General features: G+C 39.6%; 5 protein-coding genes across 10 annotated transcripts in view; 2 read left to right on the forward strand and 3 right to left on the reverse strand.

Moving 5' to 3' along the window:
- Nucleotides 1-13,062: 13,062 nt before the first annotated feature.
- LOC128697851 (NOP protein chaperone 1-like) lies at nucleotides 13,063-30,949 on the reverse strand. 2 transcript variants are annotated; one of them, XM_070099585.1, is made up of 5 exons: nucleotides 30,910-30,949; nucleotides 30,737-30,841; nucleotides 18,358-18,434; nucleotides 14,534-14,680; nucleotides 13,063-13,850 (listed from the first exon to the last, which is right to left on the reverse strand). In XM_070099585.1, the coding sequence occupies exons 2-5, from the start codon at nucleotides 30,807-30,809 to the stop codon at nucleotides 13,557-13,559; spliced, it is 591 nt and encodes a 196-aa protein (XP_069955686.1). In that variant the 5' UTR covers nucleotides 30,810-30,841; nucleotides 30,910-30,949; the 3' UTR covers nucleotides 13,063-13,556. The 2 variants fall into 2 exon arrangements, with proteins under 2 accessions (XP_069955686.1, XP_053645773.2); XM_053789798.2 differs by lacking the exon at nucleotides 30,910-30,949 and having other exon boundaries at nucleotides 30,737-30,903.
- An 11,909-nt stretch (nucleotides 30,950-42,858) lies between these two features.
- On the forward strand, nucleotides 42,859-59,322 carry LOC128697848 (myb-like protein X). The gene is made up of 7 exons (XM_053789793.2): nucleotides 42,859-43,209; nucleotides 45,169-45,276; nucleotides 47,333-47,488; nucleotides 48,614-48,698; nucleotides 53,648-53,753; nucleotides 54,804-58,594; nucleotides 59,042-59,322. The coding sequence occupies exons 2-6, from the start codon at nucleotides 45,175-45,177 to the stop codon at nucleotides 58,561-58,563; spliced, it is 4,209 nt and encodes a 1,402-aa protein (XP_053645768.2). The 5' UTR covers nucleotides 42,859-43,209; nucleotides 45,169-45,174; the 3' UTR covers nucleotides 58,564-58,594; nucleotides 59,042-59,322.
- RabX5 (RAS oncogene family member RabX5) lies at nucleotides 58,850-105,227 on the reverse strand. Of its 4 annotated transcripts, XM_070099586.1 has the most exons (12): nucleotides 104,891-105,214; nucleotides 103,236-103,334; nucleotides 102,263-102,405; nucleotides 99,320-99,421; nucleotides 97,513-97,577; nucleotides 96,820-96,953; nucleotides 94,047-94,245; nucleotides 91,232-91,298; nucleotides 69,474-69,584; nucleotides 66,687-66,830; nucleotides 61,691-63,173; nucleotides 58,850-59,875 (listed from the first exon to the last, which is right to left on the reverse strand). In XM_070099586.1, the coding sequence occupies exons 2-10, from the start codon at nucleotides 103,329-103,331 to the stop codon at nucleotides 66,824-66,826; spliced, it is 924 nt and encodes a 307-aa protein (XP_069955687.1). In that variant the 5' UTR covers nucleotides 103,332-103,334; nucleotides 104,891-105,214; the 3' UTR covers nucleotides 58,850-59,875; nucleotides 61,691-63,173; nucleotides 66,687-66,823. The 4 variants fall into 4 exon arrangements, with proteins under 4 accessions (XP_069955687.1, XP_053645771.2, XP_053645769.2 ...); XM_053789796.2 differs by lacking the exons at nucleotides 58,850-59,875; nucleotides 66,687-66,830 and having other exon boundaries at nucleotides 62,971-63,173; nucleotides 96,820-96,950; nucleotides 104,891-105,227; XM_053789794.2 differs by lacking the exons at nucleotides 58,850-59,875; nucleotides 66,687-66,830 and having other exon boundaries at nucleotides 62,971-63,173; nucleotides 104,891-105,224.
- A 12,982-nt stretch (nucleotides 105,228-118,209) lies between these two features.
- Nucleotides 118,210-133,276, forward strand: lin (protein lines homolog). Of its 2 annotated transcripts, none has more exons than XM_070099587.1 (3): nucleotides 118,210-118,317; nucleotides 121,574-123,340; nucleotides 123,880-133,276. In XM_070099587.1, exons 2-3 carry the CDS (start codon nucleotides 121,872-121,874, stop codon nucleotides 124,217-124,219), a joined length of 1,809 nt encoding a protein of 602 aa, XP_069955688.1. In that variant the 5' UTR covers nucleotides 118,210-118,317; nucleotides 121,574-121,871; the 3' UTR covers nucleotides 124,220-133,276. The 2 variants fall into 2 exon arrangements, with proteins under 2 accessions (XP_069955688.1, XP_053645767.1); XM_053789792.2 differs by lacking the exon at nucleotides 118,210-118,317 and adding an exon at nucleotides 118,908-119,467.
- A 4,048-nt stretch (nucleotides 133,277-137,324) lies between these two features.
- LOC128697845 (uncharacterized) overlaps nucleotides 137,325-144,179 on the reverse strand; it is a 17,191-nt gene continuing 10,336 nt past the window's right edge. Inside the window, exons 2-7 of the mRNA XM_053789790.2 lie at nucleotides 141,118-141,213; nucleotides 140,565-140,676; nucleotides 139,649-139,742; nucleotides 138,355-138,458; nucleotides 137,815-137,938; nucleotides 137,325-137,549 (exon numbers count right to left, since the gene is read on the reverse strand). Coding sequence (XP_053645765.1) covers nucleotides 137,409-137,549; nucleotides 137,815-137,938; nucleotides 138,355-138,458; nucleotides 139,649-139,742; nucleotides 140,565-140,676; nucleotides 141,118-141,181 — 639 coding nt within the window. The 5' untranslated portion in view covers nucleotides 141,182-141,213 and the 3' untranslated portion in view covers nucleotides 137,325-137,408. The remainder of the gene's footprint in view (nucleotides 137,550-137,814; nucleotides 137,939-138,354; nucleotides 138,459-139,648; nucleotides 139,743-140,564; nucleotides 140,677-141,117; nucleotides 141,214-144,179) is intronic.

Here is a 144,179-nt window from a genome sequence, read left to right on the forward strand (position 1 = left end):
GCACTCTCTCACTACTCTCTTTACCTTTCTTTTACTCTCCATATACTCTGCTCTTCTTATAACACTTCTGCTTTGTAAAAACCTCTCATAAGCTACCTTTTTCTCTTTTATCACACCCTTTACTTCATCATTCCACCAATCACTCCTCTTTCCTCCTGCCCCCACCCTCCTATAACCACAAACTTCTGCCCCACATTCTAATACTGCATTTTTAAAACTATTCCAACCCTCTTCAACCCCCCCCACTACTCATTTTTGCACTAGCCCACCTTTCTGCCAATAGTCGCTTATATCTCACCCGAACTTCCTCCTCCCTTAGTTTATACACTTTCACCTCCCTCTTACTTGTTGTTGCCACCTTCCTCTTTTCCCATCTACTTCTTACTCTAACTGTAGCTACAACTAAATAATGATCCGATATATCAGTTGCCCCTCTATAAACATGTACATCCTGGAGCCTACCCATCAACCTTTTATCCACCAATACATAATCTAATAAACTACTTTCATTACGTGCTACATCATACCTTGTATATTTATTTATCCTCTTTTTCATAAAATATGTATTACTTATTACCAAATCTCTTTCTACACATAGCTCAATTAAAGGCTCCCCATTTACATTTACCCCTGGCACCCCAAATTTACCTACTACTCCATAACATTTTTACCCACTTTAGCATTGAAATCCCCAACCACCATTACTCTCACACTTGATTCAAAACTCCCCACGCATTCACTCAACATTTCCCAAAATCTCTCTCTCTCTCTACACTTCTCTCTTCTCCAGGTGCATACATGCTTATTATAACCCACTTTTCACATCCAATCTTTATTTTACTCCACATAATCCTTGAATTAATACATTTATAGTCCCTCTTTTCCTGCCATAGCTTATCCTTCAACATTATTGCTACTCCTTCTTTAGCTCTAACTCTATTTGAAACCCCTGACCTAATCCCATTTATTCCTCTCCACTGAAACTCTCCCACCCCCTTCAGCTTTGTTTCACTTAAAGCCAGGACATCCAGCTTCTTCTCATTCATAACATCCAAAATCATCTCTTTCTTATCATCTGCACAACATCCACGCACATTCAGACTTCCCACTTTGACAATTTTCTTCTTATTCTTTTTAGTAATCTTTGCAGGAAAAGGGGTTACTAGCCCATTGTTCCCGGCATTTTAATTGACTTTTACAACACGCATGGCTTACGGAGGAAAGATTCTTATTCCACTTCCCCATGGATATAAAAGGAAAAGTAATAAGACCAAGAACTATTAAGATAAAATCAAAGAAAACTCAGATGAGTGTGTATAAATAAATGTGTACATATATATATAGATATGTATATTATATATAATTATATATTATTATTACGTATATATAAACTAAGGGAGGAGGAAGTTCGGGTGAGATATAAGCGACTATTGGCAGAAAGGTGGGCTAGTGCAAAGATGAGTAGTGGGGGGGTTGAAGAGGGTTGGAATAGTTTTAAAAATGCAGTATTAGAATGTGGGGCAGAAGTTTGTGGTTATAGGAGGGTGGGGGCAGGAGGAAAGAGGAGTGATTGGTGGAATGATGAAGTAAAGGGTGTGATAAAAGAGAAAAAGGTAGCTTATGAGAAGTTTTTACAAAGCAGAAGTGTTATAAGAAGAGCAGAGTATACGGAGAGTAAAAGAAAGGTGAAGAGAGTGGTGAGAGAGTGCAAAAGGAGAGCAGATGATAGAGAGGGAGAGGCACTGTCAAGAAATTTTAATGAAAATAAGAAAAAATTTTGGAGTGAGTTAAACAAGTTAAGAAAGCCTAGGGAAAGTATGGATTTGTCAGTTAAAAACAGAGTAGGGGAGTTAGTAGATGGGGAGATGGAGGTATTAGGTAGATGGCGAGAATATTTTGAGGAACTTTTAAATGTTAAGGAAGAAACAGAGGCAGTAATTTCATGCACTGGTCAGGGAGGTATACCATCTTTTAGGAGTGAAAAAGAGCAGAATGTAAGTGTGGGGGAGGTACGTGAGGCATTACGTAAAATGAAAGGGGGTAAAGCAGCTGGAACTGATGGGATCATGACAGAAATGTTAAAAGCAGGGGGGGATATAGTGTTGGAGTGGTTGGTACTTTTGTTTAATAAATGTATGAAAGAGGGGAAGGTACCTAGGGATTGGCAGAGAGCATGTATAGTCCCTTTATATAAAGGGAAAAGGGACAAAAGAGACTGTAAAAATTATAGAGGAATAAGTTTACCGAGTATACCAGGAAAAGTGTACGGTAGGGTTATAATTGAAAGAATTAGAGGTAAGACAGAATGTAGGATTGCGGATGAGCAAGGAGGTTTCAGAGTGGGTAGGGGATGTGTAGATCAAGTGTTTACATTGAAGCATATATGTGAACAGTATTTAGATAAAGGTAGGGAAGTTTTTATTGCATTTATGGATTTAGAAAAGGCATATGATAGAGTGGATAGAGGAGCAATGTGGCAGATGTTGCAAGTATAAGGAATAGGTGGTAAGTTATTAAATGCTTTAAAGAGTTTTTATGAGGATAGTGAGGCTCAGGTTAGGGTGTGTAGAAGAGAGGGAGAATACTTCCCGGTAAAAGTAGGTCTTAGACAGGGATGTGTAATGTCACCATGGTTGTTTAATATATTTATAGATGGGGTTGTAAAGGAAGTAAATGCTAGGGTGTTCGGGAGAGGGGTGGGATTAAATTTTGGGGAATCAAATTCAAAATGGGAATTGACACAGTTACTTTTTGCTGATGATACTGTGCTTATGGGAGATTCTAAAGAAAAATTGCAAAGGTTAGTGGATGAGTTTGGGAATGTGTGTAAAGGTAGAAAGTTGAAAGTGAACATAGAAAAGAGTAAGGTGATGAGGGTGTCAAATGATTTAGATAAAGAAAAATTGGGTATCAAATTGGGGAGGAGGAGTATGGAAGAAGTGAATGTTTTCAGATACTTGGGAGTTGACGTGTCGGCGGATGAATTTATGAAGGATGAGGTTAATCATAGAATTGATGAGGGAAAAAAGGTGAGTGGTGCATTGAGGTATATGTGGAGTCAAAAAACGTTATCTATGGAGGCAAAGAAGGGAATGTATGAAAGTATAGTAGTACCAACACTCTTATATGGGTGTGAAGCTTGGGTGGTAAATGCAGCAGCGAGGAGACGGTTGGAGGCAGTGGAGATGTCCTGTTTAAGGGCAATGTGTGGTGTAAATATTATGCAGAAAATTCGGAGTGTGGAAATTAGGAAAAGGTGTGGAGTTGATAAAAGTATTAGTCAGAGGGCAGAAGAGGGGTTGTTGAGGTGGTTTGGTCATTTAGAGAGAATGGATCAAAGTAGAATGGCATGGAAAGCATATAAATCTTTAGGGGAAGGAAGGCGGGGTAGGGGTCGTCCTCGAAAGGGTTGGAGGGGGTAAAGGAGGTCTTGTGGGCAAGGGGCTTGGACTTCCAGCAAGCGTGTGTGAGCGTGTTAGCTAGGAGTGAATGGAGACGAATGGTACTTGGGACCTGACGATCTGTTGGAGTGTGAGCAGGGTAATATTTAGTGAAGGGATTCAGGGAAACCGGTTATTTTCATATAGTCGGACTTGAGTCCTGGAAATGGGAAGTACAATGCCTGCACTTTAAAGAAGGGGTTTGGGATATTGGCAGTTTGGAGGGGTATGTTGTGTATCTTTATACGTGTATGCTTCTAAACTGTTGTATTCTGAGCACCTCTGCAAAAACAGTGATAATGTGCGAGTGTGGTGAAAGTGTTGAATGATGATGAAAGTATTTTCTTTTTGGGGATTTTGTTTCTTTTTTGGGTCACCCTGCCTCGGTGGGAGACGGCCGACTTGTTGAAAAAAAAAAAAAAATATATGATATACATATATATATATATATATATATATATATATGTATATATATATATATATATTTGTATATATATTTTATTTTTTATTATCACACTGGCCGATTCCCACCAAGGCAGGGTGGCCCGAAAAAGAAAAACTTTCACCATCATTCACTCCATCACTGTCTTGCCAGAAGGGTGCTTTACACTACAGTTTTTAAACTGCAACATTAACACCCCTCCTTCAGAGTGCAGGCACTGTACTTCCCATCTCCAGGACTCAAGTCCGGCCTGCCGGTTTCCCTGAATCCCTTCATAAATGTTACTTTGCTCACACTCCAACAGCACGTCAAGTATTAAAAACCATTTGTCTCCATTCACTCCTATCAAACACGCTCACGCATGCCTGCTGGAAGTCCAAGCCCCTCGCACACAAAACCTCCTTTACCCCCTCCCTCCAACCCTTCCTAGGCCGACCCCTACCCCGCCTTCCTTCCACTACAGACTGATACACTCTTGAAGTCATTCTGTTTCGCTCCATTCTCTCCACATGTCCGAACCACCTCAACAACCCTTCCTCAGCCCTCTGGACAACAGTTTTGGTAATCCCGCACCTCCTCCTAACTTCCAAACTACGAATTCTCTGCATTATATTCACACCACACATTGCCCTCAGACACGACATCTCCACTGCCTCCAGCCTTCTCCTCGCTGCAACATTCATCACCCACGCTTCACACCCATATAAGAGCGTTGGTAAAACTATACTCTCATACATTCCCCTCTTTGCCTCCAAGGACAAAGTTCTTTGTCTCCACAGACTCCTAAGTGCACCACTCACTCTTTTTCCCTCATCAATTCTATGATTCACCTCATCTTTCATAGACCCATCCGCTGACACGTCCACTCCCAAATATCTGAATACGTTCACCTCCTCCATACTCTCTCCCTCCAATCTGATATTCAATCTTTCATCACCTAATCTTTTTGTTATCCTCATAACCTTACTCTTTCCTGTATTCACCTTTAATTTTCTTCTTTTGCACACCCTGCCAAATTCATCCACCAATCTCTGCAACTTCTCTTCAGAATCTCCCAAGAGCACAGTGTCATCAGCAAAGAGCAGCTGTGACAACTCCCACTTTGTGTGTGATTCTTTATCTTTTAACTCCACGCCTCTTGCCAAGACCCTCGCATTTACTTCTCTTACAACCCCATCTATAAATATATTAAACAACCACGGTGACATCACACATCCTTGTCTAAGGCCTACTTTTACTGGGAAAAAATTTCCCTCTTTCCTACATACTCTAACTTGAGCCTCACTATCCTCGTAAAAACTCTTCACTGCTTTCAGTAACCTACCTCCTACACCATACACTTGCAACATCTGCCACATTGCCCCCCTATCCACCCTGTCATACGCCTTTTCCAAATCCATAAATGCCACAAAGACCTCTTTAGCCTTATCTAAATACTGTTCACTTATATGTTTCACTGTAAACACCTGGTCCACACACCCCCTACCTTTCCTAAAGCCTCCTTGTTCATCTGCTATCCTATTCTCCGTCTTACTCTTAATTCTTTCAATTATAACTCTACCATACACTTTACCAGGTACACTCAACAGACTTATCCCCCTATAATTTTTGCACTCTCTTTTATCCCCTTTGCCTTTATACAAAGGAACTATGCATGCTCTCTGCCAATCCCTAGGTACCTTACCCTCTTCCATACATTTATTAAATAATTGCACCAACCACTCCAAAACTATATCCCCACCTGCTTTTAACATTTCTATCTTTATCCCATCAATCCCGGCTGCCTTGCCCCCTTTCATTTTACCTACTGCCTCACGAACTTCCCCCACACTCACAACTGGCTCTTCCTCACTCCTACAAGATGTTATTCCTCCTTGCCCTATACACGAAATCACAGCTTCCCTATCTTCATCAACATTTAACAATTCCTCAAAATATTCCCTCCATCTTCCCAATACCTCTAACTCTCCATTTAATAACTCTCCTCTCCTATTTTTAACTGACAAATATATATTGATTGAACTTTGTATAGAAAGGGGTTTAGTTATAGGTAATACATATTTTAAGAAAAAGAGGATAAATAAGTATACACGATATGATGTAGGGTGAAATGACAGTAGTTTGTTGGATTATGTATTGGTAGATAAAAGACTGTTGAGTAGACTTCAGGATGTACATGTTTATAGAGGGGCCACAGATATATCAGATCACTTTCTAGTTGTAGCTACACTGAGAGTAAAAGGTAGATGGGATACAAGGAGAATAGAAGCATCAGGGAAGAGAGAGGTGAAGGTTTATAAACTAAAAGAGGAGGCAGTTAGGGTAAGATATAAACAGCTATTGGAGGATAGATGGGCTAATGAGAGCATAGGCAATGGGGTCGAAGAGGTATGGGGTAGGTTTAAAAATGTAGTGTTAGAGTGTTCAGCAGAAGTTTGTGGTTACAGGAAAGTGGGTGCAGGAGGGAAGAGGAGCGATTGGTGGAATGATGATGTAAAGAGAGTAGTAAGGGAGAAAAAGTTAGCATATGAGAAGTTTTTACAAAGTAGAAGTGATGCAAGGAGGGAAGAGTATATGGAGAAAAAGAGAGAAGTTAAGAGAGTGGTGAAGCAATGTAAAAAGAGAGCAAATGAGAGAGTGGGTGAGATGTTATCAACAAATTTTGTTGAAAATAAGAAAAAGTTTTGGAGTGAGATTAACAAGTTAAGAAAGCCTAGAGAACAAATGGATTTGTCAGTTAAAAATAGGAGAGGAGAGTTATTAAATGGAGAGTTAGAGGTATTGGGAAGATGGAAGGAAGATTTTGAGGAATTGTTAAATGTTGATGAAGATAGGGAAGCTGTGATTTCGTGTATAGGGCAAGGAGGAATAACATCTTGTAGGAGTGAGGAAGAGCCAGTTGTGAGTGTGGGGGAAGTTCGTGAGGCAGTAGGTAAAATGAAAGGGGGTAAGGCAGCCGGGATTGATGGGATAAAGATAGAAATGTTAAAAGCAGGTGGGGATATTGTTTTGGAGTGGTTGGTGCAATTATTTAATAAATGTATGGAAGAGGGTAAGGTACCTAGGGATTGGCAGAGAGCATGCATAGTTCCTTTGTATAAAGGCAAAGGGGATAAAAGAGAGTGCAAAAATTATAGGGGGATAAGTCTGTTGAGTGTACCTGGTAAAGTGTATGGTAGAGTTATAATTGAAAGAATTAAGAGTAAGACGGAGAATAGGATAGCAGATGAACAAGGAGGCTTTAGGAAAGGTAGGGGGTGTGTGGACCAGGTGTTTACAGTGAAACATATAAGTGAACAGTATTTAGATAAGGCTAAAGAGGTCTTTGTGGCATTTATGGATTTGGAAAAGGCGTATGACAGGGTGGATAGGGGGGCAATGTGGCAGATGTTGCAAGTGTATGGTGTAGGAGGTAGGTTACTGAAAGCAGTGAAGAGTTTTTACGAGGATAGTGAGGCTCAAGTTAGAGTATGTAGGAAAGAGGGAAATTTTTTCCCAGTAAAAGTAGGCCTTAGACAAGGATGTGTGATGTCACCGTGGTTGTTTAATATATTTATAGATGGGGTTGTAAGAGAAGTAAATGCGAGGGTCTTGGCAAGAGGCGTGGAGTTAAAAGATAAAGAATCACACACAAAGTGGGAGTTGTCACAGCTGCTCTTTGCTGATGACACTGTGCTCTTGGGAGATTCTGAAGCGAAGTTGCAGAGATTGGTGGATGAATTTGGTAGGGTGTGCAAAAGAAGAAAATTAAAGGTGAATACAGGAAAGAGTAAGGTTATGAGGATAACAAAAAGATTAGGTGATGAAAGATTGAATATCAGATTGGAGGGAGAGAGTATGGAGGAGGTGAACGTATTCAGATATTTGGGAGTGGACGTGTCAGCGGATGGGTCTATGAAAGATGAGGTGAATCATAGAATTGATGAGGGAAAAAGAGTGAGTGGTGCACTTAGGAGTCTGTGGAGACAAAGAACTTTGTCCTTGGAGGCAAAGAGGGGAATGTATGAGAGTATAGTTTTACCAACGCTCTTATATGGGTGTGAAGCGTGGGTGATGAATGTTGCAGCGAGGAGAAGGCTGGAGGCAGTGGAGATGTCATGTCTGAGGGCAATGTGTGGTGTGAATATAATGCAGAGAATTCGTAGTTTGGAAGTTAGGAGGAGGTGCGGGATTACCAAAACTGTTGTCCAGAGGGCTGAGGAGGGGTTGTTGAGGTGGTTCGGACATGTAGAGAGAATGGAGCGAAACAGAATGACTTCAAGAGTGTATCAGTCTGTAGTGGAAGGAAGGCGGGGTAGGGGTCGGCCTAGGAAGGGTTGGAGGGAGGGGGTAAAGGAGGTTTTGTGTGCGAGGGGCTTGGACTTCCAGCAGGCATGCGTGAGCGTGTTTGATAGGAGTGAATGGAGACAAATGGTTTTTAATACTTGACGTGCTGTTGGAGTGTGAGCAAAGTAACATTTATGAAGGGATTCAGGGAAACCGGCAGGCTGGACTTGAGTCCTGGAGATGGGAAGTACAGTGCCTGCACTCTGAAGGAGGGGTGTTAATGTTGCAGTTTAAAAACTGTAGTGTAAAGCACCCTTCTGGCAAGACAGTGATGGAGTGAATGATGGTGAAAGTTTTTCTTTTTCGGGCCACCCTGCCTTGGTGGGAATCGGCCGGTGTGATAATAAAAAAAAAAAATAAAATATATATATATATATTTCTTTCAACGCACCAGCCGTTGAAAGAAATATACATACATACATGTCGTGCCGAATAGGTAAAACTGGTCAATTAGCAAGAACTCATTTAAAATCAAGCCCTTTCTAAAATTTTCTCTTATACAGTACATTTAAAGATATATTTTTTTAATTTATGTTTTAACCCTTAAACTGTCCAAACGTAGATCTACGTTTTTTCAACATTTGAAAGTATGTAAAAAGCATAGAGCTTCTTTTTATTTTTTACATTTGAAAACGTGTAAAAAAACTTTGATCCACTTTTTTTTATATTTGAAAATATGTAAAAAAACGTAGATGTACTTTTGAAGCATTATGCATGTGAACATAGATCTGTCTGGACAGTTTAAGGGTTAATATAAAAATTAATAATTTTGTACAAAAAGAACCTTAGAAAACTTACCTAACCTTATTATAACAAGAACAATTTAATTTAGCCTAATCCAACTAAATATATTTTAGAGAAGTTTACAATAATTTAATAATAAACAAACACAATGAAATAAATTTCTTTTGTTAGGTTCAGAATGATTTTCGCAAAATTATTGCATACACAAATTTTTGCTTGCCTTATTCGGCAAGAAGAGCATTGCTATTGAAGCCAAAATTGCAAGTTTTACCTATTCGGCACACCATACGTGTGTGTGTGTGTGTGTGTGCGTGCGCATGTGCGTGCGTGTGTGCGTCCGTTGATGCAGGAAGAAATGTCAGAATGGGGAAGAATAACAAGCGGGGTGCCACAGGGATCGGTATTAAGGCATTACTGTTTCTGGTTTATGTGAACAACATACCAGATGGGACCGAGTCAGATGTGTGTCTGTTCACTGATGATGTAAAACTAACGAAGAGAATACAAGCAGTTGAGGATGGGTAAAGGATGCAAATAGATCTGAACAAACTACAGGGTTGGTCAGATAAGTGACTTCTGGAATTCAACTCCAGCAAATGCAAGCTCATGAAAATTGGGGAAGGAGCAAGAAGACCAAAATCAGGATATAGACTCTGGGGACAAGAGAGGCTGCAGACTTGACTCAGAAAGAAAAAACTATGGATGAGCATAGTGCCCAGTATAATGCCAGAGCCTCAAACCAAATAACCTCTGCTGTCAACCCTAATCTGGCAAACTAAGAGTACGTATTATTATTATTATTATTATTACACTCTAAAGGATTTAGCATAGTTGTAATTATAATATTTTCTATTTTTATTAACACATTGGCTGATTCCCACCAAGGCAGGGTGGTGATTATAATAATACATAATAATAATTACAGTCAAAACTAAGCACTAAACCCAGAGTCGTACAGCACTGCAGGGCAAGGTGTGCTAAAGATGTAATATGCCTGATCAGAGACCAGTGAGGATGAAGAGTATGCCAGAGGTAGAGTCAGTAAGGGCAGTGAGGTGTACTAAAGGGAAATATAATTAAAGGCAATGTAGTAAAGCTCTCACTGACAAAAAATCAAAGAGGGAATCTGTGTCAAAGGTGGGGCTCTCAGCGAGGAGATCAGATAAAGTAAATCTAAGAGTAACCTTCAGGAATCTCGACAAAGTCATTCTGGGCCCTTCATATAACATATGTTAAGTCCATCTTAGAGTACGCAGCACCAATGTGGAACCCTCCCCTGAGGAAACATATTAAGAAACTTAAGAAAGGTGCAGAAGTATGCAACAAAGATTGTTCCTGAGTTGAGTAACATAACATACAAGAACCAGAGGAGATATGATGATAACATACAAAATACTCAGGGAAACTGATAGGATAGACAGGGTCGAGAAACAAGATTTCAGGGACACAGCTGGAAGTTAAACACACAGACGATCCACAGGGATGTCAGGAAGTGTTTCTTCAGTCTCAGATTGGTTGGAAAGTGAAACTATCAGTGAAGAAATGATGGAGACAGGAGAGACTATACACAGCTTAAAGAGTAGGCATGATAAGGCTCATGAGGCTAGGAGTGAATCTAGCAAGCAGCAAATTGAGAGGCAGGGCCAGGAGCCAAGACTCAACCCCTGCAGCCACATATAGACGAGTTCATACATATATACAGTGGTACCTCGGGATACGTACAGCTCCCAACTCAAACAATTGTGTAAGTGTATTTTTGTAAGTGCTTTTGTAAGTGTATTTTTGGGATCTGAAACAGATTAATCTAATTTTCGTTATTCCTTATGGGAACAAGTTCGTTTGGTATCAGCACTTGAACAGGCTTCTGGAACGAATTATTTTCATATCCCGAGGTACCACTGAACTTGTATATATTTGATACGTAAAATTTATACACAATATGTGGAGGACATTGCACATACATTATACTGTATCAGAGTTTATACTTTTTTGGGGATTTCATCATAATTAGCTTTAAATTAACAAAGGCACTACACATTTTTTCTTAAGGAAGAAATATGTTTAGAGAATGCAGTTATATTATTATTATTATTATATTCACAGAGACATTAAATTTTGTATTGGGAGGTAATCAGGTTCGATTCAAGGGAATAGTAGCTCCAATTTTCTGGATCAAGATCCATTCACCCAGGGTTTGACAAGTGTAGCATTTGCTCTAGCCTGCCCAACATTATACTATCTTGAATGTCATCCTACCCCTCAAGGGAGGTTCCTCAATACTGGTGAGGGGCTCTTGATCTAGGGAAGTGGATCTGCACTCTTCTTCTTTCAACAGACTGGCCGTATCCCACTGAGGCAGGGTGGCCCAAAAAGAAAAACGAAAGTTTCTCTTTTTAACTTTAGTAATATAGTATATGAGAGAAGAGGTAACTAGCCCATTGCTCCCGGCATTTTAGTCACCTCTTACAACACGCATGGCTTATGGAGGAAGAATTCTGTTCCATTTCTCCATGGAGATGGATCTGCACTCCAATTCCCTAAATTAAGCCTGAATGCCTTCCATCCCCCTCCACACACAGGCTCTATATAATCCCTAAGGGTTTAGCACTCCCCATAATAATAATAATTTAATTAGCATCATTCTCTCTGGTTTCTCTCCTTTCATATTTACTCAATATCTCTTGTGCTTCTCTCTCTCTTTTCCTCCTGTGCAGAATTTAAGTAATTCTTGTGCATCCAAGCCAATAATAAAGTTAGCATAGGCAGAAACAGAGAGGTTAGGACACTGAAGACATCCAAGAAGGAACAACAAGATTATTATTACTCCCAGGGGAAGTTATAAACCTGTAGGGATCATACAGCGTATCAGAACAAGAAACAATGGATTAGCGTTGGATAAGTTGAGATTAACAAAGGATGTAAGACAGCACTGTCTGGCAGTACAGGTAGCTAGAATAAATGAGACATTTGGGTATCTTTTGTCTGGAAACGTTTCACCAGCCAGTGGCTTCTTCGGTCCAGCACAGAGAAAGGTGGAAGATGAGGAGTTTGAGGTAATCAGTCCCTCAGCCTGGAGTGGATGTATTCAGTCCCTCAATTATATTTTTATCAAGATTGATGGACTGAACACATCAACTCCAGACTGAAGGACTCATTACCTCAAACTACTACTCATCTTCCACCCTTCTCTGCATTGGACTGAAGAAGCCACTGGTTGGTAAAACTTTCCAGAATAAAGATACCAAAGTATTGGAAAAGTGTCTCAGTTACTAACTCCTGCAACATTCCCCCGATGAAAAGCAGAGGCACCACAAGTACACTGAGAGACAACACAATAAGTATCAGGGGCCCAAGACTTCAATGCCTCCCAGCATACATAAGGGGGATTATCAACAGACCCCTGGCTGTCTTCAAGAACACACTGGACAGGCACTTAGTCAGTACCTGACCAGTTGGGCTGTGCTTCGTATGTCAGTTTGCGTGCGGCCAGCAGTAGCCATAATATAAAAATGCAAATTTTATCAGAATTTTCAATAAAATATTAAGGTCCTGAATCCTCATTAATCCAGGTATGATAGCAGATTACAATCCTCTGCTTATAAGATGTGTTGTAGGAGATTAAAATGACAGGTAGGATTCTTCCTTTCTTGTATTTAATAACCAAACAAAGATGGACATGACTGGTTTCTTCTGTGGGTTGCATTGCCTTCGCGAATGGCTCACAAGTTAAAGTAAAATGGTTCACCCGAACATTCACTGTCCTCCAAAGGAAAAAAAAAACGACTTTTTTTTTGGCCATTCTGGTCATTTATCACCAAGGTAGGGTGACCCAGCGATGGTAACACAATCATCATCATTCACATGGTTACCAACTTGTGCAAACAGGCTAATATAATATTACAGTTGTTTAGGTAATTTGGCCATTTTAAATTATGTAAATTTTAACAAAGTTAGATGGCTATGTTATTTTTAGTGGAAAATAAACAACTGGCATAGCCAGTATCAAAAATAGTCACATCTATATTTAACTGTTTTCCCTTGGAGTGCAGGACAACACTTAAGGTAATCCTAGAAAAGTACAAAGGTGTTTATGATTATCTTAGTTTAAAAAAAAAAAGTTATTTTTTAACCTAACAAAATACTTGGCACCTTCACACAATGTTTTGACCTAGCTTTCCTATAAGGAAACCTAGGCCAAAATAAAAACCATTTACCTGTACAGATGCTCCTCGACTTACAATGGTTCAACTTGCAATATTTTGACTTTACAATGGTGCAAAAGCAATTACGTTGGAGATGAAGCTTAAGATAATTACCCAGCATGAAGACGACAAGTCTGTAACTTGTATTTATTTATTTATTTACTTTTCAATACTGGTATGTATTTAGTTACAGCAATTATTTGTTTATTTACTTATTCAGGGACTGTAGTTATTTATTTTTGTATTTATTTAGCATTTCATATTCATATTCAAGTCATGGTAGTATATTTTCAACTTACAGTGGGTTCGTCGGACCGTAATCCCATCATAAGTGGAGGAACACCTGTACTTAAAGAGATGAAAGGTACTAGTTACCGCATTATGCAGACTTTAAAAAGCCATTCACCTTTCTCCTGAATTAGTGGAAGCTTCAGTGATCTCACTGTCTGATTTCTCTCTACACAAACTTTCCTCATCTTGCATGTCATCAACCATTCTTATGTGGCATTTGCTTCTTTTTCTTCCACCCTTCGCTTCTGAAGGTATTCTGATGTTTGTAAGAGTTACTGGACCCACGACGGCGGAATCTTCTGACTTGCTGTCACTGTCAGAGTCGCTGTCACTTCCATAACCCAGCAAGGTACTTCCACGTTCGTCACTCTCGCTCTGAGAGTCCATCTCTCCTATGAGTATATTCTGCAGGAGTTGCCAAACATAATATACATTAACATTTAACACATGGTAAAATTAAGAAAAAATATACAGCCTCTCCTCACTTAGCGACATACTCGTTTACCAACGATTCAGACTTACGATGGGCTCTCTGACCAGTATGCATACCTAGATAATGTATATTAGAGCTGATTTCCTGTATTCTGTTTATTACAATACACAGTACACTTCTGTATAAACATTTAAAAATATACCAGAAATGTTATAAATGGTGCAAAAGTAACATTAAAACAATATCAAAGATGGTCGACACAAACCCACCACCATTATAGTATACTCACTTAGCAACGAATTCATTTACCAATGTGATTTTAGGAATGGTACTCTATCGTTAAGTGAGGAGAGGCTGTAATCAGGCTGAAGTTGAATTTCATCTTAAACTTAGTCAAGTTAAAAGTGAAACCATGAGGTCCTATAAGTTAATTTAAATTAATACTGCCTGCCTCCTTAAAAATTACATATTAATACACCCCTTTCCTATACATTCATCAATAAAACAACTTTGACATATTAAATGAGAGAGAGAAATACTGTATATAAATATATGGTATAGGTCACAGATGCAACTAATGTGGCATTTTACTGTGGCAGTATTTCACTGTTCAGGAGCTTTGTCAACCCATAATGGCTTGACAAAGGAAACTTACCATCTCTACAACATTACTATCGTCTTCAGTATTTTCTATGTCCATGCTTTCTAATTTCTGCTTGGACTGGGTCAAGAGCTCTTTGGTAGACTCGTGAAACTCGGGTAGGAATGCTTGTATCCGATCCAATAGTGGACTGCGAGCAACCTGGTGAAACATCAAATACATTATATATACACTTGTGAACTTACCATGACCCATATATGTACTGTAAACACAGGTGCTTTTCGACTTATGATGGATCGACTTGTGGTGCAAAAAGTAATTACTATGGAGATGAAACTTAAGATAATTATCCAGCACGAAGGCAGCAAGTCCATAACTTTTATTCATTTATTTTTCAGTACTGGTATTTAGTTACAGTAATTATTTGTTTATTTACTTATTCAGTGACAGTTATTTATCATATAAAGGTTCTCCTTACTTAGCGACATACTCGTTTACCGACCACTCAGACTTATGACCAGCTCTCAAACTGATATGCAAACCTAAGTAATGTATAAATAACAAAAAAAAGGCACAATACCGTGACTGGAATGATACACAAATAACCCGCACATAAAAGAGAGAAGAGAAGCTTACAACGACGTTTCGGTCCGACTTGGACCATTTACAAAGTCTCACTAACCAGAAGTGGAGCAGGACAACTATATATAGGCAGGAAGAGGTGGAGGTAGTAGTAGTAGTAGTAGTACAAGAATGGTATATAATACCAGAGCTTATTTCCTCTATTCTGTTTATTACAGTATCCAGTACACTATTGTATAAACATTTAAAAATGTACTAAAAATGTTCTAAATGGTGAGGGACTGATTACCTCAAACTCCTCCTCTCCTTATACCTTCTTGCTTTGTATAAGACTGATGAAGCCACTGTGTGGCAAAATGTTTCTTCATTAAATATTCCCATGTGTTGCATAAGTGTCTCGATTCTTCAACTTGTCAGTTTTCAAAACCATTCACCACATCTGTCAAGACACTGCATCATCATGGGAGCTTGATACAAAGAATTCTTCAAAACTTGTCCTATCTTTGAACGAAGACCTACTTAGACTAGTGGATGGTTCCACTATGACCCTGCCTCCTCCTGCTTCGCCTCACCTGACTACAGTATGTAAGCCACTGCTACGGCCCTGTGCTGTACTTTCTACAAGATTGATGGACTAAACACATTGACTCCAGGCTGAGGGACTGATTACCTCAAGCTCCTCTCCTTGTACATTCCTACTTTGTATAAGACTGATGAAGCCACTGTGTGGCAAAACATTTCTTCAATAAAGATTCCCATATGTTGCATAAGTGTCTCGATTCTTCAAAAAAATATCTAAAGATGGTTGACACAAACCCACTACCGTACAGTATGCTCCTTGCTTAATAACCAATTCACTTACTGTCTACTCTTAGGAACAGAACCCCATCATTAAGTGAGGAGAGGCTTTCATATTTGACTTAGGATATTTTCAACTTGTGATGGGTCTGTTGGAATGTAACCCCAGTCAAGGAGCACCTGTACTGTGGAGACTGGGTCATGATTAGAAAAGGAAGATGAAGCCTCTGCCATCCCTTGCACTGAATGACTCCCATGGGTTTAGAGAAAATAAGGAAATTCAATAATGTTAGCAGAATTTCAAATAATAGGTAAAAGGACACTTGCAACTAATGTGACACTTTATTGGTGCAACGTTTCGGCTTGACAAACCTCCTGGAGAGCGAAACATTGCCACAATAAAATGTCGCATTAGTTGAACATGTGTCATTTTACCTAACAAGAAAATACAACACAGTAGCTACTGCACTCTGAAAGTACAGTGGCCCCCCCAGTTTACGATCAGCTCCCAATGCGACCAATTATGTAAGTACAGTGGACCCCCGGTTAACGAACTTTTTTCATTCCAGTAGTATGTTCAGGTGCCAGTACTGACCGAATTTTTTCCCATAAGGAATATTGTGAAGTAGATTAGTCCATTTCAGACCCCCAAACATACACGTACAAACGCACTTACATAAATACACTTACATAATTGGTCGCATTTGGAGGTGATCGTTAAGCGGGGGTCCACTGTATATTTATGTAAGTGCGTTTGTATGTGTATGTTTGGGGGTCTGAAATGGACTAATCTAATTCATAATATTCCTTATGGGAACAAATTCGGTCAGTACTGGCACCTGAACATACTTCTGGAATGAAATAATATCGTAAACCAGGGGTCCACTGTAATGAGAACTGTTTACAAATGGCAATTAACATAGTAATCCATGAAATGTTACGTATAAAAGACACAAGCTATCAGCATATCTGTAAATGGTTCAAATTTTACCAGAGCAATAAGAAAAATGTTTTTAAAAGATAATACCACATTAGCATTTACCAATATCATGTGGAGTACTGCTACTATTCTTGAGGTACTATATAAATTATATGCTCATTAATTTTGCCTAGTCTGAGCTCTCATTGTATGCTAATGACACTTTCTGTGTATTTCTGGCATACTTACAAGGTGCACAAAATTATTGTCATAATGGTAAATCAGTAATTACATTCAAGGGTTAATTACCCTCTTACTTTATGCTAAAGTGTAACCCAAAGCATACTCTTGACCCTGGCCTTGAGCATATAAGGTATAGGGTGATTTTCCAAGGCATTTTGTGAGGAAAAACAGGGTGCTTTATATGCTGGAAGATATGGTATATGTATATTTAGATAAATGTTACCATCTGACTTGGGGTCGTGTATATGGTAATTAATAGATAACAAATGTTCTCTCATCTCTGGAAAAGTGAAACAGTGCTACCCTACTTACTTTGAGAGATACACTTGTTAAGAGTTGTGCAATAGTATTGCAATCTTCCATCAGTGGGCATTTTGTGACACCACTGTATTTGGCAATGGAGGATTCCACTGCCTGTAATGCCACTTGCTCAAAATAGTCATAGGCCTCCTGGATGATAGTCCAGGTATGAACACTCAACCGAGTCACAGACAGACTTTGAAAGAGACAACTCTACTGCTGCCAGACTCTAGTGGATAATGGGCGAGAGTTTATAAGATAGGTTGATGGTCACTGCCATGCCTTCAGTCAAGTATAGCATTGAAAAGGTGACTGAGTAATTCATTGCAGTGTCCCTGTTATATAAAAACAATTCAATTCAGTGACTCCATTTTTACATTACACTAAACCCAATTTTATCACATTATGTATATAGCCTAATAATATACAAAACTGTAGGTTTGTCTTCATTCTCACATTTATCAGTGTTACTTGTGCATAAAATGTGCATATTATGGGCCCCAGAAAAAAAAATACCTGTAACTAGCCACTTTTCCCTAAATTCTTAATAAATGGACAGCACCTTATTTTTTATAGACAAATATTTACTGTATTTAATTTTGACAAGCAATGCTCTCCCCTCACACACCGAGTGTCCGTGGTTCAGTCCCCGGCATGGGTGGAAATATTGGGCATGTTACCTTACACTGCTGTCACTGTTCACCTAGCAGTAGGTAGGTACCTGTGTGCTAGTGGACTGTTGTGGGTGGCATCCTGGGGACAAGATTGAAGAACCACAATGGAAATAACACAAGACAGTCCTTGATGATGCACTGACTTTTTTTGGTATCCTGAGTGGCTAACTCTCGCCCAGGTTAAAAATCTGAACTCTTATATTATTATTATTATTATTATTATTATTATAATTACTCATTAAATAAGTAATCCATGTGGGTCATTCAGCGCATGGACTAGTGCGAGTAACATATTACATGCAAATACTGTAACTATACCACTATATTACTGTAGTACTGTTTACAATGACTTAAGTACGAACCTTGAATATTTTTGGCTTGTTACTCAACTGTCCTTTTGGTGGTCGTTTTAGTAAAGATTCCACAAAGCTTCGAGAATCTGAAATACAAAATAGCCTTCAGCTCTAAACTGTGTAATATCTACCCAATACTATACCTCTTATAATCTTGGTTTTGTTACAAAAATGTAATTATCCTTGATAATTATAATTATCAAGGACCCCACTGGAAATGGGTTGCTTTTCTGACTTGCACTATATGATAATTAATAAAAATAATTATGATAATATTTATTTCTACAAGTACTTATACAGCGTATACGGACCATAGATGACATCAGTGAAATACTATATAGAAAGTCCCTGGTTATAAGAACATAAAAAAGAAGGAACACTGCAACAGGCCTACTGACCCATTCAAAGCAGGTCCATGCCCCCCCACCCACCCAGATTTCCCCAATGACCCACCTAGTCAGGTCACTTCCACTTTAGGAAGGAGCATGGCTTGACTAGCACAAGCTAGTCAAGTCCAATTCACACCCACCCACACCCACTCATGTATTTATCTAACCTATTTTTAAAACTACACAACGTTTTAACCTCTATAATTGTACTCGGGAGTTTGTTCCACTCATCCACAACTCTATAGATAGATGAGCTAAAATTACTTGCAAGTGTAGGTAATATAGATATTATTGGTATAACAGAGACCTGGTTCAACCTGAAAGATAGAGAAATGCCTTCTGAATGCAACATACAGGGTTATAAACTATTCCACACTGATAGGGTCAACAGGAAGGGTGGTGGTGTGGCGATTATTACAACCTAGGATTTCAAATGGCCTGTTATCCCAGGTGTAATGGGAGCAAATAAACACAGTAGAAAAAGTTTAGACTTATATTATCCTTCACCAATTTATAACAGCAATATGTACACTATGTACAGTGATAAATATAGTGCACTCCACGGTAAGCAAGGCAGAAATAGAAGCCACAAGATAGCAGACCGTGCTTCAACCAGCTCTAGAATGGGAATGACAAGGGCAGACAGGAGAGCGGTATCCACATAACCTCTGCGATTGTCAATCCCACCTTCTTATTGGCTAGAACCTGGTCACTAGTTGAACGATGGGGCCCCATCATCAACTCTTAGCAACCTGGTTCGCTGGTTGGGGGAGATAGCCTGTAAATGAGGGTGTGTCCATGCGCCGAATAAAGGTTACGTACTCTTTGCATGCCACACCCCCACCCCCGAGAAGGCTCAGGATTAGGCTGCCACCTCCCAGTGGTAACCGTGCCGCCATGGCACAAAATAATGGGACCGCCTATCCTCTCCACCATCCAACTCTTAGATAGAGCTCAGCTTTCCTAGTGACCAAAAGCCAAACCCTAAACTCAGAGTGAGACAGCAGTCAGATAGGCCAACATAGGTCCAAGATACAAGCGGACGGTAGCCCGTATCCCCTCACTAAAAAAAACCCCCACATCAGGGGATAAAAAAAAGAGCTTGAAAGGGGGGTTACCACAAATACATCCTAACCTAAATAAAATATTAAACTAGACTCTTGACAAAGAGTCTGCCAACACATTTTCTTTGCCGGCAATATATTTTATTTTTAGGTTGTAGGGCTGCAGCCTGAGCGTCCAACGCATAAGCCTTGTGTTGTGATTCTTCATGGCTTGGAGATAGACTAACGGGTTGTGATCACTGTAGACTGTGACCACCTGCGATGTCTGGCCCACATAAACATCGAAATGCTCCAAAGCCAGTACCAGTGCGAGGGCTTCTTTTTCAATGGTAGAGTAAGCTCTCTGATGTGGCTGGAACTTAGCTGAAAAGTATGCGATTGGCTGCAGCTCCTTGTTCCCGATTTGTAATAGTACCGCCCCAACCCCAGACTCACAAGCATCAACCTGTAATGAAAAAGGTTTGGAGAAGTCTGGAGACAGGAGAATGGGTGCAGAGCACAATAATCTTTTTGCTTTATTAAAAGCAGTGTTACAATCTGACGTCCAATTAAAGGGAACTTTATGACTGGTAAGAGAGGTAAGAGGGGCTACAATATCTGAGAAATTCTTACAGAATCTTCTGTAAAATCCTATCATGCCTAGGAAACGTTGAAGAGATTTCCTATCATGAGGAACTGGATATTCTTTAATCGAAAGAACTTTAGCAAGTTTAGGTGCAACATTACCACTACCTACTTCATGGCCTAGAAAAGTGATAGTGGCCTGGCCAAAGGAAGATTTAGATAAATTAACTGTTAATTGGGAATTCTTAAAGGTCTCAAACAGAGCTTTAAGTCTAAGTAGGTGTTGATCCCAAGTATCAGACACCACAATAATATCATCTAGGTATGCTGCCGTGCCTTCAAGTCCTTTAATAGCCTGATGGATGAGTTTCTGGAATGAAGAGGGGGAATTTTTCATTCCGAAGGGGGTAACTGTATACTGATAATGACCTCCTGGAATTACGAAGGCAGAGATATCCTTCGCCTTATCTGTCAAAGGTACCTGATAGTAACCTTTAAGGAGATCTAATTTGGACACAAAAGTAGCCTTACCCACAAAGTCAATTACGTCATCCAGACGAGGAAGAGGGTAAGCATCTGTAATTGTGACCTCGTTCACTTTACGGTAGTCTGTGCACATACGAAACCCTCCATCAGCCTTCTTTACTAGGATGCACGGTGAAGCCCATGGACTAGATGACTCCTCCACTAAACCATGTTCTAACAAGAAGTCTACTTCCTGCTGAAGTAGCCTTTGCTTTTCAGGATTAGCTCTGTAGGGGGAGAGTTTAATTGGTTTAGATTTTCCCACATCTACATCATGGTAACCTAACGTACATTTTTTCGGCACATCCGAAAAAATATTAGGATATGACTGTAGAAGCTCAGTTAAATTGGTTGCTTGTATTTCAGATAATCCATCCATTAAAGGGCTAGGATCCTTGAGGAGGACAGAATTGGAAAGTTTAGTATTAATTTCAGAGATAGAGTGCAAAGAGTCAGAGTCGTCCTCAGAGGTAGAGGACAGAGTCATTACTGGGACTTTATCTGGTGTATGAAAGGCCTTGATTTGATTAATGTGGTAAGTTTTTGTTTTTGAGGTCTTATCAATGGGAGCTACCACATAATTTAAATCAGATAATCTACTTACTATCTGCATAGGTCCCGTAAATCTAGCTTTCAAGGTGTGGCCAGGTATAGGTTCCTGCACCAACACCTTGTCTCCTGGATGGAAGGAGCGGAATTGTGCACTTTTGTCATACCTCTGTTTCATCTTACTTTGAGCTATCTTTAGGTTAGCCGTGGCTAACTCACGTGCCACCTGCAACCTTGAAGACGGGTTGTAGAGTGCTGAGCTTACGTCTTCTCCCATCCATCCTTCTTTGAGCACCCAAAGAGGACCTCGTACATTGTGCCCAAAGATCAGCTCAAACGGACTATACCCTGTAGACTCTTGCACCGTCTCTCGTACTGAGAATAGCAACAACGGTAGAGATTCATCCCAATCTGTCGGAAAGTGCATGCAAAAACTTCTCATCATTGTTTTTAATGTTTGGTGGAATCTTTCCAAGGCGCCTTGGGACTGAGGGTGATAGGCAGTGGATAAGTTGTGAATTATCCCTAACCTAGTTAATACTTCCCTAAATGCTTTGGCAGTGAAGTTAGTACCTTGATCACTTTGTATAGTTTTAGGAATGCCAAAACAAGAAATGAATTTTGTTAAAGCTTTGAGAATAGCTTTAGTATTGATACTACGCATAGGGATTGCTTCAGGATATCTGGTTACTTTATCCATAATTGTAAATAAATACTGATTTCCAGACTTTGACTTAGGTAGTGGACCTACACAATCTATAATTAAATCTGCAAAAGGTTCTCCATCAGCAGGTATGGGTTGGAGAGGTGCAGGTTTAATGGAATGTCCAGGTTTTCCAACTTGCTGACATTCTCGGCAACACCTAATATGATTCTTCACATCTTTCTTTAATTTTGGCCAATAAAATTCTTTTGTGATTCTATACAAGGTTTTTGTAATTCCTAAGTGACCTCCTAATGACGTATTATGAGCTATATTTAATATCTGAGGTCTATACTTGGTTGGAACCACTAACCTGTCGTATAATTGCCGGCCCTCTATCTCCTTACCAGTCTCAGTGCATACCAAATAATCATTTTTAACTTCATACTTGACTGGATGACCCAAAGAGGATTTACCCATGGCTGCCTCAAAAGCGAATTTTAAAGAAGGGTCCTTTCGTTGTTCCTCCCGGAAGGACAGTCCCTCGGGCATGGAAACAGAGACATCTGGGAATCCTGCAACCTGGGAATAGGAAGGCTTGATCGGGGTCTGTTCACTTGATTTACGAGACTCCGGCCGGTGTGTCTCATAAAACAACGTGGCTATTCCGAGATCGGAGTCGTCCAAGGATAGGTCAACATTCTCCCCAGACAACCCTTGGGATGTTGCCCGAGTTATGGCCAACACTGGAGAAGCATTAATCATTATAGGTTCAGGACACGAAGTAACAGTAGTAATGTTATTACCCAGTAATAACATGGCATTTTTCATGGGAAATCCTTTTGAGATACCTACAGTCAAGTACCCAGTGTAATATTTGCACTGTACATAAATTTTATGCAAAGGAACTGAATATATAGCTCCTCCATAAGCTTCCAATAAAACTGAGGAATTCAAGGAAGTATTCTCTGAAAGGGGTAATATTCCTTCTCTGACAAGTGAGCAATATGCTCCAGTATCTCTAAAGGTATTTACTTTAGTTGGTTCTGAGTTTTCCTGAAGGGAAATAAGACTTTCGCAATAATAAGGGGCCATACCTTTTTCTACTTCTCTAGGGGACATGGTACTAGGGATATTAGAGATTTTCCCGATGGGTTGAGGTTTTTGGGGGCAGTTGGAACTGATGTGACCTACTTTATTGCATCTGAAGCAGACGACAGGCTTGCCCTTTACTCCCTGATGACGTTGCAAGTGGTGTCGTTCTGGCTGGTGCCTCTCTGGATATTGTTGTCGAGATGCTCCATAAGTAGTTTGCCTCTCCGCAGGGGGACCATATGTTGAGAAGCGTGGCTCACCAGGTGACTTATTTGGATGACGTAGACGCTCTCCCTCCGGCTGGCACTTCATTCTCCAATGTTGTCGATCTCTGCTCACGCCAGACTGTTGAAAAGAGAGACAGGACCGCTCGGACAAGGAGCGGTTCGTTTCGAAGGTATCAGCCAACCTGGCCGCCTCCAATGCAGTGGTTAAGTCACGATCCTGCAGAAAGACACGAACCTCTGGTCCCACAGACTCCAGCAGGTTATCAATCAGAATAAGCTGCACCAGCTCCTCAAAGTTAGAGACACCACTCGCTTTATACCAGCTGGTAAAAGCTTTGGTTTGCTGTCTCACAAAGTCCACCAGGGATTGACCAAGCTGCCGCCTGTTCAATTTGAAGGTCTTACGATATTTAGCTGGGATACATGTATATGCTCCCAACACTGTGGTCTTCACTACTTGATAATCAGAGAATTCAGCGTCAGTTAATACCGACGTAAATTCCTGTGCCTTACCCAATAATGCTGTATGAACCAACGCTGCCCAGTGCTGTTCCGGCCACCTCAAGGCTCGAGCCTGATTTTCGAAGCTTTCGAAAAATTGCTCTGGTTCGGCCTCATTGAAGCGGGGAACAAGCTGTACTGCTTTTTGTAAACTGAAATCGTTTACAGAATGCGAAAACTGCCTCCTTTCTCTTTCCCTATCAAATTCTTCCCTTGCGAATGCTCTCTGTTCCCTAGTTTGCTCAAGATTGATTTTTGCCAGCTCAAGTGCCAACGACGCTGATTCACCCTGAGACAACCCAGCTGCACTATACTGACCATTTTGCTCCGTAGGTATATCATCTTCCTCCTGCGAGAACATAGTAGTTTTTGCCCTAGCTCCCGTAGAGGGAGGAGTTTGATGTGCCATCTCTTCTTCAATAAGTATGTCAGCAATAAGTGAACGCAGTTGCGCAGCTGTGAGAGTGCGTTTATAGGGAATGCCAATGGAACGAGCAATTTGCCAACAACGCTGTAGGGACAATTTAGGTAGGTTATGCAAAGTATATGCCGACACCAGGCGTCTGACTCGTCTAGGTGGCATAAGTTATTCGCTATGCACAGTACGAATACCCCAACGTAACACGTTAATTTGCAGAACACGCTTAGCTATGCACAGTACGATTGCAGAATACGCATACAAGCAAAGCCGACTGCACACAAGATTGACCGTAGCGAAGCGAGCACACTGAACAAGCTAGTAGCGAGCTGTTGAACGATCACACAATAGCAAGGCTGATCATAAGCAACTGACACGCAAAATTTGTAAAGCGAAGCGAAACAGCAAGCTACACAATGTTCCTGCTACAAGCTTCACCCTAAGCTCAACCGTTTCTCTAAGTCCAGCTCTCGGACAGGCTACCCATATTACAACCTAGGATTTCAAATGGCCTGTTATCCCAGGTGTAATGGGAGCAAATAAACACAGTAGAAAAAGTTTAGACTTATATTATCCTTCACCAATTTATAACAGCAATATGTACACTATGTACAGTGATAAATATAGTGCACTCCACGGTAAGCAAGGCAGAAATAGAAGCCACAAGATAGCAGACCGTGCTTCAACCAGCTCTAGAATGGGAATGACAAGGGCAGACAGGAGAGCGGTATCCACATAACCTCTGCGATTGTCAATCCCACCTTCTTATTGGCTAGAACCTGGTCACTAGTTGAACGATGGGGCCCCATCATCAACTCTTAGCAACCTGGTTCGCTGGTTGGGGGAGATAGCCTGTAAATGAGGGTGTGTCCATGCGCCGAATAAAGGTTACGTACTCTTTGCATGCCACAGCGATGTATGTCAGAGAAAATTTAAATTGTTGTCTTAGACATGATATAAGATGAGAAACATCGAACACAGAATCGGTTTGGCTACAGTTTTTCGAGGGACGTGACAAATTAATTTTGGGTGTGATTTATAGGCCCCCAAACCTTGATAGGGAGTGCAGTAAGCTGTTATGGGACGAAATTCATAAGGCATCTAGATATGAAAATGTTATGATAATGGGAGATTTTAACCCTTTAACTGTCGCGGCCGTATATATACGTCTTACGAGGTACCGTGTTTGACGTATATATACTCATAAATTCTAGCGGCTTCAAATCAAGCAGGAGAAAGCTGGTAGGCCCACATGTGAGAGAATGGGTCTGTGTGGTCAGTGTGCACCATATAAAAAAAATCCTGGAGCACGTAGTGCATAATGAGAAAAAAAAAACTCCGACCGTTTTTTTTAATTAAAATGCCGACTTTGTGGTCTATTTTCGTATAGTATTTATGGTTGTATTCTCGTTTTCTTGGTCTCATTTGATAGAATGGAAAACATATTATAGAAATAGAGGTGATTTTGATTGATTTTACTATAAAAAGAACCTAGAAATGGAGCTCAAAGTTGGGGAAATGTTTGATTTTTGCCAATGTTCAAAAGTAAACAAATGATGCCATTGTCCAATAAATGTCCAACTAGCCATTCTAATATGCAGTCATGAATGGGTTGATGTTATTTATACAATTATTACAGTATTGCAGTAGTCTGCATAATAGTAAGTCTTCTATTTTTTGTTTGAATAAAAATTCAAAATAGAAAGCAAGAGTAATATTAGAGGGGCCTGGAGACATGACTGATGAGCAAAAAAAGTTATTTTAGAGCCAGGAATGTCTGCATTGTTCATTCAGAACCTTATTTTGAAATTGTCATATTTTTTAGTTTTTGTGAAATTGGCCAAATTGCAAATTTCTGACCACATTATTAGGTAGTTGAAATCGGTAAATGGGCAGTTTCTTGTACTCAATCGATAGAAAAAATGGAGTTCTAAAGAAATAGCTACGAGTTTGGGCGACTGGAATAATGGAATTAGCTGAAAATAGGGCTCAAAGTTGGCGAAATCGCCGATTTGTAAACAGCGCCGAGGTCGCTAACTTCGCGAGAGCATAATTCCGTCAGTTTTCCATCAAATTTCGTTTTTTTGGTGTCATTACAATCGGGAAAAGATTCTCTATCATTTCATAAGAAAAAATAATTTTTTTTTTTTTTTTAAATTTTGCGACACCAGGAGACACCTCAGGATTGGGGGTTGCGACAGTCAAAGGGTTAACTTTAGACAAATTGATTGGAACAATATGACAGGAAATCTTGAGTCTAGTGACTTTCTTGATACGGTTCAGGATTGCTTTTTAGAGCAGGTTGTGACAGAACCAACTAGAGGAAACAATCTGCTTGACTTGGTTCTTGCCAACAAAGATTCACTAATTAATAATCTTGAGGTTAATGATGAGCTTGGGGAAAGTGATCACAAATCACTTAGTTTCAATATATCATGGAATTACCCAGATAACTGCAATCAAATCTCTGTCCCAGATTTTCGCTTGGCCGACTTCATGGGACTGAAAAATTACTTGGGTGGGCTAAATTGGGATGTCCTGACTATGGGTCAGGTAGGTAATCTTGGTTGCCAATATGACTTTTTCAGAGCATAGTTCTAGCTGCCCAGACAACTTTTGTTCCGAGTAGGGAAAGTAGATCTAACAAAAATGATCCCAAATGGATGAACAATAGATTAAAACATCTCATTGGTCAAAAGAGAGGCATATATAGGCGTATCAAAAGAGGGGATGGGCAGTTAAGAAATCAATATATTCAATTAAAGAGAGAAATAAAGAAAGGAATAAGAAAAGCAAAAAGGGATTATGAGGCTAAGGTCGCAAGGGATTCAAAGACTAACCCAAAAGGGTTCTTTCAGGTATACAGAATGTAATGAAGTTGGTAGAATTACCGACAATATGTAAAGTAAAAGGACACAAGTGCAACTAATGTGACATTTATTGTGGCAGCATTTCGCTCTCCAGGAGCTTTATCAAGCCATTACAAACAATACATGGACACAGAGGGTATATAAAGGCTCAGAGTGAGGTGCAATACTAGTGAGGTACCATTTCGATGTTCACTAGTGGTAGTAGTGGTGGTAGTAGTAGTAGTAGTAGTAGTAGTAGTAGTAGTAGTGGTAGTGACAAAAGTAATACAATATGGTAGAGCAATTAATTCATACATGAGTAAAAGGATATAAAAGCTATTACTTGGGTAACATAAAAATAGGTTGGACAAATATAGACTGGAAAGAGGCAGCTTGTTTCAGCATTCACTCTGTCATGTGCTTTGTGTAGTATAACAGGAGAGACTATGTAATGGCAGGGTTTACTGTTTTCAGGAGGATTCTTGCTAAGACTTCGGAGATGGTGAACCGCCTGTTGTTTTGTTTAATTGTATTCGAAACAGCGATCAGTGCTGATTCGAGGCACTTGCGTCTGCGGAAATTAGTTTCTTTGATCACTATTTGGGCGTCTCTGAATTTCATGAGATGATTGGTGGAATTTCGGTGTTGTACACAGGCGTTGTTCAAGTTACCGTTCCTACATGCGTAAATGTGTTCAATGAGGCGGGTGTCAAGGTTTCTTGCTGTTTCACCTATTTAAATCTTGTCACAGCCTCCACAGGGTATAGTGTAAACTCCTGCATTGACTGGTTCGTGGTGCTTAGATTTTGTCCTGGTTAGATCCTTTACTGAAGTGCTAGAAGCGATGGCGACTCTGGTGTTAGCTTGTGAAAGTACTTTTGAGACGTTCAGTGCAACCTGGCTGTTGGGAAGAATTACAACTTTGTTGGGAGTGGTGTTGATGCGTGGAGAATTAATGATCTGAAGAGCTCTTTTCTTGCAGTCTTTGATGAAAAAAGAAGGAAAATGTAACTCAGTGAATGTTTGGTGAATGTATGTTTATCGGAAACCCACCAATAAAAATGATCTCACATACTTCTATTCCAGTCAAGATACCAAGACCAAAAGAGGCATCATCATCGGGTTTTTCCTAAGAGCATACCGAATTTGTAGTCCTGAGTTTCTTGATGAGGAATGTACATACATTCTTTTTGATTATAATAATAATAATAATCTACGCCGTTCAAGAGGGTGCAGATCCAGGGCCCTCAGTCTATCCTCACAGGGAAGATTTCTGATGCATTCTGGGCAAATTAAGTTCATTTTGTCCCCAGGATGCGACCCACACCAGTCGACAAACACCCAGGTACGTACTTACTGCTAGGTGAACAGGGACAGCAGGTATCTTAAGGAAACACATCCTAATGTTTCCACCCTTACCAGGGAACATGAACCTCACTGTGTGAGCTGAGTGCACTACCAATTGAGGTATGAGACACCTAACAGTATGTACATAAATTTATTAATATGCACACAAAATATATACACAATATACATATGCAGTGAATTATTATTATTATTCATTAGGTTAGGTCAAGTCAGGTCAGGTTCTGTTAGGTTGGGTTAAATTAAATTGGATTTAATTGAGTTAACAATTTTTTTTATACTTCCACAAATAAAAACTATCTCAAATTCACATCACATCAATTTCCAATGAGTCTGCTCACAAAATAACACCAATATATTACAATAACGGTGTAGAAAATTGACGAGATGAGGAACTTGACAGGTGCCTCACCTGGGTACGTTTATTTGAAGAAGCTTTACCAACCAATTGCTTTGTTAACTCAACACAAAGATAACTATACTACACAGAAGACAGTGGAAGATGAGATCAGTCCCTCAGCCTTGTATGACTACACAGAAGACAATGGAAGATAAGGTGATCAGTCCTTCAGCCTGGTAGCCAGAGTTCAGTACCTTAATATTGATGACTGAGAGGTGCTCATGACTTGGTTGACAGCATCCTCAACTCACACACTGTGGGTCCCGGGATCGATCCTGGCATGGGTGAAACATTGTGCACGTTTCCTTACGCCTGCTGTCCCTGTTAAGATTTATTTGGATTTTTAGTTCCGGACGGTTTACCACCCAGGATAACCCAAGAAAAGCATTGCATCATCGAGAATTGTCTGTCCTATTTCCATTGGGGTCCTTCAATCTTGTCCCCCCAGGATACCACCCACACCAGTAGACTAACACCCAGGTACCTACTTGCTTGCTAGGTGAACAGGGACAGCAGGGGTAAGGGTCTGGTGGCCTGGTGGTTAACGCTCTCGCTTCACACGGCAAGGGCCTGGGTTCGATTCCCAGCCAGAGTAGAAACATTGGGCGTGTTTCTTTCCACCTGTTGTCTATGTTCCCCATCAGTAAAATGGGTACCTGGGTGTTAGTCGACTGGTGTGGGTCGCATCCTGGGACACTGACCTAATTTGCCCGAGATGCTCAGCATAACAAGTGGCTTTCTATGTAGTAGTATGTCATTGTTGTCAGCTAGAACTGTATACCATGTACATGTACTTGTAGTAAATAAAGATTATTTATTTGTTTATTTATTTAACATTCCCACCCATGCTGGGATTGAACCTGAACACCCAGTGTGAGGCGAGAGCATTGTCAACTGAGCCATGGGACACCTAGCAGGTACCTGGGTGTTAGCAGACAGTTGTGGGTTGCATCCTGGGGGCAAAATTAACCTAAATGCACGAAATGTTCTACATAAAGAGTCTTTCTATATATTATATTACTGATGTCATCTGTTATGTGTAAGTTGTCTCACGTACTTGTAGAAATAATTATATTATTATTAAGGGTATTAAAGATAGTCTCCCAGGCTGAGGGACTGGCTGCCTCAGCTACCATTGTCTCACCATATCATCTATTAACATACTGAGCGAAACATCAACATAGACACCTAGGTGTTGCACATGTTTAATACTTCCAGTAACACCAGAGACCCAGGCAACAATAATAGTCAATATGGACTCCAAGATGGAAATAAATGGTATAAAATACCGACGACACATTGGAAATATAAACACTAAAGCAGTATAATGTGATTCTTTATTGACAACGTTTCGCCCACACAATGGACTGTGTCAAGTCACAAACAGATCTACCTGGGTGAAACATACTGACTCACGTGTGTTTTACCCAGGTAGATGTTTGTGACTTGATAGTCACTGTGGGCAAAACGTTGTCAATAAAAGATCACATTATACTGCTTTAGTGTTTATATTTCCATGAAGAATTGAGACACTCGTGCAACACATGGGAATCTTTATTGAAGAAACGTTTCGCCACACAGTGGCTTCATCAGTCCAATACAAAGTAGAAATGGGTAAGGACTGATGAAGCCACTGTATGGCGAAACGTTTTTTCAATAAAGATACCCATGTGTTTCACAAGTGTGTCTCAACTCTTCAAGTTGTCGGTTTTCAAAACCATTCACCACATATTTCCATGATCTCCAAAACGTGACAGACTCGGTGATAATATTGTTTAAGAGTGTTGAGAGAAACTGACCACCATCACCAGTGACTGAGAGCAGCTCCCTGGAGGTCCTAGTCACTGAGGAACTTATATTCTTCTCTTCCATTATTATCAGCAGCCAGATGTCTGCTGCACCACCTTACTATCAGCAGCCAGATGTCTGCTGCACCACCTTACTATCAGCAGCCAGATGTCTGCTGCACCACCTTACTGACTCCCTCTTCAAGGCCACTTTACCTTCCCACCTCACACTCACTATTATCTTTTATACCAATATAGACACTTTGTATTGTGCCAAAAAAGCATTCACATTGCTAAACTCACAAATTATAATGTAGTCACTTAGCCTTAATACCATAATCTGTAAGGATTTAATGTTATTTATTTATTTATTTATTTATTTATTTATTTACAATTTGAGCACACATAGAGAGGTACAAAAAAATACAGATAAGAGCAGCATGCCAAAGCCACTTATACTATGCATAGCATTTCGGGCTGGCTTAAAATTAACTAAGCAATGATGAAATCAGTGATAATACATTATTGTAAACATAACTATAAAGCACAAGTGAGTATTACAAAGACAGGTCATATGGTTGCATGCATTGTTGTACATTCAGTCGTATGGAGTATTCTGTTAGGTAGTGTATTTAAAAAAATAATAAAGTTAGATTGGGTTTTAGGTTTAACATTTATGTGATATAATTGTGAGAAACATTTAAGATATACAATTTATAAGGTTCAGTTATTCAGTATTTATTTGGTTTTGGGTGAGTAAGTGATCTTTGAGAAGAGACTTGAATTTATAAACACGTAGTGTTTCTTTTATATTTACAGGTAATGAATTCCAGATTTTAGGGCCTTTTATGTGCATTGAGTTTTTGCATAGTATGAGATGGACACGAGGAACATCAAAGAGTGATCTGTGCCTTGTGTTATGGTCATGTGTTCTGTTGAGGTTGGCAAGGAGATGTTTGAGGGGAGGGTTAATATCAGAGTTAAGTGTTCTATGTATGTAATAAGTGCAGTAATAAGTATGGATGTTTTGTATGGTGAGTAGGTTTAGTGTATTGAATATTGGTGGAGTGTGCTGCCTGTAGTGAGAATTTGTTATCATTCTAACTGCAGCCTTTTGTTGGGTAATTAGTGGTCTGAGATGGTTAATTGTTGTTGAGCCCCATGCACAAATTCCATAGGTGAGATAGGGGTAAATAAGAGAGTGATATAGGGCCAGGAGGGCTGACTGTGGAACATAGTACCGTATCTTCGATAGTATGCCTACAGTCTTGGAAATTTTCTTAGAAATTTGTTGTATATGTGTATGAAATTTGAGTCTATTATCAAGGTGGATTCCTAAGAATTTTCCCTCTGTTAGCTTTGTGATAGGTGATCCGTTTATCACTATGTTAAGAGGGACATCTGTAGCTCTGTTACCAAACTGAATGAAGTAGGTTTTGTCAATGTTTAGTGTAAGTTTGTTAGTCCTCATCCAGGTAGATATTTTCTGTAATTCGGTATTTACAGTATTGGCTAGCGTGACTGGGCTCGGGTGAGAGAAGACGTATGTAGTGTCATCTGCAAATAGTGTGGGTTTGAGTAATTGCGAAGCATTTGGAAGGTCATTTATGTATAGGAGAAAGAGAAGAGGGCCAAGGACACTTCCCTGTGCGACACCAACTGTAATTGGTTGCGCAGAAGAGTTTGCCCCATTTGCGTACACATATTGGCTTCTGTTGCTGAGGTATGACTTGAGGTAGTTGAGGGAGTGCCCTCTTATACCATAGTGTGACAATTTTACGTGGAGCAAGTCATGGTCAACTGTATCAAAAGCTTGACGTAAGTCAATGAAGATCCCCAGTGGGACTTCTTTTTTCTCTATTGCAGTGTATATATGTTCTAGCATGTATATAATAGCATCATTAGTATTTTTATTAGGCCTGAATCCAAATTGGCAGGGGTTGAGTATGTTTTGGGAGATAAGGTAGGAGTAGATTCGTTTATGAATTAATTTTTGAGAGAGGGTGTAAGTTGGATACTGGCCTATAGTTATTCAACTCTGTTTGGTCTCCTCCTTTGTGGATCGGGGTGACCCTAGCTATTTTGAGTACTGTAGGGAAGGTGGAGGATTCTATGGATTTGTTAAAGAGTGTTGCAATGATTGGTGATAGCACTTGTGACAGTTTTTTGTATATAAAGGGTGGTAAGGTATTTAAATCTCCTGCCTCCTCAGTCGTCAGTGGTCAGTCGTCAGTCGTCAGTGGTCAGTCGTTAGTCGTCAGTGGTCAGTCGTCACGTGAGGTCACAGACCCTGAGCTGCTTTGGGGATTAGCGTGGACGGTTACAAAGCATGGCTTGCTTCTGCAGTGTTTTAAAAACTGAGGTTGGAGAGTTGAAGGAGGAGGTCTTGCTTCTCCAGGAGGAGATTAGGAGGCTGAAGGTCCACCTCAATGGGTCTGGGAGAGAGTGTGAGGTGGCTGGAGTTGTGGGGAATGAGACTTCTAGCAGTGAGGTGCAGTCTGTCTCTCTCTGTGAGGAGGCTGTAGTTGGGGAGGTAGCAACGGCTACCAGCAGTGAGGTGCAGCCCAGCACCTGCTACAAGTGGCGAGTTGTTCACAGTAATGGGAGGCGCATCAGAGTAAGGAAAGTTAAGAGTGAAGATCTGAAGGTAGGAAATCGCTTCTCTGTTCTCCAGGATGAATGTACTTCAGTGGCCAGTGAAGGTAAGGGTACTACTGCCCCTGCTAATGAAGGTAAGCGCATTATTGTGGTTGGTGACTCTCAGGTAAGATATATTGACCGTGCTTTTTGTAATAGGAATAAGAAGATGAGAGATAGAGTGTGCTTCCCTGGAGCTGGTGTTGGGGACATTGTCAACAGGCTGGATAATATTATGTCAGGTAATGGGAACAAGCCCATTATCTGTCTCAGTGCTGGTGGAAATGATATTGGGAAGGGTAGGAGAGAAGAGCTGCTAGATAAGTACAGGTCAGCTATAGATTTCATTAAGTCTAAGGGAGGGATCCCAATCATATGTAGCATCTTGCCTAGAAGGGGAGTAGGAAATGAATGGTTGTCTAGGGCAATTGGTGTAAATTGCTGGCTAGACAGATACTGCAAGGAACTTGCAATCCCATTCATTGACAACTGGAACAACTTTTATGGCAAACATGATATGTATGCAAGGGATGGGATACATCTCTCTGGGGCAGGGGTGGTAGCACTTGCAGACTCGATTGAGAAGGCCATTGGTGAAATGCCTATGATTTTAAACTGATGGAAGATAGAGGTATGGGTGTGTGTGGGAAACAAGCAGGTTGCAACACTAGGGTTGGAAACAGTAAATGTATAAAAGGCATTCAGCATGAAGTTATAAATAAAGACAATAGAACAGGTCAGCAAACAAAGGGGGACAGCAGAGGGCAGCAAGGGACTAGCTCCCTTAAGGTTTACTATACTAATAGCAGGAGTGTTAGAAATAAGATAGATGAGCTAAGATTAATTGCAAGTGCAGGAAACATAGATATTATTGCTATAACAGAGACCTGGCTCAATCTGAAAGATAGAGAGATGCCCTCTGAATGTCACATACAAGGCTATAAATTATTCCACACTGACAGGGTCAACAGGAAAGGTGGTGGAGTAGCGATGTATGTCAGAGACAACTTAAATTGTTGTGTTAGACAAGATATTAAATTAGAAGCGTCAGCCACTGAATCTGTTTGGTTACAGCTTCTCGAGGGCCGAGAAAAACTAATTTTGGGTGTGATTTACAGGGCCCCAAATCTTGATAGGGAGTGCAGTAAACTTCTATGGGACGAAATTCGTAAGGCATCTACATACGAAAATGTTGTGCTAATGGGAGATTTCAACTATAGACAGATTGACTGGAGCAATTTGACAGGAAATTTAGAGTCGGGTGACTTTCTTGATACGATCCAGGATTGTTTTTTAAAACAGTTTGTGACAGAGCCAACTAGGGGAAATAACCTCCTTGACTTGGTTCTTGCCAGTAGGGAAACACTAATTAATAATCTTGAGGTTAATGATGAGCTTGGGGAGAGTGATCACAAATCACTCAGTTTTAATATATCATGGAATTCCCCTAATAATGGCAATCAAGTCTCCGTCCCTGACTTTCGCTTGGCTGATTTCATAGGACTGAAAAATTACTTAGGTGGGCTGAACTGGAATGACCTGACTAAGGGTCAGGTAGGTGGTGATGGTTGCCGATATGATGCTTTCCAGGGCATAGTTCTAGCTGCTCAGTCAAATTATGTTCCAAATAGGGAAATCAGATCAAACAAAAATGATCCTAAATGGATGAACAATAGATTAAAATATCTGATTGGTCAAAAGAGAGGCATATATAGGCAAATCAAAAGAGGAGAGGGGCAATTAAGAAATCGATATATTCAGTTAAAGAGAGAAATAAAAAAGGGAATTAGAAAAGCAAAAAGAGATTATGAGGTTAAAGTTGCAAAAGAATCGAAGACTAACCCAAAAGGATTCTTTCAGGTATACAGAAGTAAGATCAGGGACAAGATAGGCCCACTCAAAAGTTCCTCGGGTCAGCTCACTGACAGTGATAAGGAAATGTGTAGAATTTTTAACACATACTTCCTCTCAGTTTTTACACAGGAGGATACCAGCGATATTCCAGTAATGATAAATTATGTAGAACAGGACGATAATAAACTGTGCACTATTAGGGTCACAAGTGACATGGTCCTTAGGCAAATAGATAAATTAAAACCTAACAAATCCCCAGGCCCTGATGAACTGTATGCAAGGGTTCTAAAGGAATGTAAAGAGGAGCTTAGCAAACCTTTGGCTAATCTTTTCAACATATCACTACAAACTGGCATGGTGCCAGATAAGTGGAAAATGGCAAATGTGATACCTATTTTCAAAACAGGTGACAGGTCCTTAGCTTCGAACTATAGACCAATAAGCCTAACCTCCATAGTGGGAAAATTTATGGAATCAATAATTGCCGAGGCAGTTCGTAGCCACCTTGAAAAGCATAAATTAATCAACGAATCTCAGCATGGTTTTACAAAGGGGCGTTCCTGCCTTACGAATTTATTAACTTTTTTCACTAAGGTATTTGAGGAGGTAGATCATGGTAATGAATATGATATTGTGTATATGGACTTCAGTAAGGCTTTTGACAGGGTCCCACATCAGAGACTATTGAGGAAAATTAAAGCACATGGAATAGGAGGAGAAATTTTTTCCTGGATAGAGGCATGGTTGACAAATAGGCAGCAGAGAGTTTGCATAAATGGGGAGAAATCAGAGTGGGGAAGCGTCACGAGCGGTGTTCCACAGGGGTCAGTGTTGGGCCCCCTGCTGTTCACAATCTACATAAACGACATAGATGAGGGCATAAAGAGCGACATCGGCAAGTTTGCCGATGACACCAAAATAGGCCGTCGAATTCATTCTGACGAGGACATTCGAGCACTCCAGGAAGATTTAAATAGACTGATGCAGTGGTCGGAGAAGTGGCAGATGCAGTTTAATATAGACAAATGCAAAGTTCTAAATGTTGGACAGGACAATAACCATGCCACATATAAACTAAATAATGTAGATCTTAATATTACGGATTGCGAAAAAGATTTAGGAGTTCTGGTTAGCAGTAATCTGAAACCAAGACAACAGTGCATAAGTGTTCGCAATAAAGCTAATAGAATCCTTGGCTTCATATCAAGAAGCATAAATAATAGGAGTACTCAGGTTGTTCTTCAACTCTATACATCCTTGGTTAGGCCTCATTTAGATTATGCTGCACAGTTTTGGTCACCGTATTACAGAATGGATATAAATTCTCTGGAAAATGTACAAAGGAGGATGACAAAGATGATCCCATGTATCAGAAACCTTCCCTATGAGGATAGACTAAGGGCCCTGAAACTGCACTCTCTAGAAAGACGTAGAATTAGGGGGGATATGATTGAGGTGTATAAATGGAAGACAGGAATAAATAAAGGGGATGTAAATAGTGTGCTGAAAATATCTAGCCTAGACAGGACTCGCAGCAATGGTTTTAAGTTGGAAAAATTCAGATTCAGGAAGGATATAGGAAAGTACTGGTTTGGTAATAGAGTTGTGGATGAGTGGAACAAACTCCCAAGTACCGTTATAGAGGCCAGAACGTTGTGTAGCTTTAAAAATAGGTTGGACAAATACATGAGTAGATGTGGGTGGGTGTGAGTTAGACCTGATAGTTTGTGCTAACAGGTCGATTGCCGTGTTCCTCCCTTAAGTCAATGTGACCTGACCTGACTAGGTTGGGTGCATTGGCTTAAGCCGGTAGGAGACTTGGACCTGCCTCGCATGGGCCAGTAGGCCTTCTGCAGTGTTCCTTCGTTCTTATGTTCTTATGTTCTTATGTTTTTTAGTGCGTTGATAATAAGGGAGACTTCGTATGGGTTAGTCGGAGCTAGGAACAGTGTGTTCGGGTAGTTGCCGGTGAGGTAGTCATTTGGTGGGGTATCTGAGCTTGGGATTTTATTGGCAAGGTTTTGTCCTATAGTGGAGAAGAAATCATTAAGTCTGTTTGCTGTTTCTGTTGGTGGGAGTTGGGGTTCATCTGATTTTGCTAATTTTATTTCGCTATTTCGTGATATCTTTTTTGTTCCCAGAATTTCTGATAGGGTTTTCCAGGTCTTTTTTATATCACCTCGTAAGTTGGATAATCTGTTCTCATAATACATTTTTTTTGCCCTTCTTATCAGGCTGGTTAGGATTGACGAGTAACGTTTTGTTTGGTCTCTGGTTATGTGACCCATTCTGTACTAGTCACGATGGAGCATTCACCAAATTCAACTTCAATAACAAAAACATAAAGTGGGACCAAGTAAACCAAGTCCTAACCGATATAAGCTGGGAAGATATACTAAGCAACACAGACCCAAACTTATGCCTAGAACAGATTAACTCGGTGGCACTCGATGTATGCACAAGGCTTATTCCTCTAAGAAAAAGGAGGAGTAGATGTAAAATAGAAAGAGACAGGCGCTCCCTTTACAGGCGACGGAAAAGAATAACAGAGCGGCTAAAAGAGGTCAATATATCTGAAATGCGCAGGGAGACACTGGTCAGAGAAATAGCAAGCATCGAACTTAAGCTAAAAGAATCCTTTAGGAGTCAGGAATCGCGGGAAGAACTAAAAGCCATAAATGAAATCGAAAGAAACCCAAAGTATTTCTTCTCCTATGCCAAATCAAAATCGAGAACAACGTCCAGTATTGGGCCCCTACTTAAACAAGATGGGTCCTACACAGATGACAGCAAGGAAATGAGTGAGCTACTCAAGTCCTAATATGACTCAGTTTTTAGCAAGCCGCTAACCAGACTGAGAGTCGAAGATCAAAATGAATTTTTTATGAGAGAGCCACAAAATTTGATTAACACAAGCCTATCCGATGTTATCCTGACGCCAAATGACTTCGAACAGGCGATAAATGACATGCCCATGCACTCTGCCCCAGGGCCAGACTCATGGAACTCTGTGTTCATCAAGAACTGCAAGAAGCCCCTATCACGAGCCTTTTCCATCCTATGGAGAGGGAGCATGGACACGGGGGTCGTCCCACAGTTACTAAAAACAACAGACATAGCCCCACTCCACAAAGGGGGCAGTAAAGCAACAGCAAAGAACTACAGACCAATAGCACTAACATCCCATATCATAAAAATCTTTGAAAGGGTCCTAAGAAGCAAGATCACCACGCATCTAGAAACCCATCAGTTACACAACCCAGGGCAACATGGGTTTAGAACAGGTCGCTCCTGTCTGTCTCAACTATTGGACCACTACGACAAGGTCCTAAATGCACTAGAAGACAAAAAGAATGCAGATGTAATATATACAGACTTTGCAAAAGCCTTCGACAAGTGTGACCATGGCGTAATAGCGCACAAAATGCGTGCTAAAGGAATAACAGGAAAAGTCGGTCGATGGATCTATAATTTCCTCACTAACAGAACACAGAGAGTAGTCGTCAACAGAGTAAAGTCCGAGGCAGCTACGGTGAAAAGCTCTGTTCCACAAGGCACAGTACTCGCTCCCATCTTGTTCCTCATCCTTATAACCGACATAGACAAGGATGTCAGCCACAGCACCGTGTCTTCCTTTGCAGATGACACCCGAATCTGCATGACAGTGTCTTCCATTGCAGACACTGCAAAGCTCCAGGCAGACATCAACCAAATCTTTCAGTGGGCTGCAGAAAACAATATGAAGTTCAACGATGAGAAATTTCAATTACTCAGATATGGTAAACATGAGGAAATTAAATCGTCATCAGAGTACAAAACAAATTCTGGCCACAAAATAGAGCGAAACACCAACGTCAAAGACCTGGGAGTGATCATGTCGGAGGATCTCACCTTCAAGGACCATAACATTGTATCAATCGCATCTGCTAGAAAAATGACAGGATGGATAATGAGAACCTTCAAAACTAGGGAGGCCAAGCCCATGATGACACTCTTCAGGTCACTTGTTCTATCTAGGCTGGAATATTGCTGCACACTTACAGCACCTTTCAAGGCAGGTGAAATTGCCGACCTAGAAAATGTACAGAGAACTTTCACGGCGCGCATAACGGAGATAAAACACCTCAATTATTGGGAGCGCTTGAGGTTCCTAAACCTGTATTCCCTGGAACGCAGGAGGGAGAGATACATGATTATATACACCTGGAAAATCCTAGAGGGACTAGTACCGAACTTGCACACGAAAATCACTCATTACGAAAGCAAAAGACTTGGCAGACGATGCACCATCCCCCCAATAAAAAGCAGGGGTGTCACTAGCACGTTAAGAGACCATACAATAAGTGTCAGGGGCCCGAGACTGTTCAACTGCCTCCCAGCACACATAAGGGGGATTACCAACAGACCCCTGGCAGTCTTCAAGCTGGCACTGGACAAGCACCTAAAGTCAGTTCCGGATCAGCCGGGCTGTAGCTCGTATGTTGGTTTGCGTGCAGCCAGCAGCAACAGCCTGGTTGATCAGGCTCTGATCCACCAGGAGGCCTGGTCTCAGACCGGGCCGCGGGGGCGTTGACCCCCGGAACTCTCTCCAGGTAAACTCCAGGTAATATTGGTGTTTTGTATTTATGGATTTGAGAATGCTGGGTGTTAGCCAGGGACTGTTCAGTCTCTTTGCTGTCATCTGTTTAGTTTTTTTAGGGCAGTGCTTGTTATAGAGGTATTGGGTCTTTTTTAGAAAATTATTAATACATTCGTCAATATCTGTATAGATTTCTAGCTCAGTGTGCCAATCAATGTTTGCTACTGCTGTTGTGAAGTTATTAATGGCTGCCTCATTGTGAAGTCTAAAGGTGACTGTAGTAGTGTCTTGGGGTAGTTTACCAAGAGTTGTTATGAGGAAAGTAGGGTAGTGGTCTGTGGTATTATCTGTAATTATGCCTGATTTTAAAGGGGATATGGTGTTGGTCCAGATGTGGTCAAGTAGGGAAACACTAGTCTCTGTAACTTGTAGGTTTTGTTACTGTTGGTAGTAACATACAGTTACTCATTGTGTTTGTGAATTCAGTAACGTGTGGGTCCTGGTCTTGCAGGAGATTTATATTGAAGTCACCTGAGAGTAGTAAGTGATCTTTGTTCATGCGTGCATCAGTTGTCATACTTCCTAGGTTTTGACTAAATTGGCTAATGTTTGACTGTGGAACTCTGTAGATGTTTATCACTGTGAGAGGTTTTTGTAGGTATTTGGATTTGAATTTAGCTATTATATATTCCCCATGTTCATCCCTTGTGCAAGTATTAGTGATACATTCTAGTTGGTCTGAGTAGTATATGGCTGTGCCACCCCCTTGTTGGTCTGGCCTACAGTTGTGTATGGCTGTGTAACCAGGAATGGAATAGACATCTGTACTATCAGGCTTTAGCCAGGTTTCAGTTAGTGTAATGATGGACATATTGGCATGTAAGGAATTTAATAATGCTATGAGGTCATCGTAATGCTTGCTTAAAGATCTGATATTGTAGTTAAAGATAGTTATGTTGTTATTGGCACTGAGAAGTGCCTTTGATTGTTCTGCAGTGTAGTAATTACAGTAACTGTTTGATTCATTTAAGTCATTAAATAAGAGGTTGGTATCAGGATCAATGCTTGTAATCATAAGATTTGTAGTGAATCTATAGTTAGAATTAAGTATAAAACAAAGTAAATAGTCTTAAGCTAAAAAATAGCACCTGAATTATTTAACAAATGTTAGGAATGTTAGGAATTAATCTATGTCTACCCGAAATACCTAGCCATGCTAGGTGTCCTAGTGGCCTCTGTAATTAGTATTTTATAACATGTAAACCACACAATATCCAAATCCTGTAAACCCCACATTGTAACCCTTATAGAGAATAAACTTGATTTGATTTGAAGTAAGTAAATAAGTTTATTTAGGTACAGATACACATAAGTACAATTATCATACATGATAACGTGTGTATATTACCCACTTATTTCCACTAGCGGTGCATTTCACTATATAACCTGGAGTTTACCTGGAGAGAGTTCCGGGGGTCAACGCCCCCGCGGCCCGGTCTGTGACCAGGCCTCCTGGAGGATCAGAGCCTGATCAACCAGGCTGTTACTGCTGGTTCCACGCAATCCAACGTACGAGCCACAGCCCGGCTGGTCAGGTACCGACTTTTTTCTACAGCATACAGGTAATATAATATACATATGATAAAATATTAGGCACAAAAGAAAGTCAGCCTGGAGAAGAGTTCAGGTTCATGGAGATGACAGTCTTGACGTGACTCACGAAATCGTAATGATACGATTGCAAACAAACCATACCACGAGTGGGGATAGAACCCGTGGCTAACGCGACGGTATGGAGTTTTGAGACTCTGATTGCGGGTTCTATCCCCGCCCGTGGTATGGTTTGATGAAAGTCTTCTCCAGGCAGCTGAGGGACTGACCATCTCGAATACTTTTTCTTCCATGGTTGATGGACTGATTACATCATCTTCATTTCACTACTACACTTGCTGCCTCCATATTTGACTGATAAAGCCTTCTGTGTGGGTGAAACGTTTCGAAAATAGATACCCAACTATTTCACATGTCTGGTGGCTAAAGCTCTCGCTTCACACGGTGAGGGTCGGGGTTCGATTCCCAGCCAAGATAGAAGCATTGGGCGTGTTTCTTTACACCTGTTGTCTATGTTCTCCATCAGTACAGTGGGTACCTGGATGTTAGTGGACTGGTGTGGGTCGCATCCTGGGATACTTGACCTAATTTGCCCGAAATGCTCAGCATAACGAGGGTCTTATTACATAGTAGTATGTTATTGACGACAGCTAGGACTGTATACCTTGTACTTGTACTTGTAGTAAATAAAGATATTATTATAAATTTGACGGTATTTTATACTATTTTCAACATTCCAAGGTGTCAGTGACTCTTACAACCCAACAAGAAGTACTTTATTGAGGTACAATGACACACAAGTACTGGGGTTTGATGCTGCACTGTCAGGGGATCCTGACCAGCACCTTCACTGTCTTGCTGGCCCCAGGGAGCACTGACCCTGCCACCGGGGACATATAATAACCTTGCTGGCCCCAGGGAGCACTGACCCTTCTACCGGGGACATATAATAACCTTGCTGGCCCCAGGGAGCACTGACCCTGCCACCCGGGACATATAATAACCTTGCTGGCCCCAGGGAGCACTGACCCTGCCACCGGGGACATATAATAGGTACCACCACCAGCCAGATTCCTTCCACTTTAGCCGAGATTTATTTTCCGGACACTGGAAGGCAGAACTCGATGCCGTGTAAGGTGTCAGTGGCCTTATAAACCACAAGAAAATTAATAAACCACAAAAAGCAGAATAAACCCCAACATGAAGAACAGACCCCAAACAAGAACAGCTGTCTAAGGCCCTGTAAAACCCAACAAAAAAAGAGCTGTCAGTGGCTCTATAGAACCCAAGAAGAAAAGCAGCAGCAGCAGAAGAAAAAGAGCTGTTATTTGCTATCTAAAACCCCAACAAGAAGCAAAAGAGCTGCCAATGGTTCTATAAAAAACCAACAAGAAGCAGAAGAGTTGTCATTGACCCAATAAAACCCCAAGTGTAACTGTGACATTTTGTCACATTAGTTGCACTTGTGTCCTTTTACCTAACATATTGTCGGTAATTCTACCAACATTAAGGCTAAAAATTCGCAACAAGAAGCAGAAGAGCTGTCAGTGGCCCCATAAACCCAACAAGAAGAAGAGCTGTCAGTGGCCCCATAAACCCAACAAGAAGAAGAGCTGTCAATGGCCCATAAACCCAACAAGAAGAAGAGCTGTCAGTGGCCCCATAAACCCAACAAGAAGAAGAGCTGTCAGTGGCCCCATAAACCCAACAAGAAGAAGAGCTGTCAGTGGCCCCATAAACCCAACAACAAGAAGAGCTGTCAGTGGCCCCATAAACCCAACAACAAGAAGCAGCAGAGACATAAGTAAGTTTAATTAGATTCAGGTACACATAAGTACAATTATCATACATAGTTTAACATAAGTGTAAGTTATCCACCAGGATAACACTTATAAAAGTAAGACCAAGTGAGTTATTTCCATTTATGATTTGTGTAACAGTATTTGTGTTCTTGTGGGTTTAGCGCTTAGTTTTCGTTATAATAATAATGTATTTATATGAACCTGTACTTAAACTTACTATACTTTACTTACTGTACTTTCATTTACTTATTAAATTACCCAGGATAACCTCCCAAAAAAGTCGAAGTGACTTATTTCCATTAATAATTATAATTTGTGTAACTGTATGTGTGTTCCTGTACCTAAATCAACTTACTTCACTTATCAATAATGTTAATGCTACTTTACTTATCAATAATGTTAATGCTACTTTACTTATCAATTATGTTAATGCTACTCTACTTATCAATAATGTTAATGCTACTTTACTTATCAATAATGTTAATGCTACTTTACTTATCAATAATGTTAATGCTACTTTACTTATCAATAATGTTAATGCTACTTTACTTATCAATAGTGTTAATGCTACTTTACTTATCAATAATGTTAATGCTACTTTACTTATCAATAATGTTAATGCTACTTTACTTATCAATAATGTTAATGCTACTTTACTTATCAGTAATGTTAATGCTACTTTACTTATCAATAATGTTAATGCTACTTTACTTATCAATAATGTTAATGCTACTTTACTTATCAATAATGTTCATGCTACTTTACTTATCAATAGTGTTAATGCTACTTTACTTATCAATAATGTTAATGCTACTTTACTTATCAATAATGTTAATGCTACTTTACTTATCAATAATGTTAATGCTACTTTACTTATCAATAATGTTAATGCCACTTTACTTATCAATAATGTTAATGCTACTTTACTTATCAATAATGTTAATGCTACTCTACTTATCAATAGTGTTAATGCTACTTTACTTATCAATAATGTTAATGCTACTTTACTTATCAATAATGTTAATGTTACTTTACTTATCAATAATGTTAATGTTACTTTACTTATCAATAATGTTAATGCTACAAGAAGCCACATTCCTGCTCAGTCACTTCTTTCTTCTCTTATAAAACTGGTTTATACTAAGAGTGACCTTGACATGATCAGACAACATCTAATACATCTTTATTGCTGTGTACCAGGTATACCAGGTATAGCTGGTGTAGCAGGTGTACCAGGTATACCAGGTATAGCTGGTGTAGCAGGTGTACCAGGTATACCAGATATAGCTGATGTAGCAGGTGTACCAGGTATACCAGATATAGCTGATGTAGCAGGTTTACCTGGTATACTAGGTGTAGCAGGTATAGTAAGTACAGCTGGTGTAGCAGATATGGCTGGTATAGCAGGTATAGCTGGTGTAGCAGGTATACCAGGTATAGCTGGTGTAGCAGGTGTACCAGGTGTAGCAGGTATACCAGGTGTAGCAGGTATAACTGGTGTAGCAGGTATACCAGGTGTACCAGGTATACCAGGTGTAGCAAGTATACTAGGTGTAGCAGGTACAGCTGGTGTAGCAGGTGTTTAAGGCATGACTACCTACTGTAGGCACAGAAATAAGTGTTCAGGCCTTGAACACCTTATTCCCTCCCATAACACTTGTGCTGTAAGTTTTTATGGTACAATTACATGCATTTTTAGTAACTTTGATCTTTTTTGGGTTATCCTGGTGTGTAATCTACATATATATTACTATGTACGATAATTTATGTAATTATTTATGTGTACCTGTACTTAAATAAACTTATTTAAACAATAATCCTGCATAAAAGCATATGTAAATTACCCATGATAGCCCAAAAGAAGGTCGAACACATTTGCCTTTTTTTTTTGTTTTAAACCAAACTTGAAGATTGGTTTTTAGCCTGAAAATTATAATAGTGGTTGTTTGGTTGTCACACAGAGGCTCATGGTCACCGAGGCTACAGTAACCGCACCAAAGGTCAAGATGATGAAAGTTAAGAAAAACAAAATGAAGAAAGCTAAGAAGAAGCTGAAGAAAGGATTAGAGGTTAGTATGTATGTGTGTTCTCTTTACAGTGGGTGCCCTGAGGCTGGTGGAGAGCTCTTGATCCATGGAACTGGAGCTAACTTTTCCTATAGTGAACCTGATCATCTCCACCTCCCCAGGTCCTGTGTAGCTACAGTAGTTTATTACTTTTGGAAATATAGACATAAATGCAGCATAATGCAATTCTTTATTGAGTACATTTCACCCACACAGTAGTGGGCTTTATCAATTAACAGACATTGTTTGTGACTTGATAAAGTTCACTGTGTGGACAAAACATAGTCATATATACATAAGATTTATTTTTAAATATGCACTTTTGTGTAAAAATACTGTACGTATTATTAATTTTGTATTATTGGGTTAGGTTGTCATTATTTGTAAGCATTTGTAGAACAGATCATAACTAACCCACAAATTAGAAATGAAGTACATGACTTTTCTGACTTTCCTGGCCTAAATAATGGTCCAAAATGCACTGAGATGTTAGTCTAGTTTCTATTTCCAGTTAATTTAAGATATTGGACCAGCAGCTGGTTGTCCGAACTTTAGTAGCTAATGAATGAGCAGCTATTTGAGGAGGACCAGACTGCCAGACATATCACAGACACCTGCTGTCCCTGTTCACCTAGGAGTAAATAAGTACCTGGGTGTTAACCAACTGGTGTGGGTCACATCCTGGGGACGAACTGTTCTACATAACAAGGGACTTTATATATAGTATGTCAATGATGTCAGCTGGGTCTGTATAAGTTGTACATGTACTTGTAGAAATAAAGATTATTATTATTGTCATCATACCAACACACTGGAATAAAGTCAAGTGTAACAATTAGGACATTTGATTAGGAAATGTTTCACCCACTGGGGCTGTTTTAGTCCGATAGGGGCCATTGATGTTAAGTGCTAGAACATGCATTACTTGCTCCTGTAGTGTGTGGCAGGGTAGAACCAGCTTGGCAAACACTCCTGAGATGCTAAAACTATCTGAGTTTTGGGCTACTGTGTTGCAAACCTCAGTCAAGGCAGTGATGTAACTGCAGATTGTCCTCCATCATGACAGACTTGGCATATTTCCATCTCACCAAGTGCCCTTATCTCTACTGCATGCATAGTTGTGTTCACTGAGAAACTGGTTCAACCTCCTGGCTGTCTCTTGCACATATTCTGTATCACATCTCCTCCATGGGATAACACACACACCTGTGCTTGTCTTGACTGTTTTAGCTTGATTCTGGCAGTTGATCCTGGCAAGCACAGTGTTAATATCCAGAGCTCTAAAAGCAATAACCAGACTCTTGTCCACATAGCATAGACTTGTAATATTGCTGGTGATGATGGTAGGATGTGCTCACTTTCTAGATGCTCCATTTATAGGCTAGGCAGAACAGTGCAAATGGGGTAGTGCATGGCTAACCTTAATCACTGTCTAAAGTTGTTCTCCCCAAAGCTGAAACAACTGTAATTATCACATAGCTCAGTAAGGTCAACAGAGTCACTGCTGGGCACCAAAGGATCTAATAAAACTTGTATGAAACACAAGAATTTGCAAGGTCACTTGGTGAGATGGAATGATACCAGCTTAGTTGTGAAGGAGGATAACCTGTAGAAATTTTGCTGCCTTGAGGCTGCTCCATTTGCAGTTTCCAACACAGTATCCTAAAACCAGGCTACTTTAGCATCCAAGGAGTACTTGACAAGTTGGTTATACCCCATCTCACATTACAGAGTGTTTTATGTTCTCTGTTTGGGATTGAAAAAAGTCAAGTGAGTGAAACATCTCTTAATTAAATGTTCTAAGTATTGCATTTGTGTCTTTATTCCACAATGCTAATGTTGTGTATGAATGGTATATAATACCATAGTTCTACTGTCTTCAAGTTATGTCCTAGAATTTGTATTGATAAAGCCACTGGATGGCGAAACGTCTACAATAAAGATACCCAGATGTTGCACATGTGTCTTACTCTCAATGCTAATGTTCCAATTTTTAAAAGTACACATGTGTATTGGTTAAATTTATATATATTGTTGTGAGTTACACTTTAATTTTCAGAATGTAGGCTCAGAGAGTGAGGGAAACACCTTGGATCTGAATCAGAAGCTGTATCCCCTATCTCACTATGTGTCAGATCAAGAGGAACTTGTCAATCACATGTTCACAACGATTCGAGGATCCAAGCTGGAGGCGATGCTTCCACCGATACTCAGGGTTGGTGCAGGCAAAATGCTTTTGTCATGTTGCCAAAAGTGCAGCATATATCTTGGTTGATTTTAGCTGATTCTTTGTACACAATCACTCAAAGTGTAGAGTGGGGGTACTGTAACCCTTGAACAGAGTAAGGACAATATGTATTTTTTACCACCACAATCACCTTAGCTGCTACCATAGCCATTACTATATACATCATATCTACCATAACCATCATTGCTACCATAGCTCTCAGTAACACCAGCTATACCATGATAATCTTTGCTACTACCATAGCTCTCAGTACCACCAGCTGTACCATAATAATTCTTGCTATTCCCATAGCCACAAGCACCACAATCATTACATCTACCATAGCCATCAATTGTACTATGATCACTAAGACACTGTCTATTCACTCCCACAGCATCTGTGGGGTTTTGTCAGGAGAAATAGGGAAACATTCACCTGTTGTAGGATTTAGTCATACAAGACCCACTCAGTATAGCGTTTGGTCATTTAGCATAAGCCTTCCGCTGGCTTACTGATTCGCCCCATAAAAAAATTGCATCATAATATGTGATAGTAGGTTTTCTACCTTGTATGAAATATGAAGGTATGCCACATATCTTGCTCTTTCAACCTGACTTTTTAGTTTATGACCTTTAACTGAGGTACATGTACCTAGTGGCATATTTCATGACTGTCAAACTGTCATATATATGTACATCAGGTGTGTGTTACCTCTGGTTCCTCATATTGATGCATAGTATTCTGAATGATTTCTTGTGGAGATTCCTGAAATCTCCTCATGAATTTACAGCTTTGCATCTCCAATTGAGGTTATGCTGTGTATTCCTTTACTGATAGCTTTGGCATAATATCGTCAGTTACCATAAGTGGCAACTAATAAAATCTTTAAGGAATTATGTGACAAATTAAACACTAACAGCATAGTTCTGTTTCTGATTACCCACTGGTATTTAAAATAACAAATAGATAATGATAACTATGTCATCCTGTTTCAACTGATATGCCGTACACCACTAATGTTACCCTTAACTTATACTGTATTTAATATTTAAAAATTGCATTAAGGATAAAAGGAAAAGCTGCAGAACTTAAAACAAATTATTCTCCTTGCAGAACATTCCTGTTAAAGAACTGAAGAAGCTGTGCCTACACGAGTTGCGAGGAATGAGCAAGAAGCGTATTCTCTGTTGTATTAATGGTGAGTGAGTGTTGCAGTCTGATGCATCTTGTTTCATGCAAGGCTGATCAATATATCCTTAGGATAAGGAATAGTTTCATAGTAAAAATAATTCTCTCACACTAAGACCTCAAAACAGAAATATGGCTATCACTTCAGTGTATTTAGAACCTTATCTGTTAGTCATTAACCTTTTAATTGTGAGAGGTTATGTAATTTTTTTTTGTCCCGGTGTAGGAAAATTTTGAAAAAATAGTGATGACCTTGTGTGTAAGCTGCTTAGGGATTATAGTGTAGTATGTATTAAAAATTATTAAGTAATTAGAATGGCTTGAATTTGACATTCTGTGTAGCTAAAAAGAACTTCACCTACTTTTTCTAATTCATTAGAGATTGTTATAGGTTACATATGAGATCATTAGGAAGATGTGTGGCTATTAAATAAATGTGGTCAAATCACAGATTGAGCCCCAGAACTTTTCGATGTGAGACGAATCTTTGTCAGAAAATACAAAAATTTTGTTATATTTTAGTGTAGATTCAGTTCATTTTAGTTCTGTGATTGTTGTATGAGATAACTATTCTTATGAAATTAATTTATTTTTTTAACACACCAGATGTCTCCCACCAACGTAGGGTGACTCACAAAAAGAAGAAACACTTTCATCATCACTCACTCCACCACTTGTCTTGCCAGATGTGCACCATTGTTATAGTTCAGATCCCCCTCCAAACTGCATTATCACCACTCGTTCTTCAGAGTGCAGGCATTGTACTTCCCACCTCCAGGACTCAAGTTCAACTAACCAGTTTTCCTGAATCCCTTCGTAAATGTTATCTTGCTCACACTCCAACAGCTCATCAAGTCATAAAAACCACTTGTCTCCACTCACTCGTATCTAACGTGCTCTCTCTCTCTCTCTCTCTCTCTCTCTCTCTCTCTCTCTCTCTCTCTCTCTCTCTCTCTCTCTCTCTCTCTCTCTCTCTCTCTCTCTCACTCTCTCTCTCTCTCTCTCTCTCTCTCTCTCTCTCTCTCTCTCTCTCTCTCTCTCTCTCTCTCTCTCTGTGAGGAATATATAAGGTGGACAGAGACAGGATATTCCAGAGAGGGGACACAGAAACAAGGGGTCACAATTGGAAGTTAAAGACTCAGATGAGTCATAGGGATGTTAGGAAGTATCTCTTCAGTCATAGAATTGTCAGGAAGGGAAATAGTCTGGCAAGTGTTGTAGTGGAGGCAGGAACCATACATAGTTTTAAGAACATAAGAACATAAGAAAGGAGGAACACTGCAGCAGGCCTGTTGGCCCATACTAGGCAGGTCCTTTACAATTCATCCCACTAAGAAACATTTGACCAACCCAATTTTCAATGCCACCCAAGAAACAAGCTCCGATGTGCAAGTCCCTCTCAAATCCAACCCCTCCCACTCATGTACTTATCCATCCTAAATTTGAAACTACCCAAAGTCCTAGCCTCAATAACCCAACTAGGTAGACTGTTCCACTCATCAACTACCCTATTTCCAAACCAATACTTTCCTATGTCCTTTCTAAATCTAAACTTATCTAATTTAAATTCATTACTACGGGTTCTCTCTTGGAGAGATATCCTCAAGACCTTGTTAATATCCCCTTTATTAATACCTATCTTCCACTTATACACTTCGATCAGGTCTCCCCTCATTCTTCGTTTAACAAGTGAATGTAACTTAAGAGTCTTCAATCTTTCTTCATAAGGAAGATTACTAATGCTATGTATTAATTTAGTCATCCTACGCTGAATGTTTTCTAACGAATTTATGTCCATTCTGTAGTATGGAGACCAGAATTGAGCTGCATAATCTAGGTGAGGCCTTACTAATGATGTATAAAGCTGCAGTATGACCTCTGGACTTCTGTTGCTTACACTTCTTGATATAAATCCCAGTAATCTATTTGCCTTATTACGTACGCTTAGGCTTGTAGATGAATGGTTCAGAGAACCGACATGTTGATAAATTAGACACATGTGCAACTCTTGGGTATCTCTATCGAGGAAACGCCTCACCACACAGTGGCCCCACCAGCCCACACATAGGTATGATAAAGCTTATGGAGCAGGGAGAGAGTGGACCTAGTAGCGACCAGTGAAGAGGCGGGGCCAAGAGCTATGTCTCAACCCCTGCAACCACAATTAGGTGAGTATGTACACACACACACACACAGCGATCCATACATAGCTTGAAGCAGAGGTATGATAAAGCTCACAGTTCAGGGAGAGTGACCTAGTAGCGACTAGTGAAGAGGCGGGGCCAGGAGCTAGGACTCAACCACTGCAACCTCAACTAGGTGAGTACGTACGTACACACACACACACACACACACAGAGAGAGAGAGAGAGAGAGAGAGAGACTGAGAGAGAGAGAGACTGAGAGAGAGAGAGACTGAGAGAGAGAGATACTGAGACTGAGACTGAGACTGGACCTAGTATTCACCTTGAGTAGTGCAGATATTGAGGACATCACATATGAAAGACCCCTTGGGGCCAGCGATCATGTGGTTTTAAGCTTCGAATACACAGTAGAGCTACAAGTGGAGGGGGAAGCAGGAAGGCCATGACGAATGAAGCCAGACTACAAGAAAGGGGACTACATGGGAATGAGGAACTTCCTGAACGGGGTTCAGTGGGACAGAGAACTGGCAGGGAAGCCAGTTAATGAGATGATGGAATATGTAGCAACAATGTGCAAGGAGGCTGAGGAGAGGTTTGTACCCAAGGGTAGCAGGACTAATGAAAAAGCCAGGATGAGCCCATGGTTCACCCAAAGGTGCAGGGAGGCAAAAACCAAGTGTGCTGGGGAATGAAAGAAATTTAGAAGGCAAAGGACCCAGGAGAATAAGGAGAACAGTCGTAGAGCCAGAAATGAATATGCACAGATAAGAAGGGAGGCCCAAAGACAATATGAAAACGACATAGCAGCGAAAGCCAAATCTGACCCGAAGCTGTTATACAGCCACATCAGGAGGAAAACAACAGTCAAGGACCAGGTAATCAGGCTAAGAAGAGAAGGAGGAGAGACAACAAGAAATGACCATGAAGTATGTGAGGAACTCAACAAGAGATTTAAAGAAGTGTTCACAGAGGAGACAGAAGGGGCTCCAGAGGGACGGAGAGGTGGGGCACACCACCAAGTGCTGGACACAGTACACACAACCAAGGAAGAAGTGAAGAGGCTTCCGAGTGAGCTAGATACCTCAAAGGCAATGGGGCCAGATAACATCTCTCCATGGGTCCTGAGAGAGGGAGCAGAGGCGCTATGTGTACCCCTAACAACAATATTCAATACATCTATCGAAACAGGGAGATTGCCTGAGGCATGGAAGACAGCAAATGTAGTCCCAATCTTTAAAAAAGGAGACAGACATGAAGCACTAAACTACAGACCAGTGTCACTGACATGTATAGTATGCAAAGTCATGGAGAAGATTATCAGGAGAAGAGTGGTGGAACACCTAGAAAGGAATGATCTCATCAACAGCAGCCAGCATGGTTTCAGGGATGGGAAATCCTGTGTCACAAACCTACTGGAGTTCTGTAACATGGTGACAGCAGTAAGACAAGAGAGAGAGGGGTGGGTGGATTGCATTTTCTTGGACTGCAAAAAGGCATTTGACACAGTTCCACACAAGAGATTAGTGCAAAAACTGGAGGACCAAGCAGGGATAACAGAGAAGGCACTACAGTGGATCAGGGAATACTTGTCAGGAAGACAGCAGCGAGTCATGGTACGTGGCGAGGTGTCAGAGTGGGCACCTGTGACCAGCGGGATCCCACAGGGGTCAGTCCTAGGACCAGTGCTGTTTCTGGTATTTGTGAACGACATGACGGAAGGAATAATCTCCGAAGTGTCCCTTTTTGCAGATGACGTGAAGTTGATGAGAAGAATTCATTCAATCAAAGACCAGGCAGAACTACAAAGGGATCTGGACAGGCTGCAGACCTGGTCCAGCAATTGGCTCCTGGAGTTCAACCCCACCAAGTGCAAAGTCATGAAGATTGGGGATGGGCAAAGAAGACCGCAGACGGAGTACAGTCTAGGGGGCCAGAGACTACAAACCTCACGCAAGGAAAAAGATCTTGGGGTGAGTATAACACCAGGCACATCTCCTGAAGTGCACATCAACCAAATAACTGCTGCAGCATATGGGCGCCTAGCAAACCTCAGAACAGCATTCCGACATTTTAATAAGGAATTGTTCAGGACCCTGTACACCATGTACGTCAGGCCCATATTAGAGTATGCGGCACCAGTTTGGAACCCACACCTAGCCAAGCATATAAAGAAACTAGAGAAAGTGCAAAGGTTTGCAACAAGACTAGTCCCAGAGTTAAGAGGTATGTCCTATGAGGAGAGGTTAAGGGAAATCAACCTGACGACACTGGAGGACAGGAGAGATAGGGGGGACATGATAACGACTTACAAAATACTGAGAGGAATTGACAAGGTGAACAAAGACAGGATGTTCCAGAGATGGGACACAGCAACAAGGGGACACAGTTGGAAGTTGAAGGCACAGATGAATCACAGGGATGTTAGGAAGTATTTCTTCAGCCACAGAGTAGTCAGGAAGTGGAATAGTTTGGGAAGAGATGTAGTGGAGGCAGGATCCATACATAGCTTTAAGCAGAGGTATGATAAAGCTCACGGTTCAGGGAGAGTGACCTAGTAGCGATCAGTGAAGAGGCAGGGCCAGGAGCTCGGACTCGACCCCTGCAACCTCAACTAGGTGAGTACAACTAGGTGAGTACACACACACACACACACACACACACACACACACACACACACACACACACACACACACACACACACACACACACACACACACACACACATACATACATACATAAGGCTGATGGTTGAAATGCAGTTTTATTTCTCATAGGCCAAAGTTTCGCAGTTGTAATGTCCAGGTTGTGGTTCGCAGGTCAGGTGATGGAAGGATCATCTGGCAGTGAGGAAGATGAAGAAGAAGAAAAGTTAGAGCAGCAAGTTGCTCCTGAGGAAGACAAGGCTCAAGAAAATACCCCAAAGTAAGTATAGATATAAAAGTGGTGTTTGGATAATTTTACAGCACTCAGATCCGAGTCCAGCATGGGTTAGTCAGCAATCACTCCTACCATAGCCTGCCATAGGGCCATTAGCTACCATTGTATTTGTACATGTAGACACACTTGCAAAGGTACACGGAATATAGACTAGATAGTTGTACATTAAGGAACAGGGGGTTAGTAACCCTTTCTCCTGTATACATTACTAGTTATGAAGAGAAACTTTTTTTTTGGGGGGGGCCACCCCGCGTCAGTGGGATATGGTCGGTGTGTTGAAAGAAGAAGTTGTACATTAATAACTGAAGCACAGAGGTGGTGCTTCTCACACTGTGAGGCTTTAAAAGTTGAATGACAATAGTAGTAGTGGAGAAGGATTGCAGTAGAAGGATAATGAGAGATGAAGAATTGAGACACTTATGCAACATATGGGAATCTTTATTGAAGAAACATTTCGCCACACAGTGGCTTCATCAGTTCAATACAAAGTAGAAATGGGTAATGAGAGGAGGACTGAGGGACTGATTACCTCATTCTTCTCCTCTCCTTACCCATTTCTACTTTGTATTGGACTGATGAAGCCACTGTGTGCCAAAACGTTTCTTCAATAAAGATTCCCATGTGTTGCATGTGTCTCAATTCTTCAACTTGTCGGTTTTCAAAACTATTCGTCACATAATGAGAGATGTTAGATCATTGAGTATTGGTATGGCTTTATGTGTGGAGGTATGCTGGGGGCTGCTGTGATAGAAAAGTTGGCATAGGATTTATCTTATTGTAGCAAGATGTGGCTACCCTCGGTATACTATATGAACAGAAATGATATTTGAAAATTGTAAATATAGTTTTAGCAAATTTAATATTGTTGCAATTATTAAAAAATAAAATTCACATATAACTTACCACTCCCTCTAGTAGCACTATTTTAAAGACTATAAACATATACTGCACTTCATCTTGGTATCCAAGATAGACATCTCCATGTTGCCATGTAACTAGGAAATATTCAGTATACTCTTGATATTTTCATTTTAGGGAGAAAAGAAAGTCCAGCAGTGAGCAAATACCTGAGGGATTCCTCCTTAAAAAAATCAAGGTGGAGCCAGGACTGGAAGACACAAGAGAAGGACAGGGTCCTGACACTGGTAAAAGTGTACTGGAACTTCTGGAGTTAGAGATGAGAGCTCGAATCATCAAGACGATGCTAGAGAAGGGCGACGAGGGGAAGAAAATAGCTGAGGATGCAATAGCAGCAGTCATGCAGAGTGCAAAGCAGATAACGAAAGAAGGTAACAAAGTGAGGAATGAGAAAGAGCCTGCAGTTCTGGAGACCGTGGCAAAGAATGCTTTTGTATCTGAGGCAAAAAGTGCTGTAGTAACTGAGGGAAAGGAAACATTGCAGCAGAAGACAATAGAAAAGGAAGTAGCTAATGAAGAAAAGAAAGGTGACAAATCAAATATCAGCAAGGATGAAAGATCAGGTCACAGGAGACATCATAGATCAAGAAACGATGACAGCCATAAAGAGAACAAAAGAGGTAGAAACAAGAGAGAGAGAAGCCATAGTGATAGGAGTGATGGTGGGGGACATAGAAAAAGGTCAAAAGAAATAGTAAATTTAGATAGACATGTACAAAAGAAGAAGAAAATTACCCGAAAAGAATTTGAAGAGCGTATGAAACGCGCCAAGAAAAATAGAACATATCGTCAGCGTAAGACTTCAGAGGATGAAGAAAAAGTGAGAGAGAAAGATGAGTCAGAAGCAAAGAAAGAGGGGCTCAATAAAGATCAAGAAAATGGTAAGACAGAGTTGGTCAAAAGTGGCATGGAAGGAGAAGCCTCTCAGAGCAAACCTGAGGAAGCTAGTGGTGAGGTCTCAGAAAAGGAAGAGGGTGAACTTGACAGCAATGAGGAAGAGGAGGGTGCATGTACTCCAAGTGGTGTTTCAAGTGTAAGTAGCTACTCTTCATCACCAAGTAGTTTGAGAAAAAGCTACAGCAGCAGAAGCAGATCCAGAAGCTATAGTAGAAGTTGCTCCAGAAGTCCAATTAGGAGGAAAAGGAGGAGGAGGAGGAGGAGTTACACACGAAGCCGAACAAGGTCTAAGAGCCAAGAAAGGAAGAACAAAGGTGAAGGAAAGCGAAGTTATGAGAGACAAAATAGAGAACTGGTTAAAAATGACAGTATAGGCAGAAGAGGCAGTGTAAAAATACCACCAGTAAATACTAAAGAAAACAAAGAGGATGAGGAAAATTGGGGACAAAAATGTGATATTGAATTTGTTGACTCAGAGGAGGACTTTGATGACAGCCCCACCAAGGAGACAGCAGGCAAGAAGCCTCTGTCAATCAGCAAGAGCCAAATAATAGAGCGAGCAAGCATTAGCTTCTCACTCCAGAAGAAACCAGCACCGAACATAACCCCTAGTATAGATTTAGATGATTTACCCTTGAAGCAGAGTCGTCTCAGTGGAAAAACTACTGACATTTCATCAGGCATTGGAATAATTGAAATGCCAAAGTGCATTAAGAAAGCCAATGAAGAAATTGTTATTAGCTCAGACAGTGACTCAGAAAAGCCAATTATAACTATAACAACAAGAAAAAATAAGAAAGTCATAGACACTGCCAAGCAAGTGGCATCAAAACAAACTGTTCCTTTTCCCAAGAAGGACAAAATGACAAAATCACAACCAGAAGTAAAGATAGTGGCAGAACAAAAAAATAAAATAGATGAATCAGTTGCAACCAGTCTTATTGCCACAGCAAAACACCATAAAAATGTGGAGAACATAGAAGATTCAAAGAAACTGAATTCCGATTCAGTTGATACTACAGATTTTAACACACAATTACAAAATAAAAGTGAATTTACAGTAGACATAGATGAAAATGAAGATATTATTAATTTATGCCAGACAGCAATGCAGGGACTGAAACTACACAGTGTCGACACCAGTAAGATTCAAGTGAAAATTGGAAAAGGAGTCAGTGTTGCAATGGAAGTACCCACGGTAAGTGATAAAAATTCAGACATGCAGATAGATGGAGAAAAGATTATTGTGGATTCTTCTGAAAAAGAAATGAAAGATGCTTCTCACACTCTTAACAGTAAAATGGGAAATTCTGATGTTCCAATAGTGAATAAACAAGATGACCAGGAAGTAATGATTGCAGAGAGAGGCAGAGCTGAACCACCAGAGATCTCACACAGCATTTCTAAGTTAATAAATAGGCAGGAGAACCATGATTCAGATAACATAAATATTACATGTAAAGCTGCAAATATAATAGAGAGTGAAAGTGTAACTCTGGCATCCAGGAAGAGCATTTCCCTGGCAGTGAGTTGTGACTCAGATGAATATCTCACTACAGGTGAAGCAAGTAAAAATGACTTAAATAACAGGGATAATGGAGGGACTGCTCAGCAAGACGTTACTACTAAAACACACGAGATTTGTACGGAGGTTCGAGTATCAGAAAATGGTGCAGATAAAGAACATTATCTCCAAGAACATGAAGACAGAATGAGAGAACACTCATTTATGATTGATAGTCAAAGCAAAGAATGTATAGCAAAAGGGATAAAGGAAATACATGAAGGTTATAATAATACCTCTGAGGAATATTTAAAGGAAGGGGAAAAGCAACTGGCAGCTACTGAAGAAGATAGTAGAAATAAGGAAAGTGAGAATACTGAAGACAAGTTTATTGAATACAAAGTTAGGGAAGAGCCTACATTGTGTAGTAATAGTGTTGAAGATCAGACATTTACAGAGGAGGAAAAAGGAAATGGCAGTGACACTACCGTGGAAATCCCGGAAGACGAGATTCCAGCTGAGACCATTCGGATTGAGACTGGGCTCATTCGCAGGCGTGTGCTACGACATCAGAAAGTAGAAATGCAAATGCCAGGTGTATCCTGGACTAGAAAAGAGAGAAAGAAAAAAGAAAAATCTAGGAATACCCTCGTCATGGAAGGCATTGGCTTTTTAAAGAATACACTTACAGAAAATGCACAAAATTCACCATTAACAGAAAATGAAAATGCATCATTAAAAATAAATAAATCTGATGAAAGATTGGAAATTAAGGAAACAGACAGTAGTAACATAGCATCATTGAACGAGACCAATAACTCATTTTTCTCGGAGGACATCACACCATCCTATTCAACAATGCAAAGTCCCAAAGATGTTGAGAAAGAAATTGCAACTTCTTCCCCAGATGCTCAAAACTATCAAGATTTTGATCCTAAATCAGATGAGAAGAGCCAGAAGAGAAGTGATCAAGAAACGGAAATTATTGGAGTTATCGAAACTAGTAAAGATTCAAATTCAGACAATATTGATGATATTGAATTAGGAGGATCAAGTTGGAGTATGAGATGGCTTCAAAGTGAAAAAGTTCAGAAAGTTGTCACCAGCAGTAAGATGTTGAGCCGTGTACGGAAAAAGATTCAAAAGAAGGACAAAGCCACTAAAATTGTAACAGAGAAGGTGGAAGAACCTCCCAGGAAGCCGGTAGAACCTCTTGTTCCAGTTATTGGCAGCATTGAGGAATATGAACGACTCTTTGGCACAACGGTTAAGAAAGATGCAGATGAAACATCCAAGTCTCCTGGCACAACACTGCAAGCTACAGTGAAGCAAGTAGAGCAGACTAGCCAATACTGTGCTGGACAAGACAATGCTCCAGCACCAAACACAGCAGCTGCTCCAACTTTTGGGTCAGATGATGAAGGTGAAGACAGCGAGGAAGAAGCTCTTTGGTCAAAGATATTAGGAAAAGGCTGATTTATGAGACTGGCAAGCAAATAAAAAAAAGGTATTTTACTGTGTACAGTATTTAGAATTGGGAAATCTAGTTAAACTGAAAGAAGTTAATCATTTAATAAGTCTTGGAATTTGTATAAACTAGAAAGAGATTTTCTCATTACGTATAATCAAATAAAGCGCTAAACTGACTACGGTCATGCAGCTTCTCATATTATTATAATCAAGGGGGAAGCGCTAAACCCGGAGGATTATACAGGCAGCTTCTCATAAATCTTGTAGTTTGAGGTTTATTAAAAGTACAGAATTTATACAGATGTTCAGATTTTATTTAAAAAGATCACAATTACATTTATTGCATAATTTAATATACATGTATAGCTTAATGCATTAACAAATTGAAGTTTCACATTTGCATATGTAGAAATATTTGAGAGGAATCAAGAGTGAACTTCTCTCCCTCAGGTCACACAAGCTAATCGGTAAATTCTGTTCATAGGAAGGAGTGTTACCTGGCACCTAAGTTTGCAGTGAATGCTGTGTAAAATGTGATCAGTCACAGGTGTGAGGCCTGTGACAGTTCAGTGGACTCTGCAAGAATTCTGGACAAGTATTTCCACCAAGTGCAGGATCAATCAGGCTTTGATGGATATGTGGGCCAGCGGACCACCAGCAGCAACAGCCTGGTCCAGGGCCAAGAGTAGAAAAACCCTCAAAACTCATAAAAGGCATATCAAGGTAAAGGGGTCCCATCATCCAGGGAACCGAGGCTATCTTTCCCATACTTGGATCAAGCCTGATGCTTCCCATTTCCCAGCTGCTTTATGATTCCAGTAGGTTTAGTACTAGCCTGAATTTAATAATAATCTGGGTTGACCCTTATGGGTTTTAGCACTTAGTTTTCATTGTAATAATAATCTGGGTTACAAGTGCTGAATGACCCATTCATTTTATTGTTTTTCAAATAAAATAAGGCACTGTTTTATTCCTGCCAGAGTGCCATTGATGCAGCAGTTTGATCTTACATTATTATATTAAAGGGAGTAGGGAGTGCTAAACCTGCCTCAAAGGAATCAGACCTGACATCCCCTTCCTTGGATCGAACCTGATTGTCTCCTGTTCTGCCATGTACGTACTGTATAACTTTATAAATTTAGCATGCCTCTCTCCCACGAACATAATTTCCTGTCAGGGTCTTTTCTCTCTGTCTCTACCATTGTTATTTTGCAGGAATGTACCTCCACACTGATAGGTTTGATGAACAGTATTGCGACAGTTTATAACAAAATTCAAAAGTGGATTTGAGAATGTCTTTTAAAAATGTATGCTAAGCCTGGAAATATAAACACAAATGCAGTATAATGTGATTCTTTATTGACAACATTTCACCCACACAGTGGGCTTTTTCAAGTCACACACGGATCTACCTGGGGTTGGAAGGTACGAGAGTATTTATAGTCATGTTCAGAATGTTGAGGTCAGGTGGAGAATGCTGCATCTGATGATCTACCGGGTGGGGTTATAGAGTCTTGGGTATTGGACAAGTTGTAGACCTTCTGCAGTGTTCTATGTTCTTATGTGGGATAGCGATGAAGAAGTTTCTTGGCGAGTGGTTCAGCTATGTTATAGAAGCCATTGTTCTGGTTGAAATTGTTGGTTATAGAGATAAGCGATGATTCCAGGATTCTTCTGTATTGAGTGTTGTCTTCGTTGGCTATAAGCCTCGAGTTTCTGTAGTTAATTAAATGGTTGTGTGAATTGCGATGTTGTACACAGGCATTCCTTGTATCGTCAGTCCTGCTTGCATATTGGTGTTCTGAAATGCGTGTTTGGAGGTCTCTTGATGTTTCGCCCACATATAATTTGTTGAAGTCATTACAAGGGATTATGTATACCCCTGCAGAGGATGGAGGCTTGTCCTGTCTACTACTGGTGATGTCCTTGATGGTCGTGGTTGTGGAGGTAGATACTTGGAATGATGTTTTGGCAAAGATGTTGGAAACATGTTTGGCAATGGAGTTGTTGGGGAGGACTATGTATCTGTTCTCGGCAGTGTCTTCTCTGGGTGTGTTGAAGATGTTTAATGCCCGCCGTCTGCAGTCTCTGATGAAGTGACGAGGATAGTTGAGTTTAGAAAATACTTGTTCAATTATAGTGCATTCTTCCTCAAGGAACTCATTGCTGCAGATTCTGAGTGCACGTAGGAAGAAGCCTATAATCACACCACGTTTGGTTTCTTCCTACGTGCACTCAGAATCTGCAGCAATGAGTTCCTTGAGGAAGAATGCACTATAATTGAACAAGTATTTTCTAAACTCAACTATCCTCGTCACTTCATCAGAGACTGCAGACGGCGGGCATTAAACATCTTCAACACACCCAGAGAAGACACTGCCGAGAACAGATACATAGTCCTCCCCAACAACTCCATTGCCAAACATGTTTCCAACATCTTTGCCAAAACATCATTCCAAGTATCTACCTCCACAACCACGACCATCAAGGACATCACCAGTAGTAGACAGGACAAGCCTCCATCCTCTGCAGGGGTATACATAATCCCTTGTAATGACTGCAACAAATTATATGTGGGCGAAACATCAAGAGACCTCCAAACACGCATTTCAGAACACCAATATGCAAGCAGGACTGACGATACAAGGAATGCCTGTGTACAACATCGCAATTCACACAACCATTTAATTAACTACAGAAACTCGAGGCTTATAGCCAACGAAGACAACACTCAATACAGAAGAATCCTGGAATCATCGCTTATCTCTATAACCAACAATGGCTTCTATAACATAGCTGAACCACTCGCCAAGAAACTTCTTCATCGCTATCCCACATAAGAACATAGAACACTGCAGAAGGTCTACAACTTGTCCAATACCCCTGCCAAGCTACCCAAGACTCTATAACCCCACCCGGTAGATCATCAGATGCAGCATTCTCCACCTGACCTCAACATTCTGAACATGACTATAAATACTCTCGTACCTTCCAACCCCAGGTAGATCCGTGCGTGACTTGAAAAAGCCCACTGTGTGGGTGAAACGTTGTCAATAAAGGATCACATTATACTGCATTTGTGTTTATATTTCCATTGTGTCGGTATTTTATACCATTTATTTTCATGCTAAGCCTGTATGGGTTATAATGAAATAAATAATTCTGAAGTGGCTTCTGTGGCAGGCTTAGGGTAAGGGGTTTTGTGTATAAGTACCAACCCTCATGTTGGTGAGGGGATCTTGTTGTAAGTACCAAACTAATTAATACTTACTGTAACAAAATTTAAATGTATTTTAATATTATTACTACATAGAAAGGTGGACGAGGGGCTCTAACAGTGGTCTGTAAAATGACAGTCTGACGGTCTGTTGTCCACCCTTCTGTTTAGTCATTAACAGTTTGTTACAACTTAATTTGAGTTCATTATTACATAGATTTATTAATTGGATGACTTAGAGGGTATATAAATCTGCAGCAGAGGGAAGACTAGGTAGAGGTTATCCTAGGAAAGGTTGGAGGGAAGTGCTTACACATCCAGGAAGTGTGTATGAGATAGGAGTGAGTGGAGGCAAGTGGTTTTTATGACATGACATGTTGTGGAGTGTAAGCATGGTAACATGATGTGATTCAGGGAAACAGTTAGCTGGACTCTAGTCCTGGAGGTGAGAAGTACAGTGCCTGTACTCTGAAGGAGGGGTGGAGATATGTTGCAGTTTTTGAACTGTATTATTGGCACATCTCTGGCAAGACAGTGATGGAATGATTGATGATGAATGTGTTTCTTTTTCGGTTTACCTTGCCTCAGTGGGAAATAACCGGTGTATTAAAAAAAAAAAAAAATTACATATGCACCAAACCTACTGCAAGTCATACTATACCACACATACAGCGCTAAACTTGTAGAAGTCGTACAGCACCAGGGAAATAGATGGCAATAAGGTCTGATCCAAGGAACTGGAGGTTCAATTAAGTTCCCTGGATCAAGAGCCCTTCACCAGTGTCAAGGCACTTCCCATGGAGGGAGCTTCTCCCTCTCCCCTCCCCACACAAATACAATAAAACCAAAATTGATTATGTACACTGTATACATACAATCCCAGAGCTGCACTTAAAATTTTTTAATATAAACTAGGAATCAATTTTTTCTATACGAAAAATATGCTGTATGACCCTTATGGGTTTAGCACTTACTTTTACATGTAATAATAATGGGAAAAGTAGTAAAAACTATAGTAATGTATCATACACATTCGTAACCACAACTCTTCTAAAATAATTTTACTATTTCTTATAAACCTTATTCGTGAGGATATTCATAACGAGAGAGACTGGTATAGTACAAAGGTAAAAACTGGGAGCATTAATTACCTTAGGATTTTATACTATACACTATGGTGCTTTTAAAGTTGATAAAGGATTATTAGCTAGTCCCTTAATTAGTAAGTGCGTGTGTGAGAGGTTACGTGATGCTCGAGACAGTGAAGAGTGAGCAGAAAGTGTGGAAGTCTGGGTTGCTGGAATAGTTGCTATGAGATGAGAGATACGATTGGCTTGCTCTGCCAGGGGACCACGGATGCACTGTGACAGGTTCTTCTCCAGCGATGCATTAGCTTCCCCTGTTAAAAAAAAGAATGAAAAAATGGTAAACAGTGGCTAATAATGTTTCAGAAACACTAATGTACATTATCTTATTACAAACTAATAGCTAAACCCACAAGAGTCTTGTGTAATAAACTAGAGACCTACTTAATGTGCGCCTACTTGACCAAGTTCAATCTAGTGAGGTTTATCAACTGAGACATATTCGGTACATGTTAACATGAAAATAAGTCACAATTTTTTACTAAATTGTACCAAATATAGGAACTCACCACAACTATACTAATTATTATATTTAGGGGAAAACACTAAACCTGTAAGACCCATACAGCATCTGGGGTATGGGAGTCAATCAGGTTTGACAAGGGGAGTATAAGCCCAATTCCTTGGATCGACAGCCCCTTACCAGCTACATAAAGATGAATACATTTGAAAAAATGAGATGCTGATTCAGGCTTTGGTTCTCACCAATATTGTTTTATCACAGATTTATCTAACTGAATTGCCTATATAACTTTTTTCTTCTGTATGATTTGTGCACGAGGCTAATAATGTCATGTTTAGTGGGAGAAAGTAATTAGTCAACCACATCACAAGTTTTAGCCAAACCAAAGCCAGAGTTGCGGGGAAAAATAGCACTCCTATATATCCTCTATCAAAATATTGCTATGTTATTAATATAACAGGGACAACAGCTGGCTGTAGACTTGCCCATATAGCTTTCCTCATTTTATTAGCCACACATTATTTTGCCTTGCTTAGCAAGAGGTCAGGAATCTCTAGAACATAAGATGTATTTGGCAGCCAGTTGATGTAATGGCTATGTCTCAGTGAATGTATATTGTACCTTCCCTTTATCTTTCTTGTTTAAACACCTGATTCACTCTTTAATCACCAACATATTAAATAACTAGAAAAACAATGATGTTAGCCACACACGGATGTATAAGGTGATCCAAAAGTCTGGACTCGCTTCTTGGCTTCTAAAATCCTTCTGAGGGTTTCTCAAGGAATACCCAATTTCAAGGATGTCCTGTGTGTTCAGACCTTGGGTCTGGACACACAGGACATCCAGACTTTTGGGTCACCCTGTATAATAAGTGAAGTACTGAACTTTAGTGGATTCTTGATACCATATTACTGTACTGAATATTATCTTTAAACTTAATAATGAGTTGTTTGTAATCTGGCGCTTATTTTCTTATAAAAAAAAACATTAGTACAAAGGATAGTTATGTCATACATTTTTGTAACAGCATATTGCATTCTCAAAAAATGATCTAAATGTTTTTTTTTATGGACTTTGTTGGTAAATAAAGATGTTCATATGTCTAGTGTTCATAAGTTGGGCACCTCTCTGATTAAGGACATATGAAGATTATTGATGTTTTACAATAAAAATTAAGCACTAAACCCACATGGGTCAGGACATACGAGGCATGAACTGGAATCTATAACAGACAAAGAATATATGGGAAAAAGAAGATATTTTCAATGGTGAAAATTGTATACATGCAAAACAATAGAGTACTGTAGTGTAAGACAAAGAGCTTGCATGTGCCATCTTTCACTTCATAAATATAGAACAAAAACTATCTATTATGCATTAATAATACTGTAGGAACAACTATTCTTTATACACTACTTTATATTAACAGTGGCGGCTCGTAACGCCAGTAATACCTATACAGTGGACCCCCGCATAACGATATTACTCCGTTCCTGAGAGCTCATTGTTATGCGAAATTATCGTTATGCGAATGAATTTTCCCCATAAGAAATAATGGAAATCAAATTAATCCGTGCAAAACACCCAAAAGTATGAAAAAAAAAATTTTACCACATGAAATATACATTTTCCTACACACAAAAAGAAGGATACATGCACAATAGTAGAGTAGTACATGCACAATATATATTGTGCATGTACTACTCTACTAAATGAAGAATAAATGACACTTACATTTATTGAAGATGCAGCAATGACTGATGAGACACTGTGTCCTGGGAGTGCCTTTTCCTCCTGAGTACTGTAGGTCCTGTTTGGCATTTTCTTCCAGAACAGGCATTATCACACTGTGTATGCCACTACGATTCTTAAATCTCTCAAACCAACCTTTGCTGGCTTTAAATTCACCAATATGAGCACTAGTTCCAGGCATTTTTTCCTATTCACCTGGGTGTTAGTCGACTGGTGTGGGTTGCATTCTGGGAGACAAGATTAAGGACCCCAATGGAAATAAGTTAGACAGTCTTTGATGACACTGACTTTTTTGGGTTATCCTGGGTGGCTAACCCTCTGGGGTTAATTGTTTCTTGGTATTCTCAATAAGCCACACCAACAACGGTGCTGCAGCAGCTGACAGTGCTACAGCAGCAGCAGACGGTACTACAGCAGCAGCAGCAGCTGATGGTGGTACAGCAGCAGCTGACGGTGCTACAGCAGCAGCAGCAGCTGCTGACGGTGCTACAGCAGCAGCAGCAGCTGACAGTGCTACAGCAGCAGCAGACGGTGCTACAGCAGCAGCAGACGGTACTACAGCAGCAGCTGACGGTGGTACAGCAGCAGCAGCTGACGGTGCTGCAGCAGCAGCTGACGGTGCTACAGCAGCAGCTGACGGTGCTACAGCAGCAGCTGACAGTGCTACAGCAGCAGCTGACAGTGCTACAGCAGCAGCAGATGGTACTACAGCAGCAGCAGCATCAGCAGTTGACCATGGTACCACAGTATTTCGATAATATTTCTCACCCTTTTTACCACAGGGTTGGCACTAAAAGCTTTCTTGGGGCCCATGGTCACTTATTTTGCAGATAAAATCACCAAAAACGCTGTAATAATACAAAATGTTCCGATTGTATGCTTGGATGTTACCGCGGAGGCTGGCTTGTAAACAATGCCACCGGCGGAACATGTGAGGCTGGCTCAGGCCTCACATAGACGCGTCTCGGACGAATTGCGTCGAGCGAGCTTTTTAGCGCTATGGGAGGCAAAATTTTAGAGATAAAATGTATCGCTATGTGGATTTAACGTTATGTGATGCCAACGGTATGCGGGGGTCCACTGTACTATCGTACTGCATCAAACTTCTATTTTAAACTATTTTCCATTTCGTTTCAACAAAAAAAAAAAAAAAATAAAAAAATTGCTTATACAGTGGACCCCCGGTTAACGATATTTTTTCACTCCAGAAATATGTTCAGGTGCCAGTACTGACCGAATTTGTTCCCATAAGGAATATTGTGAAGTAGATTAGTCCATTTCAGACCCCCAAACATACACATACAAACGCACTTACATAAATACACTTACATAATTGGTCGCATTGGGAGGTGATCGTTAAGCGGGGGTCCACTGTAAATACGTGTACATTGAAAACAACATACAACAGATTTTTCCTGTAATATATTTGTCAGTTGCAAATTATTTTAGAGTAAGGTTGATGAAATCATATGCCTGACAGAGCATCTGGGGAGACTGCAGCTCCTATGAACGAGCCGCCATTGTATATTAATACAAAGAGAGATCTTACATAATTTTTGATGTAGTAATGAATTACGAGTTCTTTTTAATTGTTGTTGATAATGTTGTTGCTGTTGCTCTCTCTGCTGCTTCTTCTCTATGTATTGCCTCACCGTAATGCTCTCTTGAGGGGCCCCTCCTACTTTTTTATGCGCTGTGGAAAATAGAAAGTTCATAAGTACATTCTTTTAACAATTTTTGCCATTTACAACAGATTTGTCAGATTCCAATTTAACCCTTTCAGGGTCCCCAGGCCCTCTCTGAGACTTGTTCTCAGGGTCCCCAATTTAAAAAAAAAAAATTTTTTCTTATGAAAAGATAGAGAATCTTTTCCTAATCATAATGACACCAAAAGTATGAAATTTGATGGAAAACTTATGGAATTATGCTCTCGCGAAGTTAGCGGTCTTGACGATGTTTACATATCAGTGATTTTTGCCCACTTTGAGCCCTATTTTCGGCCAATTCCAGTGTACTAGTCGATAAAAATCATAACTATTTTGCTAGAACTCCATTTTTTCTATCAAATGAGTACAAGAAACCACCCATTTACCGATTTCAACTATCCAATAAAGTGGTCAGAATTTAGCAATTTTGCCAATTTCAAAAGATGCCAATTTCCAAATAGGGTCCAGAATAAACAAGAAAGACATTCCTGGCACTAAAATAACAAGTTCTCTGTTCGTCAGTCACATCCCCAGGCCCCTCTTATATTTCTTTGGCTTTCCACTTTGAATTTTTATTCTTACAAAAAATAGAAGATTTACTGTTATGCAGACTACTGCATTAGTATAGAAATGGTATAAATAATATCGGTGCACTTGTGAAAGAATATTAGACTCACCAGTTGACATGTATTGGACACTTGGCATGATTTGTTTACTTTTGAACTTTGGTAAAAATCAAACATTTCTGCTACTTTGAGCTCAATTTCAAGGTACTTTTCATTGTAAAACCAGTCAAAATCATCTCAATTTCTGTAATATGTCTTCCATTCTATAAAATGAGACCAGGAAAACTAGAATACAACAATAAATACCATACGAAAATACAGTGCAAAGTCGCTGTTTCAATCCAAAAACACGGTCAAAGTTTTTTTTTTCTCATTACGCACTGTGTGCTGCAGGATGTTTTTTATACTGTGCACACTGACCACATAGACCCATTCTTTCCTATGTAGGCCTACCAGCTTTCTCTCACTAGATTTGAGGGCGCTAGAAATTAGGTGTACTAGTACGTCAAAAACCCTGGGGCGTAAGCCGTACTAGTACGGCCGAAACCCTGAAAAGGTTAATGTGAAAATGTGTACTGTTTAAGTGACTTTCAAGTATTTATTTACTGCTACTATACAAGAGCTTCAAGGCTACAACACAAGAAATAAATACCTGTACCTATAGACAGTTTACATGACAAAACTCAATTCTAAGTAAAAATGTGGCACACCCAGTTGGTATTTGAAAAACTATATAACCAAATTTAAAAAACTGGCTGAGTGAATGAAGCCTTAGCACAATATTAGAGCCCGACAGATTATTACAGCATATTCATGGAAAATGTCAAACAATAACTTTCATTCAGCACTACAAAGGAAATGTAAAAGATATTCTGTATTTTCTGGCATATAAAGCTTGCCTTTTTTCCAACAAAAATTCTTGGAAAATCAGCCCGTGAGAGGATGATTAACCCTTGATTATGATTACTGATTTACCGTTATGATACTTTTATCATGTGCCTTATGTGCTGGAAAATGCAGTAGGTAGAGGAAGAGGTGCTGAGGGAATATCACAAAAAAAATGGAGGGAAAAGGGAATGAGCACAGTTTGTTTAGGAAATCACAGTCAGAAATCTGAGTCTGTATGAAAGGTGGGACTGTTGAAGAAGATGGTGGACAAAATATGTCAGGCCAATTAAAAAGCTACTGTATCTAAAAGGAAGTCAGTGCCTCCTCTGATACACAGTATCAGTCTATCAAGATGGACTGTCAGTACATATAGCTTAACATTTTTCATGAGTGGTGCAAGGTACCCTTGCATAAGATATTCATAGTCTGCCAAAGAGAAATAAAAGTTGTTCAACAGTAATTAAATTATGTCTATAGCAATGGTTTTGACCCATGTACAGTATGCTGTCTTCTTCTCATGTTATGTAAAATTTTACATTTTCAATACACTGCACTTTATTCTACAGTAGTTTATGCAGTAGTCTTTAACTATAAGTTTTAATATCATTAACATTATCGTATGTTGTCACCATTGTTCAGCCTCATATATCTGTCCAAAAGCTATGCACAATACTGTGTGGGCTTTTCAGACAATACCTGGGTTAAAGCAACACAATGTAAGATAAACGTACATATGCCCTTAAATACATTTTAAAAATTTATACTTCTGTTTGTAAAACTATTTGTAGATTGTCTTGAATAAAAACTTTGTTTACTTCATCAGATTGTAATTATCCTCAAATATACTGTGCCTATAGCATTGCTTGGAAACATGAAAAACATTAAGTCGTATCAATAAACAGGAGGCTGAACAAGGAGCTCATACCGCGGTTCAAACTGACAGTCTGACGCTCTACTGTCTAGGCTAACCCAGGCTTCTATAGGAAGGATCTGGAACTAATACTTACTTACTGTATGATATTCTGTTAGGGGCACCAACTGTAACCCAAGTGAACTCCTTCCCTCAGCCCAGGAGTTTTAACAGTAGATCTATTCTTATCCCCTTCAAGGCCACAACTTAATTTGAATCCTTTACATATATGAGGTATTTGCCTCCATATTAGCTACTGTACTCACTGATTTGACCTCTGGCCATGGCAGCACAAAACTCCTCTTCTTCGTCTGACTCTGATGCTTCCCCACACACGATGATTCCTTGCATTCCACTCATATAAACGAATAATGAGTCTGCCAAAAAACAAAAACAAAAGACACACATTGTATATGGAGTAATTCTAAAATCAGCAGGTGTTGTGTATAATCTTGAAGCAATGTTATTTTTACTTTAATCATAGAAAATTCAAAATTATAGCCCCCACCCACATTCTACAGTGTATAATATTAAAGTAACGAATGTTATTTTTACCGTAATCATAGAAAATTTTAAACTTGAAACCCTTACCTGCATTCTACAGTTTGTGGGGATATATTATCTGGGTTAGCTTTACTCTTCACTGAAAGATGGTTGGTTATTATTTTACGAGTTGTCATGTTTTCTGGAGGTATTCGTAAAGTATCTTGGCAACTGATCCCCTTCTGTTCCTAGTACTTCATTCCCTTAGTTCCCTCCCTCCCCAACCCTCCACCCCCAAACACACCTGTACCTGTCTTCAAGCACAAATACAATCTTTATTTCAAAATTACTGTACAAAAATTCAATAATCTAAAGACCCACAGCATGCATAGCATTCCTGGTAAAACTTAAGATTATGCTGTACTTAAAAATTATGTAGTGTATTAAGGGTCTTAATACATGGCATTAACAGGATCTTAAAAATTTATGCAATTCATAAAAAAAAAAAAAATACAACTGTCTAGTTCTAACAAGGTGTGATATTCATTATTTAAATTAAAATACAAAACAATATAATGAAATATAAGTTCACTGAAAATTATTTCTGCAGATGGATATAAGAAGACAAGATAATACCATGCATCATATACTTCTGCCTGACATGCATCGCATGCTTTTGTGCCTAACAATGTTTTGTTACATGTAAACTACATTATCTGTATACTGCAGATAAGAAAGGAAGTACAGTGGACCCCCGCCTTACGATCAGCTTCCAGTGCGACCAATTATGTAAGTGTATTTATGTAACTGCTTTTGTACGTGTATTTTTGGGGGTCTGAAACCGACTAATCTAATTCACAATATTCCTTAGGGGAACAAATTCGTTTGGTAACGTCACCTGAACATACTTCTGGAATGAAATTATATCATAAGACGGGGGTCCACTGTATTTGTATTTGTATGTCTGAAAGAAAGAACTGCAGCACATCGTACAATATATGGGAGTAAAAAAAAAAAAAAGGCTGAAAATAATACAGGGAAGGAACTGAATGAAACCATACAGGTTTCAGGATTTGTCGAGAGAGTGCACAGGAGTGCCCCACTTACACAGTAGGTTAGGTCCTGGGATACTGCTGTAAAGCAGAAATCATTGTAAACTGAATCATAGCTTTTTTTGACTTTCAGATGAATATAAAAGCCTGATAACATGTTTACACTATCATATATTAACCCTTTGAGGGTCGACAGGCCCTCTCCGAAACTCGTTCTCAGGGTCGGCCAAATTTAAAAAAAAAAAATTATTTTCACTTATGAAAAGATAGAGAATCTTTTCCCGATCATAAAGACACCAAAAGTTTGAAATTTGATAGAAAACTTACGGAATTATGCTCTCGCAAAGTTAGCGGTCTCGGCGATGTTTACGCATCGGCGATTTTGCCCACTTTGAGCCCCATTTTCGGCCAATTTCACTGTACTAGTCGACAAAAAACATGAATATTTCGCTAGAACTCCATTTTTTCTATCGAATGGGTGCAAGAAACCACTCATTTATGAAATCCAACTATCCAATACAGTGGTCAGAATTTAGCAATTTTGCCAATTTCACACAAATTTCAAAAGATGCCAATTTCCGAATAGGGTCCAGAATAAACAAGAAAGACATTCCTGGCACTAAAATGACATTTCCTTTAGTCATTAGTCATGTCTCAAGGCCCCTCTTATATTCTTTTGCTTTCCACTTTGAATTTTTATTTTCACAAAAATATAAGATTTACTGTTATGCAGACTACTGCATTAGTGTAAAAAATGGTATAAATATTATTGGTGCACTTGTGAAAGAATATTAGACTCACCAGTTGACGTGTATTGCACGCTTGGCACGATTTGTTTACTTTTGAAGTTTGGTAAAAATCGAACATTTCTGCTACTTTGAGCTCAATTTCAAGGCACCTTTCTTTGTAAAACCAGTCAAAATCATCTCAATTTCTGTAATATGTCTTCCATTCTATAAAATGAGACCAAGAAAACTAGAATACAACAATAAATACCATACGAAAATACACTGCAAAGTCGCCGATTTATTCAAAAAAAATGGTCAAAGTTTTTTTTTTTCTCATTATGCACTGTGTGCTGCAGGATTTTTTTTAGACTGTGCACACTGACCACATAGACCCATTCTTTCATATGAAGGCCTACCAGCTTTCTCCCACTAGATTTGAGGCCGCTAGAATTTATGAGTACTAGTACGTCAAAAACCCCTACGCGTAAGACGTACTAGTACGACGAAAACCCTCAAAGGGTTAAATGAACAATATAGCTAGGCATAAAAAATGGACATACAGTACTTAGCTTATAGTGTAAGTAATGTAAGTACTGTAGTGACTGGTGAATATATTTATTGTAGGAAGTCTGAATAAATGAAGAATGGGTATAACTGAAAACCGCCATATTAGCGAAATGCTGTAAATCAAAGTGTGTCAAGCAAGGCCCTCTATGAACATTAAAATGGTATAAAATACTGACAGGTTGTTAGGTAAGACACATATGCAACCGTAAGGTAAAGATACCTAACTGTTGCATATGTGTCTCACCTAACAAGGCCCTCTATATTGCTGCCAAGGATCACATTAAGATAAGCAGGAGCTATTTAACAGTAGTTTTGAAGTGGGTGGATACTTTTTGAGCATCGAGTTTTTGCTTTCAGGTTGAGTCGAACATGGTCTTTCAAAGAGATTTTTGTGTCTTGTATTATGCTTATGAGTTCAGTTGCAGCTATCCAAGAACGAGTTTCAAAGCAGCATTTATATTTTAATTAACTGTCCTGTATGTATGTCATGCTGAATAGGTAAAACTAGTCAATTAGCAAGAACTCATTTAAAGTAAAGTAAGTAGGTTCATTTAAGAACAGGTACATGTAAGTACAATTACCATACATGTAAATTACCTAGGATAACCCCCCAAAATAATATACTATAATAATAGTAATAATAATTTTTTTATATAGCTGGACTTGAGTACTGGAAATGGGAAGTACAATGCCTGCACTTTAAAGGAGGGGTTTGGGATATTAGCAGTTTGGAGGGATGTGTGTGTATCTTTATATATATATACTTCTAAACTGTTGTGTTTCTGGGCACCTCTGCAAAAACTGATTATGTGTGAGTGAGGTGAAAGTGTTGAATGATGATGAAAGTATTTTTTGGGGGGACTTACTTTCTTTTTGGGTCACCCTGCCTCAGCGGGAGACGGCCAACTTGTTAAAAAAAAAATAATAATAATAATCTTTATTTCTACAAGTACATGACACAATCTATACAGACCATAAATGACATCAGTGACATAATATACAGAAAGCCCTTGGTCAAGTTTGTCCCTCAGGATGCGACCTATACCAGTCAACTAACACCCAGGTACCTGCTTACTCCTAAGTGAACAGTGACAACAGGTAGTATCCACAGTAGGTGGTCAGGCTTCAAATGCCTTTTATTATACAGTAATAAAGGAATGGAATGGATTGCCTGCACATGTCATAGCATGAAGCCAGTTCAGGAAGAGCTAAAAGGTACTAATGAATGAAGCTACAGAAAGGTACCTAATGAATGAAGCTACAGAAAGGTACCTAATGAATGAAGCTACAGAAAGGGAGAATATTGGTCTTGTGTAGTTACCATTGGTGTACCCAGTAGTGTGATCTGATCCTCTCTCTCATGTTAATGTAAGTAACTCAGTTTACCTATTCCTAGTATTTCTAGAATATCTAGTATTACTAGTATACCTAGCATACACAGTATTCCTAGCATACCTATTCCTATTATATCTAGCATACCTAGTATTCCTAACATACCTAATATTCCTAACGTACCTAGTATTCCTAACATACCTAATATTCCTAACATACCTAGTATTCCTAACATACCTAGTATTCCTAACATACCTAATATTCCTACATACAGTATTCACATACTAGTATTCCTAGCATACCTAGTATTCCTAACATACCTAATATTCCCAACATACCAAGTATTCCTAACATACCTAGTATTCCTAACATACCTAGTATTCCTAACATACCTAATATTCCTAACATACCTAGTATTCCTAACATACCTAGTATTCCTAACATACCTAATATTCCTAACATACCTAGTATTCCTAACATACCTAGTATTCCTAACATACCTAGTATTCCTAACATACCTAGTATTCCTAACATACCTAATATTCCTAACATACCTAGTATTCCTAAAATACCTAGTATTCCTAACATACCTAGCATTCCTAGCATACCTAATATTCCTAACATACCTAATATTCCTAACATACCTAATATTCCTAATATACCTAGTATTCCTAACATATCTAGTATTCCTAGCATACCTAATATTCCTAACATACCTAATATTCCTAACATACCTAGTATTCCTAAAATACCTAGTATTCCTAACATACCTATCATTCCTAGCATACCTAATATTCCTAACATACCTAATATTCCTAACATACCTAGTATTCCTAACATACCTAGTATTCCTAACATACCTAGTGTTCCTAACATACCTAATATTCCTAACGTACCTAATATTCCTAACATACCTAATATTCCTAACATACCTAGTATTCCTAGTATACCTAATATTCCTAACATACCTAGTATTCCTAACATACCTAATATTCCTAACGTACCTAATATTCCTAACATACCTAGTATTCCTAACATACCTAGTATTCCTAGCATACCTAGTATTCCTAGTATATCTCCTTGTGCTGTAACTTATTTTCTCACAGTCGAGTTACGAAGCTGTTTTAACTTTTAAGGTTTAAGTTTAATATTAATATCTTGGGGGAGCACTAAACCCGTACGGACGAAAGATCAGCGCTAAACCACAAGGGCTAATATTGGTATATTATTATAATAAAAAAGAAGCGCTAAGCCACAAGGGCTATACAGCAGTAATATTGGTATAGGGAGCACTAAACCCATAGGATTATTATTATTATAATCATGGGAGCGCTAAACCCGTAGGATTATACAGCGCATGTGGGGGGATGGAAGGTATTCAGGCTCAATTCAGGGAACTGGAGCATAGATCCAATTCCCTTGATCAAGAGCCCCTCACCAGCATCAAGGAACCTCCCTTGAGGGGTAAACCCGTAGGAAGTTCAAGGTCCCTCATTATTATTGTGGGAGAGCGCTAAATCCAAAGGGAAGGTAGCTCAAAGACCCTCCCTTTATTATTAGTAAGGGAGCACTAAACCCGTGGGGAAGGAACCTCCCCTGAGGGCTGCTAAAATAACATATGAAAAGGACCCCAGTGGACGCCAGTCACTTCGTCTAGACCTTATTTAAGGGTTATCCTGCTGGGTAATTTACACACGTTAAATTATTATTATAATTATTATTATGTGTGATAATTGTACCTGTGCCTAAATAGAGATAAAAGTAGACCTAACTTACATCAGGTCCCTGAGTGTAGGTCTTGTTATTGTTGGGTTTAAGGGTTACCAACACTTAAAAACTTTATTTACCGACATGTTAATACACTTACATAGTAACTTTATCCAAAAATTACTATTATTGTAATCACGGGGAAGCGCTAAAACCGTAGGATTATACAGCGTATGTGAGGGGAGGGATGGAAGGTATTCAGGCTTAATTCAGGGAACTGGAACACAGATCCAGTTCCTCAGATCAAGAGCCCCTCACCAGCATCAAGGAACCTTCCTTGAGGGGAATATTGTGCACAAAATCCTAACAAGCGATACAAGATGCAAAACCACCACGGGGAGAGTTGAATGATAGCTCTAGGCTATCCTGATGTGTTGCAATCAACACATCAGGAGCTCGCGAAGTTGCAGAAAAGAGGAGGAAGTCAAATTATTATAATCAAAAAGAAGCGCTAAGCCACAAGGACTATACAGCAGGAGGAAGTCAAAGCAAATACTTACAGGAAGAGCCTTTGGTGCTTCCCGTGATTGTATACCCAAATGTTGCATAGGTGTCTCATTTATCAATTAAGAATCATTATTGGCTTAACGGGACCATTTCTGTTCTCGACTGATGAAGTCTGCAGCGCAGGCATTACGTTTCGTCAATAAAGATTCCTAGTATAGTATACCATTTATAATAGGTTAAAGGGTGAACATCGCAGTAAATATTAGAATACTATATTGTTGGGGGGGGGGGGGTGGAATTATATAGGGCTACCATAACCAAAACCGTATTGAACCCTTCTTCCTCACTCACTGGAGAACATATAGGACGGTGCACAGGGCAAATACAGGAGAGTACATACAGGGCAAATACAGGAGGGTATATACAGGGCAAATACAGGAGGGTACATACAGGGCAAATACAGGAGGGTACATACAGGGCAAATACAGGAGGGTACATACAGGGCAAATACAGGAGGGTACATACAGGGCAAATACAGGAGGGTACATACAGGGCAAATACAGGAGGGTACATACAGGGCAAATACAGGAGGGTACATACAGGGCAAATACAGGAGGGTACATACAGGGCAAATACAGGAGGGTACATACAGGGCAAATACAGGAGGGTACATGCAGGGCAAATACAGGAGGGTACATACAGGGCAAATACAGGAGGGTACATACAGGGCAAATACAGGAGGGTACATACAGGGCAAATACAGGAGGGTACATACAGGGCAAATACATTATAATTATAATCAAAAAGAAGCGCTAAGCCACAAGGACTATACAGCGCTGCAGGGCAGGAAGGAAGCGAGGGCATCAGGTGGCAAAAGGGAGGTGGATGAGTAATAGGTTACGGATAACAGCGGAGCAGTGGATGGTGAAAGGGTAAAGGGCAGCAAGAGACTGAGCTAGAAAGGGCTGAGGGGAGTGTGGAAGGTATCATCATCAGAGTTTGTGGAGTAAATCAGTCGTTGTCAAGAAGTCAATGAGAGAGTCAGGATTAAAGGAGGGTCAATCAGCAAGAAGGGAAGGTAAAGAGAGAGTAGTAGAACGAAGACGACGTTGGAGGTAAATTCTGCGTGCTCGTTGATAGAGAGGGCAGTCTAACAGAATGTGGCTAATTGATACTGGAACTTGACACTGCTCACAGAGAGGTACAGGGTGCCTCTCCATGAGATACCCGTGAGTAAGACGAGTGTGGCCAATGCGAAGACGGGAGAGAGTGGTCTCCCAACCACGGCACTGATGACAAGAAGACGGCCAGTAACCTATGCTTGGTTTAATAGATTTAAGTTTGTTACCAAGCAGAGTTGACCAACGTTGTTGCCAACGGGCGTGAAGGTGGGTAGCTATTGCAGCAAAATAGTCCAGAAATGGAACACCTCTATAGGAAATTGGTAGGTCATGTACTGCTGACTGCGCAGCAGTGTCTGCCTGTTCATTGCCCTGTACGTCGACATGACCAGGGACCCAACAAAAAATAATATCTTTATGCTTCGTAGAGATACAAATACAGGAGGGTACATACAGGGCAAATACAGGAGGGTACATACAGGGCAAATACAGGAGGGTACATACAGGGCAAATACAGGAGGGTACATACAGGGCAAATACAGGAGGGTACATACAGGGCAAATACAGGAGGGTACATACAGGGCAAATACAGGAGGGTACATACAGGGCAAATACAGGAGGGTACATACAGGGCAAATACAGGAGGGTACATACAGGGCAAATACAGGAGGGTACATACAGGGCAAATACAGGAGGGTAAATACAGGAGGGTAAATACAGGAGGGTATATATAGGGCAAATACAGGAGGGTACATACAGGGTATATACAGGAGGGTACATACAAGGTATATACAGGAGGGTACATACAGGGTAAATACAGGAGGGTACATACAGGGTAAATACAGGAGGGTAAATACAGGAGGGTACATACAGGGGGGCCACATACAGGGGAGCACATGCAGGGTACATACAGGGGGCACATACAGGGGGCACATACAGGGGAGCACATACAGGGGGGTACATTCAGGGGGGGCACATACAGGGGGATACATACAGGGGAGCACATGCAGGGTACATACAGTGGGGTACATACAGGGGGTCACATACAAAGGGGCACATACAGGGGGGTACATTCAGGGGGGCACATACAGGGTGTATATATAGGGGGCACATACAGTGGGGTACATACAGGGGAGCACATGCAGGGTACATATAGGGGGCACATACAGGGGGGCACATACAGGGGGGTACATTCAGGGGGGCACATACAGGGGAGCACATGCAGGGTGTATATATAGGGGGCACATACAGTGGGGTACATACAGGGGAGCACATACAGGGGAGCACATGCAGGGTACATACAGTGGGGTACATACAGTAGGGTACATACAGGGGAGCACATACAGGACACATACAGGGTGGTCTTAAAATGTACTCAATTTCATAAATTAAGCTTTCAAATTAAGGAAACTGAAATGCACACAGCATGTATATTATAATTTATTGAAAGTATTAGTTATATATATATATATATATATATATATATATATATATATATATATATATATATATATATATATATATATATTGTATATATATATATATATATATATATATATATATATATATTGTATATATATATATATATATATATATATATATATATATATATATATATATATATATATATATATATATATATATATATATATATATTTAGTTTTGAGTTAGAGTAGAAAAATAACATTGGTGAGAGGCAGTTACTGGACGGTAGAGGAAACAGAGTGAAAGTAGAGTGAGTACTGAGCAACACTGACACTCACAACACTGTGTTGTAGAGGAAGCCAAAGTTACCAACTGCTCGTCTTACAATGTGCAAGAAATTCCTGTATAAACTTATTTTCATGTGTTGTATATACAACTGACATTCAACAACAGTCAACAGAGTACAGCACTAACATCACCTAGAATACACACCTTGCTCTGTAGTACATAATACAATCAGTGTGCAAAATTAACATTTAAATAAATGAAATTTACAGTCCTTCTGCCTCATAAATGTAAACCAATAAATTATTTTGACATTTCCCTGTGTAAATACTCTTTCTTAGGAATAAAAAATAATAGATATACTTGATAATAATAAATGCAACACCTTCATAAACCATCAGAATTCTCTCATTACATTTTTATAGTTGAATATCATTTTTATTATAATCAAATAAAGCACTAAATAGACAAGGGTTATGCAGTTGAATATCATTAAGAGAGTCACAAAAACCACTTAAACTTTGTCTTGCACATAACCAGTAGAGTGGAACCCCGGATTTTGTACTTTATCCGTTCCAGAAGGTCATTCTAAATCTGAAACGCACGAAAACCAAAGTAATATTACCCATAAGAAATAATATACAGTAAATCCAATTAATCCATTTCGGACACCCAAAAATATTCACAAAAAATTCATTTTTTAAAGAATAACTATAGTTTTACATACAGAAAACAATGAGAAATAAATATAAAGCACTAATTTTAATGATAAATAAACATTACATACCTTTATTGAAGATTTGTTGGCATATTGAAGAAGGTGAGGAGGGGAGACTTGAGGTTATTGCTTGGAAAGGAAATCCCTCTCCATAAAGATTTCAGGTATCAAAGCCCTCTCTGGGGTTACTTCCCTTCTTTGTCTTTTACTGGCACTGGACCCCTGTTGCACTAAAAATCTGTCCAGAGAACTCTGTTTCTGGAGTCTCTAAGAATTGCCTAAAATAGGACAAGGTATTGCTCGGCTAAACGTACGTCACTTTTGTATTTTTCTACAATCTCTTTCTTGAATTCAATGGTGTTTCTCACTTTCTTTACCAAAGGTCTGGCACTAGGAACATTCTTTGGGCCCATGGTGGCTTATTTCACAGTTGCAATCAATAAATGGGCACAAAAATTGCGAAATGTTTCGGATGAATGCTCACTCAACCAGTGACAGAGCCAGACTGAGGTGGCGTCCTGGTGGGCGGATGCGTCTGATACATACGATTCCTGGGACAAGGTACGAAATCCGGAGTAAAATTTTGCCCCAAAAAGTGTTCTAAATCCGAAACATTCAATATCCAGTGCATGCGAAATCCAGGCTTCCACTGGATAAGGAAATCTGATACACCGTTAAATATGCAGAAAATAGCTCTAGAATCTTTCAAAGTTGAGTGTATTACCATATTTTCCAGCATATCAGGTAATTTGTCACAGTATTATGTTTACACAACATTAATGCACTCTATATATAACAAGTTTCATTGTACACAAAGTTTTTAATTTAAAAAAAAAAATTCAAATAGTGTTTGCTAAGGCTGGGGATATAATTCTATACTTGCCATGGAGAAGTAACAGACCCTTTGAGATTATTACTATACTGTGTTGTATTAAAAATAAAGCATCAAATGTGTATGGGTCATACAGGATCCCTCGAAAATTATTATTCTAGTATACAAAAAAAGGAATTACACTTGAGGCACCAGTGATTTTTTTTTAATTTGTTTGATCACTTTACAATATACAAACAAATATTGACTTAAATTCTATACCTTGTTATGCAATAATAGCAAACGAGCTATAAAAGATGCAAAATAACCATGGGGGAGTTGAATGATAGCCCTAGGCCTTTCTTTTTGCAATGTTGCAGAAACGGTAGGAAATCTAGGCTGATTCGTTTAGATGAACAACTCTCTGCAGAGTCGTTCCCCTGAATGAATCTGCCTGGATTTCCTACTCTATTTCTGCAACACTGCAAGCTCCTGACTGTGTTGATTGCAACATGAAAGGCACTAGAGTTATCATTCTATACCTCTTGTTTAATGCAAGGCTGTGGAGTCAGAGTTGGAAGTAATTCTTGGGATACTAGAGTTAGAGTTGGTAAAATGTAATTAAAGGAGTCGCAGGTACCCTATAAAAAGGAGTCAGAGGTGCCATATATAAGGGAGTCAGAGTCAGTCGAAGGTTTTATGTGTGGACTCCACAGTCCTGGTTTAAGGGAAGTGCTGCTCAGCTAACATCAAACACTAAAAAATATGTTACAAACTGCAGCAGAGACTACTACTGCACTAGAAACTTTCATTGAATTAATTAAAGCAGAATTTAACATTGCATTTATCCTAGTGTCAGTAGTACTAGTTTCTTCCTATAGTACAGTGGACCCCCGGTTTGCGATGCTATCGGTATCCGATAAATCCGGTAACCGATGCATTATATCGCAGAAAATTTGCCTCGGTTCCCGTTACAAAACCCGGTATGTGATACGATTCGTACAAGACGTGTCCAGTGTTTACAAGCCAGCCAGTGTGCGCGCATCTAAGGATACATTCGGTACATTCTATATTATCCATATTATCACTGTTTTTGGTGCTTTTTTCTGCCATGGGCCCCAAGAAAGCTTCTAGTGCAAACCCATCGAGACCAAGGGTGCTAATGACTATTGAAATTAAGGAAATGTGTGCAAAGTGGCTTGAAGTGCAAACCCTTTTTGATGAAAATCACCCTGACACAGCTACTGCAAGCCGTGTTGGCAACCTGTACACTGACAATGTTGTGAACCACTTTAGGAAAGTCATAAAGGAACGAGAGGTACAGGCCTCTATGGACAGATATGTTGTGCGACAGAAGTCCAGCGACTCTCAAGCTGGTCCTAGTGGCATTAAAAGAAGAAGGGAAGTAACCCCGGAAAAGGACTTGCTACCTCAAGTCCTAATGGAGGGGGATTCCTCTTCTAAACATTAAAAACACTCTCCCCTCCTCCCATCCCATCAATCATCACCAGATCTTCATTAAAGGTAAGTGTCAATTATTCTACTGTGATTATTCTATTGTTATTATTGTTATTGTAATTATTATATTGCATTAAACTTAATATATCATGTGGTAAAAGGTTTTTTTTTTCATACTTTTGGGTGTCTTGCACGGATTAATTTGATTTCCATTATTTCTTATGGGGAAAATTGATTCGCTTTCCGATAATTTTGGTTTACGATGAGCTCTCAGGAACGGATTAATATCGTGAACCGGGGGCCCACTATACAGTTAAGTCCTCAACTTACAAACATTGGGGATCTCCTGAATTGTGTACAGCCTCTTCTCATGTAGCAACATACTCATTTACTGACAACTCAGACTTACAACAGGCTCTCTGACCAGTATGCATACCTAAATAATGTATATCAGAGATGATTTCCTCCATTTTTTATTACAATATACAGTACACTACTGCATAAACATTTATAAATATACTAAAAATGTTATAAATGGTGCAAAGGTGACATTAAAACAATATCAAAGATGGATGACACAAACCCACTACCACTATAGTATGCTCCTTGTTTATCGATGAATTCGTTTACGAATGTGGTCTTAGGAATGGAACTCCATCGTTAAGTGAGGAGAAGCTGTATAATATTCATAATACAGGAAGTCTTCAACATAATGATATTATGCACAATAATGATATAATAATATTATACACAATACAGAAGATTCTCAACGTGTTTGTAAGTCGAGGACTTACTGTAATAATTTTTTATTCCAAACTTTGCACATCATCATTAACATGGCTTAATTTTCAGCCTTGTTTACAACAAAGTGGGACCACTTAATTAATGCAAACTCATACATAAACATTACTAAAGAATGACACTCCCCTCCTCTCCATATATTTTACAGTTATTTTAAAGCATAATTGTGAACATAACTAAAAAAGATATTTATCAAGGCTTTCACTTCTCCCCTTTCTTCTCCTTTCACACCCAATTCTCTTTATTCCGTTTTCCTCTCTGTTCTCTCTCCCTCCTCCTTTGTTAGTTATTTACAAGCTCACACTCACTCTCAATCTCACATACTCTCTCCCCTCTCACTTTCTCTCTTATTCTCTATTTTGAGTGCAACAAAATGTGTTGGGCATAATATAAATAAAAGAAGCAATGCCACTGGTATGTGTATCTGTTTTTAATATGTATGTACATATGTGTGTGTCTGTGTGTCTTGTGCACAGGATACAGTAATATTAGTGGAAATGTGTAAGACGAATACAAGCTAGTTGGTTCTCTCTCTAGCTAGCTTTCTTGCTCGCTCTCTCTCTCTCTCTCTCTCTCTCTCTCTATAGCTTATTCTCTCTAGCTTGCTCATTTTCTCTCTAGCTCATTCTTGCTCTTTTCCTCTGTCTAGCTTTCTCATATATCTCGATTCTCTGAACTCCCTCACACTCACACCCCCCTAACCCACCCACCCACCCACTCACTCTCCTCCATGTGTTATGGCACTCAGAAACATGAATTATGAAATGTTTACTTAATAACAAATCCAATAAAATACATCAGTATTTAATTTGGTTTAAGTCATTTGTACAAATAAAAATAAGAGAGGTAACCTTGTTTAGCATGAAAGAAAAAAAAAAAGCCTTTTCCATAATTTCTAGTTAAGCTCTTAATGTAGATCCACTTGCTTACAAGCAGCAGAGAGCACATTTCATGTTTTTTCATATAGTACATTGTAGCTTCACAGTCTTGGCTAATCAGAAGTGCTATACCTGTACCTCGTCCAAGTGGATACAGTGTATGCACTATACCTGTACCTCGTCCAAGTGGATACAGTGTATGCACTATACCTGTACCTCGTCCAAGTGGATACAGTGTATGTACTATACCTGTACCTTGTCCAAGTGGATACATTGTATGTACTATACCTGTACCTCATCCAAGTGGATACAGTGTACGCACTATACCTGTACCTCATCCAAGTGGATAAGGTGTATGCACAATACCTGTACCTCTTCTAAGTGGATCAGTGTATAGAGCATTGTCTAGGAAGGATGGATGCACTGGTCGCCGTTGCCCAGCGGTGAGAGTAGCTACTCTCATTGCTGAGGTCCAGGTGATAAACCCTGGACATTAACATAACATAGGAAGGATGGTAATAAATGGTGAATAAATAGTTTTGAAAGATGAAAAATACATTAGTGTATAAGGGCCCTGGGGGCTTGTGGATTCTACATGAGTCGCCAGAGTCACACAGCAGCAGTGTGTGTAATAAACACTGGCAGCGAGGAATTATACTCTGCAATGCTGCCATTACTTATCACATTAATAAAAAATCTTATACAACATATATCAAATCATTATTACTATTATTATTGTTATAATATAGCGCTATTATGACTCAAAATTGTAATAACACTATTGTAAACAAACCACACAACAGGTGGGGTTAAAACCCATGGCAAGCGAGTCGTAAAACTTCAGGCCAGTTCGTTAACCATTGACTTGGAGTTATATGACTCACTTGCCCTGGTTTGCAACCCTACGCATTCCCTGATAGTGTTATTATTATGCACATATTATTCCATAACAAGTGCTAAACCTGTATGGGTAATTTCATATTAATGAGGTGCAACCTTATTTCAGTGCAGCAACATGGGAAAAAAAGTGTTGTTTATTACACTAAATTGTTTACTTGCTACTTCACATAAGATATTGAGACTAACACAGACATGTTGGTAGTACTGTGTCACGAAATGCAGATCAGTACATAATAAATAATAAGCCTGGAAAAAAGATTCTTTATCCTCTGTGAGTTTTTATTAGAAATCAATGTTAATATAGCACTTATTGGTCCCACACAGAAACTGCTCATGTTAATGGATGCCATCTCCAAAAACAGGTTAAAAAAATAGCTATTTCCTGCCTTAAAATACTAAGAGAGACTATGTAAAAAGTTTGACTAGATTATAAAGAAATGTCTGGCAAAATAAATACGTAAAGAGTTTAACCGACATGCTTGAGGACTGGCAAGATATACAGTGTGTAAATTTGACTTGTTTGTGTTCAGATAAAATGTAGACTTTTTCTGAGCACATGAAGCTTTTCCACATAAGACATGACCAGAACATGTCCTGTGTTTAATACCTGCTATATTCACAGCTAAAGGAGAATCTGCTTATTCGAAGTGCATCAGCACCTGACAGATTAACACTTCTGAATCATGTACAGTATTGTACATTAGTCAAGCGTTCTAGTGCTACCTACACTAACACTGAACAAGGCAACATGACACACCATCATTATGGTACTACAGTATTAACTATGTCAGTAGTCTTTTTTGAGAAGTGTATATTTATATACGTATAATGTATGCATATTCACATTAAATGGTGAGCTCCCTTAGATAATATACAACCTACTGTTGAAAATTATAATGAATAAAGAGTGTATTAATGTATAGTAGATGTTAATATGTATGTTATAAACCAGAGAAATACATGACTGACAGAGAGCACATTATTAGGAAGTGAATTTAAACCTTTACCAATTTCAGTGGTCTAAATACTTATGCAATATATTCTATTAACTTGTTTCTTTTTTGAGTCCTATCTCAGCATAAAAGAGAAGACTGGAGTCTTTCAGTTCTCTTCCTTAGGATGTTATTCACAGCAGCTGTCTAACTTCTAACCATCTACTTACCACTAAGTGAACAGAGGTAGAAAGTGATTGGAGAATCTTACACATACATCTTGATTGATCCAGGACTCAAACATAGGGTTCTTTCAATTGTGAGGTGAACACTCTACAACACATCAGATGCTCAGTCTGAATCACAGACAAACACTCAAACAATTTGGCCAACAAGTGTTTGTCTTAATGAAGCTGTTCAGTAATAATAAGAGACAACCAGTGGACAGGAGTCTCTGAAAGGACATAACTTCAACCTTAGCTACTAAGAGTATGACTATGGATTCTAAACATATTGCACATTGCTACTTTTAAGAAATAACTTCGACTAAATACACAGTATCATAAATAAAAAACTGATAATATTTTGAAATTCATCACTCTTATATAAAAATGCTGGAACAGTGAAAACACTAGTTATTCAAGATTAACTCTGAGCAACATATCTGTAACTTTTTTTTAACTCAATAACCATCTCTTACCAAAGCAGGGTGACCCAAAGAAGAAAACGCATTCACCAACATTCCCTCGATCGTCACCTTTCCAGAAGTGTTCTGACATTACAATCAGATTCCTCTCCAACTGCAACATGCCCACCCCTCCTTTGGAGTGTGGGCACTGCCCTTCCCAACTCCAGGACTCAAGTCTAGCTAACCAGTTTCTCCTAATCTCTTCATAAAAGCAACCTTACTCATGCTCCGACAACACGTTCATTTAAAACTACATGTCTTCATGCACTCCTACCTAACACTCTTACACATGTCTGATCTTGGGTGGGCAACCATTTGATAATTATCAGGGAATGTCACCTTCTAAACTTTCACATTTGCATCACAAATAATACTTGGGAAGCAAGCAGAAAATATGCAGAAGATATCCCTTGTAAGGCATCCCTTGTAAGGCAAAGAAATTCATTACAATGACGTTCCAAGCTTTCATGTGTCAAGATGTCTATGATACTAACTGGGATTTACATTAAAAAACTGACTCTCTCTCTCTCTCTCTCTCATTAATTTGATCTTTTCCATATTCAATAACTGCCTCCCATTATCCCAACAAGATAGTACAGTCTCCTTAGTGGTTTATTCTTTTATAGTCTCACCACCTCCACTAAACCCCTGCCACTGAACAAACTGTTTCCTTGTTGCCTCTTCATTTCACCCAGAATTTGTCTCCTCTTACATCTTTATTCCCTGCCAGTGTTCCATAAGACCCATATCTATATCTTTATATGATCAATATCTCGAAATTATCTTTAAACTAAAAACAAAACATTCAGTTCAAAAACTTATGATATGTCCATCAACATTAGTTGCCAGTTACTGACTAGTGAGTGTTTCAAATATCATTATAGTAAATACAGTAGTATTTTGAAATTAAATTCATAGACAAAGTTGTTCAAAGCAACATTGGTTATAATTATGAGGCACATTCTATATGGTACACATTCCTAAACGATACAAAAAAGCATTTATGAGGCGGATTGCGACACCTACAAAACAGTACTGAGATAAAATTTGCGTCAAATACCATACCCAGTCAACAGTTAGATTTTAATACTGTAACATGATTGACCATAATCAACAACTACAAATTCCTTATGCTGCTTTTGGTAGGTTTCTATATACTGTATATATATGTATGAATGTACACTTAGCATTATTGTACAATTGTTATTTTTGTCTTAATGATCATGCAAACTGCCACCTTGACATTGTCTTCACTGCAAACTTCTCTCACTCCATACATCAGCTTTCTTGGCAAAATATCCTAACTTAGCAAAACACAACTTTTCCAAAATACCTTCTACCAGACACAAACCTTGCATGTACTTTTAATAAAATTCATTTTAACAACCAATTGCAAATATTAGCACCTAATATATTTTGTGTGTTTGAGCCTTACTACAAAGCACATCCCATTTAACCCTTAAACTGTCCAAACGTAGATCTACGTTTACGCGCGTAGTGCTCCGACCTTGATTTTCCCCATTTGAAAGCATGTAAAAAAAAAATATTTACGTTTGGAGTGCTACGCAAGTGAACGTAGATCTACGTTTGGACCGTTTAAGGGTTAAAATGGGATGTAACTATTTACTTTACATTAATTCTTGCTGCCTCAAGGTCTTGCATAGCTCAGACAGGGACAAATTAATATATGAAGCACTACATTACTAGTTTCCTGTATATCCCACATAAAAAGCAAATAAAGACATCTTCACTTAGGCTAAACAGAATACAGCTGATGACAGGTTCATTTTCCTCACTTGTTCATGAACCTTGCATACACCAGCTGCCGTGTCATCCTTTTCTTTTGTATGCAAGTCATCTACCTCTCATTATTATTATTATAAGCAAGTTGTCTACCTCTCATTATTATTATTACAATCAAGACTAAGCACTAAACCCACAAGGGTCATCTATCTCTCATGCCTTTACCACATCTGCTCATTTGTTGAAATGATTTGCTTTTTTGTTTTTAATAACTTCATTTTTTAAATGTGCAACTGGATAATATTGTAATAAAGTGACCACTGCCATCACTTTATTAGTAGTAAAAAATTATATTTACAGTCTTTTCCTATACTTTCACTCAACTGTGCTCTCATACAAAAGCAGCTGCAATTCTTACTACCACAAACTAATGAAAAGCAATATCTAGCACTGGTGTTAAGTCCCCTGCTAGCTCTCACTAATGGTTTAAATGCCACGAGTCTCCTGCCTGTCTGGCTCTCACTAAAGGTTTAAATTCCATGAGGAAGGGAACAATTAGGCCTAAATTAAATAAGGCTTTGTTCAGTAAATTCTGTCATTAGTAAAGACTACATACAAAAAGCTCGCATACATGGACGTTTATAATGTACCAGTAACTTTACGAGGTTATGTAAGAACACTTATACATACCTTAAAAACAAACAAGGTACCTTTGCAAATGGCTATTCATGGCACAGTAACTCTACTTACATATATGTTCCTTAAAGTTCTAGTAAAACTACTTATATTGCAAAATATTTCTTGCAAAACCCATGATTTTTAATAATAAGTCTGAGACATGATAAGCACCTGCTGCATACAGCCCAGCTACATCTCAAATGATCTCTACAACAACTTATCACTTTAAACAATACACAAAATACAATGCACACAGTAGTAGCTACTATATTTTTGATATCCAAATGAGCTTGTTTACAACAATGAGGCAACAGAGTATATATTTTTTGTTTTAAGCTTTATACACTAGCAATATACCCTACACCATAGTGACTTATCACTCAATGTGAAAAAAAGCTGACAATTTGTGACAGCCTATTAACTTGTATTTCTTGTTGCTTCTAAGACACTTGTGCTCTCCTAGGAATCATGGCATGTGTATTTCAATAAAATATTTCAGCAAAATTGTGGGACATGTGCTAAACCCAAAATCAAGTACAGTGGTACCCAGAGTTTCGAACTTTCTTCGTTTCAGAAGGCTGTTTAAGTGCTGTTACTGAATGAATTTGTTCCCATAAGGAATAACGTAAACTACATTAGTCCATTTCAGACTCCCAAAAATACACTTACAAAAGCACCGACAATAATACACTTACATAACTGGTCAAGCTGGGAGCAGTTTGAAACTCGGGGTACCAGTGTACTCTGTTAACGATGGAGATACAATTAGTTGCTGTGTTGGTATTACAGTCTATAAACTTCAGGAATCATCAAGGCTGCATGTCTTGTTCACAACCAGTCAAGGATACTTTAATCCCTAAAATGAGAATTGCATTAAACTCTCAGCATGCATACACTAAAGCTACACACTTCTCAGTGTGTACATCCTGTCGATGAAGATATGAGAAGTGAATTGAAGGTAATGGTACATACCCTCCATGCTGACTGTTTTAGTGGCAGCAAATAGTTTACATCACTGAAGGTGCACAACAAATCTAATTTTAAGATGTCACAATATAATGACTAATACTTTACAAATAGTCCACATTTTCAAGATGAAACTTCAGACAATGTTTCAATCCATTCCTGACCATTACTAAGTCACAACTGCTGTGATCTGACAGCAGTGTTACAACTGCTGTGATCTGACAGCAGTGTTACAACTGCTGTGATCTGACAGCAGTGTTACAACTGCTGTGATCTGACAGCAGTGTTACAACTGCTGTGATCTGACAGCAGTGTTACAACTGCTGTGATCTGACAGCAGTCCAGGAGACACTGAAATGTGGTTTAAAGCTTCCTCTTGAATCTTTGTACCATCTGTAAACTAATTTAATGACTTAGACTTGTAAATGATTCCTTGCCATAAAGCCGTTAATACAAGAGAGCAGGTGCTTTGTTGAATTACAAATAAAAGGATTAAAAAATTACCCTAATTCCTTTTCTTGACATTTTTGGTAATATGCTGCAACTAATGTCTGATTTCCATACAGACACAACTGTGGGTAACTTGAAATAAAATATATTTGGATTCTCTTGAGCAGTGATTCCTTACATGAGGCAAGAATACTTGCAAAGTAATCAGTGAGAGGACACTATGTGAAAGCATCGAAAATGTGTGTGTCAAGAACCGTGTTTCCTTTTACACTTCTGTTTGTACAAAGAAGGCAACAATATCTATGACTATACCCTCAAGTGATATTTCTAAATCAGCGTTCAAAACTCGTTATAAATGTTCATATAAAATTTCAAAAACTCTCAACCTCAGGTCCTGATGCAGAAGAAATCATAATACTGTACTAAAAATCACAATATAATCAGAACTGAATAAGTGAATACAGTGGTGGTCCAACTTATGTACGAGTTACGTTCCTGATCTTTAACATTATCAGCAAGTTGTTTGTAATCCTGAATGCTGTATCCAACAGAAAATGATAGTACAAAGGATGGATTTGTGCACACATGTTCATAACTGTGAATTAACATTCATAAAAATCTTTTATTTTCTCAACATTGTCCTTAGTGCAGATTATCATAACTCAGGCATTTATAAGTTAGTACCCTACTGTAGACATATATACACCTACCATCCGACTTACGACCTGCTCGACTTACGACCACTCGACTTACGACCATGTTTTTTATGCCAAATTTCTGGGAAATAAACAACTATTTGTGTTGTACACAGTGTTTATCCTAAACCTTACAGTATAAAATACAGTACTAACAGCATAAAAAGTAAAGTAAAACATGAAATACCAAAATAAAACAATAAAATAAAGTCATTACAAAAATGTGATGCTGATAATCAGTAGTAAAGTTCGACTTATGACCATTTCGACTTACGACCGGTTTCTCGGAACCGAACTCGATCGTAAGTCGGATGGTAGGTGTATATATGTATACTGTATGTTTGTTTATAAACATTTAAATTTACTTTAAGCTTGAGGGTCAAGAGGTCATGCAAGTGACAAGGTCAGAGAGGCTGCAACAATAGTTAAGAACCAGAGGTAAACTATAAATGCAGTATGAAGGAATAGCTTTATAATTAAGACTTTAATGTCTATCATATATTACAATGTCTACTAAATGGTAATGAGTGAAATGCTAAATTTGCTGATTTTTTCATTTATCACAAAATACATCTGAGGTTGCACCAACCAACCAACCTATGTGACTGGCAAATGTGCGATATTCATAGCAAAATATATGAAGCACCTTATCTATACACTATAAATATTAAATATAGGATGATATGGAATGATGATATATGACACTGGGCTTTGAAGCCATAATGCTTCAGCAAAGCAGCAGTCATCACACAAAATTGAAACAGGATATGACTAAGATATTTCTCATAGAGTCGAGTAGTGCTTGACAAGTAGATATTTAACGTTGTGCTTCTTTCAATGTGTTATTTGAGTGGCAGCACCAACAACAGGAAGCAGTATCTTCAACATTAATAACCAACATTCATAGTTTTAAGGCTTCTATTACATGTTAATGATCTTGGGGGACCACCACTCCCATGGCTCAGTCTACTACTATGAATGTTATTTTGAGCTTCAATGCAGACAAAACACTCTTACATTATTAACGAATAAAAATGTTATCTGAGATCATGTTCTAAAAATATGGAGGTATTCTTAAGTTACATCACATGGAACTTACTTCCGACAGGCTGCACACTTGGACCTCTTACGAGTTTCATACGTGTTGTCCAATTTCTCACCTATTTCTAAAGAATAAAATAAATTAATATTACTGTACAAAAGAAAAATAGAATAAAAAAAGTATTATGTAATCTGGTACTGTACAGGGCTTCCTTGCTTTGTGTAAATTCACTTATAAGCAGGAACCATACTTCTACCAGGAATTTGCTATATGCAATAAAAATTTGCTAAGTGAATGCTTCAAGTGATTATGTAATCCCTCATCACTTACACAGACATTGCTTTGTGTTCTAAAAATTAAAAAGAAATATTCAAAATCCTCATTAATCATATAATCTCATCTCACCACTGCAATTATCTCCTCCCTCCCAACCAACTGACAGTACTGATTTTTTTTTTTTTTTTTTCAACAAGTCGGCCGTCTCCCACCGAGGCAGGGTGACCCAAAAAAAAAAAAGAAAGAAAATCCCCAAAAAGAAAATACTTTCATCATCATTCAACACTTTCACCACACTCACACATTATCACTGCTTTTGCAGAGGTGCTCAGAATACAACAGTTTAGAAGCATATACGTATAGAGATACACAACATATCCCTCCAAACTGCCAATATCCCAAACCCCTCCTTTAAAGTGCAGGCATTGTACTTCCCATTTCCAGGACTCAAGTCCGACTATATGAAAATAACCGGTTTCCCTGAATCCCTTCACTAAATATTACCCTGCTCACACTCCAACAGATCGTCAGGTCCCAAGTATCATTCGTCTCCATTCACTCCTATCTAACACGCTCATGCACGCTTGCTGGAAGTCCAAGCCCCTCACCCACAAAACCTCCTTTACCCCCTCTTTCCAACCCTTTCGAGGACGACCCCTACCCCTCTTTCCTTCCCCTATAGATTTATATGCTTTCCATGTCATTCTACTTTGATCCATTCTCTCTAAATGACCAAACCACCTCAACAACCCCTCTTCTGCCCTCTGACTAATGCTTTTATTAACTCCACACCTTCTCCTAATTTCCACACTCCGAATTTTCTGCATAATATTTACACCACACATTGCCCTTAGACAGGACAGTACTGATATTATCATCAAATAGTGAGCATGAGAATCATTTAGAGGAAAGCAGTTAAGAGAGTGATATTGAATGCTAAAATACAGTGGTACCTTGACTTTTCTGAGTTATGAGCCATCGCTCGGTCAATTTTTTGCTTTGAGTTGCGAGCCAAAATTCAAGTTACGAGCGAGCTTCAGATACGCCGCCACTCGCAGGAGATACCGAGGAAATATCAAAAACCTCAATAATAACCAATGTGTAACATCCTTTCAATTTTGATACCACTGGTAACATCATCCTGCCAGAATGTTCTATAACGTACGCCCTAGGTAAAGAAAAAATTCTGGAACGTGTGTAATACATGTTTGGTAGGCCAGCTGGCTGGCTGGCCAGCCGGCTGATTTGCTTTGGCTGTCTCTATTTCCTTCTGTCTGTCTGTATTTATATCTCTCTTTGTCTCTGTCTCACAAGTACACATAAATCCAGTTATACGTAGTGTAAATTACCAAGGATAACCCAAAAAATCCAGACAAAGTGCTATACTATGCTTGTAGATATAAGGCATAAGAAGCATGACTGGCAAGTAATACACATTTTCACTTGTTCAGGAATCAGACGTGATGACTCTGCATCATGTGTAATACCTGTTGGTTCATGAGTGGCTCACTCTCTCTGTGACAGAGAGACAAGTAGAGACAGGAAGACAAACACAGGCAGACAGGAAGACAGATAAGCAGAGACAGATAAACACAGAGCTAGAGAAACAGATAGACAGAGACAGACATGTTTATGTGTATAGTGAAAAATAAAGCCAAGGCAGTGCACGATCATCAAATGTCACTCTACTGCTGCACTGTCAGCAGTGGAGTGACATTCATCTTACACCATTCTTCAAGGAGTTTCATATATATTCCAGCATTTCTAAAACATTGCTGGGACCTGGCAAAAAAGGCAAAAGTCATTTCTTAATTATAAATACATTTTTCTTATTTAAAAACCCGTAACAAAAAAATTGGGGTGGTTTATTGGGGGCTGGAATGGATTAATTGCATTTCAATTCATTTTAATGAGGAAAATTTATTTGATATACAAGCAAATTGAGTTATGAGCTTGGTCATGGAATGAATTAAACTCATAAGTCAAGGTACCACTGTCCAGAACTGGGATCCAGGAGGAAATACTGTATGCTACAACCACTGTAAACTTTATAATGTATAACAATTTAAACAGCAAAAATAGATCATAAGCCTAGCTCTGCTCCAGTAACTACAAATTAGTAATCACATTTAATTCTGTATAAACAGCATTTAAAACAGCCAAGACAACTCAGTACCTCTTGAAGAGTTGGTAATATCATATACACTGTGATAAAATTAACAACTTTAACTCACAAAATCATAACAACACTACTGGTGGGGCTTAAACCCATGGCAAGCTTGTCTTAAAACTCTAGGCCAGTAAATTAACCACTGGACCAGCTGGTTATAATAAGATTCATCTTACTAGGTATATTTCTATACACCATAGGGAGGTTAGCAAGGGCCAACACTGTGACCATAAATAAATTTTTTTACAAATGAATCTCAGCTGATGGAAGATTCATCTGTAAAAACTTGCATTAGTAGTCACAGTGGGGCCATGCTGACTTCCCTATGGTGTATAAATATACCTAGTTGGATGAATCTTATTGTAGCCAGCTGGTCCAGTGACTTGCCCATTTTGTGGTTTATTAATAACTAGATTTAATACTCACTGACAGTGGCTGTATGCTTGTGGGTTTCACAACCTTGAACTTCTTGAAGTACAGCTTGGTTGAAGGCGAGTGCTGCCACACGCAGAAACAGAGCTTCCACATTATCTCCAGTCTTAGATGATACAGCCCAGTACTCAGCTCCCAGACCTTGTGCAACCCGACGGGCTTGTGTCTCTATCTGCTGGTAAGCTCCCTCACTCTGTCGATGTTTAACACGTATATGTGCAGCTGCTTGAATGATGGGAATCAACTTCACATCTGAACCCTCCCTTGCCTCTTCCAAGGAAAACAAACAAAGCAACCTTGCTAAAATTCATATTACATGTTATAACAATTTGAACATTTTCATAATTATGGTATAATTCATAGTTTTCACTGGGAGGTGAATCATGAGCCAGTGCTTGCATAGGCTAAACTGACTCTGACATGATGGCTTAAACCTGTCTCTCCCATGTTAGCATATGTTAACAATAAATACAGCATATTTATGGTGTTCCTGAACCTTCAGACAGAAGGCAATCCTACATTCTTTCCTTCAGATTAAAAGGGCAAATATAGAAGTTTCATGCAAAGTGTACCAAGCTGTTTTAGAAGTTACAATAAGAGAGATATGCACTCTAAACTACTCGTATGAACACAAAATGCAAGATTAACCTTCATTTATTTTATAGGATTTAAACAAATATGAGATTATGTTTACTAGCAAAAACTCTTGATAATATAAAGTTTATTAATAACTAAGACAATACCCCAAATTTAAAGTAAAGTTTAACAACAAAATTATTATCTGTCTGAAATCCAGATTCTTGGACAAATTTTCATGAATTCTGTTCAACAACTAGATGCTAAATCTCCTATTACAACATTACCCAGACCTATTACAAGAAGTATAGTGGAACCTCAGTTTTCATATGCCCCAGTTTCTGTAGGGTTTGGTTTTTGACAACTATTTCCATCAAAATTTTGTCCCAGTTTTTGTACATCACCTTGGTTTTCATAGAGTTGACAATGGTCCATACCGAACGTGTCTGCCTGCCCGCCCATGTCACTCGGCCACTCAAGCGCCGATTGACTCAGTCTGCCTTTGTTTATTGTTAAGTGAGCATCATCCCACATGTTCACCCGAAACATTTCGCAATAATCTATAGTTTTTTGTGCTTGTTTATTGAGGGTGACTGCTAAATAAACCACCATAGGGCCAAAGAAAGTTCTGAGTGCCAGCCCTTTGATAAAGAAGGCGAGAAACAAGATAGAATTCAAAAAAGAAGTCATAGCCAAGTATGAAAGTGACTCAAGCTGGTCCTAGTGCCAGTAAAAGACAAAGAAGGGAAGTAACCCTGGATAGGGCCTTGATGACTCACGAAATCATAATGACACGATTGCAAACAAACCATGTCATGTTGACGGCATTGAGGGGACTTGAGCTAGAGTTCGTCACAGCCACGCTAGCTGGAGATTCGTCTGTAAAAACTTGCAATTGTGGTCACAGTGGTGCCTATGCTAACCTTCCTATGGTGTAGAAATAATACCTAGTTGGACGAATCTTATTGTGGCTAGCTGGTCCAGTGGCTAACGCGACGGTCTGGAATTTTGAGACTCTCTGACCGCGGGTTCAAATCCCACCCGTGGTATGGTTTTTTTAGGGCCTTGATACCTGAAGTCCTTATGGAAAGGGATTCCCGTTCCAAACAATAACCTCTCCTCCCTTTCCCCTCCTCGCCGTCTTTCATACACCAACAAGTCTCTTCAATAAAGGTAAAAGTGATGTTAAATGTTCATTTATCCATTTCAGTAGTCATTTATATTTATTTCTCATTGTTTTCTGTATGTAAAACTATAGTTATTCTCTATAAAATGTATTTTTTGTTAATATTTTTGGGTGTCTGGAACGGATTAATTGTATTTACATTATTTCTTATGGGAAATATTGCTTCAGTTTTTGTACAATTTGGCTTTCATCAGACTTTCTGGAATGAATTAATCACGAAAACCAAGGTTCCACTGTACCACAAACATACTGCATCTTGGGCTCTACATATAAACTTCGAATTTGAATTTGAATATAATGAGGTAACAAATAGATCGTGTCTCTGGATATTCAAAACAAATCATGGTGCCTTGCTAATTGGGTTGCTCTTCACTTGATAGCAGCACCTCTCAGGACACATTACTAGATCAGGAGAGTGAGAGAACAACCTTCAACAAGAAGTAGTCATACTTCAAGATGAATCCCACAAAGCAACAGAATAATAATGTTTCTTAAAATATTCTCAAACTATGTTGTTGTTGGTCTGTCATGGACAAACCAACAACAGACCATGGCAGTAGCAACCACTGCTGTGTTCTAGAAAACCCAACACCACTATTCAAATCCATAAAACTACTCAAGATGAAGATTCTTAATACATGCTCCATTTTTTTTCTTCTGTAACATGCTGACCATTTGCCTCCAAGGTAGGTGACCCAAAGGAGCACATATTTACCTTCATTCATTCTTTAGCTGTCTTTACACAAGTACATGGACACTGCAATTTAAATGGTCCTCCTAACTGCACCATCCCCATCCGTCATTCCAAGTGCAGGCACTGTACTTTCCACCTCCAGAACTCAAGTCCTGCTAACTGATTTTCCTGAACCTTTTCATAAGTGTTAGTCTTATGCTCTCTATATCTACAGAACCATAAACCATAATATAGTGCACTAAAGCAACCCCTTAAGCACTTACTAAAAGGCAGACTGTAAAAGGTTCAACGAGAAGACCGAGTATAAATACCATGAGGTCGCGCTTAGTTCCCACGAGGAAGACGAGAGGATTCAAGCCCAGGTTTGCCTGCTTGGCCTCCTCTAGCCACTGGGCTGTGTGTGCCAGTGTTACTATGTTGGTCACATCAAACACAATCATCACTGCTGTAGAAAAATAACAAATAAAAGTTTTATTGCATTATTAACTAAATTCAAGCCCTGGCCTGATATTGGTTAACAAATTGTGTACAAACCACATACAACATCTTCCTGGCTAAGCCTGGTAGCATTGATTGCTGTGTAACCTTTAGATACAGAGGTATAACAACACTATATAAAATGATGAATGTTGTACTATTAGTATCAAGATAATGAATGCAGTGTTCCAAATGTGAATGAAGGTATTAATACAAGGTGATGTATGCAGTGTTTTAGTATGAGGTGATGCACGCAGTGTTTTAGTATAAGGTGATATACACATGCATACAAGTCTCGGTATAAGGTGATGCATGCTGTGTTCCCAACATGCACACACCAATGTTAGAACTAGGTGATGCATGCAGTGTTACCAACATGCACACAGCAATGTTAGAACAAGGTGATATATGCAGTATTCTCAACATGCACACACAAGTGTCAGTACAAGATGATGCATGCAGTGTTCCCAACGTGTACACAAAAGTGTTCAAATTTTAGTGTTACAAGAGGCACCAAGACAGCTTACCGTTTGCACCACGGTAATATGAAGCTGCGATACATTTGAACCGTTCCTGGCCAGCTGTGTCCCAGCTATTAAATAAATAAAAAACATCTAGATGTAGGGTATGTATGCATTTAAGTATATCCCTGATAATGAAGAACTACAGTATAAACTATCTTACAACAATCTGAAGTTACTCTAAACAAGGTGAATTCCTACAAAACATTAGTGAAGAATCTTCATTTTTGAACTACCCTGAGCCTCACACTGACACCACCAGTTTACTGTTCTTGTTCAATATTTATAAAATACTTATAATATGGCTGTTGCTTTCAATATTCAGTCTTCAATTGCTACAATGAAGTCCCTTTCTCTACAATTTTACCACTTGCTCGAGTACAGTACAGCCTCTCCTCACTTAATGATGGAGTTCTATTCCTAAGATCATGTCAGTAAATGAATTCGTCGCTAAGTGAGGAGCACACTACAGTGGGTCTATGTCAAGCATCTTTGATATTGTTTTAACGTCATCTTTGCACCATTTTTAACATTTCTGGTATATTTTTAAATGTTTATACAGCAGTGTACTGTATACAGTGGACCCCCGCATAGCGAACGCCTTGCATAGCGAACAATCCGCATAGCGAACGCTTTGTTCGCTAAAATTTTGCCCCGCATAGTGGACAAAAACCCGCTCAGCGACCTTCGTCCGAGACGCGTCCAATGTGCGGCCTCAGCCAGCCTCACATGTGCCGCCCGTCCCATTGTTTACCAGCCAGCCTCCGCGGTAACATTCAAGCATACACTCGGAATATTTCGTATTATTACAGTGTTTTCGGTGCTGTTTCTGGAAAATAAGTGACCATGGGCCCCAAGAAAGCTTCTAGTGCCAACCCTGTGGTAAAAAGGGTGAGAATTAGTATGGAAATTAAGAAAGATTTTGAAGGGTTTGGGGCTAACCCTGAGAAGCCTATGCCAGTTGTGGAATCCATTGTGCCTACTTCAAAAATTAAGGAAATGTGTGCACAGTGGGTTGAACTGCAAACCTTTATGGATGAAAATCACCCTGACACAGCTGTTGCAAGCCGTGCTGGTGACTATTTCAATGACAATGTTGTGGCCCATTTTAGACAAATCGTAAAGGAACGGGAGGTACAGAGCTCTATGGACAGATTTGTTGTGCGACAGAGGTCCAGTGACTCTCAAGCTGGTCCTAGTGGCATTAAAAGAAGAAGGGAAGTAACCCCGGAAAAGGACTTGCTACCTCAAGTCCTAATGGAAGGGGATTCCCCTTCTAAACACTAACACTCTCTCTCCCCTCCTCCCATCCCATCAATCATCACCAGATCTTCAATAAAAGTAAGTGTCATGTAATTGTGCATGCCTTTTTCAGTTTGTGTGTACTAAAATTAACATTTTTTTGTGGTAAAAAAATTTTTTTTTCATACTTTTGGGTGTCTTGCACGGATTAATTTTATTTCCATTATTTCTTATGGGGAAAATTAATTCGCATAGCGAACATTTCGCATAACGACCAGCCCTCTTGCACGGATTAAGTTCGCTATGCGGGGGTCCACTGTATTGTAATGAGCAGAATAAAATAAATCAGCTCTAATATACATTTTTAGGTATGCATACTGGTCAGAGAGCCCATTGTAAGTCCGAGTCGTCTGTAAATGAGTAGTACGTCGTTAAGTGAGGAGAGGCTGTATTCCAATTGTTCTCCAAGTCAATCTACAGCAGCTTCATGATACTTCAAACTGTCAGTGCTGAAAAACTGAAAAGCACTTATCACTAAATGGTAATGAATAAGCACAAATAATTAACTTACATTTGAAGATTATAGGGAATACCAAGAATATCAAATCTCTCTACTTCGAAGTCTACTCCGATCGTCGCTTTGTAGTTAGCATCAAACACCTGATGACACAACCTGAAATTCATGTCATATACATAATACCATACTCATTAATGGTCCTGGGGATCAGTATCCACATGGCCAGACATCCTAAATAGGAAAGTAAATATTAAAGAAATAACTATTAATAAGTACCCAGGAAAATAAAGCTAAGGTTATACTGAATGCAAGTAGAAGTTTGCAAGGTTAATTTACCATCTTGTGTTCATGAAAAAAAAAAAAACATGCATCTGTGCCAGAGTGTAAACTGGTTAACAACTTTCCATTTCACACTTGTATCGTAAGACTGGTATTGAAACACTGGATGGTTGCTGTCTAACAACCTGCTCATAATAAAGGATACACACTTGATACCAAGAAACAGTCAATATAACCATAAATGCTACCCTATAAAACACCTCAAAGATGCTATTTTAAACCAAACACCAGGTCAGAGGTTTGCCTTTCCCATCATTCACTACATGGGGCAGAACTTTTTTTTTTATATACTGTGCACACCCACTACACTAAAACATTCTCTCTTGTCTAGGTCAAAATCTACCACTTATAGCATATTTGAAAGCACAGTGCTAAAAATGTAGATTTACAGAGAGCATCAATAGCACAGATCTATGCAGGAAACACTGAAAGGGTTTAATAAAGTAATAAGAACATATGCCTTGTTGTTACATAAAATCTTAAAACACAATTTCTCATAAAAGTTAAAAAGATCAAATAAAGAGTTCAAAGTGTGTAAAAAGATAATTTGGTCATAAATGGGTGAACACAGTGTTCAGTACCATCAGAGTGACAAGCATACCAATAACTATATGAGCTATTCTCCTAAAATGACTGAGTTTGATCCATGCAACTCCCTATGGCATACATAAACACTTTAGATTGCAAGTTAAAGATCAGAAACAATTATAAATGTATATTGCAGTCCACCTTCCACATTGGTAGATTTCAATAATTTCAACCTTTTTGGGGGGGATCTTCCACAAATAATTTTATGTAAAGCTTTTGATACAGTTGACCATGATTTGCTGCACATAAAATTAACACACTATGGTATAAGAGGGCACTCCCTCAACTACCTAAAGTCATACCTTTGCAACAGAAGCCAATATGTGTACACAAATGCAGCAAACTCTTCCACACAGCCAATTACAGTTGGTGTCCCACAGGGAAGTGTCCTTGGCCCTCTTCTCTTTCTCATTTACATAAACGACCTACCAAATGCATCGCAACTAATCAAACCCACACTATTTGCAGATGACACTACATACGTCTTCTCTCACCCAAGCCCAGTTATACTAGCCAATACTGTAAATACCGAATTACAGAAAATATCTAGCTGGATGATGATTAACAAACTTACTCTCAATATTGACAAAACCTACTTCATTTAGTTTGGGAACAGAACTACAGATGTTACTCTTAACATAATGATAGACGGATCACCTATCACAAAGCTCACAGAAGGAAAATTCTTAGGAATCCACCGTAATAATAGACTCAAATTTCAAACACATGTACAACAAATTTCCAAGAAAATCTCCAAGACCGTAGGCATACTATCGAAAATACGGTACTATGTTCCACAGTCAGCCCTCCTGGTCCTATATCACTCACTCATTTACCCCTATCTCACCTATGAAATTTGTGCATGGGGCTCAAAAACAATAAATCATCTCAGACCATTAATTACCCAACAAAAGGCTGCAGTCAGAATGATAACAAATTCCCACTCCAGGCAGCATACTCCACCAACATTCAAAACTCTAAACTTACTCACCGTACAAAACATCCATACTTATTATTGTGCCTACTACATACATAGAACACTAAACTCGGATATAATAAACCCTCCCCTCATACTTCTCCTTACCAACCTCAACAGAACACATTACCATAACACAAGGCAAGGATCACTCTTTGATGTACTCTGTGTCCATCTCACACTATGTAAAAACTCAATGCACATAAAAGGCCCAAAAATCTGGAATTCATTACCTGTGAATACAAAAGAAATACTGTCTGCTTATCAATTCAAGACTCTTCTTAAAAACCACTTACTCGCCCACAACTAAATAAATACTGAATAAATGTATCTCATAAATGTATAACCTGTGACCCTATCAAACTATGTTTTTTTTAATTACATTACCTAATAGAATACTCCATTCTCTTGAATGCACAGTAACTCATCTAATGACCATATGACCTGTTTCTGCACAACAAATCATTGATTTTACTCGATTTGAAAGAATTATATTATACATTGTTATACTACAAATTTGTACAACCTTAATACTTCTTATTTGAAATACTCATTTGTACTTCATGTTGTAATTTGTTTACTGTAATTTTTACCACCAAATACATCATTGTTAAGTTAATTTTAAGCCTGCCCATAATGCTCTGCATACAAGGGGCTTTTGGCATGTACACCCAATCACTATATTTCTTTGTGCAACTATGTATCATATCCAAATAAAAAAAAAATATATATGTGGTGCTCAGCTTAGTTTAGCTCACAACCCCTAAAATGAAAAACCATAAAATTTTGTAGAAAATAAATATTAACCAAATTAAAAAAAAAATTATTAGAGATATGGGCTCAAATACAAAACAAATCCAAATCTGACAAAATTTATTATGAAAACATAATTTTGCAGTACTTGCCAATTCTAAATCCACAGAACATTTACAAAACTATCCCCCTAAAATCTAGAGACTTAACTACACAGTATTCACCCTTTCTGGGTTCAAGAAGACCTTTAGGAACATCACATTACAGGGCTGATATTACAGTGATTTATAAATACACACACACATATTGATGCAGGAGAGCCAATATGAGAAACTTCTTACCTATTTACCAAGCAAGTCTTTCCTGTTGCCATGTCTCCAAGGACAATCATTTTGGATATTTTGAGCCCAGCCTGTAAAGTGCGATTGCCATTTGCAGCGTTTTTCACAGCTTCATCAAAGTCGTCGTTTATGTGTGGGGAAGCCTGTAATATGTACATAGTTAAAACAATTTCACATAAAAAATGAATATCAGGTCACAAGTACTAATGTAGCTGTTACAGTTTCTCACACAATTATCCTATCTGTATATCCACTACTAAAATATACACATACTGTACATACATGTACTTAACAAGTTCAAAGGATAATACTGTACTTCCTCAGGTTTCAAAGGACAAAATACATATACAGTATTATTTTAACCATCTGCTGAGGTGGTCATTAGTAAACTTCAAGTCTAGCTCTGAGCAACAAGACAAAGCTAGGTTTCACAGCTAGAAGATCAGCAAACAACAGAAATATAGTGACACATTATGATGTGCTTGTCATAACTCACCTTGAATATGATGGTCAGTTTTGGTGCTCAAATAACAAGATAAAGATAAACTAGAGAAAATGCAGAGAAGTGCAACAAAGCTCAGAATATTAAAGAGAACTAAGAAAAAGCTATATGAAGAAAGACTGAAAGACTGCACCTGTTATTCCTTAGATTATGTACTGTGGATCAGGTTGGGAAGACGTATGAGAGAAACGATCAATGGGATCAACCAGTCTATCTACCCAATTGCACATCTTTTCTTTTACCTCATCCATTATATGATGCATTCACTTTTCCATTTATCTATCCATCCCACCTCCAGTACACATAGGGATGGTAAGTCAGCCCTCGCTTTCACTCCAAACTTGACCCTTCACACTCCAATGACTTAAAGCAGCAGAGTAACATCACATCAAGATGACTGTACACAAGTTGTATTATGCACTTGTAAAAATATTATTACAGTATTATTATTATTATTATTATTATTAATACCTGTCTGATAAAGGGTGGCGGGAGGACAGTGATGATGCGATCCTTCTCTGCGTATGTCTGCAACATGGTGTACACTGCAGACCGACTCAGTTGCATGTCCTGATGGCCGAAATACAATTGTTAATTTTAAAACAAATTGACAGATATGTATACTGTAATTCATTCAAATAATTATTAGTGATAAATACTGATTCATGGTAATTTTTCTTTAACTGAGAGCAAAAGATGTCTTTATTCACCAAAAACACACACTTGGGAGAGGAGCCTAAGTGCATTATATCACTATATTAAAAATAATCATTAGAAATTTATTGAATGGACTCCTCTCCGTGGGTTCAAAACTCCACTCATACCTTAGTGTCACTGAACAGAATTTTACACGAAGACACCTGCATTATTTCCAGGCTATAGCAACATAAGCTGCAATAGTCCTGGGGGATACCAAAAAAAAATAATAGAAAGATGAGGAAGGTACGTACTATGTACTATCACACTTACGTGTAGTATCTCTATGTAAGATCACTTATGGATGTAGATATACTTACCAACGTACTTACTGAAGTGAATATCAAAATGGTGTACAATATTGACAGGTTGGTAGGTAAGACACATAGGCAACAGTTAAGCAACTTTATTCCGAGAATAAAGTTGCTTAACTGTTGCCTGTGTGTCTTACCACTTACTGACGTACTTACTAATGTACGCACCGACATACTTACTAATGTACGCACCGACGTACTTACTGATGTACGCACCGACGTACTTACTGATGTACGCACCGACGTACTTACTGATGTACGCACCGACGTACTTACTGATGTACGCACCGACGTACTTACTGATGTACGCACCGACGTACTTACTGATGTATGCACCGACGTACTTACTGATGTACGCACCGACGTACTTACTGATGTACGCACCGACGTACTTACTGATGTACGCACCGACGTACTTACTGATGTACGCACCAACGTACTTACTGATGTACGCACCAACGTACTTACTGATGTACGCACCGACGTACTTACTGATGTACGCACCGACGTACTTACTGATGTACGTACCGACGTACTTACTGATGTACGCACCGACGTACTTACTGATGTACGTACCGACGTACTTACTGATGTACTTACCGATGTACTTACCAACGTACTTACTGGCGTACATACTGACGTAGTTACTGGCATATGTACTGACGTACCAAGGTACTGACATACTGATGTACATAGTGATGTACATAGTGATGTACATACTGACATACATACTGACATACATACTGACATACATACTGACATACATACTGACATTCATACTGACATACATACTGACATTCATACTGACATTCATACTGACGTACTAACATACTGACATATTGACAGACTTACTTATGTACTTACTGACGTACTTATATACTGACATACTTATGTGCTCACCTACTGACTGGTTTACCTACTGATGCACCTACGAACTGACTGATGTACTCACTGACGTACTTATGTACTGACTGACGTACTTACTTACATATGCTGCTATGTATGATAATCTATGTATTTGTGTATACCTGAATAAACTTACTCGGCCTGAGTCACCACTCAAAAAAAAAAAAAACAGACAAAATTCCCCTCTGATACAATTTAGCAGAGTCTTACATTACAGGTATTAAAGGAGGCGGTTATAAGGTCCAATAAGAGAGTTGGTGAGCCAGGAGACAGAGGTTATTATAAGCTCATGGTTGAAGATAATGCCAGCAGCAACAGCAGCCTCCACCACCTTGTTTACCACTACAACAATAATGATATATTATTAGAAACTTGCAAAAAGGTAATAAATTTGTGGTGGTTTCTGGCAGCTGGGTTGAATTATTTCTTTTTGACTCCGATTTCGCTCGCTAGATGGCAGTGATGTGTTCTCAGCTATTTGTGGTTGCAGGGGTCGATTCACAGCTCCTGGCCCCACCTGTTCGCTGGTTGCTACTGGGTCTACTCTCTTCATGCTCCGTGAGCTTTATCATACCTCTTCTTAAAGCTATGTATGCATCCTGCCCCCACTACATCACTCTCCAGATTGTTCAACGTCCTGATTGAAGAAGTACTTTCTAACATCCCTGTGACTCATCTGAGTTTTCATCTTCCAGTTGTGTTCCCTTGTTGCTGTGTCCCATCTCTGAAACATCTTGTCACTGTCAGTGGCAGACCTACATTTCTGGGGCCCTGAAGCTTGAACTGTTATGGGGGCCCTGAAGCTTGAACTGTTATGGGGGCCCTGAAGCTTGAACTGTTATGGGGGCCCTGAAGCTTGAACTGTTATGGGGGCCCTGAAGCTTGAACTGTTATGGGGGCCCTGAAGCAACCCTTTCTCATACAGTAGACCCAATTCCCAGCGAGGGTGGAAACATTGGGCGTGTTTCTTTATACCGGTTGTCTATGTCCACCCATCAGTAAAATGGACACCTGGGTGCTAGTGGACTGGTGTGGGTCGCATCATGGGACAAAACTGACCTAATTTTCCCGAAATGCTCAGCATAACAAGCGGCTTTCTATATAGTAGTATATCATTGATGTCAACTGTGGTCTGTATACCTTGTACATGTACTTGTAGTAAATAAAGATATTATTATTATAAAGTGGCTTCTGGGGCCCTTCTGGGACTCCAGTGGAAATAAGTCACTTTGTCAGATTTTTTGGGGGGTTATCCTAGGTTCTCCACACATATGCTGCTATGTATGATAATATATGTAACTGTATATGTGTAAACCTGAATAAACTTACTTACTCCGGGATTAGGGGCCCTGAGCTAAGCTTCATTAATTTCATAGTCGGCCCACCACTGGTCCTTTTCCACATTTTAAATTTCTCTCAGTAATTTATTCGTCTTTATCATGTCCTTCCTATCCCCCCTGTCCTCCAGTGTTATCATGTCCCTCCTATCCCCTCTGTCCTTCAGTGTTATCATGTCCCTCCTATCCCTTCTGTCCTCCAGTGTTATCATGTCCCTCCTATCCCCCTTGTCCTCCAGTGTTACCATGTCCCTCTTGTCCCTTCTGTCCTCCAGTGTTACCATGTCCCTCTTGTCCCTTCTGTCCTCCAGTGTTATCATGTCCCTCCTATCCCCCTTGTCCTCCAGCGTTATCATGTCCCTCCTATCCCTTCTGTCCTCCAGTGTTATCATGTCCCTCCTATCCCTTCTGTCCTCCAGTGTTATCATGTCCCTCCTATCCCTTCTGTCCTCCAGTGTTATCATGTCCCTCCTATCCCTTCTGTCCTCCAGTGTTATCATGTCCCTCCTATCCCTTCTGTCCTCCAGTGTTATCATGTCCCTCCTATCCCTTCTGTCCTCCAGTGTTATCATGTCCCTCCTATCCCTTCTGTCCTCCAGTGTTATCATGTCCCTCCTATCCCCCCTGTCCTCCAGTGTTATCATGTCCCTCCTATCCCTCCTGTCCTCCAGTGTTATAATGTCCCTCCTGTCCTCCAGTGTTATCATATCCCTCCTATCCCTCCTGTCCTCCAGTGTTATAATGTCCCTCCTGTCCTCCAGTGTTATAATGTCCCTCCTGTCCTCCAGTGTTATCATATCCCTCCTGTCCTCCAGTGTTATAATGTCCCCCCTGTCCTCCAGTGTTATAATGTCCCTCCTGTCCTCCAGTGTTGTACTGTCCCTCCTGTCCTCCAGTGTTGTCAGGTTGAGTTCCTTTAACCTTTCCTAGTAGGACATGCCCCTTAGCTCCGAGACTAGTCTTGTTGCAAACCTTTGCAAACCTTCTTGACATGTTTGACCATATGTGGGTTTCCATACTGGTGCTGCATACTCCTGTATTATGTAGAGGATACCGAAATCACTTTGGGGTGATATGACCCACCATAATCAATGGAAAATTTAATGCCACATTATTACCACTGGGGAATGGAATGCCCCAGTGGTAATAATGTTCTCACGTGACATTGTCAGTTTCTGGACATGAACCTGGAGTTCACCTGAAAGACTTTTGGAGGGGAGGGTTCCTGGTGGGTAATTTATACTTTGAAGAATGAGACACTTGTGCAGTAACTTTATTAAGGAAAAGTTCTGCCAGTCAGTGGCTTCTTCAGTCCAACACAGAGAAGAACGGTGGAAGATGAGGAGGAGTTTGGGGTAATCAGTCTCTCAGCCTGGAGTCGACGTATTCAATCCATCAGTCACCTTAAACTTGTTTAAATCTACTGATGTGCAATTGTACCTAAATAAACTTTCATCTGATAACAAGTTAGAAGTGTTAGGTTTATACATATAAGTTGTTATAACTTACAACTAGTTACTTTACTCTCAACACAAAAAAAATGTGATTCATTGTAGATTTATTGTTTTTTTTTTATAATGGGTCCTCCCCATAAGTCACATTTAAAGTATTATAGACTCTAAAGTGATAACAAGCCAAGTTGATGATTGTGAGAAAGTTGTCAATGACTCTCGTGGAAATAAATCCTGGCTGTCTTCAAGCAGGCATTGGACAGGCACCTAAAGTTAGTACCTGATCAGCCAGGCTGTGGTTCGTACGTTGGGCTACGTGCAGCCAGCAGTAACAGCCTGGTTGATCAGACTCTGATCCACCATGAGGCCTGGTCACAGACCGGGCCGCTGGGGCGTTGACCCCCGGAACTCTCCAGGTATACTTAGGTACGAGGGTCGAGTCCTGACCCACCTCACTTCTGCCTATCTCTCTCCATAACTATGCAAAATGTTGCTTATAATAGACAATAGTAGATTATTATTATATTAAAACAAGCTCGAAACCCATATGGGTAGTGGAGTAAGGTTGGAGGTATAGAAGCGAGGGTACCGGTGGGCACTGATACAGTAGTCATTTGTGGCATGTACCATAGTTAAAATATTGTTTCCAGGGAGTTTTTTTTTTTTTTATATTTTATTTAAAAACAACATTACACTTGATACAAGCCGACAATTAGCAAATCCAAAACCGTGACAGACAATGTCAGTACACTACAATAAACAAAAAAACCATTTTAACATATTGATATAACGAAATTCTACCGTAAGAAACCCAACCCGTTTACGGGAAAAAAAAAAAAAAAACATACCGACTACAAAATAGAACGTCGGAGTCATAAACCATGTAGGAATAAGTCCTATAATCATGTATATATGTATATACATACACATGCACATATACACATACATGTATGTGCACATATGTTCTTACAGCACAGACTGGATTATACTAGAACAAACAAACAAACAAACAAAAAAGACTTATCACTAAAAACAAAAACTAGACAAACTAAATACATAACATCCAAAACAGAAGTGGCAATGTCAGATACACAAAAAAAAAAAAAAAAAAAAAAAAAAACATTGTAACACATTGATATAACAAATTCTACTAAAAAAAACCCAACCAACCGACTTCCAAACAAACAGTCGGAGTCATTATAGAAAACATGTAGGAATGAGTCCTACAAACATATACATATATATATATATATACATATACATACACATATAATATATATACACATATACACACATATACACATATATATATATACATATATACGCATGCTCATACACACATACGTGTATGTGCATTTGTTCATACAGAACAAACTGGATCATACATAGAAATAAAGCACTAAATGACTTTTCACCAAATAAACTAAAAAAATATTACATCCAATGATAGAACTATACCTAAGACATTGGTTCCCACAAACACACCTACACACACACAAAATTAATGTTACCTATTAACACTCAATATATAATATGACCTTCCAGTCAAATGAAGGGTATATATAAACCCCATCAAATACTTTTATATTTTGGTACATAGGTCATTATGTACCCATTCAATACGATAAAAAAGAGACATATGACAAGGATAATTCTAACATCAGATTCGAATGTATAAAACATATCCTCACAATATACATATAAATATAAACCCCCTATATAAAATGGTTCTTATAACAATAAGAGAAAAAACAGAAAATCACATACTACTTTTGACTCTGTGATTTTACAAAATTCATAAAGGTCTACATACCCCGGAGCCCCCGACGGCTCCCTGCAAAAAAAAAAACTTTACCCACATCTACCACCTTGCAAACCAATCAACCTTCCTCATCAGGCTTCCAATCACTCCAAGAGGACACACCACTGAAGAGACCAACCCCTTGCCTCTCACCCCGTCACCAAACGGAGTAGACTTTCAACAGTAAGCTCACGATATCCCTCTGGAAAACTACTTACCCACCTTCCCCCATATAATTGTTTGTTCCTACATGCTGTCCTATAAAAACACGCCGCCAACGCTTTTATCCTAATGTTTCCCTCCACCTCCCTCATCCCCCAAGAAACATGCAAGTAATCAACTATTACGTATCTGATAGCCCTCCCCACCTCTTTGGGTACCCCTCCCATATCTAACATTAAAGCCCTGAGGGTTGATATCTGTCCCCCCCCCCAATAAAAAGAAAACCCTCTTCAACCACAATCTTACCACCTCCAAAGCAGAACAAAAATATACTACATGAAAAGCCGTTTCAACTTCCCCACAAAAACCGCATGATGCCTCTCTCACAAAACCCATTCGTCTTAGCACCTCTTTCGATGCTAACGTCCCCATAAGAAATCTATAAACTAATTCCCTCGCTCTTGCCGGTATTCTTAATTTACTAAATTCCACCCATATCACTCTCCAATCATATGTGGGATACACTGCCATCCCTTGCATTGATTCCTGACGACGACCCACACCCACTAACCGTTTTACCTTGAGTTTTTTAACATTGCGTACCTTTAACATAAACCGCAACATATCTTCACACTCCACTAAGTCCCTGCCACCCCACCATTTGCGGATATCCCCCATCACCTCCCCCACCCGAAGACCCCTTTCCCCCGCTGCCCGAATATACCTCTGCTTCACATATAGCGCCTTCACCCTAGACCCTAATGCAATCAATCCCAATCCTCCCTGTCTTACCGCAGTCATTACCACATCTTTACCCAACCACGCCCTCCCAAAACCCCACACATACCTTAAGGCTCTTCTTTGTAATTCCATAATATCCTGACTTCTTAAGGGGTAAATTTCCGCCACTCCCCACACCTTACTATAAATCAGCGTATTTACCACCACAACCCTTTGATGCAAGGTTACATCCCCGGCCCTTAGACTCCTGAGCCTACTCAAAGCTCTGTCCATTACCATTTCTGAATTAACCCTCCTACTCTCCTGTACATCTGCTAAATACAAAATCCCACAAATCTTTAGCCTATCTACAGTTATCCATCCAAACTCCTCCCCCAAGGTCCCTCCTACCCAATTGCCTACCTCCAACAACCGTGATTTCTGCTTATTAACTCTCATCCCAGTAGCATTCCCAAAAATCTCAATTACCCTTCCCACTTTACTTAAATCTTCTATCTCATTAAGTAAAACAGTTGTATCATCTACATAACCAACAATATTCCCACAAAATCCACCTCTCTCCCCCATCCTTCCCATCCCACCATCAACCAGAACATAGAAAGGATTCTGCATACATGCAAAGAGTATTTGGGAGAGTGGACACCCCTGCCTTAAACCCCTCCCCATGCTTACTGAACTACCCAACCTACCATTTACCTGTACTCTCATCGATGCATTCTCATACAATGTCCTCACCCATCCAACCACCCTCCCTCCAAAACCCATTCTCACCATACTCTCAAACAAAAAGTCCCTATCAACATAATCATAAGCTTTCTCCCAATCCAGACCTAGAATACCTCCCTTACTACTACCCTCAAGGAAATCCCGAATACGTCCATGACCTACCCGCATACTCCTCCCCGGGATACCAAATTGTCCCCCATGTATCACCGACCCCATGACCTTCTTCAGTCTATTACCCAAAATTTTCGCAAAAACCTTGTAATCTGCACACATCAAAGATATTGCTCGGTAAGCACTCAACTCTCTACCCCCCCTCTTCTTTGGCACCAAAACTATGACACCCGTACTTTGCGATGTGCCCAACTTCCCACTAGTTAACATATGATCCAATAGCCTAACAAAGCACTGCCTAATACACCCCCAATGTGCTCTATAAAAATCATTTGGTATACCGTCTATCCCTGGTGTTTTCCCGGTACTCATCCCGAAAACTGCCTCTTCCACCTCAACCTCACTTATACCAACCTCCAACCCCACTCTATCCTGCTCACTTAAAATGCTATGGAACCCCCCTTCAAAAATACCCTCCCAGGAACCCCCCTCCCTCCAACTCCATTTCTCCCTAAACCAACTATCAGCATAGAGACTCATACTTTCAGTATTGGATAGGACTCGACCCACTGGATACCCTCCCACCCCAGGGCTTGTCTCCAATTGTAGAATGGTGGTTACACTCTGTCGGTCCCTAAATTTACGTAAAACAAACCCAGACGGCTTATCACCCCACAATACATCCTCTAACCCCGCCCTAACCCTAATTGCATCAAACCTATCATTGTGTATTTCAGCGATCCTACTCCTCAGACTGTCCATGTCATCCCTCATACCACCTCCCCCAACATAACAATCTTGCAACTGTCCCTCCAGATAATTTTGCAACCCAAAACGCCACCTCGCCTCTTCCCGTCCCCTAACCTTAAAAAAATTCGCTATTCCCGGTTTTGCCTGCATTTCCCACCAATCTAACAGATCTATCTCCCTGTCCCTAGCCTCCCAAAAAGGCAACCACCAATCACTGAAAAAAGGCCCCTCCACCTCCTCCTTAAGAAGCCTTACATTTAATTTCCAGTACCCAGAATAAATACGCACCACTCCATCCCACATCAAATCTGCTATTACCGCCCTGTGATCCGAAAACCCCACATCGAAGGTTTGCACCCTCACAACATCTATACCCTGCTTAATATAAATTCTGTCCAATCGCGCTTCATATCCCCTACGGACGAACGTGTGCTCCACTAGGTATCCCCCCCTCCCCACCACATCAACAACCCCAATATCTCGCAATACATCCCTCAGCACACTCAGCACACAACCCGCCCCTCTCGGTTCGACATCACCACTCCTAATCACACAATTCCAATCACCACCTATTACTGTTATAGCAGGCAAACCTCTCAAGTGATACAGCAATACCTCTCTGACAAAATCTACTTTTACCCTGGTATTGCTAGTTGCTGGCATGTAAACTCCTACAAAACTAGCTCGACTCTCACCCCAGACACCATCCACCCTCACGACCCTCCCACCCCCCCCCTCTTCCCAGCCGATGACACGCAAGGGGCTGGTCTCCTTTATCGCCACTGCTACCCCACCTTTCAATTGCAAACCACTGGTAACATACATCCGATATCCTTTTAACCGCAACACACAACCAGCCCTATGAGTGTTCGCATCGCTATTGGGCCGTGCGGACGTGCTGCGCAGTAGCTCCTGATTGAGTTGGCATTTGCGCAGTGTTGACGTGTACTTGGCTCTGTGAAGACCTGTTTGCGCGCTCTCTAGAATTGAAGCAAGATGCCCTCCATCGAGCAACTTTACCAACAGCTTAAGGAAGAATTGAGGTTGGCGAATCTGGAAATTCGGCGATTGACCGAGGAGAACAAGAAGATTCGTAGTAGTCCTCCTGTTTTGAGTCCTCAGGTCAAGAAGGGAAACTGGTCAGTGGCTGGACAGCAGGGAAAGAAGTTGACGATCAAGAAGACGAATGGAAAGGTAGAAACGATGAAGAAGAAAGAGACTGCCGTGGAAACTGTTGTGGAAACATCCAATACATTCTCAGTGCTACCCGACGAATGTGAGTTGACTACTGGGAACGACACGACGAAAGACATTAAGGAAGGTAAGAATATTGTTGTTGTTGGGGATAGCCAAGTTAGGTATATGGATAGGGCGTTCTGCTTGAAGGACAGGAGTAGGAGACAGAGAGTTTGCTTTCCTGGGGCTGGGATGGAGGATATTGTTAGCCGTCTGGATGACATCATGAGAGGTAATGGGAGCAATCCTATTATCTGTCTCAGTGCTGGAGGCAACGATGTTGGCAGACGTAGGAGTGAGGACCTGATTAGCAGGTATAGGTCAGCAATAGAAATAATTAGAAGTAAGGGTGGGAACCCTCTCATATGTGGTATTTTGCCAAGGAGGGGAGTTGGAAGTGAATGGTTGTCCAGGGCAATTGGTGTCAATTGCTGGCTGGACAAATACTGTAAGGAAAATGCGGTAACATTCATTGACAACTGGGACCTCTTCTATGGCAGAAATGACATGTATGCTAGGGATGGGGTTCACTTATCTAGGTGTGGGGTGGGAGCACTGGCAACTGCAGTGGAGGGAGCAGTTAGGACTTTAAACTAGGAATAGTTAGTGGTATGGGTTTTGGCAGGAAAACAGTGAAGTCCCAGTGTAGTAATATTACGAGTTCTAGGGGAACTAGTAATAATAAGAACGACATAGATATTGAAAAGCCAGGGACCTTGGGTGATAAAGACGGTAATAGGTTTAGTAGAAAAATAGAAATGAGCAGGAAGGGTAAAGAGAAAGGAGAGTCTTTCAATGTTTATTATGCTAATTGCCGTAGTGCTAGGAATAAGATGGACGAGTTGAGATTAGTTGCTAGTGTAGGTAACATTGATGTATTTGCCTTAACTGAGACGTGGTTTAATTCAAAAAGTCGGGACATGCCTGCGGAATGTCATATTCAGGGTTTTAAATTGTTCCAAGAAGATAGAAGTATTGGGAGGGGGGGTGGGGTGGCATTGTACGTCCGAGATCGCTTGAACTGTTGCATAAAAACGGGTATTAAGTCTGAAGTAACACATACAGAGTCTGTTTGGATAGAATTTTCAGAGGGGCATGAAAAACTGATTTTAGGAGTGATATACCGTCCCCCTAACTTAGATAGGGACCAAGGGAAACTACTATGGGAGGAAATTGTTAAGGCCACAAGGCACGATAATGTAGTAATTCTAGGAGACTTTAACTTTAGTCATGTTGATTGGAATTTCTTGACTGGGAATTTAGAATCGTACGACTTCTTAGAAGTATTTCAGGATTGTTTTTTGAAGCAGTTTGTGACAGAACCTACAAGGGGAAATAACCTGCTTGACTTAGTTATGGCAAACAATGAATCCCTTGTTAATAATTTAGAAATTTCAGAGGAACTGGGTGCTAGCGACCACAAATCAATTACATTTAGCATTGAATGGAAGTACGATAGTAGCGATAACTCAGTAACAGTCCCAGATTTTCGCTTAGCAGATTACGATGGGCTTAAAGAACACTTATCATCTGTTGACTGGGGTAACGAAGAGAGCTATCAATATGACAGTTTTCTGAACACTATACATGCTGCTCAAAGAGCGTTTATCCCATATAAAGAAATTAGATCAAATAGAAATGACCCAAAATGGATGAATAATAGGCTCAAATATCTACTAGGGCATAAGAAAGGAATTTATAGGCGTATCAAAAGAGGTGAGGGTCATCTTATGAATCAGTATATTGACATTAAGAGGGACATTAAAAAGGGGATAAGAAAAGCTAAAAGGGACTATGAAATTAAAGTTGCTAGGGATTCTAAAACTAACCCAAAAAGTTTTTTCCAGGTCTATAGAACAAAAGTTAGAGATAAGATAGGTCCCCTTAAAAATAACTATGGGCACCTTACTGACAATGAGAATGAAATGTGCTTGATTTTAAATAATTATTTTCTCTCAGTTTTTACACAGGAAGACACTAACAATATTCCAGTAATTAATTTTTACAGTGGGCTAGAAGAAGATAAATTATGTAACATCACAGTCACTAGTGAGATGGTTGTGAGGCAGATAGACAGACTGAAGCAAAATAAGTCGCCGGGTCCTGATGAGGTTTTTTCAAGGGTTCTTAAGGAATGCAAAATGGAACTCTGTGAACCATTAACTAATATTTTTAATTTATCTCTTCAAACAGGTGTAGTGTCTGATATGTGGAAGATGGCTAATGTAACTCCTATTTTTAAAACAGGGGACAAGTCGTTACCGTCAAATTACCGCCCAATAAGCCTGACCTCAATTGTAGGCAAATTACTAGAGTCAATTATAGCTGAGATTATAAGAAGCCATCTCGATAAGCATAGCTTGATTAATGATACTCAGCATGGATTCACAAGAGGCCGGTCTTGTCTAACTAATTTATTAACTTTCTTCAGTAAAGCTTTTGAGGCTGTTGACCACAATAAAGAATTTGATATTATTTACTTAGATTTTAGTAAGGCTTTTGATAGAGTTCCGCACCATAGACTGTTAAAGAAAGTGGCAGCCCATGGCATTGGGGGAAAAGTGCTCTCGTGGATCGAGTCATGGCTCACTGACAGGAAGCAGAGAGTGTCCATAAATGGGGTTAAATCCGAGTGGGGATCTGTAACAAGTGGCGTTCCACAGGGATCAGTCTTGGGCCCGTTGTTGTTTATAATATATATCAATGATCTTGATGAGGGAATTACTAGTGATATGAGCAAATTCGCCGATGACACAAAGATAGGTAGGATAATTGATTCAAACGTAGATGTTAGGGAACTTCAGGAGGATTTAAACAAACTCTATTCTTGGTCAGAAAAGTGGCAGATGCAGTTCAATGTAGATAAGTGCAAGGTTCTGAAGCTTGGGAGTGCCCATAACCCTAGTACTTATAAATTAAATGATGTAGAACTTAGCCATACAGATTGCGAAAAGGACTTGGGGGTTATGGTGAGCAGCAACCTTAAACCAAGACAGCAATGCCTAAGCGTACGTAATAAGGCAAATAGATTACTGGGATTTATATCAAGAAGTGTAAGCAACAGAAGTCCAGAGGTCATACTGCAGCTTTATACATCATTAGTAAGGCCTCACCTTGATTATGCAGCTCAGTTCTGGTCTCCGTATTACAAAATGGACATAAATTCGTTAGAAAACATTCAGCGTAGGATGACTAAATTAATACATAGCATCAGAAATCTTCCTTATGAAGAAAGATTGAAGACTCTTAAGTTACATTCACTTGTTAGACGAAGAATGAGGGGAGACCTGATCGAAGTGTATAAGTGGAAGATAGGTATTAATAAAGGGGATATTAATAAGGTCTTGAGGATGTCTCTCCAAGAGAGAACCCGCAGTAATGGATTTAAATTAGATAAGTTTAGATTTAGAAAGGACATAGGAAAGTATTGGTTTGGAAATAGGGTAGTTGATGAGTGGAACAGTCTACCTAGTTGGGTTATTGAGGCTAGGACTTTGGGTAGTTTCAAATCTAGGTTGGATAAGTACATGAGTGGGAAGGGTTGGATTTGAGTGGGACTTTCACATCAGAGCTTATTTCTTGGGTAGCATTGAAAATTGGGTTGGGTAAATGTTTTGTTAGTGGGATGAATTGTAAAGGACCTGCCTAGTATGGGCCAGCAGGCCTCCTGCAGTGTTCCTCCTTTCTTATGTTCTTATGTTCTTATGTTGATTATGCTCTTGCAAAAAGCAAATATCTACATCAAACCGCCGTAAAAACCACTCCAACCAAACTTTCTTAACCTCAGTCTTAAGTCCATTGACATTAAGCGTGACACTTCTGAAAATTATAGAAGTGGCGGCTTTCCCCTATGCCGCTGGGATTTACTCGCTGCACTTTTCACATTGCGTATTCCCTTACCACTCGAGTTATCCTGTGCAGTCACCTCCCCCCTCCCTCTCCCACTGTGCAACTCAGGCGCACCTCTAGCACTATGTGGCATCGGCTCCACAACCGCTGCCCATGACTTCTTCCCCGGCCTCTGCCCCGGGGTAATAACCTCGTCTATCTCTGATGCCGCAGTTCTTTTTCTAGAACTTCCACTTACACACATCTCACCCTCAGACGAATCCTCCTGGTGTACCTCCACGGCCACCACACACTCCAGCCTTTTCTTACTCAAGTCTTTCTCCACAATTTGTTGTCCCTCCAGCTCTCCAACTTCACATAAACTGAGGACACCTTCTACACCGGGCTCATCCCCATCCAAAAAATCCTTGATGACATCTGCCAGTAAACCCTCCTGAGTCGAAGCTTCCTGGACTAAAGACTCCTCAGCTAACACCTTCGACTCCCCCGACTCCCCTGGGATAGTGACACACGTCTCCTCCTCCGCCACCTCCCGGTCGACCTCCTTGCTCCAGAGATCAGGCCTCCGGCCTCCAGAGGCAACAGAGCCAGGCACCAAATCACACGACTGTTGAATCACAATCGGCGTTTCCAGAATTCGAGGAGCCTGCCTCCTAGGACACTGGGCTGCCATGTGCTCATAAGAGCTGCACAGACGACATGTTTTTCTCTGACCCGCATAGTACACATAAACCTGTGTTCTACAACCGGTCATCGTTACATAGGATGGTATAGGCCTTGTTAAAGACATTTTAAGGGTGTAAGAACCTTCCGGCATTCCTTCATACGGACCATCCCTCCATACCCCCATGGTTGCAGAATGCACTGTCCCATAACTGCGAAAAAACTCCTGTAGTCCATACGCCGTAGCCTCGAAGGGTACATTCCGTACCTTCACCCATGTGTAGTACTTGGAAACATCATGTAACACAACATCCATCGCTGAATTCACACTCATGCGTTGTTCCTGGTACTGCTCGACAATTCTTGTGTAGAAGCCGGCTCTCAGAAATTTCACGAAGATTCTTGACAAACCATTAAGAGCGACGCCATATAATTCCTCGTTGGGGATACCATATGTGTCCCTGATGATGTTAGGGAGAAGTACGTTCATCGTATCTCCACTTAACGTACCACGAACCAGCTCTATGCAGATAGTATTTACTCTCCGTACTGTATGTTCAGCCATTTTGATATCCCAAAATGAGCAGCGCACGTCCACACTACTCAATGGTTGTTGATGTACTGTGGTAGCTCGCCTGAAAGACAGCAGAGGGGTGCTGGGCACAACCGCACTCCACCGTAGTCAGGCAGCGAATGAAGCGTGCAGCCAGCAGTAACAGCCTGGTTGATCAGACTCTGATCCACCATGAGGCCTGGTCACAGACCGGGCCGCTGGGGCGTTGACCCCCGGAACTCTCCAGGTATACTTAGGTACGAGGGTCGAGTCCTGACCCACCTCACTTCTGCCTATCTCTCTCCATAACTATGCAAAATGTTGCTTATAATAGACAATAGTAGATTATTATTATATTAAAACAAGCTCGAAACCCATATGGGTAGTGGAGTAAGGTTGGAGGTATAGAAGCGAGGGTACCGGTGGGCACTGATACAGTAGTCATTTGTGGCATGTACCATAGTTAAAATATTGTTTCCAGGGAGTTAAATGTAAAAATGAGAATAAATTGGAGGTGTGAGTGGACAAGGGTATGTTGATGCATGCCCATGCCCCTGGCAGGTTATTCTCATCTTCATCAATCATGCCCTCCCTCGCTGCCATATTATGCTTGTTAATTCCTCCCTTGGAGGATTTTTCAGCGGAAGTGTGTATAAAGTGTGTATAAGTGAGTGTATGTGGAGGGTGGAGGGCATGTAGAGGTATGACAATGGGTATGCTGCCCACCTCAGCCTGGTGCCCATACTCAGCTACAACCTTCTTCTCAACCCCTGCATCCAACACTCAACTTCATCCATTAATTACCATTGACAACTTTATCTCAGCTACGTTCAAGCTACAAACTATTAACCCACAAACATTGACCTTTGAATAACTATATAGTATATTAACAGTGCATTTTTATGCATTAAAATAAAACAAAATTTCGTTTTCACTTTATTTCAATGAACGCCTTGAGACACAGTGGACACCCTCAAGCAACTGCACATAGTCAGACCTATATTTCACACGCCCTCGTAATTTTAACCAGCATTTAACACAACATATCAACAATAATTCCCACCAAGACAATTAATTTCCTCACAAGTCCGCAAAACTAAATAAAAAATCCATCCATAACAAAAGCTGAGACTTTAGTTGTTGAGTTGAGTGAAGGTGGAGGAGGAGAGGCCGTCTAGGACAACATTATCTTATTATATTAGTGAATTTTGACGCCTGGTGTGGCTCCACACCCACCCTGCACCACCCACACCACACACCCACCACCCACGCCCACACCCACGCCCACACACCCGGGAAATAAGCTACCAGAGCGGTGAGAAGTGGGAGAATAGTGTGAGGGGTGAGGAGAGTATCAGCAGCATCCCTCACACTCTGCCAAACATCATCTGAATATTATTGCTCGTGGTGAGTGTGTGTTGCACAGCCTCTGCTGCAACATGTTGTAGAGGTTCAGGGTTCATGTATGTAGGTGCTGTGCCTGTGTGAGTGTAACTATAACAGTGTAGAGTGTCAGAACACAAGTTGAGGTGATGATCACGTCAGTTCTGGTCTCTCTTTTCTCTTATTTTCTTCTCTTGCACTTGAAGATGATCTCTCATGTGGGCGAAATGTTTCGTCAGTGACGATATTCAAGTGTTGCACCGAATGTCTTGTTTATCATTGTATGTAGAGGCTTCTACATACAATGAAAACTGACACTTGTGTGTTGAGGCTTCTACAATGATGTGTTGAAGCTTCTACAATGATGTGTGTTGAGGCTTCTACAGTGATGTGTGTTGAGGTTTCTACAATGATGTGTGTTGAGGTTTCTACAATGATGTGTGTTGAGGCTTCTACAATGATGTGTGTTGAGGCTTCTACAGTGATGTGTGTTGAGGTTTCTACAATGATGTGTGTTGAGGCTTCTACAGTGATGTGTGTTGAGGTTTCTACAATGATGTGTGTTGAGGCTTCTACAATGATGTGTGTTGAGGCTTCTACAGTGATGTGTGTTGAGGTTTCTACAATGATGTGTGTTGAGGCTTCTACAATGATGTGTGTTGAAGCTTCTACAGTGATGTGTGTTGAGGTTTCTACAATGATGTGTGTTGAAGCTTCTACAATGATGTGTGTTGAGGCTTCTACAATGATGTGGTGAAGCTTCTACAATGATGTGTGTTGAGGCTTCTACAATGTGTGTTGAGGCTTCTACAATGATGTGTGTTGAGGCTTCTACAATGATGTGGTGAAGCTTCTACAATGATGTGTGTTGAGGCTTCTACAATGTGTGTTGAGGCTTCTACAATGATGTGTGTTGAGGTTTCTACAATGATGTGTGTTGAAGCTTCTACAATGATGTGTGTTGAAGCTTCTACAGTGATGTGTGTTGAGGCTTCTACAATGATGTGTGTTGAGGCTTCTACAATGATGTGTGTTGAGGCTTCTACAATGATGTGTGTTGAGGCTTCTACAATGATGTGTGTTGAGGCTTCTACAATGATGTGTGTTGAAGCTTCTACAGTGATGTGTGTTGAGGCTTCTACAGTGATGTGTGTTGAGGCTTCTACAGTGATGTGTGTTGAGGCTTCTACAGTGATGTGTGTTGAGGCTTCTACAATGATGTGTGTTGAGGCTTCTACAGTGATGTGTGTTGAGGTTTCTACAATGATGTGTGTTGAGGCTTCTACAATGATGTGTGTTGAGGTTTCTACAATGATGTGTGTTGAGGCTTCTGCAATGATGTGTGTTGAGGCTTCTACAATGATGTGTGTTGAGGCTTCTACAATGATGTGTGTTGAGGTTTCTACAGTGATGTGTGTTGAGGCTTCTACAATGATGTGTGTTGAGGCTTCTACAATGATGTGTGTTGAGGCTTCTACAATGATGTGTGTTGAGGCTTCTACAATGATGTGTGTTGAGGCTTCTACAATGATGTGTGTTGAAGCTTCTACAATGATGTGTGTTGAGGCTTCTACAATGATGTGTGTTGAGACTTCTACAGTGATGTGTGCCAAGGCTTCTACAGTGATGTATGTCAAGGCTTCTGCGGTAATGTGTGTCGAGGCTTCTACAGTGATGTGTGTCGAGACTTCTACAGTGATTTGTCAAGGCTTCTGCAGTAATGTGTGTCGAGGCTTCTACAGTGATGTGTGTCGAGACTTCTACAGTGATTTGTCAAGGCTTCTGCAGTAATGTGTGTCGAGGCTTCTACAGTGATGTGTCAAGGCTTCTGCAGTGATATGTGTCGAAGCTTCTACATTAACTGTGCTTTTCATTTGTTTCAGTCATGAAATTTGGTGATCTTTAAATGACATTTTTATATTTCCTTGTGAATTTTGTGTCCGTCTCATTGCACTTGCTGTTGTAAGTGAATGATTGTCCGAAAAAATATTTTAATTTTTTCACTTTATATGTCGTCCAATGTTAATTCTTAAATAGTTCTGTATATGATATTATTCAAAATTTTGTACAGCATTGTTTTCATTTGAAGCAGTTGTATACATTATATACTAATTAAGCTCACTCTTTCAGAACTATGTTTGGTGCAGCCTCAAGATAAGTGGAAACCATGGGGAAGAAGGTGATAATGGATATGGTCATGTTAACTAGTGAGGGATTATGACCTTGGACCCCTCCAATGCCACATCCATTGAGCACAGTGTCAGACAACATAAAGCCAGGCGCTGTTCTGTCCTGGTGTGTGGGCTCTCTAAGCTGCTGCTATGGAGGTTGCCCATGTGCTGCAGCTGCTGGTGCTTGTGCTTCCCAGAAATCAGGATCGATACAGAAATCATGCTAGTGTGAAGTGATCATCTTGAACCATGTGAAAATGGTAGAACCTCAACAGAAAAGGGTAAAGTTGCCCCCCTCTGGGGATGACAGTGGGGGGCAGCTGCTACCGAGGAGGGACCTGGAGATCATCCACGCTCAGTTGATCCGTAAGTGTCTGTGTTCCCTGCAGCTGCCCGACATCCTCCATACGTTATCCGTTTGCAACGACTGTTTCTCTGTTCATCCGGTGGCCCACATGCTGCGGCTGCGAGATGAGACACTTCTCTACATCAGCATGCTTACTTTGTTCTTTGAAGTCTCCCTACGACAACAGAGTCGAGGCGTGTTGTGTTCTCGCATAAGTGAGGTAGTAGCAGCAGGGGCAGATAATGAAGGTGCAGTGTTAGATATACTGTTTGGCTTTGTGGCCTCAGAAGATAAGTATGTCAGTTATTCTGCCTCGCGTGCATTGTCTTCATTGCTACTTATGTTACGTGGCCGAGCAAGTGAACTGGTGCTAGAAAAGCTTGTGGAAAACCTGGCTGTTTCAGTAAACCTTATAGAAGTTGGTCATTCAATTGAAGTGGTTAGAAGGGTTATAGAGTGGAAGGACCTAGATGAGCACCCTTTAGAAGGAACTGAATCAGACTCTGGTCAACCCTTAGAATGTGCGAAAATTACTTTGACTCCTGCAGACACTCAAGGAGCAAATGAAGTTAAATATGTTGCCACCAAGAAGCTTGACTGCAAGTGGTTCCTCTTGGTGGCAAGATTAACACAGTTAGTGAATGAGTTTACCATGGAAAGAGAACATGTTATTGTATCATTTTTAACATTGTGGGAGTCTCTGATATCAGTGAAAGCAAATTTGTCAGTGACCGATACAAAAGAATTTTACTCAGGATTAGAACGTCTTATGACTCCGTTAACGCGACACACCCATACTGTGGTGTGGCGTAAAGTGCTTGATCTTTATAATGAGGTCTTGTGTTATGGGAGTACGCTGGCCCTCCAGGACGTATTAGCAGAGGAGCCCTGTAACTTGGCCCACCTCCTGATCCGTGCTGTCAAGGATCGTAGATTCCTGGAGTGTGTGCCTTGTGGAGGGTCAGCGGGAAATAGATCTCAGTCAAATCAGAGCCCCACACTGGATAGCAGTGCTGGACCCAGCTCGGGAACAGCAAGTGGCATGGACCAAGGTGACCGAACAATACTACATAAGGTGGTGTTGGTTGTATTGAAAGCTATAGCAGTTACTGTGAAGGAGACTCGGTGTGATTCTTCCTCTGAGAATTCCTCGCGGTCTGGTGGCTCTGGATCGGAGGATGTGGATATGGCCATAATTGAACGTAGCTTAAGAGAAGTTGTTCGCAAAGTAGATGATTTTGTGAAATCTAAATTGCCATATCACCCTGAGGCTCCTATGGCAGAGTGGATGGTGCGGCTCTTTGCCGATCAAGATGACTGGCTGGTTGAATCTATGGTGTGTGGCCTCGATATCTTCACTGGTCTAGGCATACGGATCAGGTAATATTACTGTATACCCTGTGTACCCTCCCCTTTCTTAGATCAAACTAAGTTGCCTCCCATGAGGGCTCCCCCATGAATTTAATAATAATTATGAACAGTGTTTCTTTTTCGGGTTACCCTACCTCGGTGGGGGACAGCCAGTGTTAAAAAATTAATAATAATACCAAATTATATAAAAACACTGAAATGCTCTTACAAACGCTCTTTATAATGCTCAGCAAAAACCATGTGGAAAAACAATGTGATGGCAGTGTAATGCTTGCAGCAGTCAGTATAACTAGCCAAGTGATTAGTTCTCTTTTAATCTTAGTTAAGTTATAAAACTTTTCAGTCATAATAGTGTAGAGTTTTGTAATGAAATCAGGATACATTATATTGCTTTAAAAAAATAGTGTAATCTGTGCACTTAAGAGTAGTTGTAACGTAGAAAATAAAAAGTGTACGAGTTAGGAAAAAATGCAGAGGACATCTCAATAAGATTTAAGAATAGAGTGGAATTTTTGTATGTGAATAACTATTATCTTTTGTTGTTGCAGACAACAACCAGAGCTTCATGCCTGCGTCAACCCTCACACCACTTTTCTTGAGTTCCTTGAGACCATCTACCTGGAACATGATGTGCTCCTTGACCTCTTAGTGTCTAATGAGACCTCCTTCCTCCTCTACCTGCTTCGCTACCTCAAATTTATTCGCCGCAGCTGGCGCGAATTTGCGTCTCACTGTGGCCGTCGACTGGAGGAGGTCATGACTGTCCTCATACGTCTCCGTTTTGCCATTGATCGTCTGGTATCCAAAAACCTCTTTCCATACAATATAAATCCTGTTCTCAAACTGCTACAAAAGTGCGAGGAACTGTACGAGGTTGGGGAGCATTAGTCCCTAGTTGAGGTTAAGGAGTACGTGTGTTATTTTTAATGTCAGGATTTACTGCATTTTGTATGTGAGAAAAATAGATGGTGGTTTATGATTACATCAGGGGTGTTTTCTTGACCCTGTGTTTTCCCTGCCACTTGTTGAGAGTAGCAGTAGTGGTTGGTGCGTGGTATATCCTTGACAAACTATTAGTGGGTATGTTAAACAATTTTACTTACCATAATGTACCTGGAGATCAGTGGAACTATGTGCTTAATTGTCATTCAGAAAATAATTTTAACTTGGGTTGTCTACATTACTGTTTTCTGTTTATTCTGCAGATTTGTCTTCCATATTCTGTATGTCTAAGCCTGTTTCCACTCTTGCTAGTTACCATAGTTGGTTGATAAATATTTCCATAATGGAAAGATCTAACTCAGTGACTAGATTCAGGTGATGGTTTGAGTCCTTACTTTACAAAAATATTAATATTCTGTGTAATAGACATCATTCATTTAGTAAAAAATGCAAGCTGATAGCCTAGGAATCATTAAATTAATATTGTAGGAAACACTAAATAATTATCTGCTCTATTAATTGGATTTGAAACTTTGTGTGGTGTTTAATTTTCTTTAAGCACTTTTTGAGTCTTTGAAAATTGGTTATAATTATTCAGACATTTGATGGTACCCCTTTTATCATATTTATTAGTGATAAAAGAGTTGAGGGACAAAGATTTAGTGTGAATTTTTTTAGGACATCTTGAGCTTACAAATAATTGCTGTCACATTTTTCTTGCATGCTGTACTTGTGTGCATTTTCTTGCTGCATACTATACACACTTCAAAAAGAAAAGGACTAGTAGTTGTTGATCATTTATTTTGTATTAGACATTGAACTGTGGCACTTAAGTAGATCACCAAACTGTTGAGATAGGGAGCTGTGTTTTATGTGGTTTCAGGTAACACATTTACATTCCCTAGCATAGGAAGTAACACCAAAATATAACTGTAAGGAGAGTGAAGACTAGTTTAGGTAAAGGAAAATAGTCCAGTGAAGTGAGAATGAGATGCAGTAATATTTCTTTAATTATATGTATTTAATTTAATTTTTAAGTAAACCTCTTGCCAGTTAGTTTTTTGTTTTTAACCAGCTGTCTCCCACCAAGGTAGGGTGACCTAACAAATAAGAAAATACTTTCAGTGTCACTCTCAATCAGTCTTGCCAGAAGCATGCTGATATTACAGTTCAAATACCCATCCAAACTGCAACATCCTTACTCCTCCTCTAGAGTGCAGGAGTTAAGTTTCCCTGAATCCCTTCATAAATGTTACCTCGTACACACTCCAACATTGTAAAAGCCACTTGTCTCTGCTCCTGTCTAACATGCTTGCACAAGCCTGTTAGATATCCATGCCCTTAGTATTCAAAAATCTTCCCTCCCTCCAACCCTTCCTAAGATGACCCTTACCCCTCCTTCCCTCCACCACAGATTTATATAACCCTCCTAGCCATCATCCTATTATTGCAAAAGAAACCCATTTTTTTTTTATTTTCTTCTCATTTATTTTAGATTAGACATTTTTTCTAGTTTGTATAGAAAGTTAACTGCATCTTTTCCACTTTATTGATAATCAAATCAATGTGCAAAATTTAAGTAATGTTTAAAGTATTACTGGTGGATCTTTTAAACTTATAAGCATGAAAAGATTGCTAACAGATTAAAATGTTTGGTTCTGCCTTTATCATGTAACCTCTTGTTTATGAAGACCACACTTAAAAAGCCTAGATTACTGTACCTGTTAACCATTGTTCTGTTCAAGGCTGCTGGGGAAGAATGTATTAACTCGCCTGTTAACCATGGCTCTCTCAGGCCAGAAGAACCTCTTAACTATGGCTCTCTCAGGCCAGAAGAACCTCTTAACTATGGCTCTCTCAGGCCAGAAGAACCTCTTAACTATGGCTCTCTCAGGCCAGAAGAACCTCTTAACTATGGCTCTCTCAGGCCAGAAGAACCTCTTAACTATGGCTCTCTCAGGCCAGAAGAACCTCTTAACTATGGCTCCCTTTGAGACCAGGAAGAGAACCTACTGTGGGTCTCTCTGAGGCCAGAAGAGCCTGTTAACTATGGCTCTCTTTGAGGTCAGGAGAAGACCCTCTTAATTATGGCTCTTTGAGGCTGGGGAGGTAGGGAGAGGAAGAACCTTTCAATTATTTCCTCATTGGGTCCTGGAAATAGAACCCATTAATAATGGATATATGTATAGGTTACAAGAGAAAGTGTATATTCATCCTTGTATACCTTTGATTTTGTTCACTGCCATACCTTCATTTTTTGTAGATAAACAGATTTTAAAATTTTTAGTTATAGTACACTAGTATTTTTTTCAAAGAAATGTCTGTCTTATTTTTACAAACAGTTACAGTACAGTATATTACTAATTTCTTTTCCTGTTTTTAATTGAAAATTGTAGTAAAGGTCCAAATTTTACCAAAATTTGTGTTATGCTATTTCAGAAATGTATAGAGAGAGACTAGCCAACTCTTATCACAACTGGGTCACAAATGTATCTGCTAGGTAATGTACATGTAACTGACCAGGTTGTTTTCATAGTACCATCTGTTAGCATGAAGTTGGAGCTGCCTAACACGGAAGTAATGTTAATGTTCTCTGCAGGATTGAATATTACTGTGCTTTTTCATAGTTCTTCAAGTGTTTACTTGTAAAAGCCAATATTATATATACGGCCATGTAGCGTGTGAAAATTGTCTTTACGATGAAGATAACGATTAATTGAAATAAATGTCAAGTACAAATTTTTTGTAAAAAAATAACATGTTGAGCATTTAACTCGTATACTATTACTGTACCTTGTACTAATTGTGACATCACTGGTGTTTAAGCTATGATTATTTTTTTTAGTTTTTTAGATTTTTTTATTTTGCAGTTGGCTCAGTCTTGTTCTGATGCTTCTCTTGCATTATTCTTGTGGAAGTAAAGTCTGATAATGAGCTATGAGAGAGCATCGTTAGTGAAAATCAAAGGTTTTCACTACTATTCAAATTCATGTTGTTCTCCAGGCTAGTTTTTGTGTATCTTGTATATTATAATTCAAGAAGACTCATTCTACACACAGTCAACATTGCAACATACAGCACTATATTTTTTTCCTGATTCACAAGCTTCCAGCTCATTACTAAGGAGTGGAGTTAATATATGTGGGAATCATTACCATCATTCAGTAAAGCTGTGTCATTCCAGACACTAGACAGTTGATTGATAGCTGGTTCCTGGGTGATACTAGTGTGGGTAGTCAGTACACTATAATTGCTATAAGACTTCTTTTCAAGTAAGATTGATCCCATTTAATAAGATCTGTGTATACCTGGAGGGTGTTCCAAGGGTTCCCTTCCCCTCCACCACAGTCCATGACCAGGTCTCAGTGGATCAGGGCCTGATTATCCAGGCTCTTACTGCTGGCTGCACACAAACTTAACATACGAACCACACCCCAGCTGGTCAGGTAATGACTTTAGGTGCCTGTCCAGCTCCTCTTGAAGACAGCCAGGGGTCTGTTGGGAGGCAGTTGAACAGCCTAGGGCCCCTGCCACTTATAGTGTTGTCTCTTAGTGTACTCATGTCACCCCTGCTTTTCATTGGGGGGATGTTGATTGTGAGATTGATCTCTGTTGCACAGCCTTGCCTCACTTAACGACAGAATTAGTCACTAAGCGAGGAGCATACTATAATGGTAGTGGGTTTATGTCAACCATCTTTGATACTGTTGTAATGTAACCTTTGCACAGTTTATAATATTTCTGGCATATTTATTAATGTTTATACATTAGTGTACTGTATATTGTAATAAACAGAATAGAGGAAATCAGCTCTAATATACATAATTTACGTATACATACTGGTCAGAGAGTCTATCATAAGTCCAAGTCGGTAAACGAGTACATCGCTAAGTGAGGAGAGGCTGTATAATAAGGTTAAAGATGTTTCAGTGTTTCAAACATGGGGAAATGCATATCCTGACATTGTTCCACTTGAAATAAAGGTAATTTTTTGATCTTCTAAAGTTATGTACAAGGTTTACTTATAATTGTTTCAGATTGTAACATTCCTTAAAACACAGAAATAAGAGTCAGTGGGTTATATACTGTATAAGGTATAGTTGTTTTTATTATATATTTTTTACTTATGGTTAAATTCTACTGTTAATATCATGAAATTTTTATAAATTTTGGATAAATAAGTCATGTTTGTCACTTGCACACCCTGTTTGCTGGTAGGAAAGATGGTGATGGGACAACAGCTCCTGATTTCATTATTTACTTACGCTTGCAAGGCATACTAGTATGTCGGACACAGTCATCACGTGTAATTAACCATGATGCAGTGTGTGGATTCTCCTGGCTGTAGATTTTTTCAAATGTATTAATGGATTGTAGAAGACCCAGCGAATTGTGCTGAGGTCAAAAATAGTGGCAGGTGGCAGATTTGAAGGTACAAAAAATTCCCAGTGCCAGTACGTTGGACACAGTCATCAGTTGTTTACTAGTATGCTGGACACAGTCATCAGTTGTGTACTAGTACATTGGACACAGTTTGAAGGTTAAATCAAGGTTTTACTGTAATATAGTAAATAATCTTTATAGTGGTTACAAGAAATAACTGGATACATCTCAAAGACCACTTGGAGAACTGTATTTGAAACTATTCAGTAGTATACATGGGGCTGAATTAGTGGCTTGAATTAGTTTGTTTCTGTTGAACTTATCTTGTAGGTTTCCAAGGCAAAATATGCCTAGACTACCTAGGTAATTTTGAAGAAATTTTCCTGCCAGTTGCTAAGATAGTAGTAGTATTGTTTTGCCATGTTTCATATTAGTCGCTCACCTCGGAGAATTGCAGTCATTACCTTTACTCTGTTACTTGCTCTTCTCTTCATTGCTGTTTTGTACTGGATAACTTGGAAGATAAGCAGTACCACGTGCAAAACTATTGTACGAGGCTCAATTGGACGGGTACTTTAATTTAAAAGTGTTTCTTTGGGATCTTTATTGCTCGAGGGTGTGGAGATATTTGGCATCTTAAAATACCGGGGTAAGAACCATGTTGGAAACATTTGAGAATATTCTAAATGTAACATCCTTTGGCAGGAGATGTAGAGGGTGCATTATATCTGTGCTGTGTAATGGAGAACATTTAATAGTCTAGCAACAAAATTTCAGAAGAGATTTTCTGGCTTGAGCAGCAACTAGTAAACTTCGGAAAAGCATTCTTTTCAATATTGTGAACTTTTAAATGGGGTCATCACCTACAAGATTGGAAATTACAAATTTCAGTTGAGATTACAGGTTCTTCTGTAACATTTAATATACTTACAGCAGTTTTTGGCTACTTGTTTAACAAAACTACATTTTAAAGAAGTCTGTAATTTATCAAAAATATAATTTTTTATAAAACAGTATTTGAATTACTTGACTCATAGTGTTTTCACAAAATACTAAAATAAAATATTAGTAGAGTAAATATTACATATGTAACGAATGATGCAGTAAAATTATGCAGTGTAATTTTTATACTACATGCTTGCTGGATATTTTAAAGAAAAATTCATTGCTATCAGGCTTGCCATTTTTTTTTTTTTTATCTGTTTGGGTGTTTTTCTTTTATATATAAATTTTTAATTGAAAAAATTATACATTTATTTAAAAAAAATTGTTGAAGTAAGTTCTGGGGATACAAAGAATGAATTGTCCTGTACAAAACTTGAAGCAATTATACCACACCTTACCCTACCTCGTTGCTCCTTCTTGTAACTTTTATTTTATTGCAGACTAGAGACCTGATACAGGCTTGCTGCAGCCATCATTATCTTAGGATGATAAAGAAAAGGATAATTTCAATTTATACATGTTTGACTAAAAACTATGTGAATGTTTGATGAGAGGGAAGTATTCTACAGTATATTAAATTATTACTAAAAGGTTTTTCTTAATAATTTGAATATAATTTGTGTATAATTTATTTTTGAGGGTTTGTATTTCTAGTTTAGATAAATGGAGTGATTCCTGTCAGTGGGACATGAAGGGATTTTTTGTAATTAAAACTAATACATATGACTTTTCAAGTACAGTGGTCCCTCGTTTTTCGTAATTAATCCATTCCTGGAGGAGCTACTATAAACAAAATTTACGATTTGCGAATCAATTTTCCCCATAAGAAATAATGTAAATACAATTAATCCGTTCCTGACACCCAGAAGTATTAAAACAAAAAATTTTTTTACATGAAATATACATGTAGTACATAAACAATACAATGGGAAATGATGAATGAAACATTAACAGCATAACACTTACCTTTATTGGAGATTCTTCTTAGTGTATGGGAGACTGGAGGAGGAGAGAGATTGGATTATTTACAGTTTGGAAGGGGAATCCCCTTCCAGCAACACCTCAGGTACCAATTGCTTCTCTGGGGTTGCTTCTCTTCTCTGTTTCTTAATGCCACTAGGACCACCTTGAGAGTCACTCTAGTCCTGTCTCGCAAAGTAACTGGAGAGAGAGCTCTGTTTCTGGCATCTCTTTAACACTTCCCTAAAATGGCCCAAGACTTTGTCAATGTACATATTTCTCACCTTCTTTACCACAGGCTTGGCACTAGGAGCTTTCTTTGGAGCCATGGTAGCTTATTTAGTACTTGCAAGCACTAAAATGAGTGGAATATTATGAAATATTTCGTAGGAGCACTTGAGGGGACCTTCACTCGCTGGTAAACAATGCCAGACTGGCTGGGTAGGGAGGCTGCCCCGGCTCACACCTTGCGTACGCGTCCCGGACGAACTACTATTCGCGAGTCAACCTATGAAAAGCGAGTCCATGTTTATACGAAAATACCCCTTTGATTAGCGAAATTTACGATTGCCGAGAACTACGAAAAGCGAGGGACCACTGTATTAATCTATCTTCAAGTACTGATATTTCTTGAAATAATCTTTATGTTCTGCAGACCATGTTCTTTGTTAGTTGAGTTAGGAAAGTGTTGAGCCACTGGTGGCAGGCATATCAGCTCTCTTATTGTTAATTAAACTAGGTGAGCAGTCTACCTAGTATTTCCAAGCACCTTTTGATCTCTCACTTGAATGCTGATGAATTTCTACGTTGTCATTAAGTTCATCATTATTTATAGTGAAGGTATCAAAATGTTCACAAATTATCTATTGTCTCACGTTGCAGTATTTTCTTTTGATACAGAATGATTATTTTTTTATTTATTTTAGAAATTATTTATTAGTGAGAATTGAAGCCTCTTTGCAAATATCTCTTTAGACAGGTGAGCGAGTGTTATGTAAAAGTGTGGATGTGTTCAGAAAGGTTTATTCACTAGATTGAAGACTTGATTCAGTGAGTTGCATCGTACTGACTTAATCAAGTGAGCAACTGCCCATTGAATCATTGTGATTTTCTGAGCATAAATATTACTAACCACTGTGTATGAAAGGCATGTTCTCAGAAAACAAAGCTCTAGTCTGTAGATATGTGCCATGGACCATTAAACCAACTAACAGAACTCTTCTTCAAATATATTTGAAAATGACTGCTGGATCCCTAATACCTGTGTCGAGATGCATGTTGATTCAGATATTATGGAAAGCTTATTCATTGGTAAACCAGGTACAAGAATGGGAAAAGGCATATTTAACATACTTAGATGAACTTTGTAAGGAAAAACTATTCTGTAGTGTGTTTAGGGTAGTTACTGTATTAGGATGAGGCATACCTGCAAGGCCTCCACAGTAATGTCATTGACTGACAGTTGTGCACTATGATACAAACCATAGATAAAAAAAATTAATGGTAAGATTTAATTAAAAATTATGATAATATTTAATTTTTTCAACTTATAAAAGCAGCAAACTTGAGAAAAAAAAGTGTTTAATAAAGCAAGGCTTGCATTTTAAGGACAAAAAATCATACCAACATATAAAATCTTTTAAAAAATGAAATGGATATAGAGATGTTCAGCGGCTGAAATAAAACAAAAGATGTCTATAGAAGAGGTTCAGTTTGCACTCTATGATACAAGTAAGAATTGTATTGATTTAAGCAATGAATTTATAATTCAAACTAATACACTCACATAGGGCAAGTTACTTTACCTTTACAAATACATGTAGATAATTCACAAATTTGAGATCAAATTTTACGCTGTATTTCGGTCCATCTTGAACCATCATAACTTGATAACTGTACAAGATGGTCCAAAATGATGTACTGTATAACATTACCTATCCAGTTTTTGGGATAGTCGCGAATTGTTCCAGCCATATTAATGTGACTTTTCTGGACTTTGTTTTATAAATAATATTGGTTCAGATTTAATGGAAACCTCTGGTTTTGTGATGTTTGCTGTGAATGCTATTATTATGCAATACCTAAATAACAGAAATATAGTAATAGAATACAGGTACTGGATGCAACCATCCACCAAGAGGTCTAGAACATGCAAGATAAAGATAAGAAGTAGGCAGACATAATTGGTGCAAGACCCGGAGATCCCATCATTAAAAACGTCTAAAGTTACACACATCTGCACTTACAAATAGAATGAATAAGTCTTCAACTGGTGAGCTGCAATATTAATGTGTGTGTGAAACATAACCATCTTTTACCGTATTGTATTTCTACATTTACAACTCATTTGTAAGCTAAATATTAGGAATGCAATGCATTTGTAAATTGGGAACAACCCATACAGTAATCATTACCTCAGGATTATTATATTCTTAAGAAAGGAACAACGGGGCAGAAGCGATGAATAAAACTACTGTATTTTCTAGAATATTTTTTTGATTACAAGAGTTTGTTATGGTGAGAATGTAATGTGTTGTGAACCTGCTGGGCTGATTTTTATTATTTGTTAATGAAATGGATGTGTGTATCTAATTGTTGAGAGGAAGATTCTGTTCTCTTATATATACTTTGCAGTGAGGATGAAGAACATGCTCTCATTTTCATACTGTGTATTTTTTTAATAGATTGAAATTTAATAAAAAAAATACTTATGAAAACTTTTATCTTCCCTAAATAATGAAAACTTTTATCTTCCCTAAATAATACAATGGACCCCCAGTTTACGATATTATTTCATTCCAGAAGTATGTTCAGGTGCCAGTACTGAACGAATTTGTTCCCATAAGGAATACTGTGAATTAGACTAGTCCATTTTAGACCCCCCAAACATACACGTACAAATGCACTTACATTAATACAATTACATAATTGGTCGCATTGGGAGGTGATCGTAAAGCGGGGGGCCACTGTATATCTAATGAATAGTATTTTGTTTCATACATTAATATAATCCTTATTTAAGCTTCAAGCTGCAAGCCTTTATGTATAAGGCATGAAGATAAAGGCATGAAGATAAGCTGGCAGTAATATCACTCTTTTATTGTACATATAGGAAAAATAATGTTAATGGTATTCATATTTTGGTTATAGAAAAAATATTGTGAATTTTGACCTGAGAATTGGAGAAAGGTGTCTTCAGGCGTATACGATCTAACCAATCAAATTCAGTTTCTCCAAATGTAGATTCTACAATGATGGATAACTCCTATTTATCACTTTTATTTTACTATAATGGAAAGACTCCAATTGTACATGCATTTAATTGTAGGACGATGAATCATCCAATTCAATGCTTAGCCGTTAAGTTGTTGCTGGATATTAAATCAGCTGACACCAAGTCATACTACCTGACATCAGGTCATACTACCTGACACTGGGTCATAATGCCTGACACCAGGTCATACTACCTGACATCAGGTCATACTACCTGACACTGGGTCATAATGCCTGACACCAGGTCATACTACCTGACACCAGGTCATAATGCCTGACACCAGGTCATAATGCCTGACACCAGGTCATACTACCTGACACCAGGTCATACTACCTGACACCAGGTCATACTACCTGACATCAGGTCATACTACCTGACACTGGGTCATAATACCTGACACCAGGTCATAATACCTGACACCAGGTCATACTACCTGACACCAGGTCATACTGCCTCTACAGTATGGATTATATTATTATTACAGAGACTTTGTGGTTTAGTAGTGATTCTCTGCATATTGTGGGATTGTCTATATTACATTGAGTTATAAAAAGCAATGCACAAAGCATCTCATTGTTTGAGGGTTTAGCACTTACTGATGATTATAATAATAATTATGATTACTGTATAATAAGTGCCTAGCAGTCACAAGGCCTTACATACTAACAAGGTCACACTTGTACATTTGGCTAGTGTTCAGACTTGTCAAACTAAATTATATGGGTTTAGTCGGCGCTGTATAACCCTTGTAGGTCTAGCGCTTCTTTTTTATTATAATAATATGGGTTTAGTACTGTTTTTCCCACCTCAAAGGAAGCACCTTGATGCTGCGACTCGTACTCCAAGAAACTGTATTTATCCTTCCTTTCAAATCTCCAGACACACTGACCCTTACAGATTTAGTGCATTCTCTAAAATAAATGTGATGGTGAGAACGGCAGGTGGTAGTTCTCCCACAAAGTACCTGAACCTTGACCACCACCTCCACTCCCATGCTTCACTACGTCCATCCCTATCGAAGTGCTCTTGATACAGGGAATGGGAGGTACCCTCCCCTTTCCTGGTTTAAACCAGATTACCTCCCATCCCCAAGGTGCTGTACGACCTACTATGTGATTCCCCACAATAAATGTTATATGTGCATTTGGGTTCAGCCAGTGCTGCATGACCCTTGTGGGTTTATTGCTTGGTTATGATTATTATAATTTTGGTTCAGAACTTACTATAGATATATTAATATATGTGTAAAACATAATACTCTGAGGAATAAGGAGTTTACCTGGAGAGAGTTCCGGGGGTCAACGCCCCCGCGGCCCAGTCTGTGACCAGGCCTCCTGGTGGATCAGAGCCTGATCAACCAGGCTGTTACTGTTGGCTACACGCAAACCAACGTACGAGCCACAGCTCGGTTGGTCAGGAACCGACTTTAGGTGCTTGTCCAGTGCCAGCTTGAAGACTGCCAGGGGTCTGTTGGTAATCCCCCTTATGTATGCTGGGAGGCAGTTGAACAGTCTCGGGCCCCTGATACTTATTGTATGGTCTTTAACGTGCTAGTGACACCCCTGCTTTTCATTGGGGGGATGTTGCATCGTCTGCCAAGTCTTTTGCTTTCGTACTGAGTGATTTTCGTGTGCAAGTTCGGTACTAGTCCCTCTAGGATTTTCCAGGTGTATATAATCATGTATCTCTCCCTCCTGCGTTCCAGGGAATACAGGTTTAGGAACCTCAAGCGCTCCCAGTAATTGAGGTGTTCTATCTCCGTTATGCATGCCGTGAAGGTTCTCTGTACATTTTCTAGGTCAGCAATTTCACCTGCCTTGAAAGGTGCTGTTAGTGTGCAGCAATATTCCAGCCTAGATAGAGCAAGTGACCTGAAGAGTGTCATCATGGGCTTGGCCTCCCTAGTTTTGAAGGTTCTCATTATCCATCCTGTCATTTTTCTAGCAGATGTGATTGATACAATGTTATGGTCCTTGAAGATGAGATCCTCCGACATGATCACTCCCAGGTCTTTGACGTTGGTGTTTCGCTCTATTTTGTGGCCAGAATTTGTTTTGTACTCTGATGAAGATTTAATTTCCTCGTGTTTACCATATCTGAGTAATTGAAATTTCTCATCGTTGAACTTCATATTGTTTTCTGCAGCCCACTGAAAGATTTGGTTGATGTCCGCCTGGAGCCTTGCAGTGTCTGCAATGGAAGACACTGTCATGCAGATTCGGGTGTCATCTGCAAAGGAAGACACGGTGCTGTGGCTGACATCCTTGTCTATGTCGGATATGAGGATGAGGAACAAGATGGGAGCGAGTACTGTGCCTTGTGGAACAGAGCTTTTCACCGTAGCTGCCTCGGACTTTACTCTGTTGACGACTACTCTCTGTGTTCTGTTAGTGAGGAAATTATAGATCCATCGACCGACTTTTCCTGTTATTCCTTTAGCACGCATTTTGTGCGCTATTACGCCATGGTCACACTTGTCGAAGGCTTTTGCAAAGTCTGTATATATTATATCTGCATTCTTTTTGTCTTCTAGTGCATCTAGGACCTTGTTGTAGTGATCCAGTAGTTGAGACAGACAGGAGCGACCTGTTCTAAACCCATGTTGCCCTGGGTTGTGTAACTGATGGGTTTCTATATGGGTGGTGATCTTGCTTCTTAGGACCCTTTCAAAGATTTTTATGATATGGGATGTTAGTGCTATTGGTCTGTAGTTCTTTGCTGTTGCTTTACTGCCCCCTTTGTGGAGTGGGGCTATGTCTGTTGTTTTTAGTAACTGGGACAACCCCCGTGTCCATGCTCCCTCTCCATTGGATGGAAAAGGCTCGTGATAGGGGCTTCTTGCAGTTCTTGATGAACACGGAGTTCCATGAGTCTGGCCCTGGGGCAGAGTGCATGGGCATGTCATTTATCGCCTGTTCGAAGTCATTTGGCATCAGGATAACATCGGATAGGCTTGTGTTGGCCAAATTCTTTGGCTCTCTCATAAAAAATTAATTTTGATCTTCGACTCTCAGTCTGGTTAGCGGCTTGCTAAAAACTGAGTCATATTGGGACTTAAGTAGCTCACTCATTTCCTTTCTGTCATCTGTGTAGGACCCATCTTGTTTAAGTAGGGGCCCAATACTGGACGTTGTTCTAGACTTTGATTTGGCATAGGAGAAGAAAAAAAGGATAGTATAGTATTGAGTTTAGTTATTGATCTGAGCTGATCAATAGTTTATTCCCAAAAATAACTTAGGTGGGTTAATTTTGTGGAAATAAAAAATATACCTTGACCTCAGGAGACCCAGTAGATACACGACTGTGTATCTGATTACTTTCTCATAATGCATTATTTTTGACAACTGTTACAGGCTAGAGTCCGTGACCTTCACTTGCTGGTTTAGCGCTTAGTTTTGATTATAATAATAATGTGACCTTCACAGCCAATGATAACATGGGAAAGTTATATTAAATAAAATCACAAAAAAACAGTAGCTGGAGAATTTATTTAGACAAATAACATCATTGAAGGGAATACTGTGTATTAATGTATATTTTGTGTATGCATTGATTAAAAGAATCAATCTCAACTCAGGTTCTGCAAGTGACAGAGTTGATGGCTGCTTCCATGGCACGAGTGTTCTCATTGACTCTCTCTTCTGCCAAGTGCATAAAGGTGCCTTCATTGGCACTGATGATGGCACTCACAAGCGGGGCTCCCTGCAGGTTACACTAGAAAGAAGACTCAAAATTATCACTAGAATATTATATATATATATATATATATATATATATATATATATATATATATATATATATATATATATATATATATATATATATATATATATATATATATATATATATATATATATATACCCAATTTTGTTCAGTAAAAGAAAATAAATATTTTTTTAGGTAAATGGACACAAATGCAACTACTGTCACAGTTTTGTCAAGCAATTACAAACTATTATATTAATAATTGAATACTTACAGTGATGGAATCAACATCCAGTTTCAAGACGAGAGAATTAGTCTTAATACAGAATGACATAGGTAAGAGTGTGTACTTGGCTGCCCGGAAGAACACTTTGATAGTGAACTTCTCCATTGTCAAGCTGTTGACAAGAAGAAACATTATATTGGGTCTACTGGCATAAGCTTGGCAGGCTCTCACACCCCACCCATATTTTTGTCTAACTCTCCTTTTATCATTTATAAAATACTACATATTAACATAGGCAAGTGGTTAAATTTTGATTCTCAATATACTGGTATACATAACTGACAAATAAGTAAGTGGAAATTATTTATATTTCCTCGAATACAGAGGCAGGAAAAGCATTAGAGAGGTAAATATGATGTGGAGTCCCATCAACCACAAGAAGGTTGACAGACACCAAGGTTGATGGACTGTCTTTACCTCTGCACTCTTCCTGTTATATTTGACTAAATATACAGATGAAGACGTTTAGCCTACATGTGTCTTATTCATCTAAATCATTTCTCCAAACAATATAGTTAAGTGACTTACTCTGCCCTGCCTGAGGCAGACATGTGATATCCTCTGTACATGCCATGGAGTGAGTAGTCTTCAGTGTAAAAGTGCATATTCTCTATCATCCCTTCTATCTTCACCTAACAAAAACACACATTAGTTAATAAGGGAAGATTATTAGATTATATGCATATTAGAAGTGTTTGTAACATAATTCACAATGTAAATAGTCATAGGCACTATGGAACCATTCTTCTCTGGTAGTAACCAAAGTTTTTATTTTCCTATATAATGTAATTTGATACAATAATAAACCTCCTACTACTATTCATTTAATAAATATGGTAGCAATGGAAATATAAACACATATGTGATCCTTTATTGACCAAGGGATTATGTATATGACTTACGAAATCGTAATGACACGATTGCAAACAAACCATACCATGGGCGGGATTTGAACCCGCGGTCAGAGAGTCTCAAAACTCCAGACCGTCGCGTTAGCCACTAGACCAGCTAGCCACAATAAGATTCGTCCAACTAGGTATATTTCTACACCATAGGAAGGTTAGCATAGGCACCACTCTGACCACAAATGCAAGTTTCTACAGACGAATCTCCAGCTAGCCCGGCCGTGACGAACTCTAGCTAACGCGACGGTCTGGAGTTTTGAGACTCTCTGACCGCGGGTTCAATCCCGCCCGTGGTATGATTATGTATGGTATGGTTTAGAAAGACACGTAAGCAAACACTATAACATATTTATTAGAAAACGTTTCGGTCCTGGGACCTTGATCAGAAGTGATCAAGGTCCCAGGACCGAAACGTTTTCTAATAAATATGTTATAGTGTTTGCTTACGTGTCTTTCTAAACCAACTTGTCGGTATTTATTACCAAGGTTTATACCATGTATGGTATAAACCTTGGTAATAAATACCGACAAGTTGGTTTAGAAAGACACGTAAGCAAACACTATAACATATTTATTAGAAAACGTTTCGGTCCTGGGACCTTGATCACTTCAAGGTCCCAGGACTGAAACGTTTTCTAATAAATATGTTATAGTGTTTGCTTACGTGTCTTTCTAAACTATGATTATATATACCCCTGCAGAGGATGGCAGATATATACCCCTGCAGAGGATGGCAGCAGTCAGTAAGCTGACGCATTTATTCTGGGCTCAGAAACCTAACATGAATATCTAAACTTTTATGTAGTGTTAGAAAGTTTGTTAAAGTATCAAATTATATACTAAAGTAATTAAGGAGCTTAGTTGCTGATTATCAAGGTTGTGAAGGGCGGGGGCCTAAACCGACAGATATTACTCACAGCGTCAGAGATGAGGGGTAATGGAGGCACAAACTTAGTTATATAAGCTTTGTCGAAGCCGGTCAATATAGTGTTGTTGGCGCTGAACAATAAACTGTGGACAGACAATTATAAGATTAGAAGAATGCTAGAGTAGGTCTACTGGCCTATGATAGGCAAGTCTTCCTCACACTCACACCGTTCTTACTGATAGACATCAGTTATACATGTCTTATGCTTTAACTTGTAGTATTATAGATAATTTTAACATCACTATCCTTCGACCACTTGTGTGTGACTTTAATTCATGTCTGCATAAATAACTCGTTAAAACTGTAACATTGTAACTTGCTTAGCTATCAAAACTTTGCGGTCCAGTCCCTAGGTCCATTATGTACCTCTGTAATCTGGAATCATCACTTATCTGTATATCCAACAACTTCAACCAAAATAACGGCTTCTGTAACATAGCTGAAGCCCTTGTCAAGAAACTTCTTCATCGTTATCCCATATACTTGTCCAATCTCTTTTCAAGCTACCCAGGGTCCTAGCCTCTATCACCCTACTCGGAAGATTGTCACATGCAGGTTCAGATCCAACCTACCAACATTCTCCACCTGACTCCATCCTATAAATACTCATGACTACCTTCTAGGGCAGGGTTGGTGCCTGAGCCCGAGCTTGTAGCTCACAAGATGAGGGGGTACTTGTGCCTCCTCCCATGGCAGACTTATGTCTCAGACACTCCCTAGACAGGGAGCCAAGGCCGGGCCACCACTTGGAAAAGGCCCGGGCCGGGAGAATACCCGCGAATCTTTAATAACAGCACCCAGGTAGATCTGTTTGTCAATAAACAATCACATTATACTGCTTATGTGCTCATTTTTTCACCTCTGTAATCTTTTGACAAACTACCAGAGAAACCATAATGTGGTACCTGATAAAATATGTACTGGCGTTAAGGGCGGGAATGGTAGGGATGGTGTAGGGATGGTGGTCCTTAAGTTTATCTTGTAGTAATGTGGTCACTTCCCTCTCAAACACACCCGCTGAAAAAAAATAAAAACTCTTAATCTAACGTGATGAACATTCAACAGTGTTCAAGTAAATGAAAATACACTATACATATATCACTTTGTAGATAAATGGTTCAGAGAACCAACAGGATGGTGACTTAAGACACATGTGCAACATTTGGGTATCTTTATTGTGGAAACGTTTCACCAGTCAGTGGCTTCTTCAGTCCAGTACAGAGAAAGTCAATCTTGACTTCTACTGATGGACTGATCACATCATCTCCAGGCTGAGGGACTAATTACCTCATCTTCCACCTTTCTTTGCATCAGACTGAAGAAGCCACTGGCTGCCGAAACTTTTTCACAACACCCAAATGTTGCACAAGTGTGATGAATGGTTTGAAAAACCGACACATATGTTGCATAAGTGTCTAATTCATCATATATTACCTTAAGGAATATTGTTGGACTTACAGGTGTAGGAAGGCACTTGGGAGAGCAGGAAGGCGACTGTGAAAACTGTTGCGACTCTAAACATGGCGGATGTCTAGATGACTCAGAGCTCAGCAACTGTATGTAAATGATAGATATTATGAGCAGTGATAAATAGCAACACCAGCTTCATCTATGACATAAAACTACACACTGCTCACACACTGAGGTCCGGGGATCGGTCCCTCGGTACGACTGGAAAACATTAGGACGTTACCACATGTGTTTGCATATGTGTCTTAACTTCACTCTTTGTTGATACTTGTCTCAGTAATACATTAAAGTATTTGGTGATATTTACATCTGTAGATCTGTTATAGCCGCTGTTAATGAGGTAATAACTGTAACTAAGGAACTACTGCCTTTTATACCAGTCATTTTATGCTAAGCACTGTAGTAGTGATAGTGGTAGTGGTAGTAGTAGTAGTAGTAAAAGGTGGTGGTGGTAGTAGTAATAGTGAACATCAAAATGGTATACAATACCGACAGGTTGGTAGGTAAGACACATAGGCAACAGTTAGGCAACTTTATTCCGAAACGTTTCGCCTACACAGTAGGCTTCTTCAGTCGAATACAGAAAGTAGGCAGGAACAGTAGATGTGATGAATGGTTTGAAAAACCGACAAGTTGAAGATTGAGACACTTATGCAGCATATGGGAATCTTTATTCAGGAAACGTTTCGCCACACAGTGGCTTCATCAGTCCAATACAAAGAGACAGGCGTAAGGAGAGGAGTATGAGGTAATCAGTCCCTCAGCCTGGAGTCGATGTGTTCAGTCCATCAATCTTGTAGAATGTACAGCATAGGGCCGTAGACGTGGCTTATATACTGTAGTGAGGTATATACGTTTCCTGAACAAAGATTCCCATATGCTGCATAAGTGTCTCAATCTTCAACTTGTCGGTTTTTCAAACCATTCATCACAACTGTCAGACACTGCAGCATCATGGGATCTTGTTACAAAGAATTCTTCAACACTTGTTCAACCTTTGGACGAAGACCTACTTCGACTAGTGGATGGTACCACTATGACCCCGCCTCCGCCTGCTTCACCTCACCTCACTACAGTATAAAAGCCACGTCTACGGCCCTATGCTGTACATTCTACAAGATTGATGGACTGAGCACATCGACTCAAGGCTGAGGGACTGATTACCTCATACTCCTCCTCTCCTTACGCCTTCCTCTTTGTATTGGACTGATGAAGCCACTGTGTGGCGATACGTTTCCTGAATAAAGATTCCCATATGCTGCATAAGTGTCTCAATCAGGAACAGTAGAGATGTGAAGACGATGTAATCAGTCCATCACCCTTGAAGTCGTAGAATTTGAGGTTGTCAGTCCCTCAGCCTGGAGAAGTTCAGTTCCATAGTCAGGAACTATCTGAAGATCAAGCAACAGTGCGAAGACTTAAATACTGTCGGAAGGAGAGGTGCAGAGTAGTAGTAGTAGTAGTAGTGAGAATGTAGCCACTGAGAGGTCGGGTCCCTCTCAGATCCAACAGTTCTCACTTGAAAGGGTTGTCCATGGTGTTTTCTGTACCAAGAGGCCATGTGACACGTTTCCTTACGCCTGTTGTCCTGTTCACCAGCAGCAAATAGGTACCTGGGTGTTAGTCGACTGGTGTGGGTGGCATCCTGGGGGACAAGATTTGAGGACCACAATAGAAATAAGTTATGATGAATGGTTTGAAAAACCGACAAGTTGAAGATTGAGACACTTATGCAGCATATGGGAATCTTTATTCAGGAAACGTTTCGCCACACAGTGGCTTCATCAGTCCAATACAAAGAGGAAGGCGTAAGGAGAGGAGGAGTATGAGGTAATAAGAACATAAGAACATAAGAACGAAGGAACACTGCAGAAGGCCTACTGGCCCATGCGAGGCAGGTCCAAGTCTCCTACCGGCTTAAGCCAATGCACCCAACCTAGTCAGGTCAGGTCACATTGACTTAAGGGAGGAACACGGCAACCGACCTGGTAGCACAAGCTATCACACCCACCCACATCTACTCATGTATTTATCCAACCTATTTTTAAAGCTACACAACGTTCTAGCCTCTATAACGGTACTTGGGAGTTTGTTCCACTCATCCACAACTCTATTACCAAATCAGTCCCTCAGCCTGGAGTCGATGTGTTCAGTCCATCAATCGTACATTCTACAAGATTGATGGACTGAACACATCGACTCCAGGCTGAGGGACTGATTACCTCATACTCCTCCTCTCCTTACGCCTTCCTCTTTGTATTGGACTGATGAAGCCACTGTGTGGCGAAACGTTTCCTGAATAAAGATTCCCATATGCTGCATAAGTGTCTCAATCCGGAAATAAGTTAGACAGTGAACATTAAAATGGTATAAAATACCGACAGATTGTTAGGTAAGACACATATGCAACAGTTAGGATGAACATTAAAATGGTATGAAATACCGACAGATTGTTAGGTAAGACACATATGCAACAGTTAGGTATGTTAGGTAAGACACATATGCAACAGTTAGACAACTTTATTCCGAAACGTTTCGCCTACACAGTAGGCTTCTTCAGTCGAATACAGAAAGTAGGCAGGAACAGTAGAGATGTGAAGACGATGTAATCAGTCCATCACCCTTAAAGTCGTAGAATTTGAGGTTGTCAGTCCCTCGGCCTGGAGAAGTTCAGTTCCATAGTCAGTTCCTGTGAACACTAACTCCAAGGCCGAGGGACTGATTACCTCATCTTTTGTATATAGTTCTACTGTCTTCCTATTATGTCCTAGAATCTGTATTGATAAAGCCACTGGATGGCGAAACGTCTACTACAATAAAGATATCCAGATGTTGCACATGTGTCTTAACTTTCATATTGTCGGTATTTTATACCTTTCTTTGCACAACATATGCAACAGTTAGGCAACTTTATTCCGAAACGTTTCGCCTACACAGTAGGCTTCTTCAGTCGAATACAGAAAGTAGGCAGGAACATGGTACAGAAAACACCATGGACAACCCTTTCAAGTGAGAACTGTTGGATTTGAGAGGGACCCGACCTCTCAGTG

Source organism: Cherax quadricarinatus, chromosome 68 (assembly GCF_038502225.1).
Source record: "Cherax quadricarinatus isolate ZL_2023a chromosome 68, ASM3850222v1, whole genome shotgun sequence".
NCBI classification, from domain to species: Eukaryota; Metazoa; Arthropoda; class Malacostraca; order Decapoda; family Parastacidae; genus Cherax; species Cherax quadricarinatus.

Excerpts from the sequence above, each read along its gene's own strand:
- LOC128697851 (XM_070099585.1), bottom strand. The coding sequence starts at position 30,809 with ATGGAAGAGAAGAATATAAGTTCCTCAGTGACTAGGACCTCCAGGGAG. Across the intron at positions 18,435-30,736 it reads CTCAGTCACTGGTGATGGTG|ATTCTCGAAGCTTTGTGGAA; the intron begins GTCAGTTTCTCT and ends TTTGTATTTCAG. Across the intron at positions 13,851-14,533 it reads ATAGTAATGTTGTAGAGATG|AATATACTCATAGGAGAGAT; the intron begins GTAAGTTTCCTT and ends CAACTCCTGCAG.
- LOC128697848 (XM_053789793.2), top strand. The coding sequence starts at position 45,175 with ATGGTCACCGAGGCTACAGTAACCGCACCAAAGGTCAAGATGATGAAA. Across the intron at positions 47,489-48,613 it reads TGCTTCCACCGATACTCAGG|AACATTCCTGTTAAAGAACT; the intron begins GTTGGTGCAGGC and ends TTCTCCTTGCAG. Across the intron at positions 53,754-54,803 it reads GCTCAAGAAAATACCCCAAA|GGAGAAAAGAAAGTCCAGCA; the intron begins GTAAGTATAGAT and ends TTTTCATTTTAG.
- lin (XM_070099587.1), top strand. The coding sequence starts at position 121,872 with ATGGTAGAACCTCAACAGAAAAGGGTAAAGTTGCCCCCCTCTGGGGAT. Across the intron at positions 123,341-123,879 it reads GGTCTAGGCATACGGATCAG|ACAACAACCAGAGCTTCATG; the intron begins GTAATATTACTG and ends TTGTTGTTGCAG.
- RabX5 (XM_053789794.2), bottom strand. The coding sequence starts at position 103,331 with ATGCAACTGAGTCGGTCTGCAGTGTACACCATGTTGCAGACATACGCA. Across the intron at positions 96,954-97,512 it reads ATATTACCGTGGTGCAAACG|CAGTGATGATTGTGTTTGAT; the intron begins GTAAGCTGTCTT and ends ATTTTTCTACAG. Across the intron at positions 91,299-94,046 it reads CAAGCATACAGCCACTGTCA|AAATAGGTGAGAAATTGGAC; the intron begins GTGAGTATTAAA and ends TTTATTCTTTAG.